The sequence below is a fragment of the Leuciscus leuciscus genome, assembly GCF_965113295.1.
Source record: "Leuciscus leuciscus genome assembly, chromosome: 23".
Classification (NCBI taxonomy): Eukaryota; Metazoa; Chordata; class Actinopteri; order Cypriniformes; family Leuciscidae; genus Leuciscus; species Leuciscus leuciscus.
Genome location: NC_138747.1, coordinates 10787177 through 10902583, shown reverse-complemented (window position 1 = coordinate 10902583; position 115407 = coordinate 10787177). Strand labels below are relative to the sequence as shown.

The 115407-nt window shown below is 37.9% G+C and overlaps 4 protein-coding genes across 8 annotated transcripts; all 4 read right to left on the bottom strand.

Moving 5' to 3' along the window:
• Positions 1-683: 683 nt before the first annotated feature.
• cass4 (Cas scaffold protein family member 4) lies at positions 684-18956 on the bottom strand. The gene is made up of 7 exons (XM_082155019.1): positions 18606-18956; positions 7386-7787; positions 5785-5862; positions 5045-5158; positions 3606-4877; positions 2548-2628; positions 684-2442 (listed from the first exon to the last, which is right to left on the bottom strand). The coding sequence occupies exons 1-7, from the start codon at positions 18609-18611 to the stop codon at positions 2026-2028; spliced, it is 2370 nt and encodes a 789-aa protein (XP_082011145.1). The 5' UTR covers positions 18612-18956; the 3' UTR covers positions 684-2025.
• A 5812-nt stretch (positions 18957-24768) lies between these two features.
• On the bottom strand, positions 24769-29597 carry cstf1 (cleavage stimulation factor, 3' pre-RNA, subunit 1). 2 transcript variants are annotated; one of them, XM_082155036.1, is made up of 6 exons: positions 29526-29597; positions 29008-29185; positions 28147-28424; positions 27491-27688; positions 25844-26234; positions 24769-25485 (listed from the first exon to the last, which is right to left on the bottom strand). In XM_082155036.1, the coding sequence occupies exons 2-6, from the start codon at positions 29174-29176 to the stop codon at positions 25226-25228; spliced, it is 1296 nt and encodes a 431-aa protein (XP_082011162.1). In that variant the 5' UTR covers positions 29177-29185; positions 29526-29597; the 3' UTR covers positions 24769-25225. The 2 variants fall into 2 exon arrangements, with proteins under 2 accessions (XP_082011162.1, XP_082011161.1); XM_082155035.1 differs by having other exon boundaries at positions 29008-29181; positions 29519-29594.
• Positions 29598-30581: 984 nt separating this feature from the next.
• Positions 30582-89635, bottom strand: eif4g3a (eukaryotic translation initiation factor 4 gamma, 3a). Of its 3 annotated transcripts, none has more exons than XM_082154991.1 (34): positions 88820-89635; positions 78392-78461; positions 76234-76395; positions 74066-74158; positions 72358-72390; positions 62489-62665; positions 60641-60752; positions 60298-60404; positions 58840-59031; positions 57501-57600; positions 56681-57394; positions 56513-56598; positions 55213-55447; positions 54301-54425; positions 49310-49435; positions 48458-48607; positions 48005-48202; positions 47723-47869; positions 45431-45667; positions 42657-42761; positions 41297-41435; positions 40371-40474; positions 39998-40088; positions 39740-39860; positions 39427-39644; positions 39229-39347; positions 38277-38449; positions 37430-37555; positions 36000-36081; positions 35680-35778; positions 33848-33994; positions 31883-31964; positions 31659-31805; positions 30582-31576 (listed from the first exon to the last, which is right to left on the bottom strand). In XM_082154991.1, exons 1-34 carry the CDS (start codon positions 88981-88983, stop codon positions 31395-31397), a joined length of 5163 nt encoding a protein of 1720 aa, XP_082011117.1. In that variant the 5' UTR covers positions 88984-89635; the 3' UTR covers positions 30582-31394. The 3 variants fall into 3 exon arrangements, with proteins under 3 accessions (XP_082011117.1, XP_082011119.1, XP_082011118.1); XM_082154993.1 differs by having other exon boundaries at positions 58840-59022; positions 88820-89634; XM_082154992.1 differs by having other exon boundaries at positions 57501-57597; positions 88820-89633.
• Positions 89636-90834: 1199 nt separating this feature from the next.
• ece1 (endothelin converting enzyme 1) lies at positions 90835-108536 on the bottom strand. Of its 2 annotated transcripts, XM_082155020.1 has the most exons (18): positions 107907-108531; positions 105889-106027; positions 104383-104595; positions 103986-104110; positions 103690-103836; positions 103441-103506; positions 103168-103356; positions 100865-101007; positions 100203-100317; positions 96045-96155; positions 95860-95958; positions 95360-95437; positions 95148-95251; positions 94766-94876; positions 94580-94647; positions 93733-93923; positions 93129-93224; positions 90835-91771 (listed from the first exon to the last, which is right to left on the bottom strand). In XM_082155020.1, the coding sequence occupies exons 1-18, from the start codon at positions 108033-108035 to the stop codon at positions 91595-91597; spliced, it is 2301 nt and encodes a 766-aa protein (XP_082011146.1). In that variant the 5' UTR covers positions 108036-108531; the 3' UTR covers positions 90835-91594. The 2 variants fall into 2 exon arrangements, with proteins under 2 accessions (XP_082011146.1, XP_082011147.1); XM_082155021.1 differs by lacking the exons at positions 90835-91771; positions 93129-93224 and adding an exon at positions 93231-93659 and having other exon boundaries at positions 107907-108536.
• Positions 108537-115407: the final 6871 nt, after the last annotated feature.

The window sequence follows — 115407 nt, the reverse complement described above, 5'->3', positions numbered from 1 at the left end:
GGTACGAACACTATTAATATGCTATGTAAGCCTACTACTATACACAAATTACACTAATGTAATTTGCTATTGACTTCTATAGGGCTCTATGGTTCCTAAATCAAGATGTATTTCCCAAATGTATTTGCTACGGTAACGGACATCATTTCAGTTGTGACTATAGTTTTACAATTAGTTAGATCTAGAATCTAAAGTGAATTATATAATACATAATAACTGTTAATGTTCTTAAAGTTAATAAATAGCTTTTTTAATACTGGGGGTCCATCTGTTGGCTGAGGGTTTGGTTTGGGTCCCTGGTTACAGGAAAATTAAACGTTTTTCAAGGTTCAATCGATAGAGGGCGCCAATGCGGTATTTATTTGTGTACATAAGAAGCCAGACGTAAAAAAAAAAAAAAGAAAAAAAAAGAAGCCAGACGTTTCTCATTAGAAGCAGATCATTTGCAACACATTGGTGATAAGATATGATCTAATTCGATCTACCACACTGGTAATCTGTCATTTGATTTATTTTTATTCAAAACAGCCAGATAACTTTAAATGTCCCTTAACGGTGGGCTAAAAAAAAGAAAATTCTGTCAATTTACTCTCCCTTATGTCATTTCAAATCTGTATGACTTTCTTCTGTGAAAGAATATATTTTGAGAAATGTCTCAGTACATATATTATACAGACAGAAAATGTTGGTAAGTATCACAGAGTATTTTATTTGTGTCGAGAAGAAATCGTTTCACAGACAACTGAAGAAACAGAAAATTCTACATTCCTACTGTGTGAAAACTGAATATTGAAAACTAGAAAAATTGACAAAGTATACAAAAACTGTAACATCAATTGTACTGAGGAAATATTTACATTTTGCTGAAACACTGCATTTTCAATTATTATACGAAAAAGTGCCACATACAACATCTACATACATTTTTGTCTACTTATGACCAAAAATATGTATACAGTATGGCTTTATAAAAGTGCAATTTAAAGTATGAGGTTTGGCTGAGTGAGTACATCAGAAAGAATGCAACAAATAAATGCACAGGTCATGTTTAAGACTGTTACTGTATCACTGTCTTTAAAAAGAATAGTTCACCCGAAAAATGAAGAAACTTAATGTCTCAAGCTCCAAAATGGACCAAGGCACCATAAAATTAGTCTATATTACTTTAGCTATGAGTAAGAAATAGACTAAAAGCCATCATTCATTCATAAGTCACAAGATTCATTCATTCATGTATTCGTTCATTAGATTTGTTGTTTTATCCTTTTTGGAGCTTGACATGATTTTTATTATCTATTGTACTAAAAAAAAGTGTGTCATTGTTTTGAATTTCTCCTGTGTTTCACAGAAAGACAGGTTTAAACTACATGAGGATGGACAAAATAATGAAAGAAGTTTCATTTTTGGGTGAACTATTACTTTAACATCTACACAGCAACTATCATGCTTTCTGCTTTGTCTTTATCTAGTATGTTTACATGCACAATCATACAATGATATTTCTTAATAACCAAACAACAGACCATCCAAACACCTTAACCAATGTTATTTTATCAGATAAAAAAAGGTGAAAGCAAAACCTGATTGCAACACTTACATTTTAAATGTCTATACATTACTGATATTTAGTGATGCTTTTATTCTTTCATCAGCATATGTTGTGCATGCAAACATACTCAATATCAAAATTGAGGTTATAATTATAAGTGGTCCCTTGGTTACCTTTAACACTGCCTCCTCATCCAGACTAACATGTTAAACAAAACAAACAATTGTGGGGTTTGGTTTAAGGGTGGCTGCTTTAGACTTGCATGAAAATCACAGAAATTGAGATATTCCACAAATACCATCCCAGACAGCAACATAGTGTCGGCCCAGGTCCGGCCCACATCTGGTACACTTGGATTCCACATGGTCCAGAACTGTGCCGGATCTGGGCCGACACTATTGTCCTGTCTGGGGAATGTTGTCTTCACCAGCCCACCTCTCACGATAAACTGGGCTACCAGATGGCAAAACTGCTGCTCAGATGTCCAGCGACATTCTGAAGTGTTGTACCCTTTGAGCCAACTCTTTGGCAATGTCCTGTGCCTCCTGGACAGCCAGTTTGTCAGGGAAGTTCACAGCTGCCTTCTTGGTCACTATGGCCAGTTGCTTGAGATAGGCACACAGCTGAGTGCTCATAGACAACGTTTCCCGGTTGGGTTCTCGACTTTTCGCTTCACTACACAGAGTGTTCACAAGTCTTTGGCCTACCATAATAATCAGCTTGCTGTGGGAGATGAATTTTTCAGGGGGCTGGCCATCATTCAGACTACTTGTAAACACGCTGATGGCCTTCTGAATGGCTCCAAAATATAGCCGGCAGTGGTCAGAGATGCAAGGCTTCCTGGAGGTTTGGAGTGGACTGCTGGTTGTGCTAACGGGTTGTGGTTTGGAAACCTGTTGAAGACACAATAAATAATGAAATTGTTTAGAAAGTCCAAATCAATATACGTTTTTGAACACAATACTGGGAGCTGTACTGGGAGGGTCACACGTTTTTACCTGTTTTTTCAAGTTATCACCGTTTTTCTTTTTAAAGCTGCTCTTTGCTGGTTTTGGTTGTTGGTCAAACTCTGTCTTTGTCTGTTGAAAAGCAATAACATTGGTTAAAAATATTTAGGCAAACAATATTATTGTTCATGTCTTATAATTTATTCAATGTTATACTACTATTCAAAAGTTTGGGGTCTGTAAGTTTACTTTTATTAGGAATGCATTAATTTGATCAAAAGTGACAGTAAAGACATTTAAAAGGTTACACAAAATTTCTATTTCAAATAATTTTGAGCAGCAAATCAGCATATTAGAATGATTTCAGAAGAATCATGTGACACTGAAGACTGGAGTAATGATGCTGAAAAAATTAATAAATATCATAAAAAAAAAATCTCACATTATTACTGTTTTTGCTGTATTATTGATCAAATAAATGCAGCCTTGGTGAGCATAAGAGAATTCTTTCAAAAACATTTTTTTTTTTTAATTACCAACTCCAAACTTTTGAAAGTTGGTGTATACAAATGATATTGATTTATGGTAAAATGTACATTACAAAAATGTAATTATTAGTTTTTGTAGCAGGGATGCAAGATATATCAGCACCATATCAGCAGATATTACAGATTTAAAATAATAATAATTTATCACGCAAGTTAGATGACCCTTGCTGTCATTAATGCAAGTCAAATTAATAATTTATTAGCACTATTAAATGCTATCTTCAACAAATCTCAAAATGAATATCCATTTTTCATACTGTACATTGCAATGCTGTGATGTTTAAATTCACTTGTAGCATTTACAATGATTGATTTCTTAGTTTTTAGCGTTTTATTTCTGATTTATTTCATTTATTTATATTTAATATTTTATTTATTTTATAGTATACATTTCTAACATAAAGCTTTTTACAATCATCCATTTATTGGTTATAGGCCATAACATGAAAATAATTATGGGCGTATGGATCCAAAATTTAGAGTAACAGCATTGTTATTATTAATATAACTCAGTAACTCTATTAATGTTAATAAGAGTAGCCTGTAGTGTGGTTTGCTTACCTGAAGTTGCACATAGTCACTCTCATCTATTCCTGAGTCTACCATTGGTTCACGTTTACTTCTCCATTTAGATGAGCCTACATCCTCCACCACGTCTGGTTCCTTAGTCGGCACTCTGAAAAGAAGCTTTCCATTTGCGTTCAGGATGGACACCAGTCTTTTCACATCCTCTGGTACGGTCCGAGCCACCATAACAAACCGCTCCAGGTGGTCAGGCGTCTGGGACTGGCCGGAATCCTGAACTAGCTTATCCAGCAGCCAGCCCAGATCTCGTAGAGCGCTTGCAGCCTGCTGAAGGATCAAGCCTGAGTCTTCGACGATGGAGAGCTGCTTCAGGAGCCTGGTCTGGAGGTTAGAGTCTGTCAGCCGCTGCGCGTTCCCTCTGACATCCAAGGCGAAGTTCAAGAAGCAATTGACGGAGTCAGTCACGTCTTCGGCAGCCGTGCGGATCTTATGGAGGTGCTGTTCCAGGTGCTGTTTGCTCCTCCATTGGCTGCTGACGAACAGCATAAGCTTGGGCACGGATTGGCACACCACTTCCTGCAGCTCAAGCAACCTGTGGCCAGCTTCCTCCTGTGAAAGCGTGACCTCACGCAAGGACTCGGGTTCCGGAGAACTCAGCATGAAGGAGTCGCAAGAGCTCCTGGAAGAACTGGAAGCCGTGGAGGAAGTGGAAACCGTTGAGCTCCTCTGGTGGTCTTTGTTATTTTCATTGTCCATTCTAATCATCCCTTCCACAGGCTGCCTGGGCATTGTCCTGTCTCTTGAGGGCCAATGTTGAAGTTGGTCATACATGAGTCCAGGTTTACCCCTGTAGTCAAGGGGTTTGTGGCTCTTAAAAGAGTCCACTTCAGGAAGGCTTTGTTGTTTGGGTAACACTACAGGGGTCTCTTTTTGTATAAGGCAAGGTGGGACATCATAGATGCATGGATTTGTTGATTTCCCAGTGTCTGTACAAGATTGCACCACGGCATTGCTCGGTTTGGGGATGTCATAGAGGGGCTGGACGACACCGTGGTTCCTTTCAGGCCATTTGTGTGTTGGCAAAGTGTCATAAAGAGGCTTGTTTGAATTATTAGTTTTGGGTGGCATGGTTCCGAAATAACCAGGTTCACATCCTAGTTTTTGTGGGAAGAGAGGCACATCATAAATCCATTCAGGTTTCGGCATGGTAATAAAACCACATGGAGGCTTTTGAATATCCTCACTGATGGAAGGTATTGGGACGTCATAATTGGGGTCTTGGGACACTAATGGGTGTATAGTGGCGACCTGAAATAGAAGCAAAAGTATTGAAGTTTTCCGTTAGAAATGGTTCTGAAATTTCACAAATTGATTTGTTTCAGCATTTGTACTGAATCAGGGTTACATCAGTGAAGACTTCTTGAATGTTTTTTATGTGTTTTTATGTGTTACTGTACAGGCGTTACCATGCCTACTTTTTTCTTGGCTAGAGTTGGGCATCTTGCATTTTGTAGAATTTCATATCTTTTATGAACCTCTGTGCTTGACGTCAGTAATGTTTCCCTTTCCAAAGGCTGGCGAGTAGATGGCTTCAAAAGACAAGTTACACAGTTTATGTAGTTCAATTTGATCAGTATTATTTTGCAGAGTATTTCTAAAGCTGCCCATCACTGTCTCTATGAACTTTTGATTGTATAACCAAAAATAACTAGTGTGAAGGTTTTCAAACTTTTCAATTGGGACCCCCAAAAATGTTGTGCAAAAAAGTATTTGTTAAAAAAACACACACAAAAACACCATTGTTTCCAAAATCAAATAACTGGTTTGATATTGTCACTATACTAATGTGAAAACAAAACAAATAATTAATTTTAAAAAATACAATGCATCTCTTTTTTTTTTTTTACCTGCTATCAATATTAGATATATGAACCTGAGGACATTTTATTTTTTAAATTAAAACATATGATTTATACTGTAAATATTTTCATACTGATAAAACAATAAATTGTGCAAAAAGCAGAATTAAACATTGAACATGTTTTCTGTTATTTTAAATCAGATTTCTAACTATATAATTTGTATTTATTTTCTGCATTTCACCCTGTTTTCTCTATAAAAAAAATCTGCAGACCCCTTTAGGGGTCCCTTGACCTCAGTTTGAAAACCCTGGACTAGTGAACAGATTTAAAAAGAAAACCTCAAGAGGACTTACTGTGAACAAGGAGGGTTTTCTGACCCGGCCTGGGACATCATATATTTCTGTCCCAGTTCTGGGATGAGCAGTTAGAGCCTGAAAAGAGCAAAAATGTATGTCTAGTCACAAAACTAACTCAACAAACAAACAATTCAATACTCTGTGGAGGTGGCAACACGTGGCCCGCTTCTTACTGCAAGACAGGATCCTTTAAAGTGCTGTGCACTTTACTGTTTTTGTGCCCTGTTAACCCAGTTTTCTAATTAAAGCCATGTTATAACCTGCTATAGTAAACTTCTCTCCCTGAAGCAGGAGGGGAAGTGGGCAACATGTGCACCCAGTTGCCTCACCTATTACACAGTAACTTGCACAGACACTTCTCTCTCTCTCTTTCTTTCTGTCTTTCTCTCTTCCCTTCTCTCATTCTTTCTCTGGGGTCCTCAGCCCTAGATTCTCTGGTTGCAGTTAGTGGTGTCTGAAATCTGTCTTTGCTGCTCTTTTATGAGCTCATAAAGCCCCTGTGCTACATACCTGTCCCCGCAGAGAGAGGCCCCTGGTCCCCATCTGTAAACTCTTTGCCAGCGGGGGTTTCCGAGACCTTGCTTGTTGTTTGCCTCAGTTCAATGTATACTAAATCATCTAAATATTCAGATCTGTCTTTTATGATTGCAAAGGTGATATTGCTTATATACAACAGTTCTATAAACAAAGTTAATATTGAGTAACTTGAAAAATGTCAGTGTATATTATTTATTTATTTTTATATATTTTTTGCTCTGCCAAAGAAAATAGTTTCAGGCAAAGTTGCAACCGTTGCATGTCTCTGAGACACACTTCAACAGAACTGTTTCATTACTACATTAATCAGTGTTTTAGAATGAAATCCTTTGAATGAATTATGATTTTTTTCTGGTCTTGGACAAATCATTGTTTTTGAATGAATCGGTTGGGTGAATAAATCAATGACTCACTCATAAAGATAGTGGCTGCATCTGAAATAGCATACTACTGTATGAGTATGTACTTCTTTTGAATAAGTAAACACTTTGTGACTGTTAAAAAATATGTTTAATTTTTTTTTACAATTTTAAAAGCTCCGCCCCTTTTAAGAGCTGCGCTCGTTGTGTTCTGTCTTCCGGTTTGTATTTCCACAGAATAAAGGTACGATCTTAACGATTTATGAATGAACCGCTAGTTTTAAAATCTTCCCGGTCTACTGGCATTTGTTATGACATCCGATTTCAAACATATTTCCCTAACTCTAAAATAAGTAAATCCACTTCACCAGCTAATTACCCTACTCTTTGACAGCGATGCCAATGAAATATACAGGGCTACCGCAAAAATGGAAGTTCAAAGACAAAAATCTAAAGATGGCTGCACGCTTGTTCTGGTGCATAAGGTCTTTGTCATTGTCATGTGACCTACCCGCATCATTTGCGTTACTTCCCTGTCATTCACAAATCCTCTCCCGTGGCCTCATGGCCTCAATTCTGTGTATTTAAGAAGTTCCAGTGCTGTTGGGCCAATCGAATTCAAACTCAGGAACTAACTATTGCATAAAACATAAACATGACCCAGTAATAGAAAAGGTGCTGTTGATCCAATGAGAGACTTACTTCATGTGGAGACCTGGTTCTTTCTGGATCCTCTTGTGCCGTGGGCTTATCTGGTGAAGGGTTGGCTTGATGGGGCACTTTATATATTGTATTCATTTCTTCATAAATTGGAATCGCCGGTGGCTTGGTAGCATTTGGAGTTTGATAGATGTTCTGATGGCTATGGTCGCTCAAGAAGTCTCTCTGTGCACTTAAGTTCTTACAAAGTTTCTCAGCCTCTGCTGGGGAAAGAGGAGCCAGGCGGTTCGCTGGTGCCAGGCCCTGACGTCCATGAAGAGAACACCTCCACCAACCGATGCTCCCCGCATTTTTCCCTAGCACTACGATGATGTCACCCTTGCGAAAAGCCAGCTCATCTTCAGTTTCGGCTGTGTTGTCATAGAGAGCTCTGGCATACAGGGTCTGAAGGAAACAGGAGACAGAAGATATGAGAGATTAGTCCCTTATGACAAGTTCTGGTCAGACGAAGACACGTAATGACAATGACACACAATGAAGAAGCACCACGGCTGGCAGTGCTGTCTTGAAATTGGCTTTGAATAAACAATGGCCTCGTGTGACAAGGATAATGGGCCAGTGCGTAACTAGGCACGACTTTGTAGCCCTGCTGAAAGAATCCATGTGATCCTTGTTCCCTAGTTATCCTCTGACGCTTTGTTCAGATAGGCAGCACAAATCCAACACAAATATATTTTTCTTTGCCAAAATACTTTTTTCTTTGCCTTATTGCAATATTATACTACCAGTATCGATATCATCTTGATAAAATGCTTTTGTTATGTCTATAAATTCAAAACTTTGGGGTCAGTACGTTTTTTTTTATAAGAAATGAATGCTGTTATTATGCAAGGACACATAAAAATGTATCAAAAGTGACAGTAAAGACATTTAATGTTACAGAAAATTCAGATTTCAAATACATGCTAAACCTTTCAATTCATCAAAGAATAAAAAAAAATGGTATATGTTTCCATAAACATTTTAAGCAACTGTTTTCAACATTGATAATAATAAGAAATGTATCTTGAGCAGCAAATCAGCATATTAGAATGATTTCTGAAGGATCATGTGACACTGGAGACACAGGTAGAGTAAGGATGGAGAATATTTAGCTTGGCCATCACAGGAATATATTACATTTGAAGATATATTAAAATAGAAAATCCGTTATTTTAAATTGCAATACTATTTCATAATATCACTGTTTACTGTATTATTGATCAAATAAATGCAGCCTTGATGAGCATAAGAGACTTATCGTTTTCCTAATAGGACAGGTGTATGGATGAAAAGCCTTCCTGCTTGGTTTTCACTTCCTGCAACAATTGTCTTTAGAAAAAAGGAAACATCTTCCACACACTTCCCTATATGTCTACATTTTAAAATCCCCAAAATACAACATTTGGGTTTCTGGTCTAGACTGTTTATCGTGGGAAACAGGTTGGACAATGAATCCATTCAAATCATTTTTAGCATAAATACGAGACTGTAAATTCAATAGCGTTTCCAGAGTTTGATACGTACTTCGTACAGTTATTTATAAATAGGCCCTCAGACACAAACACAAACACCTGCACCTGCAAATCATACAGTAAACAAGATATTTGATGTGTGTGACATCTGGAGAGCCACTCGCTCAGCTCACATCAACACACACACGTTTGTAGTATGTGCACACGTCTCTTTAAACCCCGTCCCATGTGCTCACAAATTCCTCAGCAGCAACAGGGCACATTCTCGAAATGAAACATCACGTCCCATACAGCACTGGAGCACATTATGGAGGAATACCATGAATGAACACAGGCTGTTACACAACTATCTATCAGTCACTCAGCTTTATTATCAGTGACATATTAACAAATCAAATCCGATTAAATTATAACAGTTTAAATGTTCAGATCAGATTTCAATTACTTTTTCATCATTCGGGAAATGTAAGGTCATTCAAAGCGTGCAGTATTGTCACACACACACACATAAAGGACACCCTTTAGAATTGTATGGTTTAACGAATCAAAAGAACATCATAAAAATCATCTGGTTGTTTGCAGGTCTTAAAATGAGGTAAATACAACCTCAGATGAACAACAACACATGACAAATTTTCCGTGTCATTATTTATTTAACAAAAATAACGTCAAAATGGAACAAGCAATGGGTGACAAACTAAGTACGCCCTATGATTCAATTGCTTGTAGAGCCACTTTTAGCATCAATATGTTGAAGTAATTGCTTTCAGTATGACAGTATCATTCTCTCACATCATTCTTGGGGAATTTTGGCTCAGTTCATTGAGGTCTGTGGGCACTTGTTTATGCACAGCTCTCTTAAGGTCCCGCATTTCAGTCGGGTTGAGGTCTGGACTTTGTCTGGGCCAGTGCAACACCTTGATTCTTTTCTTTTTCAGCTATTCTGTTGTAGATTTGCTGGTGTTCTTGTGATCATTGTCCTGTTGCATGGCACAATTTCAGCCAAGCTTTAGCTGTCGGACACTAGAAACATTTGACTCTAGATTTGAATACCTTGGTATACATTGGTTGACTCAATGACTTCAAGATACACAGGTCCTGTGGCTACAAAACAAGCCAAAAATCATTAGCCGTCCATTAGCATGGTGGACAGTTGGTTTGAGGTGTTTGTTAATATGCTGTGTTTAGTTTTCGGTTCGCCTAACTTGTCGTATTGCATTATGGCCAAACATCTCCACTTTGGTCTCGTCTGTCATTGTCCCAGAAGTCTTGAGGTTTGTCCAGATGCAACTTTGCAAACCTAAGATGTGCTGCCATGTTCTTTTTAGAGAGAAGAGGCTTTCTCCTGGCAACTCTTCCAAACATGCCATACTTGTCCCATCTTGAACTTGAACTTGAACATGAACTGTAGTCTGAGGTGTAGTTCTTGGGTGTTCTGCCATTACTCTGAGCATTGCACGGTTTGACCCTGGGGTGAATTTGCTGGGACGTCCACTCCTGGGAAGATTGGCAACTGTCTTGAATGTGTTCCACTTGTGAATAACCTTCCTTATTGTAGAATAATGGACTTCAAATTGTTTGGAAAATGGTCATATAACCCTTCTCAGATTGATGGCAGCAACAATTGCTTCTCTAAGATCATTGCGGACGTCTTTCCTCCTTGGCTCCTGACCAACAAACTTCCAAAACCTCTGCTTTTATAGAGCTGATCACACATGCTGATGATCAATTAATCAAAGACATTTGATTAGCAGAGCCTATGGAAGCAATAAGCATTGATGGACTTCAAAACATAAACGGCCATTCACTGCCATTATAAAGCTTGGAAGAGCCAGGACATTTTTTAATACAACTCTGATTGTATTCGTCTGAAAGAAGAATGTCATATACACCTAGGATGACTTGAGGGTGAGTAAATCAAGGGGTAATTTTCATTTTTGGGTGAACTAACCCAAACTGGCACGGTGCAATATGTTATGTGTTACCTTATTTTAAGAGCTGCTGTCGTCCAGATGATTTTCTATTATGTCCTGATACACAAAACCATAGATTTCAATAGGGTGTCCTTTCTTTTTCACATGATCTAATCATATAATATATTTTTATTTTATAAATTGTAATTAGAAATATTAAAAAATATTATATTCTATTTTATATTACTTTAATTCTATTTTTATTATTATATTTAATCTAATCCTTTTAATTCACTTCTTTTTTTTTTTTTTTTTTTTTTGGAATAAGAAACAAGTGAAAATCATTTGCAGGTGCTGTAAACAGATCTCATATTTAGCAGAATATTCCTTCAAAATTTTTGGACTGACTCAGAACCGCCCTATAATAACGCTTCAAAATATAACCGCCACCCTAATATCACTTCTAAATATAACCGCTAAAATAAATAGCTGTCTGCAGAAATAGGTGACCACCTCCTCTTCATTGCAATGTACATGTATGCATGTCTGATGTTCAGCTCCCCCACCCCACACACACACACACACACACACGCACATGGCAGCCTTCCTTCCTCAAACCTCCAGTCCCTGCTGATAAGAGGCAGACACAAGCGTTGCCTTAAATGGCTCATGGACGGACCCTCAGTGACAAAGCCTCTATTCAGCCCACATGGATGACAAACCGAGCACCTGTTCCGCTCACAAGCCCTGCATCGACTGCAACATGGGCTCTGGTTAACGCTCTCGGACCACAACAAGCCGCAGGCCCTCCTACTCTAAGCCACACAGACCAAAGCACACTAAGGCTTGTGCCAGCATGCTTTGTGTGTGCATGGGAACTTAGCTGCAAATGAGAACGAAACTCAAAGTTGCACTGAACATACTTTAAAGTAGTTATAGCGTGATGTGGTTTTGCCAGCATTCAAAATAATATATGTATTTCTTGTGGTTATGCGTGTCATCTATATATCTTCATGAGCATATTGATACTGATATAAAACTGACAGAGATTGTGTTTATTTTGATCCCAGTTGGTTTGTTGTATTAGTGCTAATAGCTCAACAGAAAAATAGCAGGGGTTTCAGAACATCTACAATGATTAATATGCCTAGTTTGCATAAAAAGGATGCAAGTTTGCACTGAAAGGAATGACAGTGCATTTAAAATGACAATTTTTGTGATGTTTCCATTATGTTACTTAATATGCAGAGAAAACTGCACTGGAAGAAAATACTGTTGGATTTAATTTAAAACATGTGTAAATGTCACAAACAATTGCAAAGAAACTTTAAGTAACAAACTTATTAAACGTGACATTTAATCCAAACATCTTTGTTTTATTTGCAACTTTGAAAATTCATTTTTAAAGGAGTAAGTTATCCGTAGTTTGGGAGGATAGATATGCATACGTAGATGCCACATTCGACCGTTCCACACGTGTCGATGCGTCCGCCATCTTGGAACGGCCAACATTTCAGATGCTCGTCAAACAAAAAATCAATGAGATTTCCAATATGCCACAATATCACACAGCCTCTGGTTGTAAAAACCACTGAGATTTTAAATTCCTGAAGAAATAGGATAACCTTTCGGTTTGTGTTTTTATATATATTATCTCAATATTACAGGTTTTTAAACTATGTTAACTTTTTAATGTCATGTTAGCTAACGCCTTTGTCTTGTATTGTGTCAGTTTGGCAAAATCCTCTGCTTAAATCTATTGTAGCCTAGTATATAGATATTTATACAAGCATATAACTACGGTTGCAGACGCACAATCAATTTGCTCTCGAGTGTTCACCGACCGGCTTTGACTCTGGCAGACGTATAGCGCTTACATATAGCGGCTCATAGAAACAGCAGCTAACGAGGGATCTATGTGTGTGTGTATATATATATATATATATCTTGTTAAATTATTGTTCTGTTTGTGTTTGAGCATCTTGACCTGCCTGACATAGCAACACTGGCTCAACCAATGGAGTGATTGTGGGGCGGGGCTATCCGTTTGCCCAGCCAATGGATGACTGGGAGATTGTTCAAGAAAAACATTATTTTTGCTATTATGTTTTGTGATGCTAATAGTTTATTTATTCATACTTTTTAACATAATTCTGCAAAAAAATAAAATAAAAAAAATAGCTTTGAACATTGTTCACAATGTTTCCTACAGTGAAGTAGTCTAACCAGATTCTTGTGCTGAAATGGTGTGGCTGTTTATTAAATTTGCCCCTGGTGTGTATGACCGTACACGTCTTGAAAGGGAAGTTTGCTGAGTGTGTACATTTCTAAGTTTGTGTTTGGAGTATGCGCGTGTGTACAGTGGGAAAGGAGGTCAAATTCAGATGGGATTCCTGCACACGCCTGCTTGTGCGGATCAGACTCGGACAGCTGGCCTCAGCTCTCAAGAAGCAGCTGTCTCTCTCCTTCATGTCTCACACCCTCTCTCTCTCGACACGGCTTGTTCTCCTGCGAGATGAAAACTGCTATACCATGCTGTGCTGTAACATATTGATAATATCTATATTTGTAGGTTTTTAACAGTATTTATTGCACAATTTACTGGAAAACTTGATTTTGATTGGTTAATCGCAGCTATATTTTTGTTAAATGACTTGGGCTGGGTGATAAAGCGAAAAAAATAAATATATATATTTATTTTTTTACCTTTTTGATGACAAACTACTGTATATATATATATATATATATATATATATATATTTGTAAAAAAAAATATTTATTTTTATTTTTAACAATTATTGATTTTTTCTTTTAAGAAATAAGGACATTTATAATGTTGTTGTAAAAGATATCTATTTAAAATAATTACTTTTCAAAAAAAAATTATCACAGTTTCCACAAAAACATTGAGCAGCACAACTTTTTCAACATTAATGATAAGAAATTTGACTAGAGCACCAAATCAGCATTTTAAAATGATTTCTGAAGGATCATGTGACACTGAAGACTGGAGTAATGATTTAGAAAATTAATCTTTGCTTCACAGGAAAAAAGTATGTTTTTAATTTATTAAAATAGAAAACAGTTTTTAAATTGTAATAATATTTCTCAATTTTACTGTTTTTACTGTATTTCGGATCAAATAAATGCAGCCTGGCATAAAAGACTTATTTTATAAGAAAATATTCTTACCAAACTTAGGGAATATCTCATTATTTCTGTATAAATGAATATGTCATATCCATTAAATTACTTAGTTGGAAACTAGCTGTGAAAGCTAAAATAATGTGATGATGATCACTCTGTTGAGTTTATTGACTTGCTGACTGTACATTATATCTTACTTATTACGTTAGGCTTCTCCCACAATGACCAAAACTCAGAATGAAATTGAGATTCTCAATTTCTCGTAACTCAAGAGAATTACAAACATTCCTTTGAACAAGATGCTTCTGCAATTTTGAAGTAATCTTAAGTGTACGCTTCTACAGAAATAAAGTGTTTGCCATTCTGTGAAATGTGTACTGTGTGAAAATGACCTCTCATTCAATTTAACCTCTCAACCCATGGGGGTGAAGGGTGGAAAACTTCAGTGTCAAACCAGCACTTCCCAGCAGATGATTCTACAAGACAGCAAAGCTAGGAATGACGCATCCACAGACATCAGATCTTTTAATCTTTACAACTTTCTAATGCAATATCCATTAACTCTTTAACTGTGAAAAACAAAAGATGATATTTTAAAGAAAATTTTAACCAGTTGTGTCCATCCAATGAAAGTCAGTGGGGTCCAAACAACAATGGACCGCATTGACTTTCATTACATGGATAAAACCAAGCAGAAACATTTTTCACCTTTCATGTTTCAAAGAAGAAAAAAGTGAACTTTGTCTTTAATTACACACATATTTCAGACTGCTGTTGATTTAGACAAAGTGGTCCATATTTCAGAAGAATATTTTCTCTAGGATTGACAGGATAGCTTTGCAGTAAATATTTGCAGTTCGCACACAGGGTCACTGGCACAGCCAATGAGAGTGTCTCTTCATAGGGACAGGAAGCTGGCTTGTTAAGTTGATATATTAGACTTTCCCACACAATGTAGGGCATCTGAGATGGGCTTCATGCAAATTGTCCACTCAAGAAAAATCCCACATGCTTTCCAATCACCGTATGCATGTGTGTGTGTCTCTGTGTGTGTGTGTATGTATGTATGTGTATGTGTGTATGTATGCATGTATGTACTGTACGTACTGTATGTACGTACAGTACGTCAGGGACAGCAGATGTAACCTGGGACAGCAGATGTAAAATAGCCTTTGGGCTAATTCTGGCACACTGTACATTTAATTATGTATTATTAGTGTGCATTGTCCCTGTTAAATAAACCTGAAAATAAATAAATAAATGTACGTACTGTATGTACGTATGTACTGTATGTACTGTATGTATGTATGTATGTATGTATGTACGTACGTACGTACGTACGTTAATATGCACAAAATCAGCCTATTAAAATGATCTCTGAAGGATCATGTGACACTGAAGACTGGATTAATGATGCTGGGCTTCTCCGATGATTTAGTCCGCTAAACTCCATCCCTTTCTTACAGTTGACTGCAAGCTTGCATTCAGATCTGCCTCCATCCAATCAAAAAGATGATTGAACCAAGTCCCCATTAATCAACGTTCATTTTTACAAAAAAAACCATTTAACAGTAAATGAGAGTGCTACCGTAAACTTAGTTTAGGTTAGTGATATCTGGATAGGTCATGGTAAGGCATTGGTAAGAAGTTGGTGAGTGAACATGAACCCCCAACTCTTTGTATCTATAAATCGTCTGTCTTGCTATTTCCTGTCTCACAACAATGATGATATCATATTCAAACCTCTTGTTTCTCAGAGACGACTTCCTGGGACCCATCGATTCACATGACTCTTATTTATTTATTTTTCCAGGGAGGATATAGGAGCTAATAATGACTGACTGATGTTTAGATATGAGTTTCTATATGAGTGAGTGAAATCATCACTATCAGCCTCACTAGCTTAAAGTTCCCCTTTTGTAAATTTGAGTGTTTTGAAATTGATGCATCACAGGAAATGTCATACATCTACACAATGCAATGATTAGACGATTCAACATAAAGATAAACAGCACATTACCCCAGTCGTGATTAATATATATTGTAAATAAAGGGTCAGGGTTGATGAGGACTGATGAGTGGACAACTTTGCAGTTTTTTTCTTTTTTCTTTTTTAGAAGCCAATTTCCTGACCCTTCATGTCTTCTGCTTTTTTTATGCATACATGTTGTCACCACATTTGGCATCTTTCTAGATGAAGCAACATCAAGCCCAAGTCACCAAGTGTTTGCAGATCCATTTCCCCAAATTCAGAGTGTGTTTTAGTTGTTTAGCCAGCGCTATTTCTGTTCTTGTGTTAAATTTAGACATAAATGTGAACATGAAGAATTATAGAACTTATAGAATTATAAGTTCTATCTTATGGTATTTTATTTTAAATAGTGTAAGTACAACTTGCAAAAAGTAACTGCTGATTAAACTATTTTTATTGAAAAGGAAGTCTTCGTTTAAAGTCCCCCTGAAGTCAATAATCTTAAAACTCATCCTTGATCACCAAAATTATATTTAAATGTTTTTTTCTGTGAAAAAAATTATTCTTCATGCCTTAAAATAGCTTGAATGTAACTACACCCTTGCTTCATTTAGCATACCTGGAACAATGAATATGCAAATTAGCCCCGCCTCCACTCACGTCAGCTCAGAGATTCACTCGGTTAACTTACTGAGGTAAATGCTGCACAATGGTATCGCTCTTTACAACGTCGGACACACAATGGTAATTAAAATGATTAGCCTTTTGCTTGACTATGATATCAAACAGCTATTAGTGAGTTGCTAATGTTACATGAACCATGTTTCCGTTCGCCATCTCAGAGTCAGACCTGTCAGAACGTCAGTGGAGAAAGGCATATAGTTCATCGTAATATACATCATACACCCGCTATATTGCTAGCCTAAATCCACCCGATTTTTGCTAAAAGCCTGCTGGCACGTACGTGATTGGTTTCAAGGTAGTTTGTGACGTAAGAAAACGCAGCGATTTCAAACCGCGTTTTTAAAACAGTCTTTAGATCACTGCAGTTTTTTAAGAGAAAATACTCAACAATGGCGTTGACATGAATTTGCACATGGTTTGTCGTAAAGCATATTAAAAACACCACATAGACACATAAACAACATTAAAAACTTGATTTTCACCACAGGGGAGTTTAATTAAACACTCATTTTCAATTACTTTGGTAACGTTACTAGTTTTGGTTGAAGGAAATCCAGTTTCCACAAATAATTTAGGGTCTTAACCATTTGATTAAGGAACTATCTATAAGATATAGCCTAGATTGCATAAAGAATACAACATTTTAATATTTTAATCTCTTGTTGGTAGTGTGGGTCATAGAATCAGAATCTGTGGGTGTGATTTTGAAACACATTTTCGTCACACCACAACGCAGATGAGTAAAATACACTAAATAAGGAAGAGCGCAAAATTGGCCTAAAGGTCAAATAAGGGAGAAACTTTAACTTTAACAACCATTAAAGTAGTCTTGGTAAGAATTTTGTGTTACACTTTATTTTAAGGTGTCATTGTTACAGTGTAATTATATATTTAAGTAGGCTACTGTGTAATATTAATTAACAACATGTACTTACTATAGGGTTAGGGTAGGATTAGCATTTGGTTGAGGGTTAGTTGCATGTAATTATGCATAATTTACTGTTATTACTATGGTAAATACATGTTACATATGCAACAAGGACACTGTAAAGAAGTGTTACCGGATTTTTTTGTTTTACTTTTATTCAGCAAAGATGCATTCAATTGCTCAAAAGTGCCAGAGAAGACATTTATAATATTACAAAAGATTTCTATTTCAAATAAATGTTGTTTTTTCAGCATTCTATTCATCAAAGCATTCTAAAATAAAATAAAAAAATCACGGTTTCCACAAAAATATGAAGCAGCACAACTGATTTCGACTTATAATAATAAGAAATGTTTCTTAAAAGCAGCAAATCAGCATATTAGAATGATTTCTGAAGGATCATGTGACACTGAAGACTGGAATAATGATGCTGAAAATTCAGGAATAAATTACATTTGAAAATACATTAAAATTGAAAAAAAGTTATTTTAAACTGTAAAAAATATTACACGTATGAAGGAGTGAACCGCAGCTGGGGTTGGAAGTGACAAATAAAGACCAGTAGTCCAACGCAAAGCTCTTCACCAAAAACAGCATCAGATAACCACAGAAAAATATGCTCATATTGAGCAGGGACTTTCTTCACTAAGAATAGTAAAATTGCTAATTTCCACCTACAACTGAAGTTTCATCCCCCCTCAAACCTGTAACCTCTCCAACTTAACTCGACCCTATTTTCAAAAGAAGAGAGCATGTTAACGACAGCCATAAAGTGCCATTCTCTTCCTTTCACTCTCAGGGTTAGCGGCATCACGTTACACGGCACCCTCTGCACATTTGGGGGTCTATATATGAGGCTCAGAGTGGTGAGGGCAAGGGTTACGGGCTGACACCACATCTGAACAGTGAAATACCAGCAGTTGGTCATCGGCCAGAAGAAAAAAAGTATTGTAGAGAAAACCGGTTCCTGTTTGAAACACTGACAGCATGCTGGTAGGTTGAAATGGCTTTCATATCACTAGTTCTGAAACCTCACTGAGTGTTGAAATGATCTAAAGATGTACCTGAAGAAGTTAAGATGATTTAGAAGTAAACTGTACTGACCTCCATCTTTCTGAGATACGAGTCCTGTGATCAAGCAGCAAATTAATCCCATTCAAAAGTCCATTGACAGACACAGCAAAGTTTCTCCAACAGCATCTGTGAATCTGTAAATGGAGTCTTAATCAGTCTGTATTTCTGTTTTTTTGTTGTTGTTTTCTCTATTTCTATGTACTATGGTCTTCTTCTTGTTGCTCTCACACACATGCACATTGCCCAAATAAACCCCGGAGTCCAGACACTTCACAATAAGGGGCGGGGAGTGGAGCATTCACTCATGACATGTGTCTTGCTCTCATGTACGTCAGCCAATCCGAATGCCCCTTAACAACTGCTACTGCACCTCCTCCAACTTCTATGAAATTGTGAGAGAATATTTGCATGCCTGTTTTAGGAAAGGTGCAAAGCAGAAGTTGGTCAGACAAAATGTAGCTTATTTTCCAAAAGAAAGACAAAGGCTGTCAGTACTACTAGTACTCTACTTCCACTATTTGTTTCACAAATCAATTTTCACTTTCGTCTACGCACACATGAGCTGATTTATGGGACGGATTCTCCAGTGGACAGACTTTGTCGTCAAGACAACCGATAGACCCCCTGTATCGGCTGGGTGGGGGTGGGACACCAATGATATACAGCAACGGGTCTCAACTGGTGGGTCGTAACCCAGAAATGGGTGACAGGTCTTTTCTGATGGGGTTGCGGACAACTTAAAAAGCAAACAAACAATTTTGGACGCAAATAATAAAATCCAACTAATATTCTAATTGTGTAAAGTTACACTTCCATCTTTTGTTGTTGACATCAAAGCACTGGCAAGAATTCAGTCACACTCTACACCATTATGATTCACTACACTATACAATCAATTCACCTGATATTCAAAAAACATGACCAAAACAACACAAAGTAAAAGAAAATACAGCCCACACAATATTAAATATGGATTGACTTACCTGCAGTTAATTATTGGCAGCAAAATTATTAACTGAATCATTGAGAATATACTACTGAGACACCTAGAGGACTAAATATTTCACTTTTGAGCCTATGTCATGTACATATGCATATTGTTGGGCCTTTAAGTTTATTGTAATATTGGTAAATTTCCATGTTTAAGGAAAATTGGTATGAAAATCAATATTGGTTGCCACTTGGTGTCCTAAGTAATTATATATATATACACAGTCTGGCTCAGAATTAATCATACCTCTGGTAAATATGATAAAAAATGGCTGTAAAAAACTAAATCTGCATCGTTTATCCTTTTGATCTTTCATTCAAAAAATTGGCAAAAATCTAACCTTTCATTTAAGTAAAATAATTGAAAGTGGGGGGGAAATCACATTATGAAATAAATGTTTTTCTCCAAAACACGTTGGCCACAATTATTGATACCCTTTTATTAAATACCTTTTTGCAATCCCCTTTTGCCAAGAAAACTGCTCTGAGTCTTCTCCTATAATGCCTGATGAGTTTGGAGAACACCTGACAAGAGATCAGAGACTATTCCTCCATACAGAATCTCTCCAGATCCTTCAGATTCCCAGATCCATGTTGGCGCTGCTTCTCTTCAGTTCACTCCACTCATCAGGTCAGGGAACTGGGACGGTTATGGCAGAAGCTTCATTTTGTGCTTCCTAACACATTTTTGTGTTGATTTGGATGTTTGTTTTGGATCGTTGTCCTGATGGAAGATCCAACCACGGCCCATTATAAGATTTCTAGCAGAAGGCGTCAGGTTTTGATTTTTTATCTGTTGATATTTGATAGAATCCACAATGCCATGTATCTGAATAAGAAGTCCAGGACCTCCAGCAGAAAAATATTCCCACAACATTAAAGATCCAATTAAATTGTACACATGGGGTACTTTTTATCCTTGTGTGCACCAAACCCATCGAGTGTGTTTGCTGGCAAAAAGCTTTTTAAAAAAATTTTTTTATCTGACCACAGAACCCTGTGCCGTCTGAAGTTCCAGTTGTGTCTGACAACTGAATATGCTGGAGTTTGTTTTTGAATATGAATTTGGAGCATTTTTCTTGAAACCCTCCCAAACAACATGTGGGGATGTAGGGGTTGTTTGATTTTTTTTAATAGGCTTTCTGACCCCAAGACTCAACTAATCTCTGCAATTCTCCATCTGTGATCCTTGGAGAGTCTTTGGCCACTCAAACTTTCATCCTCACCGTCCATTAAGACAATATAGACACACGTCCTCTTCCTGGAAGATTCGTAAAATCTTTAGTTGATTATAACTTCTTAATTATTGCCCTGATGGTCAAAATGGGGATTTTCAATTCTTTAGCTATTTTCTTACATCCACTTTCTATTTTGTGATGCTCAACAATCTTTTGATGCACATCAGAACTATATTCTTTGGTTTTACTCATTGTGATGGATGATTTAGGGAATTTGGCCTTTGTGTTTCCTCATATTTAAACTCCTGTGAAACAAGAAGTCATAGCTGGACAATTTCATGTTTAGTCACCCTGGTGTGCTAAAAAAAGGTAAATATTAATGGGAATATACTTCAGAGATATTTTATTCATAAAAAAATTCTAGGGGTATCAATAATTGTGGCCAACGTGTTTTGGAGAAAAACATTTATTTCACAATGTGATTTCCCCCCCACTTTCAATTCTTATACTTCAATGAAAGGTTAGATTTTTGGCAAATTTTTGAATGAAAGATCAAAACGATAAACGATGCAGATTTATTTTTTACAGCCATTTTTGATCATATTTACAGGGGGTATGATTAATTCTGAGCACGACTGTATATGTATATATATATGATGATTAATATGATGATATGATTAATCGATTTGATAGCAGTAATAAATATAAACATAAAAAAATTGGTATACAAATTTGATGTAATATAGTGTATATGATTCTATCAACTAAAAACATTTGTATATTTACTTGTATCCTCTAGTAAAGAAATACCTGCTTCATGACTAAATTTCTCTAAAAGACTGACAATTTTACTAATGCTATACAAGCAAAAACCTTTAGATTCTATATGTACAAAAATATTGATACTATCTTAAATGTGCTACAAAAAAGTCCATCACACCAGATTTATCAATGACAGAAGACAACAGCCCACTGATAAAACTGGCTTCCGAAGAATAAGGAAGTTATTATTTCCTTTGCATTATTACGCTACACATAATTGGCAGTAGTGGTCTGATAGAAGCAGTGTACAGATACTCTATATCTGTACACAACTCTGTAGTTTACTTGTTACACCTATTATGTGTGTAAATACTTCTCCTTTGAAGCCATTGAGCTCATTTGACAATCCCTAAAACCAAACGAATAAACACGGATCTGTCACACAGTAAACCGGCTGAGTAACACTCACTGTGAATGTGGCTTTGTACTTAAGAGCCTGGCCAGCGCAAGACAAGGAGGATCTTGAAACTGTCCGAGGAATTACCCTTCTGTGTCAAATATTTAGACATACTTTTATAACTAATCCTTGAAAAAGATTGCTTCAAAAAAGCAATTCTTGCCTCAGAGCGAAAAACCTATTTTTAGATGTTACAAACAAATGGCGTAACATTTGACATTACTGAAGAATTTCCCAAAATATCAGCATTTTTAAATGTCTTGAAGACAAGTTCCACAGAACCGCGAGTCTATGACGTTTATGTCGTACATGATTCATCTGATTGTGTTAGTTAGTTTTAGCAATTGCAGACCAGCTTTTAAACAACCAGGGTTTTCTAGAGAATGTCTCTGCAAACAGTGGTTGTAGCTTCTGTAAATGACTGTTCCATTTCGTCTCTATGGGGTGGTGGTCAATATTTCCTTTCTTTCTGTGAATGCACTGCCACAAAGCGCTAGCCACAAATAAGATAAACATAGAAGACACAAAACCAAAGAAACAGTTGCAGAAAACCCATCCAAGCTGCAAGCCGAACTGATCAAGTCAAAGGAAGGACTGCAAATAGATGCATGACAAAGATTTGAGGATGCAACCTTGTCATGCAACCATGGTGCTCTTTCTCAAGTCTCTATTGTATTTCTAGGCCCTAAACATGGTTTGGATCGCAAATGTTTGGGGTAAGTGACAGTGAAGATATTTATTTATAATGTCCTGGAAAAAAAAATTAGCCTAGCTTCCACAAAATATTAAGCAGCAAAAATGCTTTCAACTGTGATGAATGTTTCATCAGAACATTAGAATGATTGAAGGATGTGACACTGAATACTAGAGTAATGATGCTGAAAATTCAGCTTTGCCATCACAAGGATAAATTACATTTTAAAATACGCAGATGAGCCAAAACATTATATGACACCTGCCTAATATGCTGTTAGTCCTTTACAATCACATTCTACCAAAACAGCGCCGACCCGCCGAGGAATGAACTCTAGAAGACCCCTGAAGGTGTCCTGTGGTATCTGGCATCAAGACGTTAGCAGCAGATCCTTCAAGTCCTCTAGATTGCAAGGTGGAGCCACAGTGGATCGAACTCGTTGGTCCAGCACATCCCACAGATGCTCGATTGGATTGAGATCTTGGGTATTTGGAGGCCAGGGCAACACCACTATGTGTGCAGTGCAGCAGGGTGCATTATCCTGATGAAAGAGGACACTTCCACCAGGCAACACCATTGACATGAAGGGATATACCTGGTCTGCAACAATGTTTAGGTAGGTGGCATGTTTCCATCCACATGAAATGCTGGACCCAGTGTTCCCAGCAGAGCATTGCCCAGAGCATCAAATTCCCTCCACCAGCTTGTCGTCGTCCAATGGTGAATCCTGGTGACATCACTTCCAAGTAAATGGCGCAGTTGTATTGTCCTGAAGTTGATGTCAAAGAAATCAGGACTCATCGGATCAAGTAAACTTCTTCCAACTGCTCCAAGGTCGTTTCGACGCTCACGTGCCCATCGTAGATGCTTTCGACGGTGAACATGGGCACTACGCAGCCCCATTGACAGCAGAGTGCGATGCCCTGTGTTGACACATTCCTCCATAACCATAATTAAAATCTTGCATGACTTGTGCAATAGTACACCTTCTGTTGGCTCAGACCAGACAGGATAGCCAACACCCTGTCGCCGGTTTGTCCCTCCTTGGACCACTGTTGGTAAATTCTCACCACTGCTGACCGGGAGCAACACACAAGCCTTTCCGTTTCAGATATTCCGACCCAGTCGCCTTGTCATAACAATTCGGCTCATGTCAAAGTTGCTCAGATCTTTATTCCTGCTCATTTCTCCTTCATCCAAAACATTGATTATGAGAACTGATTGTTTGCTTACCATCTAATCTACCCAGACCTTAAAGGTATAGTGGAGGATTTTCTTTTTCCGGGTGGATCATCAAGACTATTGGTCCTCCTAATTGTCAATCATTCTGGTGATATGTTTACGTAAGGCCGTCGTACGTGCTCGTCCTTTCTGCGCATGCGCACTTTCAGGTGTATATGTGTGGTGAGCTATGGTTTCAGCCATTCATTGAAGCTCGCCGTTCTCACTGGGTTTTTTTCAAAATGTCTGAGGGTCGCAAGAGAAAAAGTGTCTACGAATTGTATGACAAGAAGAGAAAGGCCTCTGAAGAAAGAAACAAGACCAGAGTGTTTTTGGGAGAATATTTCACACGCTGGCGTGCGCTAAAAGCACAGGTTGGGCTTCCCACTGATGTGTCAGTCGCTAAGTTTCTACTCGACAGGTAAAGTTTGGCATGCTATTTGGAGAAATCCATTTAAAATCACTGCTAGTAAAAGTTAATGTAAGCTATGATTAGCGATGCTAGCGTTTAATAGGCGTTCCCTCTCGGGAGCAGTGAGAGTGTTGCGCATGTGCATTTTTTTCAAAAAGTGGAGAGGGCGGTTCTTTTCTAAAAACCGGGAAAATCCTCCGCAATACCTTTAATATGTGCCCTTGTTGGGATATGATCAGCAAGTCAAAATGGTCAAAATGTTTTGGCTCATCAGTGTATATTAAAATAAAATACAATTGATTGTAATAATATTTCACCATATTAGTGTTTTTACTGTATTTTCTCACCGACCCCAAACTTTTGAATTGTAGTGTTGAGTCTACAGGATTTTTACACTGAATTTAACAACTATGATTTAATGATTCAATGCCATTCACAAACGCTTTAGACATGTGTCTATTAAAAATCGGTACAAGAAACACTTCTCTCAGAGACTTTTAATATAAAACAAAGAGACCAGTACACAAATCAAAACTGAAAAGACGTCATCCTAGGCACTTTCCATTAGACTAATACTCATCTACTTGTTGTCAGATACACAAATAACACAAAAAAGTTTTTTTTACAGTTCAGTTTACAGCTGAATGTTCTGATGTTACTAAATGGCCTTGAATCCAAAAAGTAAAGTTCTAAAAACAATGCATCTCAGATGATGATTTGTAAAACAGCACCACCCGACAGTAATACAAAGGTACCGCAGTCATAAGAGGCAAAAAGGTCTCTGATGCTTCAAAAAAAACTTTTTTGTGTGTTAAATGATACGCAGCCTTGGCAAAGGAGCCTGTGAAGTCATACACAGTGTGGACATTTCTGTGTTTGGGACCTGCTGATAAAAGAAACTCAGACCGTTTTGGTCTCAAAGCACACAAATGTCTCTTAATCAGTGGTGGTGCGGCGATACCAGAATCGGGCTCTGAAGTCGTCGCTGCAGGTCATGAAGCCGGGGTTGGTGGGTGAGTGGACGATACAGCGCACAATGTTATTGTGGCCCAAGGAGAGCAGGTTCTTCCTCTCGGCTGTGCGTGAATCCCAGCAGCACAAGCTGATGGTTCTCTCATCCGGCAGCAGCACATAGTCCTCTGTGTGGTTGAAAACACCCTGAGTGCGGTGTGTTTGTCGCCCACTGAGACCCGCACCTGCATGACAGGAAACACAATGAGGGTGAGATGGAAAAAGAGTGTGTGAGTCACAATGATGAAAAACACTGGACAGGTGGCTTGATGACAGACACCATATTTCCAACATATGTGTCAAGGTTTTGGTTTATTCGCCCCAAATTGGCCAATGGAAGTTCCAAGAAAACTACATGAGGAGAAATATCAAATACCTCTTTTTACTGATACAAAAAGACCATCTTAATATGTATTATAAAATAAACAGTTTCATTCCTGGATGCTCATTGGTCAATACAGTGTTCTAGCCTTGCTAAAATACACAGATTTCCTGATTCAATTTGATTCAGATTCTCAAGCTCAAGATTTGCGCCCATCTCACCTGTGTACTTGACCAAAGTCCGGCCTGTGGAAATTTCCCAGAGTTTGGCAACAGAATCCTTTCCAGTGGACAGAACATACTTGGAGTTTTTGGAGAAGACGGCCGAGCAGACCTCAGCCCCGTCGTGGGCTTTCTCAAAGGTAGTCACACACCGGTTAGACACTCCATCCCACAGTTTGATGCTGCCATCTTTGCTACAGGTGACGTAGCTGTTGGCACTGGGATTGTAACAGACTCCGCTGATGGTGTCTGTGTGCTGATCTAGAGGGTTGCAGGACACGAAACACTGGAAAGTGTTGACGTCATAAAGGCGCAGAGTTGGGTGCTGCGTGCCCACCAGCAAGAAATCCCCAGATGGGTGGAAAGAGATGGAGCGCAACATTTCAGCTTCCTGCAGAAAATGAAAAGAAGAAGCATTCCAAAGAAATCCATGCCAAAAGCTCAAATGAATGAAGGGTCACAAGAAAACCCGTTTTAAAGTCATATTACAAGTGTTAGGGTTACTTTGAAAAGGAACAAACTACAATATTGCATTACTCCCTAAAAGAGTAAATAACCACATACATTTTTATGGAAAGTAAGTTGTGTTACTTTTGCATTACTTTTTCTCACTTGGCTGAGGCTTGCTCTCTTCCAGGCCTTGCAGATTTTTTTGTGTGCAAGTGTTTAATGCAATAATGCATTCAACCAATGTACAGCTTATATAACATACACCTTCATTTTCTTTTAAAAACTCACTCAGAATAGTACTATATTCTTAGAATATTTTCTGACCCCTAGAGCTGTATATGCTTTACAAAAGATCTCATAACATTATGTGTTCAACATCCGTGTGAACGGGATCATTTTGACAACGTTTTCTGAAAAAAAGTTTCGGCTTTAGTACATTGTTGTCGTGTAAACGTACCCTTAGGCTTAGAGTTTAACCTTCTACCCTGCTCCTGGAGGCCCACTGCCCTGCAAAGGAGTTAATATCCAACCTGCTTCAGCTTTTGATTTTCCAGCAATCCTGAAGAGCTTGATTAACTGCTTCAGGTGTGTTTGATTAGGGATGGAGCTAAACTCTGCAGGACAGTCCAAAATTGTCATGCCCTTCACTCGGATGTACGTCATTGCTTACGTTGCACGAGTGCCCACTACTGGCGGAAACTGCAGTGGGCTGAATTGGAACATCCTAAGCCCTTGATCACTTGGAATCAGCTATGGAGTTTATTTATTATTTACATTTTTTTTCCCTTTAAGAATTTGTTTAATGCAGCATCCAAATGTATATAGGTGTGTTTGGGTTGTTTTAAATAAAAAAAGATATAATTAATATATCATAGAGTTGTTTGTTGTGGTGGTGATTAGACGAGGTATGTGGTGACATCACAGTCATACTGCATTGTGGGACATATAGGTGCCTGAAGTGTACATATGAAGTATGTCAAAATCGATGGAACGAAGGTCTGTCCATATAAACTTCCCTTTGCCCACTTCACAAAGTGGAACGCACTTCAAAATGGCGGTAGGGATTCCCCCGAGGGGAAGTGCTAGGGGAAGTTCGCAAGTGCGTGTCTAAAAGTGGACTGGAACGCAGCCAGTGAGTCTCCAGGAGCAGGGTTGAAGACCTCTGATTTAGTGGCTTGATTTAGTTTGTCTGTATACCTGTACGTGCTTGAAGGCTCTTTTTGCAGATGGCTTTGAATAATCGAAGAGTTTGAGGGTGTAATCCCGAGAGCCGGAGGCCAGGATCTGTTCGGTCGGGTGAAAAGCCAGGCAAGTGACCTCATCCACATGATCGTACAGTGTTCTGATCACAGGGTGGTTCTCCATGTTCTGCTGAGCCGTTTCGTTCATCATCACCTGTAACAAAGAATCACACGTTCAGATTGTCCACCAACTGAAATAAACGACATGTTAGTCACGATGAAATGAAAGTAGAAGCAGATCTATACTTCTGAATTGTGATGTACATCCTAGCATAATGGATTACTGAAAAATAAGGCTGTTGATTGGATTTTGAAATGTGGGCATTGAATTAAAAATTGGAGGTAGATAAACATGGGCTTGCAGGGGTGAGTTTAAGCGGACTAAATGATTGGAGAAATCGTCACCATGCAGAAGTCTGCTTTCACTGGAAGCAAAACATTACACAATAATAATAAAAAAAGAGACATGCCCAGATCAATTGTTCACAATAAGATCTATAACATGCATTTAGAAAATAGATGTATGAATTTTGAATGAATGATGAATTTTCATTTCATGCTGACTTTAAAAACAACCGTAAACCACTGACTTTAGGCAAAGGTGGCACTCACCTCTAGAGGCATGGCACTTTTGGCCAGCATGCGCTCAGTATCCAGGATCTTAATGGACGCGTCGGCGGAGCCCGTTGCAATGAGCTGGCCATCACGGCTGTAGGTGGCCACACGGCACGGACCCTTATGGGACGTCACATAGCAGGTCTCGTACTCCGATGCTTCCGGGGACATGGTCTGCACGTCTGCATCAAACTCCAGGTCAATGCCCACACCGGGCGCAACGTTGTCTGAGCGGCCAATGGCATACTGCACCGCACTGTCATCGTTCTCCATTCCTAGAAAATCAGATAAAAGTACTTTAACAAGAATTACTTTTAATATGATTTATAATCATTACCCAATAAACTATATTTTTATATAAAGTTTAATAACAGTATTTCACCCGATTGCTACTTGTGTCATCACTTTGAGTTAACAATTACTCATTTTTGGAATTATGTTTAAAGCCAACCGTGTTGGATTGCCGTTTATAATTTTGTTAAAAGGAATATATCCCTAAACTTCTGTACGAGGCAGAAATTTGTGTTTTTAACCTTTTCATATTACCCTTATTATTTGAGCACTTTCCTTGCAACATTTTACATTCATAAATGTAAATAAGAAGAAAGAAAAATTGAAAGAACTCTAATTCTATTGCTTGTTAAACACTTATATGGGTGTAATATAATATAGATAATATAATACACTTGAGTTCATTTCAGAATTTCATGTATTGCAACCCTCTTAGAATATTTTGTTTATTCTTTGATGCAAAACAAAATTGATTAAAGGTCTTATTCGGTACAGGCTCAGTTTAGTCATTTAGCAATTATACAGGGGAGGTAACATTACATACACTAAAAAGTCTTGCACTATTACCTGTCTTGGCCAGCTGCATGAGCTGCTCTGATGGAGACACCACATTCTGGGGCTTCACCTCACTGATCAGGCTGTTAGCGATGCTGGTGTAGCCGTCATACAGCAGCTGGCTGATGATCAGCCTGTACAGGTGATGTCTGTCCTTCAATGTGGGCTTCGGTCGGAACATCTTTGCTGCCTGCAAGTGAATGAAGTAACGTTAAGATAGAAACGCTCAGAATGCACGTCGTTTTGTCTTTCTAAACCTAATGAGCTACATTCTACTTAAACAACATGCGTTCTATGATACTCAGAATGTTGTCTAAGTCTAGGTAGGCAACTCGCTTGGAGTCAAAACACAATCATTGTTGTTTATTATAGTGCATTGTTGTCGCAAATCTTTACGTGATATAACTTAGGCAGCAGCGCATTATTTTAAAGGTGGGTTGCGTCTGTTTCTGAAATAAAGCTTGAAGTAAGCAAATGTTACAATATAAGCGGAGTTTCATTCAATTGAAGTTGCATAAAATACGACTTACCAATTTACTTCAGGAGCTGCACACACGCTCTGTACGTCTGACGTCACGACGTACGCATATACGGTGGAATTGTGGGAAAAAAACCAATAAATTAAAAGTCTCTGTCTGATTTAAAATAAAAGTCCCTGATTTATTGTTTTTGTTGAAATTTAAATTCATAGATTATTTTTTATATTAGAAAAAAAAAACACTAACAAATATTAGTCACACTATATAACTAATCAAATTAAAACTTAAAAAAAAAAATATATAAACATCCTTATGTAATGCTTAAAAGTCAATTAGGAAATTAAAATAAAATATAGTGCAAATAAATATCCAAAAACTTTGGTTAATATATATCATTGATACGTTTACATCCCTGAACAGCTGATCATAATGGCAGAGAGAGAGAGAGAGAGAGAGAGAGAGAGAGAGAGAGAGAGAGAGAGAGAGAGAGAGAGAGAGAGAGAGATGGGGGGATGGGGGAAATAATACACATACAATAAATACATGCAATTTATACCGGGGTTGGGGGAGGGATATGGGATGAAACTACAAAAAGACATTTGTTTTGAAGAATTGTTCACTCTGAAAACACAAAATGGAGACTTATATTGTATTATGTTGCAAATATTGTTTGAACGCTGTATCCAATAAAAATATATGGGCAAAAAATAAAATAAAATAAAACCATGCAATTTACATACTGTTCTGTAGCCTTAAACAATCCAAGCACTACGAAAAAAACTCATGTGAAAATCAACTTACTGTAATAAGTACTTGTCATATTAATTAATTACCCATGTATTATAGACATTTATTAATTGTTTGCCCAAATATTATTTCAATATATTTGTTATAAATAATTAAATAAAAAACACGCAAAAGGGGCGAAATTAATCTGGTCTTTCCTCAATTATTTTACACAATTTGGTGTGTCCTTAAACACAAATGAGGTAAAAACAGAAAATCATCTGTTCAAAATGGACATCCACATGTCAGAATGCAGAGATTAACTAGTGCATTGGTAAATAAGTAAATATGCCTCCAAAAATAAACAGCACACCATCATGGTAATTTTTAAATCTCATTTTTTTCTCTTTAATGTATTTACAAGCTTTACATTTCCTCTGTAGTTCTTCATTACAAGAACACTGAGCAATCCTGGCTTGCATTAGTGTTTGCGCTTCACCTTCAATGCATACAGGTATTTGATGTCGATGTCTAAATTATTTTCATTCTGTTCAGGATGCATATTTCTTTTTATTGTGTTTGTCACGTGATTTGCAAAGTTCACAAAAGCCGAAGCAGAACCAGTGGTGGGAGTTTCTCCAAACAGCCTAACACATCAGCACCATCAGCCGATCCCAGACCTCGGGCCAAAAAACCCTATGCGTTTGATTCTTTCGCTGGAAATATTTACCCTGTTTTAAGGTGAATCACATGAATCCAGGGAGGCTGCTGAAACACTTAAACAAAATTAATATTATTGTTATGATACATGTTTATTCTGTTATTTCTATCAATGTTCTTTTTGCCTGCAAATGTTAAATAAAACTTCATATTTGCAGTCTCTTAAAAAAATAATAAATTAAAGAGTTCAGAACCTATTTTAAGTCTCTTCTTTTAAAAGTAAAAAAAAAAAAAAGAAGAAGAAAAAAAAAAAAAGTCAAACTTTAAAACAAAAATATTTTCTATATATATGATACAAGTATTTAGTGTTCCCTCCGTGTCGTAGAGAGTTCCAGCTCAAGTTGGCCAGCGTTTCAAAGTCAAAGTTCCTGTGTTGGCAGGAGTAGGTGTGTCTATGGCTAGACTTGTATAGTCTGTATGCATTTTATAGTTTGCGTCAGTAGGGGGCCTCTGGGCGTCGGCCACACGCTTATGTCAATTATCCTCAGACTCCTCCTCCGCCTCGCGTAACCAGGTGAAGAAAGCAGTGACCGACTTCAACGCTACGCCTTTTCCCTGCTGCTCCGCTGGGTCTTTACTCGTTTCCCATTGATAAAAAGCGTCCTCCGAAATAACGTCCTCATCGTAAAGACAATCGAAAAACATTCGGAGTAGATCTGTGGATAGAAATAGATCAAAATTACGATCCTAGAAATCTTTCGTTCAGCTTTGGCATCTTTACTTTCATCTGCTACATACTGGGTGGTTGATCCAGGGTGACAATCAAAGACTGGAGAGCATAAAGTGCTTGCAGCTGCCGCTCTGTGTCTGAGTTAAGGTACTTATGTAATATAGGCAGGCGTCTCTGGATGATGGCAGTGTCCACTCTACAGGACGTGCTTTCATCTGGAGAAGAAAGAGATAAAAGCAATTGGCAAAAGGATGATAGAGATGAAGCTGTTTAATAGAAGTAGCTTGCTCACCTTTAACTGCTGCTTTACATACAGCTGTCATTAAAGCTCTCAAAAACGGAGAGGAACTCATCTGAGATTCGTCCAAATTAGCCTGAAAAGAGAAGTCACAATTTCTTGAAAATGTGTCATATACTCTGACATTAACACCCGCTAAATGCCGGTGGATTTCAGCAGTGGCGTGTAGCGCTGACTCCTAATAGCCACTTTGGTGGGTTGAAATTTATATTAATTTTTCAATTGTAGTCTTTTAAAAAGGCGTCTGAAATAATAAGTGCAATGTAGTGTTGTCAAAAAATTCGATTTTCCGATACATATCGATACTGAAATATCTGAAATGCTTCCATTACTCATTTTCTGCAGAATAGATGCACGATACCAGCTGCGCTTTCTCGCTCTCTCATCTGTTGACACAAACCCGCCTCCACCCACTCACTCACTCGTTGCATTTGCTCCGGATGAATATTGTTGGTGTTACAGGGCTTGAATTTCGGCATGGGATTGCAGATATTGCGTATGATTGTACTCATTCCCACAGATTTTGTGCTCACAAACAGCCAAAGTGCGCACACATAAAGCCTCCTCTCAGTACTAAATTAAAGGGATACTTCACCTCTGGAAAGATGAATGTGTATTTAAAATAGGTCATTTATGTAGAAGAAATGTGAAGACATTTTTGAATTTGGAGCTTTCTAGACTGAGAAAAGCCAGAAAATTTATTTTTGGCTTATGTGGATGAAAGACAACAACTCCCAGAATGCACTTGCTTCGCTGCTCTACGAGGCCACTCTCAAGCCACGCCTCCCGGTTAGAGAGCGCAGTTGAAAACAACAAGGTTAGGCTACCAGTGAGTCTCCGTGACGAGTTTGCCCAGGATTTCGAGATCGCCCAAAATGTCCGGGATTCGGCTATTGCGTTCTACAGTCGCCATTCATCATGTTTACTGTGGCGAGCAGGACGAGACTGAGGGCCGCGGGAGAACAGCGCGAGGCCGGTGGCGTGATTACTGAGACGCACAGGTCTCGTATCTCTCACGGAGGAGCGGGAATTTTCTTAGCAATGTTAAAACGCACATCAACCGATCACTTGTTTAGCGTTCATGTAAACACTACATTCAGATTCACCAATCGGAATTAATTCAGTTAGATTGAAACAAAAGGTGTGCATGTAAACAATGAATGGCGACTGCAGAAAGCAAAAGCCGAATCCCGGACATTTTTGGACGATTTCGACGGCCGGACATGTCCGGGAAAAAGAGGATGGTAACCCCTACTACTCCGCTTTCTCCTACTACTCAGCTTTCTCCACAGAACAAGAGCCTGTTAGCTTAGCTTCCAAAGAAAGACGGCTGAAACTATGTGTACATTCTGTGAGTGAGATCCCACCTCCTATGGGCGGGTTGAAAACATGCGGGACAGCCCCTCCTACTGGCTGTAGTCTTTAGCCTCTGGCCAGAAAATCCTCCGATGACGCAAAATGACGATTTTCCAGACAAAAAATACATAAATCTCTCATCTCAGGGGGATATGAGGGTGGAAAGCACGGTAATTCGAAAATACTACAGATTTTCTACTAATACAAAGCTTAATGCTAAATCCTGAAGTATCCCTTTAAGAACCTTTTCACTGCTAATTGCGCTTAACCAGTCAAATACACATAAAATAATGTCAAAATGCCGGCCTTGGTGAGTATTCACCTAAACACAGTCAGTTATGTTTTAAGTGAACAAACATTTGGGAAAGAAAATGCATGTGTAACAGTATAATGGGTCTGTGCGTCAGGTCTTAAAGTGACAGCAGCCTAAATATACCTGCTGCAATTTTATAAGATAATATAAAAAATATCTAAATGGCAGTTTTTGTCATGGTATCGATGTCAAAATAGTGGCTAGTGAGCAAAAAAGTTAATGTCAAGCCCTGCATATACTTGAAATGTTTTCTGTATATGAGAGGTCTGTGAGTGTGGGATCAGTCTCACCTCGATCCAGTCGAAGATCTGTTCGTCACTGGCCATGTCTTCAAGCAGTAGCTGCTCCATTTGTTTAAAGAGCTCCTCAGGACTGAGGCTGGGTTTAGCCGTGTCCGGAGAGACAGGGGAGACGTCTGACACGGTGAACTCTAACTTCTGGAAAAAGAGGAAAAAGGAGGACACGACTGGTTGATTTAGCGTCTTCTAGCATCAAGCTACTCATAATTTGCAATGGTTACAATACCAGCTGCTAATAAAAGGTAGTGAACTACATTAAAGGGATAGTTCACTTTGAAATTAATTTTTGGTATGTTTTAGCTTACCTCAAGGGCATCCAAGATGTAGGTGTCTTTTTTTCCGCAGTAGTTTCAATTTTTATATTTTTAGGTCAAACCGTTCTTGTCTGTCAGTCATAATGCAGGTCTATGGTCATTATCTCAAAACACAAGCACAGAGTCCAAATTAAAACAATTCCCCATCGTAAGTACACATTGATGGCCTAAGACACGAAACGAGCGGTTTGTGTGAGAAAACGAACAGTATTTATATCGTTTTTACCACTTATACACAGCCATGTCGAAGTGATCTGATCTGACGTGTACGCAGACTGGTGCATAGATATATACACACTAGATGTCGCCTTGTCTACGGCAGTTCATTGGAACGAATGTCTTTAAGGCGACATCTAGTGTGTATATATCTATGCACCAGTCTGCGCACACGTCAGATCAGATCACTTCGACATGGCTGCGTATAAGTGGTAAAAACGATATAAATACTGTTCGTTTTCTCACACAAACCGCTCGTTTCGTGTCTTAGGCCATCAATGTGTACTTACGATGGGGAATTGTTTAATTTGGACGACGGGGAATTGTTTTAATTTGGACTCTGTGCTTGTGTTTTGAGATAATGACCATAGACCTGCATTATATGACTGACAGACAAGAACGGTTTGACCTAAAAATATCAAAATTTAAACTACTGCGGAAAAAAAGACACCTACATCTTGGATGCCCTTGAGGTAAGCTAAAACATACCAAAAATTAATTTCAAAGTGAACTATCCCTTTAAAGCAATTTAGCTTTTTATAAATATATATTTGTATTTATAAATATATCTTTCATTGCAATACATACCCTACCATTCAAAAGTTTGGGGTCGGTAATATTATTTAAAAATGTTTTTGAAGAAGTCTCCAACTCTGTTTTCTATGTTAACATATTTTAAAATGTAATTTATTCTTGTGATGGAAAAGCTGAATTTTCAGCATAAATATTTTCAGGATTATTTGATGAATAGAAATTTCAAAGGAACAGCATTTATTTAAAATATAAACGTTTTTCAGCATTATAAATACTGTCCACTTGATCAATTTAATGTGACCCTGCTGTATAAAAGTATTAATTTCTCTCTTTTTGAATATAAGTGTATATGAAATAAGTGTCTAGCACAAAACAATGAGGATATCGCCACAATTTATATAACTCAGTCGGAAACCAACGATGACTTATTATTTAGTTTAATCATTGTAATTATAATATTGTGTTGTATATTGCTACAAAAAATTATATAAAATGCAGCACAGGGCTCAAATGAATTGGTAAATTGAATGAATGAATCAGACTTCCTAATAAAGAAAAAGAGCTAACATTTTTGAAGCGAGCGTTCTTGATTATTACCTCAGTTTGTGGTAACAATTAAGCAACACCACTACTCGTTAAAAAAAATAAAAATAGTTTGTTACTGGACAAGCTACACTATTTTGAAAACAACAGAACAGAATTTTGTTCATTTATTTATGAGTATTTGAATTTGTGAAGGTGTTCAGGCTGTATTCGCACCTGTTGTGAGATGAAGGCAGGAAGAAGTTCTCCCTCTGGCAGGAAGTCGGCCCAGTTCAGCCCAGACTCTCTCCACAAGTCTCCAACTTTCCTATGGCTCTTTAGCACAAGTAGATGCATGTAAATACACAAACTCACAGGAGCCAAAACAATACACAAAGCTACTTTACTGCAAATTGTTACTGTCGCAGAGGTGTTTGTGTATGAAAGATGATCATTTTTGGCAGCATCATGCAGGAGCCTCTAAACCACAGATGGATCAACTAGATAAAGATGAACTCAATGCTCTAAAACACCATGTCAACAAAAGTTGAGCTTACCATTTGTTTGCATAGTAGGTGCAGTATTTCAGAAAATAAGATGGCAGCTCTTCCCACAGGGAGTAGCGGTTTACTTAACTCACTGTAGAAACAAAACAAATCTCCATTAGACGCTAAACTGAATCCTGACAGCTGTAGCCTGTGTGGAGCTGGAATGACTGCAACTACTGTGCACTGCCAAACTGTTAAAGCCCCAGAAGTCAGAAAACCCAATACAATGAGGCATTTAGGATGTTTTTATTTATTTATATTATTCATATTTATAATTCTGTTTCAACTTATTGGGAATACCAGTCTCAAATCACAATCCAAATAATAAAAAGGCCATGCTGACTGCAAACATTTCTGACTGTGCAAAATGCTTTGGATACAGTCCACTCTTAACTAATATATTCTTGTCTACAAAAGTTGTGTGTGTGGATTGTTTTAAACCAAACTTTTACATAAATTATTCAAAAATATGGTGAAATGTTCTTGTAGTGTAATAGTGACACAAGGTAACAACAATGCATGCTGTATTTTTATTTTATTAAATGGTTAAATAAATATTATTTTAATGAAACACACGTACGGTAATCATCTGCATTTACCCCCAGGTCAATGATCCTATTCTCACTTATTGTTAATTCATTTATTATTGATTGTAATAAATATTCCAATTCTCTCTTCTTTCTGCTGTAGTTGACTCTTAAAAGCATTTTACCACAATTCTGAAGCTCAATTTCAAGTTTTAGATGTATAATATAATATAATGTAATGTAATATAATATAATGCCAGAAGACATGCTGGGATAGGCTCCAACATTCCCCCACAAACCTACAGATACACTGTATATAAAGCATATAATATAATTTCTTGTTTTAGATGTAGTCCTAATATAATATATATAATATAATATAATATAATATAATATAATATAATATAATATAATATAATATAATATGTCACACTTTAGTTTAGGGTCCAATTCTACTATTAACTACGACTTTTGGCTCAATACACACATAATTACTGCTTATTAATAGTTAGTATGATAGTTAAGTTTAGGTTAAGGGATGTAGAATATGGTCATACAGAATAAGGCACTGATATGTGCTTAAGTACTAATAAACAGCTAATATCCTAGTAATATGCATGCTAATACGCAACTAGTTAATAGGGAGAATTGGACCCTAAACAAAAGTGTTACCTAATATAATATCTTAACCTTGTACTGGAGCTTTAACAGAACATGCATTTGTTAAATCGTTCTTTGAAAGGAGATTCCACCACAGAACGAAAGAGAACAAAAAATCTGTTAATTAAGGACAACATGTAAATGGGTTTTAGGGGTGGAATGTCCTTTTATCACAAATTACACAAAAGGAACCAAACAGAACTCATAAGACCCTTCTCATTCAGTGTTTGATGTGACCAGTTGGGTCCTGACCTGAACAGCTCTCTCATGCTCATTCCTCCCTCTCTCAACAGAGGACTGAGCATCTCAGCCAGGTAAAGCCAAATAAAGGGAATATCTATGGCCATATCATCAGCCTGCTCCAACATCTCTGAAAACCTGTAGAGAGAAAATCCATAGCGCTTTAATACCATAGTAAGAAAGTACATGCATGCAAACTACAGTACATTTGATTTCAGAGTGCGTTCACAATTGTAGTTCAAAGAAGATGCATTTAGTCCTGGTTTGCTTAGTGTTCACACTGTCATTTTTGAGACCGAATCTAAAAATCCAAAACAACGCTTTTATGATGTATATTTTGCAACAGAACTTACCGAAAATCCAAAACAATGCTGTGTGCTGGGCTTAATGCGCTTATTGTATGAGTGTACATATGGTGGTATTTATACCAGCTTAGAACTCACAAACAGCTTATAAAATGTGTAAAGGAGTCGAAACAGTGCCAGAAATTCCTCCATTGCCCACAAACGAAGATCTGCTGCAAGGAGACGGCGGTTCAGACGGCTGTACCGAACTATAATGGGCAACGTAGGTCTTATGACGAAAGAAACCAGGAATGCTTTATCCTTTATAGGGTCACATCTTGTTTTTAATTTGTTTAGATGTCTTTGGTCTGTGTTGCATTCATATTTTAGTTGATACCTTGGAATAGGACTGAAAATGTGAGTCTCAGTCTGCTTGTTTGGTGCGCACCAGGTTTCAGATGCCAGCGTTCACACTTCAATCGCACGAACAGAGCGATCTTACCAGAGTTTGTTTTAATTGAACCAAACCTGCCAAGTGTGAACACATCCAAAATGAAATGTGTGTATGTGCTCACCCTTTGTAGAGTTGAGAGTGGGGTAAAATGCCCTTCTGAATAAGTTGATAGTAGAGCAGTCCCATGTGCTCTCTGGCCTTCTGACTGCGCTCCAGTGTGCACTCCAGACCCATGCGTACAAACACATATAACAGAGAGGGCTGCTCCATCTCCACTACACACTGCACTGCCTCCTGCATACAAACACGAAAACATTAACACTTCACAGTACTGAGTAACACTCAGTCATATAGCAGATATTCAAGTTACTTTACACACACTGAATCAAACACAAAGAAAAGCTGGCACAAACATAGACAGACACTATTACAATGAAATATAGACTTTCCAAATGCATCATTGTAGAAAAAGGGGCACATACTGAAGACTTCCAACCACTACATACCAGATTTCAGATTTGCCCAATAATGGACTGGGCAACATAATATTAACAATATGAAAAGATTATGCTGCGCCAAAAGTACTTATGACAGCCTTTTAATCTGGGATTTTTCTTTTTAGCTAAACAGTAACACTACCTTGAGGTTACATGAATTGTAACTTATAAATTGAAACTATGTTAATCCTATTTATACCAAATATTAATAGTTAGAAATACATTACCATTCAAAAATGTAAGTTTAAAAAAAAAAAATTGATTGTACGTTTTTTTCCCCAATGTCTTACCAAGGCTGCATTTTTTTATTAACAAATTCAGTAAAAACTGTAATATTGTGAAATATTATTACAATTTAAAATAATCCTTTTCTAATTGAATATATTTTTAAATGTAATTTATTCCTGTGATGTCAAAGCTGAATTTTCAGCAGCCATTACTCCAGTCTTCACTGTCGCATGATCTTACTGACCCCAAACTTTTGAACAATAGTGTATATTTAACCATTTGTGTTGCAGAAAGGGTGTTTGGTACTGATTATAAGTGGTTTAGTATGAGGGCACTGTGACGCTGTACCTTGTAGTCATTAATATGCAGAAACTCATCGATGATGGACTTGGACTTCCGCTCAACCTCCTCTTCGGACAGGACGGGCTTCTCTGAAACACCAGTGACCTGCAGCGTCTCTGATTTCACTGCAATGAAGCAGAAGCTCAGTATTTCAAATATAAACTGCATAATTTCACTCACTAGTGTAAGAATGTCCTTCCTCACCCGTCTCTGTGGCTCTGTTGTTCTCTATCTCACATTTCTCCTCTGAGATGCTGGCTTTGCGAGGGGTGTGGTGTGAGTCGGGCCCCTCTCTCCGTGTCTCCTCAGGGGCCACGTTGTCCATTAGTTCCTTAGCGCTGCTACCTCTGCTGAAGGGCCCCGGTCGCGACGGCCCCAAACTCACCGGCTTGTCACCGCGCTCACGACCGGTGCTGCCTCGACTGACAGAGACATGCAGAATGAATAGATGTCAAACTTTTAGAAAATTCAATTGTAAATTTGTATTCGAGCTCATCTGTTTTCAGATGTTGTTTACCTTCCCAGCGAGCGTCTGGAATCGGATTCGGAGATTTGGGCTGGAGGTGAGCTGGACTGAGCCGTGGACGACTGCAGCGCTGAATAGCGGTTTAGGGTGCTACTGGCAGAGCGTGTCAACTCTGGAAATATGGGTGTGCATACATGTAATATATAAATCAGTAATCTAAACTTTACTGAATGGGTGGTCAATTCAAGATACATGTTGGTAGGTTTAACAAAGTCTTGAACAGTGTGTAATGTGTGGATGTTTCCTCACCAGAGTCACTGGCTTTGGCTCCGCCACTGCTGCCCTTTATCCAGTTGATCTGAGCCCGCGGACCCAGCTGAATCTTTTCATCGATTTGAGGCTGTGATGGGGGAGTGGTTGAGGTTCAGGGATCATAGAGGGTACAAGAGAGAGCGTTTACTAACTCACAAATGTTAAAATGCCTTATTATTGATTGTTGACATTGGCACATGTGGTGTCAATGTCAAACTATTCTGTGCTGAACTTGACAACTGGGATTATAATCAGCAGGTGGCAGTGTTACTCCAATCAATTTTGTGCTGACATTTCAGATTGCATGCTCTGATTCACATCAAAAAATGTGTGAAACATGAAATGTGTGTGCAGAGACCCATCTCTTCACCTTCGAGATCTTGGGGATCTTTGTGGGGTCGATGGTCCTGCTGTTTTTAGTAGTGGGCACGGTGTTCCACGTCTCCTCCCTCTGCGACCGCTGTTCTCTCTGATCTGTAACCACAGCCACAGAGCAGCGTTACACAAGTTACGTCACAACACATCACCACTGGCTGATCTTAGCCTTAGTGACGCCCTCAAACACTGTAGTTGCAGCTGAGGCCTGGAAGAGTTTGGTTCTTGTTGTCGACATGTTGAGAAGATGCTGTTTTCTGCATTTTAAAAACAAATCCACTTTTAATGCACTTCAATGGATGAGGACTTGAATTGGTATGGTAAAACCTATGCCATCGTTACTGTATAAACAAGTGCAGAGGAAATTCAGATATGGCAACGGGCATTTAGTTTCTGACGTGCGCTGTAAGCGGTAGACCAATCACAACAGACTGGGCCTGCCGTCTGACCAATCAGAGCAGAGTAAGCTCTCGGAGAGGAGGGGTTTAGAGAAACTGAATCCTTAATCTAACCGTTTCAGACACTGTGAGAAAAGAGGTGATGCTGCAATGTATATTACGAGAAAATTGGATGCATGTAAACCTATTGTAGGAGACATTCAAAGCAAAATCAGGAACCTTTAAATTAGCATAATATGGGCACTTTAAAATAATCAGTCAAGTTGCTGTTGCATGAACAAATTCAAAAGCACAATCAATCCTGGTTAACCATTAATGTGTTCTCCTCTACAAACAAGCCATTTGCTGTCTGGAAAGCCTGCTGTTCAAACAACATGTTCCCATTAATGTTTTGATCTTCTTACTTTATCTCAGAGTAAACCTGGAAATTTAAATGAGGTTTTGTCCTCTGGGTGGCGCTGTAGTTGGCCTGGTATGACTGGAGATACACTATAAAGCTGTAAGTGTGTGCTGTGGATCTCACCTGGCCTCCTCTTGATGTCTTTAGACAGAAGCTGCTGATGAACCTTCCTCTGTTCTTCCTGTTCCTCCAGCTTGGCCTCTTTATGGATCTGCTCTATGGTTTTAGGGCCCTGGTCTGCTCTCCGAGAAACCCAGTTATGCTAAACAATATAAATAAACAGTGAGATCAGATGTCTATGATTAAATGATCAGTGTAACTTTGGAAAATGGTTACATTCAACTCCAAACTATATAACACTACAACTTTTAAAAGTTGGGTACAATAAAGACAATGTTCCCTCCTCTTTTTGACTCTTCTCTTTCACACATTTTTATCACTTCAAAGTGAAAATTAAATCTGAGGAATGCAGGGGAGAGACACCAAGCTCAACAATGTTACGGGCAAACAGATGTGAACATTCTCATTGCCAAAATGTATGACCTTGCTGATTATGATACTGTATTTACCCTTTGGCTGTTTCTGGGCATTTATAAACATTTATAATTTTAAAATTCGCAAATAAAGTATAATTGTCCATTTTTTTTATTTTGGAAAATATTTTAATAATGACCTAAAATATTAAAATTACATTTTTTTAATCACACATACACCAACGTTCATAAGTTTGGGTTGGTAAGATATTTTAATGTTTTAAAATAAAGTCTTTTATGTTCACCAAGGCTGCATTTATTTGATAAAAAAATACAGTAGAAACATTAATATTGAGAATTATTATTGCAATGTAAAATTATTGTTTTATATTTGAATATATTTAAAAATGTAATTTATTCCAGTGATCCAAAGCTGATTTGTTTAGCATCATCAATTTAGTCTTCAGAGTCACATATGAACCTTCAGAAATCATTCTAATATGCTGACAGTTATGCTGCTTAATATTTTTGTAGAAATCTTTCAGGATTCTTTGATGAACAAAAGAACAGCATATTTGAAATAGATATCATTAGTAACATTATAACTACTATCACCTTTGATCAATTTAATGCGTCCTTGCTGAATAGAAGTATTAATTTCTTAAAAAGACAAAACAATCGTACTGACAAGAAACTAGTATATATACATTTAATTTTTATCAAATGTTATGCATTATTTGAATGGACAATTTGCAATAATAGATGGAAAGTATACACTTATTATGATTACAAAAAAGGAAACCCAAAGAAAGCCATAAATTCAAAACGCTTATGAAAGGGCCACATAATAGCTTAAAAATTAAATAAAAAAATAACGAGAGAAAAGATACTACACAACTGTTCTTGCTTCTTTCTGTTACTTGTATAAAAACCAGGCTTTTATAAATGTCTGGCAATGGCTATCAGTACACACAAACAAACACAAATCACAATCCCCCCCCGGCACTCACCAGTCTCAGATCTATCACATCCTGTACCATGAACCGTATCCGTGACGATGTCTTGCGTTCTTTGACAATTTTCTCCATCTGGTTGAAGTATTGGTCCATACGGGGCTATTCAAGGACACAGAGAAGAGGGTGATGAAGAATACATCAGTTCAATATCAAAGACTGAGTTCATGAGTCCATGGGCCCTTGTCAATCACAACTTGCTTCTCTGAAAAAATATTGATTATAAAATAAGACAGATCTTTTTTACTGTGGCAATAATGTTTGATCATACAGCACATATCTTCTTGTCTGTACCCATCCATTATTTAGGACATATGGGAGTCATCTTAAATCTAAAAATAATGTTTTGAGACAAAGATCTGCACTTAGCTCCTAAATCAACAAGGTCTATAAACGCCGAACCTATTTCTCAACCTGATTCCCTGCTAGCTGAAAAACGCCTGAAGTTCCTCCCGCAAGGTCAGCGAGAAAGGAAGGATGGATACAGAAAATATTTTCATTTACCCTCTTGCCTAATACTTAGCTCTAGGGTTTATGGCCGTCTGTTGGGCCCAGCTGGAACACATTTAGACTGCATGTGTGTACAACACTCAGAACACATTCACTCCAATGCCTGATTATTCCTCATTCTTTTGCTTTGCACTGCAGCATATTTAAATGACTTTTTTTTCTTCAGCTTAGTCCTCTTGTAGAGCTAATGGCATTTTAATTAAGTATTTCAAAAGACAAAAGTTTTTCAACATCTTCACAATCAGATTAAAGATAAAAATCTCAAAATTACACAATCGTGCCATAATGGTAAGAAGCTGTGCTGGGGAACTTGGTGAATCTTTTTTTTCCAGGCAAACCTTTGGGCCATACTCTGAACACCACTGTAAAAAAGCTGGACACAGACACAGATCTGGTCATCTTAGTAAGGCTATGTTCGGAATACTATCCTACATACTATCCTACATGTAGTTGTACTACTGCAGTATGTACTATGTATAATTGTTATGCACATTTTTTCAATGCATAAAATACCAAGATGAGACAAAATTTGCCGAAATGTACAGTATACAACAGAGCACACTGTAAAGAATTCAATTTCACGCAATGCAACACCTTACAGTTAACACCTTACAGCTTGAGCTCGAGTGGCCTGCTGAGTGCTGCCTTTCAAGGGTATTGGACTGATTTATTAGTAGCCTACTTTAACAAACAAACAAACAGCAGAGGCATGCTGAAGAAATGGCAAGTGAACAACAGCAATTATGTGGTTAGTTAAGAATTCATAGAAAAATTCTGCTTTTGAGTGTCCTCTCGTTCTAAATAAAGCTCCAATCATTGTACACTGTAGCATCAGACAGGACGCCCACAGGCAGCTCACGAAGCGTCTGATGCATATTGCACACAAAAATGTCAAAAGCTTTCTGAAAATGGCAAACCCCAGTCTGATTGGCTTGATTTATGCAATGTCCGATGGAAAAAAAGTCATTTGGGAAACAAAATTGTTTACATGTTGTTCCCACACTCTGGGCTTTGAAGGTGAAACCAATTACAGGATTTGCCAATATTTTCAAGGTTCTGGCATTGAATCTTTGGATATGCAAGAATTTTCTTTGAGGAACTTAGAAGAACATCTGAACATGATTTCAGATTTAGCTGCCCCTAAACATCTTGTAATTTTGGACCCTTTACTTGCCTATAAGGTTTGAAATTACCCTTTTGCAAATATCTACAAGCCATACTGTGAATATTTTGTTCTTGACGTCATGTAGATGGTTCTTGTGGAATCATATGAGTGTCAATCAATCTCCACTTGCAGTAAAAACTGCACCAGTAAAAAAAGGGGAAGATACATATTGAATTTGTTAGTGGTAGTGATATGAGCAGTATTTCACATACACTATCATGATACATCTAAAACAACTGCTCATGCTACATGTGTGTAGCATCTTTGGATCGTGATTAAAATGTAGTGGTTGCCTCTAATTTCAAATGGCTACAGATATTCTTAGTTGTAATAGAGTTGATATCTTTAGTTGTAATATGCCTGTAATAGAGCAAATAAACTATCAAATTTGCAACTGGTATCGGTATGTTTGCTTGTAAAAATAAATCGGCAATCATCATCACCCATGAAAAACAATGATCGGTGCATTCCTAACAAATATATTTGGTATTTTTTAGGCACAAAACTCTTCTTTCATAAACATTAAAATATCTAAGCAACCCCAAACTTTTAAACAATAGCGTGTTTGCCACATGGAGGTCTGGACCATCTTTAGAATGCTAGATAAACTGCAAAATTTTCCACTAAGGTGTGCAAGTTGTGACAGATGTTTTCTTTAATAGAGGGTTTGCATGTCTTTAATTTGAATTTCTTGAGTGACTTACAGTTTATCAGCGAGGGTCAGACTGTCACTCTTACAATCCAACTTTAACTATGTATCATATAAATCAACCAAGTTTTTTTACTCATATTTGGTGCTTGACGAATGTTAATTTTGCACCCTACTTGTTAATTAGGTACCGTTTTGTGTAAGACGGCAGTTCTTGACCAGTTTTGCAAAGTGGAGCATGTTTTTGCTTTTAGCGAGATGCTTTACAATGGTTCTAGTCTCCATCAAGGTCATATTGGATTACTTATATAAAAAGCAAAATATTTGACCTTGGATGCACCATGAGCCTTTACAATTTCCCTTTCCAAGGCATTTTCACCAATGATCTAGCGAAATTCGAATCAATACGGCTCCAGAATGAATAATAACAAACTGTTGGCGAGTTACCTTGGCTTTCTCGAAGTCAAGGTCTTTGCCGATGGTGGTGAGGAGTCTGCAGAGGCACTCCAAGCTCTCGTCGTCATGGTTTTTTAGTAGTTTTACCACACAGTCATGCATGATAGGCTCTGTCAGCATCTTGAGCTTGAACAGCTCACCGATGAATTTGATATTTCCTGTGGAGCGACGCCGGGCCTTGTCCTTCGCCTCCTCGAGCTCCTCTTGCATTCTTTCCCTTTCTGAGGGCTATGAGAGAAAGAGAGTTTCATTTAAATCGCATCATGCTTTTAATGATGTCTTCAAAAGAATAGAGCACCCAAAAAAGAATGATGCCATTATTTACTCCCCCTCATGTTGTTCCAAACATGTATGACTTTCTTTCTTCGAATTTTTTTTGAAGAATGTACCAGCAGCATTGTTATTGTTAACTTAAACTAAAACAAAAAAATACTGTTCTCTGTAGCTAAAAAGCTTAATAAATAGGCTACTATAGACCTTATGTAGCCCCGCCCCTTTTCAGCGCTGCGCTCATTGTCTTTTGACTTCCGGTCTGTATTATCACAGCGATTCTGCGTGTTTATTAATGAACGGCTCATTTTAAAATATTCCCGGTCGACTGACATTTGTTAAGTCATCTGCTTTAACAGGGCTCCAGACTAACTTTTTTTACTAGGAGCGCTGGAGCCCCTGACTGAAAATTTTAGGAGCGCAAGCAGAAAATTTAGGGGCACACCTTAAATCAGCTTGCAATGCAATTATTCAGATTTTCCCCTGCAATACTGACAAATTATTTAATTATAAATAGACTTAACGTACAGATATTACAGTATGCAGTTTTATTTTAAGTTCACAGGCTCCAGACTAACATCTGAGGGCAGCAGCACCGAGTTCTACAAAAACATATCTGGTAGCACTGGGGCTGACAATAAAGCACTAAGCTTAATTTAGGGTGTAGATGAAGTTAACTTTAATTATTATCATTCATAATGTCTTAATATTAATTAAAAAGCAAACCGAGTGAAATTTTTTTTTATATTTAGGGAGTGAAAATAGCCAATAAGCATCCTACTGTTTACAATGGTAATTTATTTATTTTATTATTTTTAAATAAGTGTTTAAATAAGAGTTTAAATAAGACAATTTTTGAAGGATGAACAAAAAATGTGTTGGTCATCACATAAAAAATAACATTTATGTATGATAGTTTTGAAGTGCTGGAAAAAGATGAGTAGTAACGTTACTTGTAAGCGTTTGACTATTTCTGTCACATTATGGTTACAGTTACTACATTAAATCCATGGTGAATGTTGCTGATTCAACATAAGTGTTTCTCCTGGTTTCCACGTCAGCGCTGTTTGATCTGATATCTATGGTTTAGAACAGAGAACTCTGCACCGAATCGGAATGTTTCTCACTGGATCTCGCAGCTATGATGTTATTAATTCTGAGGCGAATTCAATGGATTTCTTCACTGGATCTCCTAGTAACAGTGTCGCGTGATCGAGATCGGCCCGCGACTGGCAAGTTCGGAGCGCTCTACTGTCGCTGCGCTGTCTATTATTGGTCCGAACTAATAAACAGTCCGTGAAGCATAAAGGAGTAGCGCATTTTCGTTCCGCTTTCATTTTGTTTGGATTCGCTGCTCGGCGACGTTGTGGTCGCGCCAGCGCGACCTAAATAAATATTTGGTCGCACCGGCAGGAAAATTGGTCGCAAAATGCGACCAATTGGTCGCAGTCTGGAGCCCTGTTTAAACATCACAGTCCTCATGATAACTTTCGTTAACTTTACATTAAAGGTATAGCGGAGGATTTTTTACTTCCGGGTGGATCACCTATACTATTGGTCCTCCTAATTGTCAATCATTCTGGTGAATCAATCAAACTTATTCAAAAAGTGGAGAGGGCGGGTCTTATCTAAAATTCGGGAAGATCCTCCACTATACCTTTAAGTAAATCCACTTCAAAAGCTAATTACTCCTGGACAGCAGCGCCTTAGAAATATACAGAGCGACCGCAAAAACGGAAGTTAAAAGACAATATTCTAAAGATGGCGGTGCCCTCGTTTCTCTGGTGCATAAGGTCTATAATAGTATATAATTATAATAAAGAATAAAATAAATATAAACATATAAAATATGTACCTCTTGACAGATTTTGAATTTTTGGCTGAACTTCCTATTTAATTATTCCTATTAAATACATTTGGCCTGGTGAATATAGTACATCAATAAGCATTACAGACAAAAAGTCAAACAAGCAAGTCTAAATTAAGTCTTGACAATAATTATTGAATATTTACTGATGTGGCAGAGTCCAGCTCCTTTTGTTTTCTCTCAAGTACGACGTCGTCCACTTTGTCCCTCTCAAATTCCTTCTGACAGCGGTTCAATAGCAGCTTCCGGAAGTTTACTGTTGTATTAGGTTTGTCTGCAGTGGGCACTTTTAGCTACAATTGGATCGGATATGTCCAAGACATATTGAATAAAAGAATAATGTGAGGTAAAATAATGGACAGTCAGAAGAAAATAGACATGGAAATTTTGCAATGTGCACAATTAACGCCAAAGTGCATAGAACATACCGTGGCCAGGCAGCGACACATGTTGGCGTAGGCCACAGAGAAGCTAGGCTCATCGATGGCCTTCTCAAACACAAGGTCAATGACTCCTTTGAGCCTTTCTTCGGTGTTGATTGTGAGATCCGTTACCTGCTTCATCAGCTGATTGAACATCTGGGGTGTGAGCTTATTCAAAATGCTACGAACTTTCCGGAACAACTCCTGAAGTGCCAGAAAACAGATTGCCGACACAGCGTTCAAAACAACAAAACAACCTTAGAACAAAATAAACACGCTTTCTAAAGAGACAAAACAGGACTCAAAGGACGTGAGAGCGTCAAACAAATCCCAGTGCCTGACAAGAACAAAAGCATCCACGTGACAACCCCATCATCTAGTTCAAACTCCAGAGTGCTTCTTTTACTGTGAATGTTTTACACTCACGGATAAACGTAATAAAAGAACATGAATTCACACCTGGGTTTTCAGGGCATCTGGGTCTTCTGGGACACTCTCTCTCTTCATCCCAGGTTTCCAGGCGTTCTCTGATTTCTTGAGCTGAACGTCATCGATCACGGAAACGTTTACGATGATCTTGCGTGGAGGGGGTCGTCGCACATGCATAAGCTTCGGATAAAGTGTTGTACAGAGTGTCAGTTTAAAATGTAGAAAATAGCCGGGTGAATCTTATTTATAAATCAAAAGAAAAAATATTTATAATATTTTGCAAAATTAAGCACATTTTAATGTATAACGTAATTTAAGCGCAAGTAATTTTTTGAGTTTGTATTTGTATCTCACTCTCAAATAGTTATTTCTTTATTGTAATACTTTGTTGATTTTTTACAGTAAAATAAAATAGAAAAAAATGTAATCAACAAAGGCATTAATATATATTTTATATTTGATAATATTTGATATATTATTTATCATTTAAATAATATATCATTATTTTATTTAACATTGTAGTAACAGGACTATTATTATTATTATTTTTTGCACTAATGCAGTAATTGGAATTTGGGATGTGGTTAATTGTTATGAAAATAACATCATAATGCCCCTAAAAATATGTTACTTTATGGAAAATGCAATTCATGAATTCTTTCTTTTGATTTTGGGTGACACATGACCCAGATATTATCCATCCGAGGTTTCTTGATATGGATAGATTAATCAACAAAATTGCTACATGTTCTCCCAAATTACTCAATCATGCCTGAAGGGGTTAAAAGATTAGGATATTTTGTGTGAGAAAACCTTATATTTATATAGAACTATTTTTGGTATTTCGGTCTGCAATAAAACATTCGAGTTGTTATAACTCACTGGGGCTCCACGTCCTCCTGGCATCTGCCTGCTGAAGTCAGCAAAAGCAGGAGTAAAATCCTGGGGAGCGCTTCTGGAAATCAACCTGGGGTCCACAGACCTCAGCGGCAGCTTGTTTTGGTTAATCTGAAACAGAAGAGATGATTTCCATGACTTATCCAGCAGGGAGCGCAGTGAGAAACAGAGCTGTGACATGAATGAAACCCCAGATGTCCCTCCCCTCCTGCTTATGCTGATCTTGGACTAGCTGTATCTATCTGTAGCTTTATCACGATCAGTGTGTGAAAAACTGGTTTGAGATCAGCCTTTCCTTGTCCTACAGCACTGATGGGCAAACAATATTTGCCATGGAGACTAGCTCCATTTGTTATTTATATATCAACAACATGTTTAACGATTTATGCTCCAGTCATTTTGTGATGGAGGGAACAGGAACGGCCAGAAACAGATGTGAGCGAGTACACATGCAGAGTAAAATCTAGGAACTGAAATGGGAAACTGAAAGTACCGAGCATATGTTTAGAACAACAGAAACAAGTGTTGTCGGAAACAGTAACTGAGAAGTATAAACAAATGACAATGACAAGCTCGCTATTAACTCTCTCATATCAACAGATTAGACTAAAGTTTAAGACTATGCATCAAACAGGGGCAGGGCATTTATTTTCTATCGTCTTTAGGCTAAATGATGCCTACTGCCAAGTATGACATAACCGTAATGCAATTTTAATGGAAACAGGACGTCTAGGGAGTTTCATGGCTGAAGAGTGGAGCTCAGCTTAAGTTTAGAAGTCAGGGGAACATACTTGTACATTACTGTACTTTTCACGTTTTAAGCACCAAAAGAGGAAAATGTTATGTCTGTCTTTGCAGGTTTTTTTAGGAAGTAGACAAAGAATGTGCTTTTGACACTTAAAATGATTAGGACCACCCCGTTAAACTGAGTAGTCAGGTTCATTGTTGTAAAACCTGTGTTAGGATTCTTATCTGCATAATTTTGAGGTTAAAGCTGCAGTCTGTAACTTTTTTTTGTTCAAAATGTACAAAATTGATAAAAGCAGCGAGTACATCATGAATCCGTTTTCCAAACCGTGTTTTTGCCTCATCCTGAATCACTACGGTGCATCTATAAGTGTTTATATTCTGACTATTTTAGACTGGTACCACTGCGGAGTGGCCCAGTAACTGCGTGACTCGTCATAGACATAAACAGATGTCTGTAGTTTCCGCCTACAATGTTCTTCCGCAAGACACATGCAGTTCTGTTTATTAACCGCTAGAGCGTTATGGACTGCAGCTTTAATAACACTGATCAGACATTGGACAAGGGACCCATATTTTAACTGCTTGTTCATTTGTGGAAAATGTTCAAATAAAAAATGTCAACAAAGCATGTATGGTTACGTATATTTAATGAAGCAATAATTGCATAGTATATGATTAGTTTTCTTTAGCTAAACAACTTGCCATAACATTCAAGCATTACATTGTTTCACATACACTACCTTTCAAAAGTTTAGGGTCAGCAAGATTTTTTAATATTTTTGAAAGTGGTCTCTTATGCTCACCAATGCTACATTAATTTGATCAGAAATAAAGTAAAATCAGTAATATTGTTAAATAAAATAATTACCATTTAGAAATAACTGTTTTCTAGTTTTAATATATTTTAAAATGTAATTTATTCCTATGACGGTAAAGTTGAATTTTCAGTGTTCAGTGTTGAAAACAGTTGTGCTATTTGATATTTTTGTGGAAACTGATACCTTTTTTCAGGATTCTTTGATAAATAGAAAGTTCATACAAATTCATGCAATTATTTGAATGCTGGGATAAAAACGGCTATCAAAATAAGTTGCTCAACCCATGTTTAAAGGAACATTCCACCGTTTTTTCATATTAAATTATGTTATTCCCTTAACTAAGACGAGTTGATACATACCTCTCTCTAATCGCTCTGGCGCGCGGCGACACTTTGATAGCACTTAGCTTAGCCCAGTTCATTCATTACTGTACGTTCACACCGCCGCCGGCGAGAGCGGCAAAATTCGTCGAAGTGCTCCTAAGTGCTCTTCCGCCATACATTATAGTTATACTTTTTTAGGGGTGACCCCGAATAGTCGAAGATTCGATGCTTCGATAGGAGGAGCCTGATTCGACTACCGATCTCACGGTCGAATCTTCGCAGAGGTGTTATGAAACGAGGATCATGCCACTTTGGCTATATGAGGGCGCTCAATGTCTGATTTCACATAGAACTAGCTTTTATGTCAATACGTTAATATTCAGCCTATTATGATAATGCTGTATATAAAAATGTGCAAAGAAAGAAGCTTTTAATCAGTATTTTTTAACGTGCGTGAATAAATCCAAACACCCCGTGACAGATTTAAGTTTCACTTTCAATCCGTGACCGACAGAGGAGCGTCTTCGCGGCAAGGATTGAAATCTTTAACAATGTCTGGGATAAGAAAATCTAAAGTGTGGATGTACGCCATCAGAAAGGATATTCTCCAAGACTGGATTTAGCATCAGGAAAACCATGATCGCACTTCTGCCGGCCAACGTTAACATGTTTCACGCATAGACTGGGTTTCACGTTAGAATGTATTTTATCCGCGCGCACAATTTGAAAAGACTCCAAAGGACAGACAGAGTGAAAGACTGGATTTGTTCTCTCGATGATGTAGGCTACAAGTGATTTCAAAACTTTTCAGCCGGTTCTAATTTTATTTTTGGATGCTGTGAACATTTTTAGCTAAAGACTGCCACTCCAGTTTAGCATTTATTGTTGTTTCTGCAGTTAAAAAGACAAAGTTGAAAATTCTGGCTACTATCGTTATTTTAATAATTTCTTTATTTTTATTTTATTTATTGATCTGTCAGGGTTATCTAATCTAACTATTTGTGGCTTGTGTTTTGAATATATGTTCCCCTGCACTTTAGGCATTTTGCACACATTTGCTCCTCATCCTGTGACTTGATTCTGATTTATTTCGTTTTGTATTTTTATTTATTAGAAAGGTATATTCTGTTCTAATTTAATTTAGTAAATTAATTGTTTATTTTTTCGGTGCATCGATGTTGTGCTGTAGGCTGGCCTGCTCGCACAGGTAATTTAGCCGATTTAATTTGATTTGCATGTGAAATGCAAATCTGCAGTGTGGCCTTTCTGGAGTTATTTATGTTATTTCTTAGTTTTATTGATCAAAAATGTTTTTATTAGGGCTGGGGGAATTAACGCGTTAATCTTTGCGATTAATTTGAGATGTTTAACGCGTTAAAAAAAAATAACGCATTTAACGCAGCACTTTTTTTTTTTCCTCGTTTTAATGATTTCCTGTTGCGGCTGCTATTGAAATGCCGAAAATATGGGGATCGGGTTTCATTCTCGCGCAGCTTTCATGAGAGCGGGTCTTTTCCCCTCCGTGTGCGCGGCCGCACTCTCCGTTCCGTGTGTGTGTGTGTGTGTGTGTGTGTGTGTGTGTGTGTGTGTCGGCCATAGGTGTCGGCGCGCTGCGCTCTGTGCTCAATGTTCGACTCCGTGTTTGCGCTGCATGTTCTGCTCTGTCGTTCACGGACCAAACGCTCCAATCATGTACCGATCACGCACTGGAAAAGCAAAGTCCGCTCAAATAAGGTGAACTTTCTCTGTAGACTTCTGTTTGCTGAGCTGGTATAGTATTGCTGGGCAACAATGTTAAAGGGATAGTTCACCCAAAAATGAAAATTCTGTCATTTACTCTCGCTCGCTCAAGTTGTTCCAAACCTGTATGATTTCCTTTCTTCTGCTAAACACAAAAGAAGATATTTTAAAGAAGGTTGGTAATTAAACAGTTGCTGGTCCCCATTGACTTCCATAGTATTTTTTTTTCCTACTATGGAAGTCAATGGGCTCCATCAGTCGTTTGGTTACCGGCTTTCTTCAAAATATCTTCTTTTGTGTTCAGCAGAATAAAGAAAGTCATACAGGTTTGGAACAACTTGAAAATTCTTGAGGAATTTTTATTTTTGGGTGAACTATTCCTTTAAAATTACCTGCTCTGATCACATGCTCTCTGGTAATAATAGCTTTTTTAGGACTATAGTTTATTTTTATAATTAGTAAAAGAAAAAATTGAAAAAAAAAAATCTTAAATTGATTATGTTGATTGATTATTGAAAAAGAATAATACATTGATATATTGATGTTTAATATTATTTTAATATAGGGCTATTTTCTGTTCCTTTTTTTCCGGTGATTCTAAGTTTAATTATTGATGATTACAAGCTTGGAGGAAATGCAATTAATTGCAATTAATTACAGCAAATTGTGCAATTAATTCGTTAATTTTTTTTAATCGATTCCCAGCCCTAGTTTTTATACATTTTCTTCTATATCTTTGTGTGATTTTCTGTACATCGCGGCTTTGAAACGTTAAAGCCCTGCCCCCAGCCCCACCCCCATACACATGATTCGACTATTAGTCGACTATAGGCAAGACATGACGATTCTGATTCGACTATGAAAATCCATAGTCGGGGACAGCCCTATACTTTTTACCCGCTTAGAAAAGCGCCACGTTTTATTTTGTGTCACCATACTTGGTCGTGTAACTACTCGTGTAACTGTATTTAAATAGGGAAAACGTGGAGATCTTTGGTCGCTTCTAACTTCATCTCTGTTTGGATCCTAATGAATGAATTGGGCTAAGCTAAGTGCTATCAAAGTGTCGCCACGCGCCAGAGCGATTGATTGCACGCACTGAGACGAGAGAGGTATGTATCAACTCGTCTTAGTTTTAACCAAGGGTTAAAGATGTGTTCAAAGCCTTGAATGTGCTGATCAGCTCCCAACGTTATATAATACTTTTGTTTTATTTATCAAATGCATATTATGCAATTTGTTTGGTCTACAAACAAATCAAAGAAGCAGTAAGACATTAGAATTCCAAAAATGGCCTCCAACACTTTTGACAATGTACATAAGATAACAATAACCAAAAACACACCTTGTCTAGCACCACATCACTGATTTGAGGCAGTCCCTCTGGCTTCTGCACGCAGGCCAGCATGAACTGAAAGCCCAACAGGAAGTCCCGGTCATACTGTCTCTTTCCATTAGATTGCGCAAGACCTGGTGAGGAAAAAGCACAGCAAAAATATAGGTTAACTATGTTAACAAGACTAATTTATTGCAGAATTTATACAGAATGGTAAATTGGAAGCATCAACAAAAAAATCTATAAAATTGTAAGGTGACAATCCTGGAAAAAACAACAAAAAAACGTTAAAAAGGACTCTGAAATCAAAACTTGACTAGCAATAGCAAGGCTGTGCTGTAAACCAAAGACTACTGGCTATTTAATAAACAGTCCTTCGATATGTCAATCATGTGACCTCCAATGACTGAAAGGTAGATAACTGTTAAAGCCTCCCTGTAGTCAATAATTTTATCGCTTAAAACTTATCTTTGATCACCAAAATGTTTCCTTAAAAAAATGTCTTCATGCCTTAAAATTGATTGATTGTAACTCTACACCCTTGCCTCATTTAGTATACGCGGTTCTATGAATATGCAAATTAGCCCCGCCTCCACTCACTCGCACCAGCTCAGAGATCCACTCGTTGACGATCACACGTTGACGTGATTGGTTACAAGGTAGTTTGTGACGTCAGAAACCCCAGCGATTTCAAACCGCATTTTTGAGACTGTCTTTGGTTCACTACAGTTTTAAGGAGAAAATACTCAGCAATGTTGTTGACTAATGCATTTGTACATGGTTTGTCTTAAAGAATATTAAAAACACCACATAGACACATAAACAAGATTAAAAGCTTGATTTTCACCACAGGGGGACTTTAGGTATTTACTCTAAAAATAAGACCAAACATAATAAGACAGGTCCTGTGTTAAATCTTACCTTCCTGCATGAGTGGAGTGGGGGAACACATGGACCCCCTGCTGTCCCCGAGCGTAACGCCACTGTCAGTGCTCTCTGTCTCCACCCCGTTCCTGAAAGGCTCTGTTTCAGTCTCACCGTTCTCTTCTGAGAGCTTCTCCTGTTGCTCAGGCACTGTAAAGGGGCTGCTGTAGGTCCCTAAGGTTAGTGGTGAGACCATCTCATCTTCAGCAGAGCTCTCCTTTGAGGTCTCCTCCTGATGTGGAGCAAAGAAAAGCAGCATTACACAAGGGCCTGGAGGTGTTATGCGAGATGAATGACTGCATAACGGTTTGGGTTATGATAATAATGTTATTAGTCTGTCTTACGCTGTGTGCTGGGGTTTTGTCAATTTTCCAATATCCCTTTTCTAAGGACAGGTTATTACAACTAACAACAAAACGTATACTGAAATAAAAACTAAATAAACAAATAGAAAACCTTGAAAGAATTCTAAAAACAATACTAGCAATGATGAAAAACCACTAAAAACTAAAGTAATTAAATTTTGTTTTCGGTGGTTTCCACTCTATCATTGTTAGTTTTATTTTAGTTTTTTTTAGTGTCAGAGTTTTCTAGTTTCTGTTTATTTTGTTTTTATTTCAGATTTAGTTTTAGTATTTTTAGGGCTGCCAAAGTTAAAGCACTTACTGGTATCGTTTAAAAATATAATATTTCTCAATACAATCTGGTGGCATTTTCATGTTTAATACGAGGTTAATTAGGGGTTTAATTTTAGTTTAGGATTTTTGGGTTATTTTCATTACTCATTAAAATAAAATGAAATCCGAAACTAATTTAAAAAGTAACATTTTTGGAGTCATTAAATTCCAAAACAAAACAAAACAATACAATCCACAAATTAATTTTAGTTTAGTTTTCCCTGATACTGTATATTATTTTTATTTCACTAATGAAATTTCATTTTGTTTTTGTTAGGACAATAAAGGCCATTCACACCAAGAATGATAACTATAAATGTAACTATACTAGCAAGAGTGCGCTGCAGTATGTCATCTGACACTTTAAATGATCAAGCTCTTAAAGCAAGATGGATTCTGATTAGCTGTCAATGTTGGTCAAAACTGGAAAAATCATTCTTAAACGGATTCCAACAATACAGTTTCTCAGTGCAGTTGTCGTTGTGGTGTGGACACTGCTATTATTATTTTTTTATACTTAGAACGATTTTTAGAATTGTATCTTTATTGCTATAGTTGTCGTCCTTGGTGTAAACAGGCCTTAACACTGATGTCAAACCTCCATGCACACTCTCTCTCACCTCATTCTCCTTCGGCAGTGTTTCCACCATCAGAATTTCTTCATTTGGTTTCTTCCAAGACTTTGGTACAGCAGAAACAGCTTGGGCTATCACAAAAAAAAAGACACAAAATTGGCAATTTATCATTGGCAACTTTTTATTTTGCCTGAGCCAAGTCAGCACACATACCTGATGGTGTGAACTTTTTAGAATTATTCTGAGTTTGTGATTCTGAAGCGTCCTGAGCCTTCGGTTGGACATCTTCAGAGGTCTTGTTTTGCTCTGGTGCCTCAAGGACAACTGACTGCACTAGTGGTGCCAAACCAGGTGGTGGTGCAAGGACAGAAGTTGTGATAGAGGTGCTTGAAGAGGCCTGTACGGTTGGGGTCAAGGGCACATGTGCAGCTAGAGAAGGGAGGTGTTTTGCCTGGAGCTCCTCCAAGGCCACTGGAACTTCCTGACCAGACTTCTCCGTGGATGACGCACCCTGGGTAGGCAACTGAACCTCACCGGACAATGATATCTTTAGGCCTTCCTGGACCTCAGGCTCTTCATAGCTTGATAAGGGAGTTTGAGACTCCGTAAGGCCATTTACCACTTTGAGGGACGGTGAGGGCGAAGCAGGCAATCTGGGAGAAGTTACAGGAAGAGGTTCCTCGCCGCAGATGACCTGAAGCGTCTGAGCCTTAGTGGTTGTAGTAGAAATAAATTCTGGTTCGCCTGCAGCAGTGGGTTTAATGCAGCCACTTGAAGGATGGGAGGAAACATCGGAAGCCACCTCTGGAGAAGAAGAGGCTAATAATGGAAGACTTGGGGCTTCTCTTTTCTCTAAAGAGGACTCTGAAGGCTTAGGCCCAGGAGATACAGACTTTATGGGACCAGACTCCATTTTTGGCCTGTCATCTGTACGGTCAAGAGCAAAAAGAGGGTCAAAACATGAATAAAATAACATAAAATTCCTTTAAGGGACAAATCATATCACAAAGGGGGGTTGTATGTAGAGTTATACCTAAGCTGGGTTTGCCATCCATGTATGCAGGACTCTCTGAGAGTCTCTGAGGTGGGTTTACATATGTAGCTTGTTCTGGGGTCTGACAGTTGCTTGGCTGCTTTGGGGTGAAAAAGAGAGAAAGAACAAAACAGACACATCAGTCAACCTGCAGAGCTAGACCTTGTACTTTCGGCATAACTTTTATTCCAACGTCTTAACTTATTCTGGCCCAGAATCACGCTTAGACATATAAAGTGCCCAAAAGCACTTTATTTACACGTAAGGGCTGAGTAGATGAAATAGTGATAATTTATTTGTATAGTATAACCATGACAATACCATGTTTTTTTGATAGCATCTTAGTAATATCAGGCTTTTCTTGGGCATGTACCATGGTAAAGCCATGATCTTTAGATATCATGGTACCCTGGTGTTTTGGACATATGGTAGTATGGTAATACCATCTTTTTGGACAAGTTAATCATGTTTTTTGAACAGGTACCATGGTAATACCAATCTTTTTGGGCATGGCAATCTCATGTTTATGTAGACCGGTACCATGGCAATCCCATGTTTTTTGGACATAATAATCTCTTGTTTTTTTTTCTGGACAGGTACCATGGTAATACCATGTTTTTGAAAATGGCAATCACATTTCTTTTTAGACAGGTACCATGGATTACCATGTTTTTTTAATGGTAGTACCATTGCCATGGTGGTATATGTCAAATCTATTAGCATCTGATGTGAACCGCCACAGTACTTTTTTGTGAGGTTCATAGTGCTGCTGGTTATGATCGAGAGGAAGTGGAATGTTGCAGCCATTGATATTCACATCTACCAAAACATTTAGCTGCTTGTCGATAAATTTTTTTTTAATTAATTTACATGCTTTATCGATTAAGGTTTTTTTATTTTTTTACATAAACATAATGGTGCAACCAACAGCCTAACGCTCTCAGTGTATTCATAGGGATTAGATTGGGGGCAGACTGTGTGAGCTGGAACTAATCCATGGGTGTGGGTGGTTGTACATGTCTGGAAAATAGCATTAGACAGGTGAGCTTAAAACAGCTGAGCCAAGGACCCAATAGACATGAGTAGTGAGAGCTTAAAGTGGTGCTAATTATTAAAGACATGTTAAAAACTCACATGACACAGGAACTTGTGTTAAAACGCATCAAGAACCGCACTCCACTGAAAATTACTTCAAGTGTAAATAACTGAGAAAGAACAAATTCTGGCACCTGATAACGCATTTTCCTATGAAATTACATGTAATTTTAGCCTAGACTACACCTGCCCTGTTTGAAGTGATGCCTGTTTCTGGAGGCAACGAACAATTTGTATTTCTTGCCTGTGGCGCGGTGGGCGTGAAGGACAGGTGTACCGTGGGAGGGGTTGGTGTCGAAGAGGGCCGTCCTGCAGGTGGGGTTAAGGTGGAGACTGGGTGCCCAGCAGGAGGAGTAGGATTCCGGCTTCCAAACATTATTTCCTCCGTGATGTCCTTTCCACCCTGATTGGGGTCTCGAATCCGGATCTGGGAGGACAATGGTGCAAAACAACAGATAATAAATAATAAATAAAGACATTTATAATTAACATTTTTAAAATAAATTTGGGACACAGAAGGACCACCTCTCGTCGAGGAGCATTCAAGTAGGACTTAGATATGCCATGGAGGGATATATAAAAGATTTTAAAATAAATATGGCAGGGAACAAGATTAATTTGGAAGCAAGGGTTAACAGATCACAATGCAAGCGGGATTTAAGCCATGTTACGGTCGCCACGATCGCAGATGGCTGTTTTTGACCAACTGTACATGACGTGAGAACAGTTAGCTATTTAGGTTTGAACGTTAGCATGGACTCACTAACTTTAATTCTAACTTCATGAGAGTATGACCAGAAAATGAACATTTTCATCTTCATTGGGGTTGAATCCTTAGGGAACCAGGTTGCTGCGCTCACATCATTTATATTATAAATAATCCGGGCTCCAGTTGTATTGCGCAGATAATTGGTCTGTTCGCAAAAATTGTATCACACATTTGAAACGCGCTGGTGAACCTGCGCATAGTACGGTGATTCAATACATGAATACACATGCCCATCCTCTCAGGATACCTGGAATCAGTGTTACAAGTAGCCCAGGCACATCGTTTTTCCATTTTTGTAGCATAAACACCCTAAAACCGATGAGAGCTTCAGATCTTCCAAGGTTCTCTATGGCGCTGAAACCTAAAGATGTCCGAGTTCCGATCCCCGTGCAACTGATACTCAACTGCCATTGGCTCATCTGCATTCGAGGGGAGGGGCTTACTGATCTAATCTTTCAAAAAGGCATCAAACTCACGGATGTGGCAGGATTTTCCAGATCCCATCATTAAAATCCCAACACTAATGTTTGCAGGAGGATGGGTGGAATTTCTAACTGGCTTAATTCTCACTTTGGCTTGGGATAAAACACCTTGGCTATGCCAACCTCCCAGCATGCAACAAAACCATATGTCAGTAGTTGCATGGCACACAAATCGACTTCATTCCCGGACCAATTCAATACTTATTATTCATCTTGAATTCTGGAAATTTAATAGACTAGCATGACATAATTACACAAAAAGCCAAGGCCAATATCGGGGTAAAACTAAAACTTGACGAATATCCCTTTTAACAGCATTTTCGCATTTAATCTGGGTCTGCCAGCTAGGGCCATTGGGATTAAATCCAAGCCTTATCAGTCTATAATTATTTGAAAACTAAATGGATCACTTGGCGTTTCTAAAACGACGTGGAATGTTTCAGGTACTCACTGGTTTCTTTTCACGCTTGGCTGGTGGAGGTGGCAGTTGTGCAGGCACTATGATGGGTGGAGAGGGAGGATACACTGGCTGGCCAGTGTAATATGGCGGCCCGGCAGCTGTTGTTGGAAAAGAGAAAGAAGGAAGGAAAAAAGTGAGTCATGTCGCTGTGTGTGTGCTGCTTTCACATGAGATCTAAACAGCCTCAGAGTCAATCGCTTTCTGGAAACGGGGTCATTTCTAATCATTGCTAATCAGACACACACTGAAACTACCTGGAGCTAATATGAACCAGCTGGGTGTGACGCAAGCACCCTCACACTGCAGTGTGCTCTACAGAGAGGTCTGTACTTGCCATAAGGAGTGGGGTATTCCCCAGGGCCGGGTCCTGGGTAGAAGGTTCCAGACCCTGGTGGCTGGATGGTAATTTGCTGTGGGTGTCCCATGTAAGGTGCACTATGACGATACTGAGAGAAAAGGTGGAGAATTTGATTTAATTGAATATATATATATATATATATACACACATTTAAACTACTAAATATATTACACACGAGACATATATTCCAGGTTACTTTACTTTTGTTAAAGGTGCGATGCGCAAGTCTCTAAGTTTTTGCAGAACTATGCCCCCTCTGGCGACAAGCGAAACTGCAACCAGACATAGCCAGGTGAGCGTGAACGCACATGACGTCACGCCCAGTCTCGAATTCCGTCCCGAATCCCTCTTATTTATTTTACTGTACAGGATTATAGAGGCAATCGCAGTGATCAGAGAAGGGCTCATTCAGCCCATCAGGGAATTGTTTAAGCATGTATGGGTTAGAAAACAGGTATTTTTAACATGAAATGTTGCGCATTGCACCTTTAAACATCCCATCTGAAATTTTATTTAAAGGTAAATAGCCTTAAAATCGTATAGAGTATGTTTGCATTCAGACCGATTGCAATGATTGGATGAACATATTTAGGAACTGAGACTTCCACAGAAGTTAAATGTAAACTTTTTAATAATTAGACCACTTCTATTATTGACTACTATCAGGATGTGAAGACAGTTTCAACCAGAATAACAAAAAGAGTTGCCTACCCTACCTTTAATAAATATATTCCTATTTAATGAAGATATATATGAAGAGTTCAGATGCAAAAGCCTCTAAATGCCATCTGAAATTTTCTTATAGAATGATCATTTTTATCAAGCTTGTATATTTAAGTTCAGTAATTTCACTTAAATGACAATTAATAGGTAATCTTCATTGCCATTTAAGTGAAATTATTGAATTTAAATATACAAGCTTGATAAAAATGATCATTCTATAAGAAAATTTCAGATGGCATTTAGAGGCTTTTGCATCTGAACTCTTCATATATATATACACATACAGTACTGTGCAAAAGTCTTAGGCATGTTAATGCCCCCCACCCAAGTTATTTCTATCTTTTTCTATAGTGTGTCAGTAGGAAATATCAGTTTACATTTCCAAACATTCTTTTTGCCATTAATTGTAATAATCCAGTGAGATTTCTGTATGCACAAGGAGTCTGACAACAGCCGGTATGATCTGATCTCACCATCATCGAGTCCAGAAGAACTGCAGGAACATCTCCGAGATGCTTGAAGAAACCTTCCTGCAAAGCTACCTGAAAAACTATGCGCAAGTGTACCTGGACAAAAGCAACTCGAAGACATTCCCGCAGTTCTTCTGGATTTAGTCTGTCTCAGTTTTTTCTGTTTCTTCATGTAATCACAGACGATGATGGTGAGATCAGATCATACCGGCTGTTGTCAGACTCCTTGTCTCCTATGTAAACTGATATTTCCTACTGACACACTACAGCAAAAGATATAAATATCTGACTTAAAACATGCCTAAGACTTTTGCACAGTACTATATATATATATATATATATATAGACACACACATATATACACACTTGAGCTTTAATTTTATATATATTTTTGCCATACAGAGACAGAAAATTATTCATTTTGTTAAACATCTTATTTTATCAAATAAATTAAAGGATGAAACGGCTATAATGTCACATTGGGTAAAATTGCATTAAAAACATTTCATGCATTAAAAAAAACTCAGTGTCTTTTTTGTCACAGTGGGAACCCTGAAAATATATTTTTGTGTGTATGCAATCCATATTTGGCGATATCTATTTCTCAGTAACATGTCCACTGACTCTTTACCTGGGGAATGTAGTATTGGTGTGTCTGGGTAGGAAAGGGCATGGGCGTCATGGTCATCATGAAGGGCTGGTTGGGGGAATAAACCGTAGCCGTGGGGGTCTGTGAGCCCGGCCGAAGGGAGGGGCTGTTGGTAGGGAGGGTGGGCCGTGCTGTCTGCATCTGAGCCCTGTGGAGGAACTGTGGAGGAAGTCAAAGAAAAAAAGAGTTAAGCAGAAACATAGAAAGAAGAGTCAGTTCCTTTAGTCAGTGTTGACATAAGACAGTTCACCTCAGGACATCCTGCTGTGCCTGTCAGGCAATTTATTCAAATCATGAGGCATCTAATTGACAATATGACATTCAGACAGTGGAACAGCTGCAATCACAAATACTTGATGAATTATATCAATTCTGCTCCTCGAACAGACACAAAGAAACATAAATACACACATACACACACAGCAGCCTGGAGATATGAGCAGTATTCTCATTCTCTGCTGTAGTGGGGTGATGGCACAACTCTGGCACAACGGTTTATTCATCAGGAGAATACTGCATGCCTGCTGGAGGAGTCGTCCCCTCCCCCATCACTTCCTCCCCCGCTTTCCCTGGATTTCTCTCTCTCTCGCTTACTCACTCCGCACTGCAAATATTACCTCAGCAAACCCAGTCAGTGGGCGCCAGCAACCAGGCAGCACTGGAGCGAGAGGTCACCCCTCTCTCCCTCTCTCTCTCTCTCTCTGCCTGATTCTACACACACTATTTATGTACACACCATATGCAATTTCCCTCATGGGATTGATAGTCCAAATGTCTCTGTATATATGTGGTTGATTTTTCGAAAAAGGGGACATTTTTGGTCCTTAAAATTATTTTAAAGAAAAGAGGGAAGATTATAGAACTATAATGAATAGATACATTTGCAAACATGTCTCTATTTTGGGCTTACCAAGAATTTAATAATAATAATAATAATTTTATATTTGTTGTCTGTATTAATTAAATATTTTACAATATTAATCATAAATAAATTATATTAATTATAAATTATTCAATATAAACAAATAAATACTATATTGATATCATTATTAAATATTTTAATTATTATTCATATTAATATTATTAGAGACAAATTCTCAGAGAGCATTTTGGCATGCTGAGAGCATGTTTTGCTTTAGCATAATAGTCAGCACAACAGCAAAATGTAATCACTCTTATTTAAAGCCAAAGCCATCAATGCGGCGCCTATGTACAAATTCACCACCTTCAACAATAAACAATCAAGGCAACCACTGTCAAACTTCAGATTGTTGTGAGCGATGTTCAAGTTATTATGCAGTATCTGCAGATTTATTTGAAAGCCATTGTGGAGAGATTAAAGGACAGTATTTTCTAGAGCCTGCTGCTGATTCTTAGTGTAGTACTTGGACCCAAGTATCTGTCCCAACAGACAGATGACAGTTTTAGTAGTTTAGTGACAGGTTCAACACACTGCTGGATGCCATGAACTAGAGGATGCGATTTCACAATATTTCTTTATCGATTCGTCACACACAATATCAAAAATCCATCACAATATCAAAAATCCATCACACATTAAAGCTTAATTTTTTAAGTTGATTCTTAGCAAAAAACATTTTGTTCTTTCAAAATGATATGTGCTCATTAATGTGTAATTACTTCTACCAACTAATCAAGTATTCTCGTAAGCGTAGAATCTGCCATTTAGAATACATACGAGCGAGTCGCTCGAATGGCGGCAGCCATGTTGCGCCTCCATCTTGAAAATACATTAGCCAAAGAGGGACATACCTGGAAATTCAAGCTTCGCCTTTTGCGTTTTTACACAGTGGCACCGTGACGAATACGAGGGGGAGATTACTCGCGACTGCCGGCAGATTTGAAATAATACGGCCACCGTAGGAGTTAAAACACCCTCGGAATGGGAGGGGCTAGAAAGTAATATTCAGTTGGTAGTCATAAACAATTTCACCGCTAGATGGGAGAAAATCCTACACAGTGTAGCTTTAAAGACAATATACTAGAAGGTCGATTAAGGCCATGATCAGATGCTTATTCCAGGACATGTGATAAACTGTTTGATTAAGCCTCATTTAAAAAAAAATTAAGTAGTCTTAATTAAAAAGTGCTCTTAATTCAAATATCACTCATGCGCTGAGCCAAAACATTATGGCTAATTTAGGTGTGGGTAAATTAGATGGTACTGCAAGCAAACAATCAGTTCTCGTAATCAATGTGTTGGATGAAGGAGAAATGGGCAGGAATAAAGATCTGAGCAACTTTTACAAAAGCCAAATTGTTATGACAAGGCGACTGGGTCGGAGTATCTGAAACGGAAAGGCTTGTGTGTTGCTCCCGGTCAGCAGTGGTGAGAATTTACCAACAGTGGTCCAAGGAGGGACAAACCACAAACCGGCGACTAGGGATGTCACGGTGTGGAAATTTTCACACTGGCAAATAAACTTGCTTATCAGTATTACTGATAACACCGGGGGAGATATTTGGCATTGGCAACAGGATCTGTTGGGGACGAAATCCTCCGCCATCGCCCTGTCAGTCATCTCTCCTTACTCACTTCATGTGATAAGTGAAATCTGACTCCTGCTGCGACTCTGCAGCTTGTGCTGTATGGAGCAGAGCAGATGCTTTCAGTTTATAATTGTAGCATCCATTGTCCAACTGAACTAAATGGTTTTTATTACTATAAAAAAGCAAAATGGTAAGCAAGTAATGTAATCGGTGTATGGCCGAACACTGTGTAACACCGACTACCATAGCAAGCCTACCAGCGAAGGCTATCCCATCTGGTCTGAGCCAACAGCAAGTCTACTGTTGCAAAATGTAACAAGTCACACAAAATGTAAATGATGGTTATGAGAGGAATGTGTCACAACACAGTGCATCACACTCCGCTGCGTAGAACCATGTCAATGGTGTTCCCTGATGGAAGTGGCATCTTTCAGCAGGATAATGCACCCTGCACACTTTGTTCAAGAATGGTTTGAGGAACATGATGAAGAGTTCAAGGTGTTGCCCTGGCCTCCAAATACCCAAGATCTCAATCCAATCGAGCATCTGTGGGATGTGCTGGACCAACAAGTTCGATCCACTGTGGCTCCACCTTGCAATCTACAGGACTTGAAGGATCTGCTGCTAACGTCTTGATGCCAGATACCACAGGACACCTTCAGGGGTCTTCTAGAGTTCATTCCTCGGCGGGTCGGCGCTGTTTTGGCAGCTTGAAAAGGACCAACTGCATATTAGGCAGGTGTCATAATGTTACACTGTGTCTACACGCAACGCACCAAAAGAAAATAGAACCCATTATAACCCACTATTTCTGACATATTTCAAGTTATTTGTAACTTTGCAGCTGTCGCGTCCGGTGTAGACATGGTGTTAGACATCATCTATCCGAACTGTACGGCTCAGGTACAGCCAAAAACATCTAACAACATGGCTCAGAATAATCCAGGCCTATCATTAAACAAGCCTCGGGGAGATTTGCCAAAGCCAGAAGTATGTGTAGAAACAAGAACAATAAAACCAGCGGACGCCCCATGACGGTTGGCTGAAAAGTGATTTAACACCACTGAACTGATCCGCTAGTGGCTGTAAGCTGAGTGGAGATTATGTGTAACTGTCTGTGCTCACCATAGTGGTCCTGCAATAAACCTGCTGTTGAGTGTCGTTGTGCTCTTTGAGAGAGGACATAATTTATGTGGCTATCAACAAGCTCAGGAAGAACCGGACAAGTTAAGTTAAATACACACAGAATAAAAGACACTGAGCACTGACCCAAACTGGGTTTCACTATGTAACCTATAATGTGGTTAAAGGTCTTGACTGGCATGCTTTGGTGTAAATGGATAGACTATGTGTGAGATCATGTAATGGGGTGGCATGTTGGGGCAACTCACGGCAAGTAACCCAAGTAAAGACACTGATGATTGGTGAACAAATGCTCAGAAAAGAATGTGAGATAGCTATATCACATCATCCAAAAAGTTAATGAGAGGGACAGAACTTTACAAAGCTTAAACATCACCACAACTGATCTTATAGTTAAAAAAATCATTCGAAATGAAAAAATAATAACACATCACAACTATAACGATAATGGCACAAAGAAACTATATTGAGTTGGAATCACTTTAAATATTAAAATGAACAAATATCGGTTTATAGAATTTCAGCCACTTTTGGGTCAAAGGTGGGAACAGAGACCTGACAAAGGAAACAAGAAAGAAAAGAAACATGAAGACCACCACTGGAGAACAAACTTTGCTAGTGTGTGTAATGGGTGATTTCCTCTCAATGTGACTCATACAGGCCAACAGGGGATCAAGCGCAGCCTGAGGGGAAGACCACTGTGCTAAACTACTGTCACAATGCTGTACAAGTGTGTGCGTGAGAGAGTGTGTGTGTGTGTGCGTGTGTGGAAATGCCATGGAGGGATGGAAGCGGAGACTTGGTGTCTGTGTGTTTGTGAGGGACAGAGATAAGAATGAGTGCATGTATCTGAATGGCAGAAACAGAGAGAAAAAGGGCATGAATGACTGAAAGAAAAAGGGCATGAGAGATTGTGGATCTACGAAAGGGACAGAAACAAGTGTGAGAGAACATGAGAGACTAAGAGAGAGAGGCGGATAAATGGAAGATGGAACATGAATGGAACAAATAGTTGTTATTCTCAAACATTGTTATTTGCACTTCTGATTAGATGCTAATTGCATTTAATTGTCTCTGTACTTGTACAATAACAATAAAGCTGAATCTAATCTAATCTAATCTAATCTAATCTAATCTAAAAAAAAAAAAGCATACATCCCCTTTAAATTAACAAATGTCTTTCTATAATATTAAACATGCTCACCAAGGCCGCATTTATTTGAACAAAAATAAACAGTAATATTGTAAAATGTTATTATAATTTAAAATAACTATTTTCTATTTTAAAATAATTGAAAATGTAATTATCTGATTGCAAAGCTGAATATATATATATTCAGCTTTGCAATCGAATCAGGTCAGCATGGAATAATAAACTAAAATAAACTGATTCTCAACAATAATTCATACTAAGCACATGAAGAACATAGATATATTTTCATTTAAAACTTAAAAACAAGATTTAAAAGCTCTCAACTATAATATATATATTCTTAATCTTTGCCCTTATTGAAACAACTATTTCAAATTCATGTATTGTGAATTTTGTATATTAAGGTAGGCTGAGGTATTGTAGGACAGCTGTGACTAGTGGTTTTCGAAAAAGTAATAAGTGTCATTAAAATCAATGTGCCATGGTAATGATAAACCTAAAGCATTTTCTGTAAAGCTGCTTTGAAACAATATGTACTGCGAAAAGTGCTATACAAAAATAAACCTATATGGAATGGAATTGAAACTTGAACTGAATAAACGAATGCATTGTTTTTAAATATCTAAATATTTGTAAATAAATTTTCATTCAAATGTTTTTCTTAAATCACAAGTGCCCTCTATTCCGACCAATATTCAACACCAGCCAACTATTCCACCCTCTGTGTGTGTGTGTGTGTGTGTGTGTGTGTGTGTGTGCATGCGTGTCACTCCCTCTCCACTCTCTCCTATTTCTGTTTGTTTTCTAATGGCCTGTAGGCATCAGTTTTAGCCAGTCTGCAGTGGAAGCGAGCTGGGACTTGCCGCAGCCACAGGGGAGAAATGAAACCTTAACTCAGCTCTTTTAACATCAGCACAGATGTCAAAGCTTCTTTCACTGTCGCACATTACACAGTCAAGCGCTGTTCTATAGGGCGAACAGACCTGTGTACATTTGTTAAGCTTTTTGCTCTTTTTTCCCCCTCCAAAAAAAAAAGAAAAAAGCATAGAGGTGTGGTCGTTTTAGTGAAATTAGTCTATCATCAATAACATAGCGATGCATGAAGCACATGAAGTCACTTTCAAAACCAAGCAGCTTTCCATTGGTTAATATGGCAAATCTGGCAAAACATTTGAACACGTTGCGAAATCTGCATGCGGAAATCATTCTTCCTCACGCAAAACTCCCGAACGTGTGGATTACTATTGGATTTCGCCCACAAAAATTCACTAAACAACAGTGAATGTAAATACACCTCAGTTTAAGTAAAACAAATGACGCATTCGTCCCAGTCATCTTTCCATTTATTTCATTTTATTTTTTCACTATAATACAGAAGTATTGGGGTTATTTGCAACAAACTTCTGTATTCTGTAAAACAGGCTGCATAGCTTCCGGTTCAGGTCTTTTGTATGCGTTTCATTAATATAGAGCTGTTTTACTCAAGATGCCTTCAAAGAAACTACCAAAGATAAGCATAACTGATGTCCATCGCATATGCAGATTGATGTCTAACAGTTTTACTTTTAGACTAGACTACACTGATAAAAATGATTTTGTAGTAAAGTAAATACTACAGAAAATAACAATGTAATTTACATGAAAAAGTTAGTTCAGGCAAGAGTTAAAAAAAATTAAGTAAATTCTATATTAGTACTCAATTCAAGCGTGTAGAAATGAAAGCGTAAATATCAACGTTGTAAAATTACTCAACTTTTCTGATACTGGTGTTCCCATCATGCACTGGGCCTTGAATAATTAATGAGGTTGATTTTTCACTGTTTTCAAACTGTATTTACACTGTTTCATCATTGCTTTTGTTGTTAGGATTAGTAACATGCCATTTTGTGACATTTGGAGTTCATTTTCTACTCAAAATGACACATTCAAACACAAAAACGATCCATCAAATGTTACGGTCATTGTGTATTGTCTACCAAGTATTGAGGTCTCTGCGTTCACATGACGCTTAACATCTGATATGTAGATATGCTGTGTTACACAATTTCTATTGTATTAATTACTTAGGTATTTTGAAGTAAAGCATATACTTAATTCAATATTATATTGTTAAGAGTGAAATGTATTGCAAAGGAAACTTCAACTAAATAAATATTACTCAACCTTTTACTAGCCAAGTAAAAATGACTTATTTTCTTTGTTACTTTCACTTAACTTAGTTAAGTAGAGTTTACTTAATTCCATATGTGAAATTTACTTTAAAAATATTCGTGCAAAAACTTGCCTGAGAAAAATTGAGTAAATTTTACTTATTGTTTTTTTTCAGTGTATTTCACCCCAACAATAAAAAAATAACTAGCTTGGATGACTTAAAAGTCCAAAGATATCGCCGTCAGTTCACTGCTGTTAACATTTTCTCCAACAAGCGGATGTGATGAGACCGGTTTTCCTGTTTGTTCATGTGACGTTCAATATAAAGCCTATTATGGACGCTTTTTCCATTATTAAAAAGTTACCTTACTGCATTTTAACATAATGGTGCCCAATTATAATCTCAACCATCAAATTCTCAACCATTTCTTTTGCTGTACCAAAGATAATATAACATAACATTTACATTTATAACACTACATTTCAAGCTAAGCCCGCTCCACATGGGTTAGCGCATCTGCTACACACTTAAAATTCAAGGGGAAAAAGTCATTTAGAGACAGCAGGAAAAGCATCTTTTCTAAATGCTATTGCCCAGTACTGTACTGCAAAATTAATCTTTAAGCTGTCGCTCCCTCATGTCAATCAGTCTTATTTTCTATCTGCTGTGCACACAAATCAACAATAAATGTTTAAGCGTAATGCATTGTTTCTTGTTATTATAATTCTGGTGCAAATTAATTATGCCTGACATATGAAATCATTTAGAATTTTTTATTTTTTTATCTATAATAAAGTTTGCATACATGTTTTTTGTTGAGTATCATATTTAATACATCAGGCTTTTATTACTCATTTAGTATGATATAGGAGAGGCAAAAAACATATAATGTAATGCAATACAATGATGATTGAGAGATGTACAATAAACATTCCTCAAAAGCCTGATTAATCTATATTTGATCCATCACATTTTAATGTTTCTTCAATAAAGAAAAAAAGGTTCAAGTCAAGTTAAAACAGTTTCTTTAGTCCAGTAAGCGTTCATCTTGAAATATCACTAACAATATAAAATGTATTCTTATGTTTACTGAACAACAACCTTAAGATTGATGTTTTTAGAATTTTACTAAAAGGCCTTTTACTTGCTATACTAGAGAAGGAATGTAGAAGATTGTGTACAACAGGTTTTTCAGCAAAGTTTTGATCATGTTGGTCATTTAAAGGCCTTAGAAAATTGCATATCAAATCCAGATACATTAGACTTTATAGGGCTAAGTCCTGTGAAGAGCACAGCCATTTGAAGAGGAGAGATGTGTGGCAGGTCGGGGCAGAAAGTCACTCAACTTTCCTTTAAGGTCAGATGCATATATGGACACACTTGCATGGATGGACTTGTGGCTACACGCAAAGTGCATAAACAAATCATTAGCAACAAATGACAAACAAGTTTTTCCGTGTAATGAAACACCAAAGCACAGTGGATAGACTATCATGTACAGACACGTGTAACGCTGCTCATGAACTCAGCAATGCAACTTACATTCTAATGATCACAATGACCTCTGAATGCATTTGGTTAGGACTGACAAAAGCCCAAGTCGTCTAGACACTTACAACAACGATTCTGCTCAGGAACGTGACATATTGATTGAAGTATTTCATCTAATAAAAGGTGCACTAACAGCCTTGACAAGATTTGGCAATGAATGTCAGTCTTCATCATCGCACATCTGCTCATCAGATAACATGAATGCAAATCATCATTATTTACACAATCTTTTAGAAAAGACAAGAAATGGATGAGTCAGAGGAGACACTTCTAATGTCTGGTTCTCAAGGACGGGAAGCTTGTTACACAGTCGAGCTAATACATGAATATGCAAATATGAATATGTCTCTAGTCATAATGGTTCTTACTGGTTTTTACATTTTCAACTTTCTTTAGTGTGTAATGTTGCTGTTTGAGCATGTAAAAAGGTCTGCAAATGTACAAAGCACATAGTCATTCCAAATGGAGATTCTTTATATCAGCACTTTTTCTGAACTCCCTGTAACTCCTCAATAGTAGTCTAGAGTTTTCTTCCGGGAACGAACACATCACAATATTCCTCCCTTAAATAATTCCCACCCAAGGCACGTGCAAACAAAAGGTGGCAATGTCTGGTTGAGTTGAGTTAGTAGTGCGTTTAAACTTGTGGTTATGGCAAGGAGTGTGACATTTCCGAAACGCGCTAGAAGCCAATCACAACACACTGGTCCAGCTGACCAATCAGAGCACAGCACATAGGGCTTCACAGAAACAGAAACTAAATAGAGGGTTACTGACAGACTGGGAAGAGAGGTGCTGCAATAATGTAACACGTGAAAAATAATGTTCAAGCATGAAAACCTGCTCTCTCTAGACCCCAAAAACAAAATTAAAAACTTTGTAAAAGAGCATAATATGGCCTCTTTAAAGCTGAAGAGTGTAATTTCTGCACCAGAAGTGTAAACCACTGAAAATTCTTTCAGCCAGTGGAATTCAGATTACAATAAAATTGTGAACCAATGTGCTCAAAACTGTATTTGCACTGCTGTTACTGGTGTTATATATCTAATGCAAAACTGATGGGGATACATGCATTTCAAATAGTATTTCAAAAACGGTGGTCAGTGTGACAGTTCAGTAATGACTTAAGACATTGGCGGCACAGAACACACAGCATCAAACATCCTTGCAAATTACAGGTACGATTCTCTTTTGAAATTAGTTATTAAGCCGATGCTGTTTTTCCTCGAACCCTACAACTTTACGGGTCTCAGGCCAGATCTTTATACACATAAGCAAAATCCATTTGCATCTTAAGAAGTGTCTAATAGGATAGAGAGACATTGGGTCTGTGGAATTTACCTGATGGTGGGTCTGCCGAGGTCCCGTCATAAACTGATGGAGATAACAGCATGGTTTGAGGTCATCAGGAGCGACAAAAGAAGAGAAAGAATAGAGAGACAGTGAGGATAACAGATGATCCACCTTGGATGCCTTTGCATTTCCATTACAAATGAAACAAGAGTAGCGTAGCAGGGTTGTGTAACATGTCAGCAGAGCTGGTGGTCCTATTGGCTGGTCTTTAATCTTAATTATTTTTTTGGTCTTAAAGGAATAGTTCACCCAAAAATGAAAATTATCCCATAATTTACTCACCCTCAAGGCATCCTAGGTGTATACGACTTTCTTCATTCAGCTCTTTCCAGCTTTTCTAATGGTATTGAATAGGGTCCGTTTTTGAAGCTCCAAAAAGCACATCCATCCATATAAATATAATGCCTAATAGCCTATAAGCGAAGTGATGGGTTTTTGTAAGAAAAATATTCATATTTAAAACTTAAACTATAATCACTAGCTTCCAGCAACGGCCGTACGCACGTTCACGTTGGAACATGACTCACGCGCTTTTTGGAGCTTCAAAAACTCAAGACACTATTCACTGCCATTACAAAGCTGGGATGAGCAAGGATACAATTTAATATAACTCCGATTGTGTTCGGCTGAAAGAAGAAAGTCATAAACACCTAGGATGGCTTAAGGGTGAGTAAATTCTGGGATAATTCTCATTTTTGGGTGAACTATTTCTTTAAATAACTGATTGAAGTTGGTGTAAAACATATGAACTCAAGTAAGCCTAACAACCTCAGGACCAGTCTTCTAATTTGTATAATATTATTTTATATTAATGAGGCAAGCAGACTATGTGTGGTACATGGAATACACTTCCTTATTATAAGAAATGTTTCTTGAGTAGCAAATCAGCATATTAGAGTGATTAGAGTTTCTGAATGATTCTGAGTAATGGTTGCTAAAGGTTCAGCTTTGCCAATACAGAAAAAAATCACATTTAAAAAAATATTAAATTAAAACAAACTGAAATTGTAATAATGTTTCACAATATATGTAGCTTTGGTGAGCATATGAGACTTCTTTCAAAAACATTAGCAAATCTTACCAACCCCAAACATTTGAACAATAGAGTAAATAAAATCTTGTATCCTATTATGAGTAATTAGTAGTTATATCATAATAACAGACATTCTAACTAAAATGTCTTATTTACATAATCATTTAATAATTAAATTATTAAATTATCAATAATAATAATAATTTATTCATATTTTTGATAATCCACTAAATAAAATCTTTCAAATGAATGTTTCAAATGCATTTCATCTCAAATTAGTTTTAAATTTTTCAATGCATCATAAATACATCAATTGAATTCTATATTAATATGGTTGCTTGGCAACCATAAACTGTGTTTATACCAGACAAAACGGTTCCATTATTAGCAACCAAAGTGTCTACACTGAAAATGTCTATTTGCTGGACAATGTGCAGAATAGGCAATAGGTTTTTTGCTTGGTGTCGGATTTTTAAAAAACAGATTCTCTACTAATTGAAACATTCCAACCACTACAGGAACCATCATACCACTCAGACCTACTACACATTAGCATGCCAAAAAGACATGTTTGTAATTATTGCATTAAGACATAATCACGAGGGCCACAAAAATTGTCTCGATGTTCAATGTTCATTTACGTAAGCGGAGTGCCGTGCTTACCGGCCGAGTCTGTGGCTGTACGTTCATTGGCTGGGTCTGTGGCGAATACACCAGGGGGGTGGAGCCTGCATTCTGAGCTGGGTTATATGAAGGCTAGGGAGTGAATCATAGACAGCGAAGGTTAGGCAACTTCCCTTTTGAAGCTCGGTTTTCATTCAGAGCACAGGATACAAAATAAAAGATCATCATTAACTGTGTGAGTGTGTGCATATTGACTTAATTTCTTTGTCAGACAAAACCCAGATGAATACATTACCCTCTAATCAATCCACAGCAGCAGTGTATATAAAAGTGTCTGTAGAGTGTGTATATATCTGTCCAGTGTGTGTATGTGAGAAAGTCGTGGGATCATTACAGCACCTGTGTCAGCTGGAAACACTATTTATAAAATAGCGACAGTGTTCCTTCAGGCTGGTGGTAACCATGGTGAGGAAGAGCGGTGAAAAAATCACTCATAACACAAAACCTCAACACTCTGTATAGTGTATATGTGTGCCAAAACATCAGACATCTAAATGTAATACACAATACTAAATGTCACAGTTAATTCAGATCCAACAAACGCAAAGAACAAACATATTGTTTTGGTACAAAAGAAGGTGACCTAGAATATAGCAACACCAAAATGTAATCTCCTCTGTCTTAAAGGGGTCATGAATTGAGAAATCAAATTTTCCTTGATCTTTTGATATACAAGAGGTCATTGTCCTAAAATATCCTGTAAGTTTCAGAACTCAAAACTTTCTTGTTAGTCCAAAAACAGTTTTTATTGAAACCAAGCTGCCAAAATGACTCGTTTTGGATTTTTTCACATTATGACGTAATAGTGCGACGAAAGACAGTCTCTGCAGAAGAAAATCAATACCTACAATCACAATGATTGTGTTACATCATTGCCTCTTAGCCCCGCCCACCGATTCACGCATGTCATGTAGTTGTAAATACGAGAGACGCAAACACATTACTCAAGCAACAAAGCGATAGAGATGCCTCTGAGGATCACAAGACGTTTTGCAGTGCCGAGTTGTGATCATAACATTACGAAAGCGTGGATGAACTTTATTTTTAACGAAGTTTCAGATCACGTCAGTAAGACACTGTTCATTTGTTCACTTCATTTTACTGTGGACCCATTTTTAAAGAGCCCGTTCGGCACAGGCTTTTCAGAGAGACTGATGATAATAGATGATACTGTGACGACTATATTGGATCCGACAGTAATGTCGCAACACACAAGTGTGAGTAACAATGTTTTTACCATGCATCAATATTGCTTTGTCTTTTACAGATCGTTTGATATGTACTGAGTATTTATAATGTAGCGCCGCAGTCGATCTCTGAATAGTTCTGATACTGTTCTTTCCTGTGCTTCGACATTTAATGGGTTAATACGGGGAATTATCGGATACAGAAGACAGCACATAGAGAATGCTGCTTTTGTTATTGTTTTGACCTAAGCCATTCGCTGTAATCCTGAATAAAAGCTTCAGTGAGAGAGATCTTCTGTTTTATCATCAGAAAGACATTACAACACGTTCTCCTTTTATTTAAAACATGACACTGCAAATGAAAATGTATACGTTTTTCACTTTATCGAAAAGGATAAACGATGAATAGCCTATAAGAACAACAGTGCGAATAATGATGGTACATTTTTATTCATAACTACGTTTACACAAAACACTGCAAGTTATCGAGTTAACTATAAGTGTGGAAACTTAGTACTTAAATTTCATTTGCCACAACCAAGACTTATAAAGTATAATACGCATACATGTTTCACATTGTTGGAAAATGTTTCAACTATGTAACGTGATATTTTTCAACATCGGAAGTTTTCAAAACAATTCCACATGAGTAATGTCGTGGACATGGAAATGATTTTAATATGGAAAACTGTTACCCAATCATAGCAGTGGACGTTTACTTCCAAGTCTTGAATGTGGCGTGCCTATCATAACAGAGTTTTTAAAAGAGAGGGTCAAATACAGGATTTTCTCTCTAAATTAGGATGTTTTTTGATTTGAAAATCTTAACAAAATTAAGTGGACCTCAGAGAACTTTATAAAAATGCAGTTCATGACCCCTTTAACAGATAAAATTGCAGGTCATTAAGCAATTGTGTAGACAGACAGATGAGGATGTGGACATGCTGTGTTGGTACTTACCGCTCCACTTGTCTCCCAGCCCTTGAGGAAGCGGTATGAGGGGCCAGCAGGGCCTGATACCTGAGAGAGGGCTTGGGACGTGGCGTGGCCAGGAGGGGTGCCTGCCAGGTTTGGGTGGGTTTTGCTGAGGTCATGACCTGGGTACGGAGGGTGTCTGGATACCTGTGGAATGACCACAAACAACATTTACACACAGCGTCACACTATAGTCCCTTTCAGCAAAGAGCTTGTTTACATTTTAGACAAGTCAAGTTCAGATACTACAGATACTGTTTGCCATGATGGTTTTGAATTGCTTAAAAATATGATTGGAATCAAAAACGAAAAAACAGTAAAGTGCAACATGTGCAGTCTGTCATAGAAGCTACATGAAATCATAATGAGAAAATCATTATAATTGTGTGCTTGGAACATGGCTTTTAGTGGTGAGACTTTTGTTTTTGTAATCAGGATCTCAAAAATGATATAAAAATTGTTATTTCGATTTATCGGCCAATATATCAGTTTTTGGATTTCAAATATATAAAGAACTATAGGTATCGGCCAAAATTTTCATATCGGCACATAACTTATACTGTATATACACTTACCTAAAAGATTATTAGGAACACCATACTAATACTGTGTTTGACCCCCTTTCGCCTTCAGAACTGCCTTAATTCTACGTGGCATTGATTCAACAGGGTGTTGAAAGCATTCTTTAGAAATGTTGGCCCATATTGATAGGATAGCATCTTGCAGTTGATGGAGATTTGTGGGATGCACATCCAGGGCACGAAGCTCCCGTTCCACCACATCCCAAAGATGCTCTATTGGGATGAGATCTGGTGACTGTGGGGGCCATTTTAGTACAGTGAACTCATTGTCATGTTCAAGAAACCAATTTGAAATGATTCGAGCTTTGTGACATGGTGCATTATCCTGCTGGAAGTAGCCATCAGAGGATGGGTACATGGTGGTCATAAAGGGATGGACATGGTCAGAAACAATGCTCAGGTAGGCCGTGGCATTTAAACGATGCCCAATTGGCACTAAGGGGCCTAAAGTGTGCCAAGAAAACATCCCCCACACCATTACACCACCACCACCAGCCTGCACAGTGGTAACAAGGCATGATGGATCCATGTTCTCATTCTGTTTACGCCAAATTCTGACTCTACCATCTGAATGTCTCAACAGAAATCGAGACTCATCAGACCAGGCAACATTTTTCCAGTCTTCAACTATCCAATTTTGGTGAGCTTGTGCAAATTGTAGCCTCTTTTTCCTATTTGTAGTGGAGATGAGTGGTACCCGGTGGGGTCTTCTGCTGTTGTAGCCCATCCGCCTCAAGGTTGTGCGTGTTGTGGCTTCACAAATGCTTTGCTGCATACCTCGGTTGTAACGAGTGGTTATTTCAGTCAAAGTTGCTCTTCTATCAGCTTGAATCAGTTGGCCCATTCTCCTCTGACCTCTAGCATCAACAAGGCATTTTCGCCCACAGGACTGCCGCATACTGGATGTTTTTCCCTTTTCACACCATTCTTCGTAAACCCTAGAAATGGTTGTTCGTGAAAATCCCAGTAACTGAGCAGATTGTGAAATACTCAGACCGGCCCGTCTGGCACCAACAACCATGCCACGCTCAAAATTGGTTAAATCACCTTTCTTTCCCATTCTGACATTTAGTTTGGAGTTCAGGAGATTGTCTTGACCAGGACCACACCCCTAAATGCAACTGCCATGTGATTGGTTGATTAGATAATTGCATTAATGAGAAATTGAACAGGTGTTCCTAATAATCCTTTAGGTGAGTGTGTGATAATTTTGCATTTTTATATTTTGCGTACAAAAGATAAGGTTTTGACAATTTCTGTCACACTGGAATAAATGGTCTTTTTTTTAGGTCAACTACTGTTATGGCGCGGCAACAGTCTGGGAAAATCTTGCTGAGCAGATTAGTTAAAGTTAGTTAAACTGTCAACATCTATACAGCTAGATCAGACAAATAAAGGCATCGTCTGCATTTAATAATAATGATTAAATGCACAGTAAGTATGTACAATGAGACCACACACTTTTGCATACTTATATGTTTCTGGCCTTAGGGATTGTCTATGTAAATGAATTATAGTGATATGTAATGACTGTAAGTGTACGTGTGTGTGAGATCACTCACGCTGTAGACGGCCGTCACCCCAGAGTGGGCGGAAAACATGCGTTCCTCCAGTGAAAGTCCTCGAGGGATCCTGGGAGGGGTAATGTTAGAGAAAATCTCTAATAGGTTTGAAAATGTCAACCCTTTAAACCAAGAAGTTCATGAAACATGAAATATTAGACAAAAAAGCATTGTGTTTCATAATAGCAAACATTCAGTTCATTCAGCTATAATGGTGCAGACATTTTCACACCAATTAATATTACTGTCCACTTCCTCCAATGACTTGCATTTAGGGCAAAGGTTTGAGAAAGTTAACACAAACACATTTTCTCCCACCCATCTCTAAAAATTCCAATTCCCCTTTCAGTACACCCCGTACCTCAACCAGCAACAAAGATGTCAGACAGACAGAAATCCTGACATGGAATTCCAAATATGTGAGAAATGGATCAGTGCACTTTTGGATACAATGTGTGTTCTAACATGTTAACCAAATAGAAAATATTAAAAGCTGCAAAATTCCTCGCTTAAAATCATAACATTGTTACTTGACCACCAAAAATGTCCCATGATCTAAAATGAATGTACCTCTTTACGGCTGTTGCTCTCCAAGAAATTTATAATGATAACCTGAACATGTTCAGGTCACAGGTGGCAAGTTATTAAAAGACATGGGAGTCATGGGACCTGAAAAATGTTATATCATCATTATTTTACCAACAATTACATTCACACATCACTCAGCCGGTCTTCTTTAAAGGAAGTTCTCCCACAGGGAAAGAGAGTTTATAATAAATGCTGCACTGTCATACCTGCCAGGTATTATGACACAAAAGACTGAGCCGCTCAGAACAGACATACAGTTACAGACACGTATAGCGAAAAAGATGGATGGATGTGACAGAAAAATTGAAACAAAAGAGCAGGAACCTGTTCTGGCAGTTACGATATCTGTGTCCGTAAGTGAGAGATGAGCAGATCACATGGTTTCGGGGAAAATGGAGGAGGTCTGGCTTTCCTCCTTAATGCGCTTCATGCACTCATGAACACTTTTTAGTCTTTCAGTGAAATCCTGCCTTCCGATTTGCACTCTCTTTCCCATTCTCTCCCCCCCCTCACCTCTCTGGCCTTCTGCCAACCTAAACTCTGAGAAAAAAGGGGGATGGGGGGGGGGGGGGGGGAGTAAAAGCAGGGAAAAAAACTCCGGGAAGGGAGGTATAATAATGTGAGTGGAGAGTTTTTCCTTCACTCCTAACGACCCAAATTCTCACGTGCACCGTGTAGTGAATTTGACTTTGGAAACCTATATTCCAGGTCATCAGGGACACATCCACGGTACCCAATCAGAGATCAGAGGGGTGCACCTGAGGAATGCAGCTTGGGGGACGGCCCATGAGGCTATTTGATCAGGTTAAAACTGACAGCTGACACTCGCGAGACTCTGGCAGGACACAAGCCACGACTTACTGGAATTACAGGCTGATCTGATTCCTGTGTTCACGGTTTGGCACTGCATTGCATAACCAAATCCCTTTGCATGGTCATGCCAGTGTTTTGACGGCACGACACGCAGGTGTGTGCCCACAGGTGTGGGGAATCTGAGAAGAATTTACACATTTTAAAAAAGTCATCTGAGTTCTTGAGACACTGAGACAGTTGTTAATAAGGATCTCTTTTGAAGATATCCTATTAGTGTCATGGTCTCTGGAAAGTGATGGTCCTTTAGTCTCTACATATTGTCTCTTTAATTACTGCCAGTAGAACGAGTACTACAGAGAATGGCAAAGGATGAGATGGAAAACTGTGTAGCCTTAAACTTTCATAGAAGCTTACTGTGTAAATCCAATTAGGCACCATATGGAGTGATAGAGAGAAGGGGACTGTGGAAAGAAAGAAAGAAAGAAAGAAAGAAAGAAAGAAAGAAAGAAAGAAAGAAAGAAAGAAAGAAAGAAAGAAAGAAAGAAAGAAAGAAAGAAAGAAAGAAAGAAAGAAAGAAAGAAAGAAAGAAAGAAAGAACTGAAGGAAAGGAATAAAGGAAGAAAATGAATGAAGTAGAGGAAGGAACAAGAAAGAAAGAAATGAAGCAAAAGAAGGAGGGAAGGAGGTGAGGATAAATTGAAAGTAGAAAGAATTGAAGAAAAGGAAGGAAGGAAATAAAGGACCAAGGTAAAAGAAGGATGGAAAGAAAAAAATTAAAAGAAGGAAAGAAGTAAAAAGATCAGAAAGATGGAAGGAAGGAAGGAATGACTTAAGTATAAAAAGGAAATAAAAAAAGGATGGAAATAAAGAAGGGAAGTAAGTAAGTAAGGAAGGAAGGAAGAGAAGTTAGATAAACCAGAAGTAGATTGTCTACGTGGCAGACAGAGGGTCTACAGCTGAGTGTGTGAGAGGGAGAGAGGGAGAGAGAGGGAGAGAGAGAGAGAGAGAGAGAGAGAGAGAGAGAGAGAGAGAGAGAGAGAGAGAGAGAGAGAGAGAGAGAGAGAGAGAGAGAACACATCTCATATTATGGCCAAGATGCATAGCTGACTTTACTAAAAATGAGGATCTGAACCCTACGACCCTCATCTGGAGATATACAGTATATTATACTCAGCTATACATAGAACATACATATTACTCTTCGAGGAATATGTTCACTAACCGTATATAAAATGAATTAAATGAAATGCAGTCCATGTACACTGACTGTACTGCAGTAAGACTGCAGCCAACACCACAACTTTGACTTGAGAGATCACAGAAAGTGACTCACAGGTAAAGTGTCATTGTTCAATGCATAATACAGAAAATCAAATATAGTTGCTTTCACACCTGAGTGTTTGTTTCGGAACCTGGTGCGTTTTCTCCCTTGGTTCGGTTCGTTTAGGCGTATATGAACACGGCAATCGCGCTCGGTTCCGCACCAAAACAATCGCCTAAACGAGGTGGTCTCGGGCCGATTACAAACGAACTCTGGGGCGGTTCGCTTAAGGTGTAAAAAGCTATCCGACGGAACTGACCAAATGGTATTATAATTGATAACGGGAAATGTGCTATATAAATAGCAGTAGTGTCTGATTCTGTGAGTGAGCACATTAGTTATACCACAGTTGAAAACCATCTTAAAATGTTGTGTAATTGCGCTTCTCTGTGCGAGAATGCCATCCCGAAGAAGCCTTGATTCCTGCTCGAGCTGCATTATAACATTCATATAGTTTTGCGTTTATCTTGACACAGTAAACCTCTAGACAGCGCTGGGAGATCCAGAGAGAGCACGTTTGAATTTGCTGCTGTATTAATACGAATGTAGTAAACAATTTAACAGCGGCAATGAAGGCTACATTAGTATAGTGTTTGTGTGTGTCTCGACAGTTAAAAATAAAGACACAAATAAAGCCACAATAACCTCATGGAGAAAACTTGTCAATCATCTTGATGGATGACCCAGAGGAAACGCTGACCAATAAGAGGACAGTTGTACTCGCATGTGACTTGCATGAACACATTTTGGTACGCTTTGAAAGGTTGCCTTGTGAAAGCGAACCATACCAAGAGGAAGATGCAACATTGTAACAAATTAAGTACATGTTTCGGAACAAAACAAACGATCTATAGGTGTGAATACGAGTAGTTTGATCGTCCCTAACAGTCTAAACACTGTGCTTTTGTGGTGCTATCAAAACATTGCTGCTTGTTTGATTATCCTGAAACAATGGCTCAACCAATGGTTGCACAGAAACAACACTACACCTTAAGGCCGGTTCACACAGAACGCGTATTTTTCTGTTAAAAACTCAAGACGCAGGTCAGTGGAATGAAAATATGTCATGCAAAAGACGCGAGGCATGAGCGCAACGGTCATACACATTCATATAGTGTGTATTTACATTAAAAAAACAATGGAAAAGTAGCGCATTGGAATGGAAAAACGTGTTCTGTGTGAACGGCCCCTAACGGTGCAGTAAGCGATTTCTGAAAAACTAGCAGTGGGGGGCGTTACCACTCATGATGTGGGAGGAGAGAGCAAGAGGTAGATTTGAAGAAAAACTGTTGAAAGAGAGATGGCTGAGAGACATTGCAAAAGAGAAAAAAGTCAGAGGAATATCACTGGGGGAAAAAAGGGTTATGACTGGGCAAGAGCTTTAGGACCTGCGTTAATATTAGAAAAAACTTTCTTGGGCTGGAGAGACCTAAGCAGGAAGGCCTGAAAACGGATGCAGAGTTTGCGTTGTTTCTGCTCCATATGTGAGTAACATTGGTTTTGAGTTTTGTGTGCTGCTGGCGACTAACAACGAACTCTTGCTTGTATATACACGCATATGTTAATTTTTTTTCTTCCTTGTCATACGTTTCGTCATTTTGCTTCGCTTCTGCTATGATAAAGAGACTCTTGTATTGCATGTTTTAGCATTTTGGGGGTGGAGAAATGAAGGGAGGGGTGTGTTTGTTTGGGTGGATTTCAAAAATCAACAGTGTTCAACAATGATTCTCAGAAATCGCTTACTGCAGGAAAATGGCCGGTTATGTATATAATTTATGCAGTGGAAACGCAAAAATGTTTTCAAACAGGTTTCCCACTAGTCCCGCCCCAAATCTCACGAAATTGGCTGATGCCTTGAAGCCATAACTTTGTTAAATTACTCAAACGGAGCAATGTTTTCCCAGCATCACATAGCTTCCTACGAATAGCTTACTTGTAGTTATCTCTAATGCATTTAACTGAGATTGGATAAAAGAAAAATACCCACTTAAACCTTCAAGAATGAGAGTTCCTTATCCCTACTGGTTTGGCAATTTCCTGATAAGCATTTAAGGCTGATTGTAGTCTACGAAGGAGATGAAAAAGTGGAAAAGCAGGTGACAAGATGTGTTGGAACTAAGAAAGGGGTTGCGGCAGGCGGTGTGTGTGAGACTCTTTTTGACCTAGGCGATTGTTGGCAGGCGGTGGGAAGCCTCACACTCTGAATGCTAAGCAGCGCTGCCATTGTCTGAGGGGTGCAGCGCCAGTCGCATATGTTACCCGTCGCTCTGGCAACCACTCCCTCCAACACCCCAACCCCCCTCTCTGCCTTACACACAAGCTCACAACGCAGCATCATCACCAAAGGCAGGCGTCCCGTGAACAGGAATCCCGTCCACTGTGACGATTTTCTCTGTGAGATGAAGCAATACAGTGACTTCTGAGCACAGGAGGGGATCGTAATTGCGATTTATGCAATCATAAACACTCCACAAGTGGAAGACGCTGATATGCATCAAGTGATGTAATCATCGCTATCTGACATAAGTGCAACCATGTGTGCACACAATAGTTCATTTCTACAGCCACATGTTTTTGCGGAGGTTTGAGGTTTGTCGATCACTGTTGAACAGCTGAATACGATTTCCAATAACAAAGCAATAACAAATCATTTTGGGATTTATAAAACCTAGAGAACTAAAGTCTGAAACTGATTGGGAAGATCTCAATGTGGGAGGCCACAATGCTGAGATCACTAGGTGATGGAGGTGGCATGACGTCAAAGAAAAATAATACCCTACTTAATCTGGATTTTTTTCCAGGCAAATGAAACCAATCAAAACCATCATTTTTAAGAATAATCAGGACTTTACGTAGGATTGTCGGAAGGGGAGAATTGGGCCCAAAATCGGCCGGATTATCTTGTAGTGTGTGTGTGCCTTTAGTATTCTAAAGACAATAACCAAATTCCATTCCTTTTTCATCTCTCAAGTAAAGTCGGGCTCAGACTACAGGAGTTTTTAAATCTAAACCGATTGTGAAATCTGGTTGCATCACGCACATAAAGCTGGGGACACACTTAACGACGGTAAGGCCGATTATGAATGTAATTTGATACTTACGACTGATAATGCACAAACGAGTCAGAAACAGTTGCGTTCAGTCCGTGTTTAAAATCTGCTCCAGTCGTTGGAAACAGTCTGTAAGGCTACCTTCACACTGTCAGTGTAAAATTATTGACTGTCCACATTGTGTATCGCAACTGTTCAGATCCAATTTGTGTGTCCATGCAGCTCTTTAGTTTTCAGATTTATCTTTATCTGCATTGGTTTCTATGGCAATGACGTTGCAACCGCAACATGGAGGGGTTTGCAATCGAGATGTTTAAATTTTACAACATGACAATGTGTAGCCGCGCTGGACTACTGCATCTTCTAAGGGAAGCTGCAAAAACATAGGAGGCTGGTATGTGTGGCTTTATTCCGTGCTGTCGTCTCCGTCGGTTTACAAACATGTCTCTGTTATATTGTCATTTTCTGCTCGTCTGGAACTTTGGAACAACACAGCCTTGTTTCGGCAGCGACTTTCAGCATGTTTCCTATAACAATGTCTGACGTTCACGTTTTACGTGGCGTGAAAAGGATTTCAAACCACATATGGATGTAGCTTGAAACGGATTTCCACATTTCATGTGATTTTTTGCCGTTCACACTTGCTAAATCTGATCGGATTTCAATCGGATATGCACAAAAATCGGATTTGGACTGATAGTCTGAACGTAGCCTAAAGCCGGGGACACACTTAACGACTGTAAGGCCGATTATGAATGTAATTTGATACAATACGACTGATCGTGCCCAAACGCGCCGAGTCAGAGACCGTTGGTGTTCACCCCGGTGTCCCCGGCATAAGTGTGTTCAGTTCAGTCTTAGAATGCCGGAAACACACTTGACGACTAGATGAAACATTCTAAGACTGAACTGAACACACAGACTGTTTCCAATGACTGGAGCCGATTTTAAACACCGACTGTGAACACAGACTTAACGCAACTGTCTCTGATCAGTTGTAAGTATCAAATTACATTCATAATCGGCCTTAAAGTCATTAAGTATGTCCCCGGCTTAAGGATAATTTTCACAGATTTTCTTCTTTTAAATCTCAAACCTGCACAGACTACAAGATTTGAAAATCGTGGCACATCACACACTACACAATAGCCTATTCTTAAGATTATCATGCCAGATTTAGCACCTCACGTGATCTCACTGGGAAGCACATGTAAACAAAATGGATACTGTGTCACGGCAACTTGCTGTATCAATACTTATTCTTTGTAGCGAGAAAATAAAAGAAGAAAGTCTTTTGAGGAGACATTTAAAGGCGGTCGTGTTGTTCCCACATTTCGACCAGCCGTTCCTCCATCTCCATTGTTCACCGGCCCTGTACAGCTGCTTGTTGTTTCGCGGTCGCCATTTCAAAAGTTCCGTCACTTCCATCTCCTTATATCCTTGTCTCTCATTGGCTATTAGGAAGTACTGGCGTAATAATAGTCGTATTCATCCCGATTTAAAATCCTAAAGGTCAAACATGTTTGATAATGTCCGTGAGCAGATTGGGAGGTTTAAGATATGATCTGTAAACGCCTGACATTACCAGATAATCTGAGCTGAACATCGCAACCAGTCGATGTCCTGGACACAATTTCTTTCTCTGAATGTCAGGAGGGGTAAATTGGGCTTAAATCGGCCTGAAACTCCTGTAGTCTAAGCCCGGCTTAAGAAAGAGTCAAAGATATTGTACAAAGTTATATATACAGCGGGGGTTTTTTAAGCGTTGAGCATTGTAGCCAATCACACAAATGTATGTTGAGCATGTGAAAGGAATGGCCAATCAGAGGTGTTTACGTAGTAGTACAGTGCTCAAGAACATCTGACTTTTGTACAAAGACGTTTGCATGGTCAATGGCAAAAATTTTGCTTTTTGATTAGTGACATTACATTTTTTATATTTCTACTTCTACTTCATTCAATTACTACCAAATTCATTTGTTTATTTCTCAAACTTTTTTCCCCAGGTTTAAATTAGACTGGACCTTACTGCAAGTCTTTAAGAGCCACTATGCCAAATAAAGTCAAATCAGTGCGTGCAGAAAGCAAACAAATGATGACATCCTGACCATTTATCACACATGCCCATCCATGGTTACAAAAATACACACAATAAACATAGTATGTAGACTAGAGTGAGGTATAGTGTGCACTATTTGTCTATTGATTGATATGCAAGGGAAATAAGATGTCATCTGTGCTCTGAATGAGACTTTCAATTTGCGGAAAGTGATTCTCTGAAGAAGTATGAGGAATATCAAGTTGGTTTCAGTTTCACTCCACAACATAAGTATTTGGCAGATGCATTCAATAAAGATATAAAGCTAAAATTAGTCATTTTGCTTTCGTATTAAAGGAACAATTCACCCAAAAAAATTATTGACTCACCCTTATGTCGCTCCAAACTTGTATAGCTTTCTTTCCTTGACTAAGCACAAAGGAAGATTTTTCAAAGAAGGCTTCAGACTTGTTGATTGAAGTCAGTGGTACTCAAAATGCTAAAGTCGAATTGGAATGGATTAATTTACCGCTACCTTTTACTATTTTTTGGAGCTTGAAACTTGTGGGTGCCATTGACTTTCACTATATGGATAAAACCAATTCTTCAAAATGTGTTCCACCGAGGAAATAAAGTCAGGTTTGGAATGCCAGCAGAGTGAGTTTGGAACTATCCCTTGAAACCTGTTTTCAAATCTTCATTATTTGTGCAGTTCTCATTGGTGACACTAGTTGCAAAAAAAAACAAACAAAAAAAACACTTCACCTTTAAATCTTCCTCAGCAAATCATGGCTCAGACTTGCAGAACAACATAAATTCTCAAAGAGCTCAAGAGGGTGACCCAGATTTGCAGTACGCCTATTGCTCAATGCTCAATTACTTAACTCAACTGTGTCTAAACAGCCTTTACTTGACCGATTACTCCGCGTTACATCAAATCAGGCAGAGATTCCTATCATATTTAGCCTGACCAACACTAGCGAACATGACTTTCATGTGACGTGATTTACTTTCAAAATCAGACTAGAATTACAGCCTCATATCTGTTGATGTTTTCTATTCAGTTGTGGGGGGGAAAGAAATGTCTCGGTAAGTGATTGACTGCATATCAGCTTAAAAAGTGAGTAGTTTCTTGATTTTTTTTAACAAATATTAGTAAACAAAGAGGCTCAGAGAAATCATTGTGCAACATTTAATGTATGAATGTCAAAGAATTAGGCTAGATAATAAGATTGGCATGAGCAAACAAACTAGCTCACCCCAAAGTACATATATGAAGTCAATTCCCCTTAAAGGGATAGTTCACCCAAAAATGTAAATTCTGTCATTATTTAATCACCCTCATGTCATTACAAACCCATTAGACTTTCGTTCATCTTCGGAACACAAATGAAGATCTTTTTTGCTGAAATTTGAGAGCTTTCTGTCCCTCCGTTGACAGCTACACAACTACCACTTTGACGCTTCAGAAAGTTCATAAAGAGATCGTAAAACTAATCCATATGAATTGAGCGGTTTTGTCCAAATTTTCCGAAGAGACTCGATCGCTTATATGAATTTAGGCTTTTATTCACATCAACTCACACATCAGTTATGTTAAACAGAAGCTCAAGCATGCTTGCTTGATGTGCGAGAACCAATGAGGTTCATTCTCGTGTTACTCAGCACATTTGAGCTTCCGCAAGAACCAATGAGGTTTGTTCTCAGACGTCAAGCAGTTTTCGTTGAACTTCTGTTTATGTTCACTGATCAATGTTTAAATGTGAATAAAAGCCTAAATTAAATCTGTTCGTCATATAAAGCCAATTGAGTCTCTTTAGAAAATGTGGACTAAACCGCTCAATTCATTTGGATTTGTTTTTACGATCTCTTTATGAACTTTTTGAAGCGTCAAAGTGGTAGTTGCGTAACTGTCAATGGAGGGACAGAAATCTCTCAGATTTCATCAAAAATATCTTGATTTGTGTTCCGAAGATGAACGAAAGTCTTACTGGTTTGGAACGACATAAGGGCGAGTAACTGATGACAGAATTTTCGTTTCAACTTTAAGATCACATAAGTTGTTTGTCTGGCAGATGGATAATTATTTTCTAAACTTGCAGGTGATCAGCCATTCACAACACCACAGCAACTTCCTAGTCCCGCCCTAGCAACCAGCAACAACACCCTAGCAACATATGCCATTCTAGTCTCTTTTGACTTGTGCACTGAGGCCTTTAGGAGGAAAAGCATTCGATCACAAAATTCAGCAGGTAACTACTAAAAACATGCACAGATTCTGAATGATCTGAAACTGTTCTGGACACAAAGCTGGAATTGTCAAGTTCAACGAACAAAGCAAGTGCCAACAGATTCCAACCATGCAGATACATCCCTTCGACGTAATCGATAAACAAACCTATCACCCTGGCAACGGGTGCTGTATTATATTAATATGAACTAACGTTAATACAATCTTATATTAGTAATAGCCTAGGTTATGAAACGTCATCATAACCAGTTACACATGAATGTAAACAAACAACAAGTCAGGTTATGTGATTACAAAGCGAAATTCGCACTCGTTTGCCCATTAATCTGCGTGGGACACAAGGGGCTTTGTTATTAGTGAAGGATACTGGGTAGGCGGCACGGCTGACGGCGGAGGAGCGCTCTGGACTCCCGGTGGTAACGACACGGAGGTCAGCGCTGCGCGGAGCTGCGTTGGCGGTGCCGGTCCGGTAACATGTCCACTAACAGAGACAGCGGTCGGTTTCTGAACCACTTTCGGTGGCAAACTCATTGCAGAAATGTAAACCAAAACAAAAAAATACGCAGCTGAAAACGGTCGCACGTTCCAACAATATCTGGCCGTCTCTTCTCTCTACGAAGGCCGGGACGTGTGTATATCCTTATGCCATGGATTTCATTCAAATCTGGCTGTTAGTAACAAAAATGTCATTTTATCTTTGAAATCGGGGATTGTAGCTGCTCTACGCATGGGGACGACAGGGGGGTTGTATCCCCCACCAGCCACCCTGGATCTCCCCGGTTGAATTGTTCTTCGCCTCCTCAGATGGCCGTCTCCGGGTTTGTTTGCTCCGCTTTGCGTAGTAACATCACATCAACGAGTCGCATTATAGGAATTTCTCATAAAGATGGGAGATTTCACTCAACATGGCGTTGTTGCTGCTGCTTCCAGCAGTCCGGCTGGAAGGACAGTTCGGTAAACGTCGGGTGAATTCGGAGATGCTCGGGTTCACCTTACGCCACTCCGTAGTGTTCGGAAGAACGACTCATTTTCACGAATCGGTTCATTTGAACAGTTCGTTTCAAAGATACGGTTCATTAAATGATTCAGTGATTATTTCACGTCGTGACGCAATTACGTTTTCCCTGACAACGTTTATGAGACTTACAAAGTATTTATTTTAAATCTTTCTACCCGATTATATTCTTATTATTCTGGTTTTTATAATATTACCCCCTGGGTATTTAAATTTTTGTAATTGTTTGTTTATTTGCATTTGAACAAAAGTGCATGTTTAATGCTAATGTTTATTCATGCTTTAAAACAGCACATTTCTTGTTTTAAAAGTCATTTAGCACTGTAATTTGCATTTAGGCCTACTTCAAAGAAGACTAGACTTCAGTGCATATCTTGAAAGTTTCTGCGACACTTTTTGTTTGAAAAAAAAAAAATCTATGCTTTAAAACAGCACATTTCTTGTTTTAAAAGTCATTTAGCACTGTAATTTGCATTTAGGCCCACTTCAAAGAAGACTAGACTTCAGTGCATATCTTGAAAGTTTCTGCGACACTTTTTGTTTGAAAAAAAAAATCTATTATTAAAACTAATTCATTTATTGTGTGTGTGTGTGTGTGTGTGTGTGTGTGTGTGTGTGTGTGTGTGTGTGTGTGTGTGTGCGCGATGAGATAAAACTGTAAAACAAATCAAGTCAGGAACATATTTCCGGAACATTTTGTTTGTAATCTTTCAGCAATTCGGCTACTAAATTAACTTTTTTGGCCATATCAGCCAAATTCGAAATATGTTCTTGGTTCAATTAGTTCGTGAGTTGTTGATTCGACAGCCGCTTAGAATGATTCATTTCGATTTGTGAACGACTCGTTCGGACAAAAGAACGATTCGTTCGCGAATGGGACATCGCAATACGCCGTAAAGTGACGTCATAAAGGCAGTCGCCCGCCCCTCGCCACATGCCTGCACTGTCTGTTTCACACAATGAATGGCATCTCTGTTAAATTCCAAGCCATCAATCTTCAGTATAAGAAATGAATGAATCATACGCAGTATATGATGACTGCATATAAGTCTGCAATTTCACCTTTTGTAAAAAAAAATAATAAAAAAATAAAGGTCCCGCCCAGATTTTGGTTGCAGTATTACGTACATTTGATGAAGGCTTTTTGTCATATTCAGCGTTTATGGAATAGATACGCTTGCTTATGTTGTTGAGTATGTATACTGGGTTTAGATAAGCTTAATAATAAGAACATTAGCAAACCTTTCACAGGCTTTTTTTTTTCCATTAATATGTGTGAATGTAGCGCCATCTGTCGGTCATGTTTGCAGGGGAACGGAGAGACGAACTATAAATCTAATGTGAACAAATGAAACCTTACTGTAAAATGTTACCCACGTTTCTTATTTATTTTGATTGTGGAGGGGGCAGTTGGAATCTGTGTGTAAAGAAAACATTTTGCCCAGCAAGTCTCATATTTGCATAGTTTCAAAGGCACTTTCTTGTATAATGGTCTAAAAACAAATCCAATGAAAACAGTGGGCAAACTGCTCACATTATGTATTCTTCAATTAACATCATTAGAATTACATTGGAATAAGGATAATACCATCTGATCATTTGCCTGAGTTCAAGTTAATATTACACAGGCAAATTCAACAAATAGGATGTGATCTTGTATAAATCTTGTTAACCATGAATTAAAATGTGAGCAAAGTTATTTAACAATATTGCACGATGTGTTGTGCATAAGAATTGGCAAACATTACAGACAAAGAAAAACACCAACAACGTAATACAGAGGACATAAATATTATTTCCCATTAGAAAAATAAAAGCATTTGCTAAAAAGGCACGTATTCAAAACATTTGCAAAAGTAGCAATTCCTTCTCTCAATGCATTTAACCACTAACTTCCAGTGTTTTGAATGATAAGAATAAAACTCCATTATATAGATGTCCATGGAGTCATTATTTACACCTACTCCTCATTAAGAGGCAAATAATTGCTGGAAAACATGTAGTCCACTTTAAGTCCACCAGCTTTTCTGGCAGTCTAGATTAGGCAACCTGAGATGGACGTTTGGCATATTTTGAGTGATAACAGCGGTCGCTTCACCACCTTGCTCGCTCCAGCTCCAGTCCCTGTCACCACAGCTCACACTTCTGCTTGGGGTTCATGGGTGAGTTTGCCTTGCAGCCAAAGTGCTCGGAGAACTCATGGGAATTGGAGATGGTGCCAATGACCCGGAAACGTGATGGACTGTGGGGGTCAGTGATAACGCCCTCGTGAGAGCTTTCAGGTGTCCGAACTGAACACCACACCTACAAAAAAGGAAACAAAGAGACCAATAGGATATAACCAGATAGTGTTGTTTGTCTGTGCAAAAGTCACAGATAAAAGTGACTGCCATGATGTGTTGTGGGTATTAAAGTTTAAAATTTAATAATTTGTATTTATATTTTATTTTTATTCAAATGTTTATTTTTAATCTTTTCAAATTAGTTTAATTGTCATTAGTTTTTACTCCATTGATGTTAGTTCTTAGTTTGTTTTTTTTGTTTCAGTACTAGTTTTGATTTAATTTTTTAGAATTTTAGGGCTGAAAAATGGGCTAATTCAAAATGTTGTTTCAAATCGTTTAATGCTGTTAAATTTCTCATCATCTGCAGCTGCATATTGTTTAATATAGGCAAGTTTTAAAGATTAGAAGTATTATAATATACAATATGTAAAAAACAAAAATTTTAACATTTTACAATAAGGTTCCATTTGTTTAAATTAGTTCACATGAAAAAGAATATTTTATGCCTAATAATGACAAATAATTCTAAAGCATTTGTTAATGTTAACTTCAACATTCTCTCTCTGACATGAACTAAGCGTGAACAGTTGTATTCTTATGAAATAATGTTAACAAAGATTAATACTGTAACCAATGTATTGTACCAACCTTATTGTAAAATGTTACCAAATTAGATATTTCATGATACAATATTTTAATTTTTTATTTTAGATGGCTTGAGTCATGAAAATTAATTTAAGTTTTTCCAGTTATTTATTTATTTATTTTACAGTTAACAGTCAAGTTGCTCTCTTGTTGCATTTTTATGTTTAACACAGGTTATGTATTATAATATTGATGCATTATAATATTTAATGTAATAAATTAAATCATATTTTATGCCTAAAATAATATACATTTTTTTCATTTTAAATAATGAGTCATAAAAATTTCTTTTAGTTACACTTTTTTTACAGTTAACCAAAATATTTTTATTTGTTGCTTATTGAGCCAAAAGGAGCCCCTATAAAAAAAAATATAGAGATATTCTAATCCCTAAAGCATGGGGTCCCACCTTTAAAATATGTCTGCAACATTTATATGAAAATACAGAATTTTTTTGCCAGTTCTTTTTGTCCGTCAGGCGAATATTATTAAGTCCAAGTAATAGCATAGGCTATGCACACCTCACTTCAACAATCCACATCAGAAGTAAATCTTCAAATCAAACTATGAGGAAAAGAAATATTGATTCTTGCCCAAGCAAACCAATCGTTCAAAAGCAGAGAAAAAAGACTTTGAAGTGCAAAGGTTGTGGGCAGTAAAACAACTAAACCCTTTAAAACAAGTGTAACTTCACAGATAACATTCAAAGCAAACATTTTTGAGGCACAAACCTGAGCAAATCCCACAAAGAACAGCTGATGATTGGTCATTCCAAGGGCAGGCAGGGTGGCCTCCTCACCATTCTTCTCGATCCAGTTTACATAAGCCTGCAAAGCAAGTGTGATAACATTAGTCCGCTAATAATTCTGCATGCTACACTGCATGCTGAGATCACAAATAAACAGTGCCCTCGTGTCAACCGTTATTTTCCTCTCCATCTGAGAGGTTAACGCAGGGTCTTCTCCGGCCATATGCTTTGCTCGTCTGCTCAGTAACCTATGACTTTTCAGCCAACGGAAAGAATCCGAGCGGCTGGAGGTAGAGCGGCCCATTCCGAGCCACCTGTTGCACTGCGAGGCTTTTCAGTGAGACAGGATCACGACGGTCCCAAAGCTATCAAAGCCGGCAACGAGAGACGTATAGAGATCGTAATGCCTTTCGTATCAGATTCTCATACGTCATTCGCCGTAGCTGTTGTCGTGTTATGGAAAGTAACCACTGGCGTCTCATCTCTTTATAACTCTCTGATGAACCAAACAAATCTGTTGATTGAATTAAATCGATTTAAATTCTAGTTCCTGCAAAGTCTTGTTCCACAACAGGATCTTCACAAACCTTATAAGCAGCCCTCAGGCCTCCGTTGTCAGCAATATTTTCTCCCAAAGTGTGTTTCCCGTTCAGAGGTTCTTTATTTATACTGTAGTTGCTGTACTGCTCCACCATGCACTGGGTCTGGAGTTTAAAAGCGTCCACTGAAGAATTTTGCCACCACGAACGCAAATTCCCATCCTTATCATACTCTCTTCCTGTAGGACATGTTTAAAACACTGTGTTATAACACACACATATTGATAAATGGTCACATACACATTACAGCATTATAGTTCTGTAATAAAAGCTGATGCAAGTATTTATCAATAATTTGACAGTATTACAAATCATACAGGACAATACAATTATATTACATTATAAATGATTTTTTTTTTATTAGATGTATATATCAATATTAATAAAATATTAAAGCATTGAAGCATGACTAATATTTAACATGTTCACCACAACATAGGAAAGTAGGAAATACTTTTCCACAACTTTTTGTATTTTCTTTTTTCAAGTTTTTAGTATTGATAATACAAATAATGTAAAAAGAATTTTAGATTTTTTATGTTATTAATTACTAATAATACTTGCTAGACTGAGGTTCTAAAAACTGATTGATAGTGAGACACATATATTGATGGTCTAATATTTATTTAATACTTTTTTATTAGTAATTTAATACTCATTTAATGATGTGTGAGACATATTCACTATTACCAGCCACTCAGGTATACAGTTTCTCCTGTGGTTCTGTAACTCTGTAATAATGAATCAGTGACTCTTCAGAAAGTGACTGACTGTTACATACTGAAGACCCTAACCATCTGATCGAGGGAAAATTTAGAGAGAATAATTTAGTTACCTTGATCGTCAAAGGCATGGGTGAGCTCATGCCCCATAACCACTCCTATACCACCGAAATTCATTGCTCTAGAAAACAACAGATACACAATAGGATGAGATAAGTGATGTAACGTCCGCCTCTTTCTTAAAACCCAAGCAAGAGGTTAAATAAGCTGGAGAGGTTTAGTTAGTGGGAGACTCTTACTTTGGCCAAGCATGGTTATAAAAGGGAGCCTGCAGAATGCCTGCTGGAAGTACCATCTCATTCTTTGTTGGGTTGTAGTAGGCATTAACTGTTGGTGGAGTCATACTCCATCTGTACGCGGAGAGAAAAGCAAGAAAGAAAAACATAATGACTTGACTGTTCACTGGCATACACATAAAATGACATTGGGGTCGTTTTAAACAAACTGTGTATCTGTACGCAGAGAGAAACATACTGACTTGACTGTACATACTATAATAGTATATAAATAATACTAAAATAACACTGGTAAAAGATGACAATTTTCATTTTTGGGTGAACTATCCCTTTAAGAGATGTGTGTCAGAGCATCAGCTTGTGTGCGAGTTGGACTGATACTCACTGATCTCTGTTGGGGATTTTTCTCAACTGATCAGCCGTCACTCGTGCAGAGAAGTTGTAATAATTCATGACGTTTTGAAAGTAAAGCTCTGAAACAACATCAAACTGATACACAGTTTGAGGGGCCGAGATTTTAGTTCAGACACTCTACTACATTAAAGACATTTTTCCATGAACCAAAACCAAACAGAAATTAACAAAATGTATACATACATCATTAAACACCTTGTCCAGTTCTTTGGGGTTCATAATAAATTTTGGATAACCAACCATGTTGTATATTGCATCTGCCTAGATAAGAAAAAGGAAATACATATTTTAAGTGACATTATAAGAGCGTAGTTTAGGCTTCAACACCAGGTGGCATTACAGAGCATCAACAAGCATAAAAACCTTTATGTAGGGATTTTTGCAGTATAATGGATTGGATTTATTTGTATGATTTCTTGGATAAAAGAGCACTCTGGTTAAAATAGTGTCTCTGATATTCTGGTAGTTATATTCGACCTTTAAAGTATCTCTATGGGATATTTTTAGCCATTTTTATTGTCCACCAGGCAAAAAAAATTATGAAAATGATAAACATTCACCATTTCTTAGACTAATGCCAATTCAAAAAGTCTGACACATTAGATAGGTGTTGATTTCAGCAAGATCCATCCCTGTGGGCAAAAGTGGTGGAAAACATTTTGGATCGTGTTGTCGGTTCCCACCTTTTCTTTGGCAGCTTTTTTTGTCTCGGGATCCATCCATCCGGCAGTCTTCAGACTGTCTTTAAAGGCCCATTTGATCTCTGAGACCATTTCTTCAACCTGACAAAAACATCAGGAGAGAATATAGTTTAAAGGCCTGGAGGAGAAGACAAGGGATGGCATGCAAAACATCACAAGATACTCACAAAAGCTTTGCTGTCTTCTGAAAAAGTAGCTTTGACAAAGAGCGCCCCGAGAGCAAAGCCCAGGGCGCTGTCCGTGTCGCTGACGCAAAGTTTCCAGCGTGGCGTGCAGCTCTGGAAAACACAAAGGTGATATCTAAACAACCAGCATCCTCGATAATCTTCTCAATGTGACATCTCACAAACAATCTACAGAACATCCAGACTTGAACTTCTGCAGCTACACAAAGTCTAGTTTCCATGTGCGCAACAGGGGAATTAGCATTTGAAGAAATTATCTAAAATGTGCATGTAACAAGGTAAACAGAAGGGTTTTTTTTCCACTTCATCAGCGAAACACGACATTACATTGTTGTCCTAGAGGTTCCTTGAATATGACGCCCATATGCGGGCAGCAACAGGACGTGTCTTGTCACCCATTCAACTTCCCATCGCTTGTTTAGAAACGGAGGCTCTAGAGATAACGGCTTACAACTCACAATGAAAGACTTTGTGGGTAAAATGGAGTTTTGGTTTTTAAAGGAAATGAGACATTAAGTGAAAATGTCTGTGAAACAATGATACATGTTCCTGAATGAATATAAAGTTCAAAAGAACAGCATTTAAAAGAACAAAATGCAATGAGAGTGAAGGGTGACCATGGGTGACCCTTGATGTGAACCATATATATACACACGTATATTCGCTTAAATAAGCCTAAATTAAATCTGTTCATCATATAAAAGCAATTGAGTATCTTCAGGAAATTTGGACTAAATCGCTCAATTATGGATTAGTTTTACGATCTCGTTTAAACTTTTTGAAGCGTCAAAGTGGTAGTTGTATAGCTGTCAATGTAGGGACAGAAAGCTCGCAGATTTCATCAACAAAATTCTTAATTTGTGTTCCGAAGATGAACGAAAGTCTTAAGAGTTTGGAACGACATGAGGGTGAGTAATTAATGACAGAATTTGAATTTTTAGGTGAACTAACTATTTAAGTCATATTATAGTAACTTTAAAGGGATAGTTCAGACAAAATTGAAAATTCTGTGATCCAGGTTTGGAATGACAAGAAGGTGAATAAATGATGACAGCAGATGTGAAGATTATCAGTAGCCGCGTTTCCATTACAGATTTGCGCAAATGTTTTGCGCTATTATCTAAATATCGATAAAAAACTATTGCGAAATGACGGCGTTTCCATTAACCGATGTTATGCGACTAAAACGTCTTTTTTTCTCTCGCGATAAGTCATTCCAAAAATCACGGCAACGGACGTTGGTTATAATATCACAGCCACCGCATTAGACATTATTATTATTATTAATGGAAGGAGACGTGGCGTGTTATCCAAGCATTAATGGCAGGGAAAGACCCCCGAACGACACATATAAGGAGTTTCTGGGTGTTTCGCCCTCATTTCTGCTCCGATTGTGGCATTTCTTTGAGATTTAGAATCCAGTATTCCTATAGGCTAATTATTGTTTCTTTTATGAATTTAATAAATAATTCTGTCTCGTGTTCTGTCCAAATGATCCATGTAGGCAACTTTTGTGTCTATTTGTTTTTCCTTTTTTAACCCCTAATTGAAAAACGAAAAATGAACGGTTGTTGTCTTCTTAAAACAAGTTGAACACCAAAATTTTAATTTGAACTGGCTACACACAACTGCTGTGCTTTATTTATGACTTTTTGCCCCTTTATTAAACATTTAAAATATTCACAAATTAATATGGAAAACATGTCGATTTTACTGGTTTTCTAAGGCCAAATTAGAAACTGGAATTGATGTATTTCCCGCAGTGCTGAATGAGAAGAGCCATTAATATAATTAATAAACTATTGTTTTCTAAGTGTCGGCTAAAATCACATCTCCATCTCCGCTGTTATCAGATGCGCTTTTAGAGAGAAATGCAACTTTCATACGGATTAGCCTACATAATCAGAAGGTATTAGCTTTCGATTCGAATTTGTTCGTTTTAAAGTGGACATTTCAAGCTTTAGCCTACACAGGCTATATTTTGTTTCAGTTCTCGCGCCCCAGTTTACGGAGATCATGTGCGTCTGATTGTTTCTTTTATTTTACAAAAGCACAGCATTTTCTTGTTATTGTGAGTTTACACAAATAAAAGTGGTTGAGAATAATGTATTATTATTTTCTGTCTGACCAGAAATGATAGAGTATAAGTTGTTTCCACTGTTGATAGGAAAATGCAAGTGTTTGCGGCCGCGCCTCCGTGTCATGCAGTGCGCGCTCCACGCTCAGCTTTGTTCCTTTTTTGCATAAAAGCCTCTTCTAAATATAGCCTATTAAATGTTATAATAAAATAATATAAAATAATTATTATTTGCGTAGCTATACATGGACTTCAAACACACTGCGTCTTCTAAGTCAGGTGACTGTAAATGCGCAAAAACTGTTTCCATTGCAGTTTTGCGAAATATTCATTTTTCGAATTGCCTGAAAAACCACCTCATGAGAGCGTAAAAACTTTTTTGCGATAAATGGGAGTTTTTGCGAAATTGACGTGTTTCCATTAAGCGTATTTTCAATTCGCAATTTCAATTTGCGCAATTTGAAGGGTAATGGAAACGCGGCTAGTGAACAATGGCTTATTTTTTGTATTTTAAGCTGCCATGCGACTTCAAGAGCTTTGGAATCCAGCACAGACATTACATGGATTACTTTAACAATACATTTATGGTGCTATTTGTCATTTTTGGGCTTTGACAGCTCCATGTCATATTTCACTTTCATTGTATGACAGAAAGCGGAGTCAACATTTATGTTCCTCAGAAGAAAGAAAGTCCTACAGGTTTGGAATGGCATGAGGTTGAGTAAATGATGACAGGAAGTTTCATTTTTGGTTGAACTATCACTTTAAATGCAATAATAAAAGCAATAGAGACACTAAAATACCAAGTTGTGCTGAAGGTGACCGTCCTTATGGACCCTCTCTTTATCTCTTATCATAACCCATCACGCATACACACATCGCCCAAGGCTCAGTCTTTGGTTTGTTATTTCAGCCTGACCCCAGCGGAAAGTGAGGCCAGGACAACAGGATCTCCTCCCGATAAGAGTCTATATAACCAGGCTCCCTGCAGAACAACACACCGCCTCTCTCCATACACACCAACTCTGATACCAGTAGAGAAAATGAAAAGACGGAGAGCAGAGGAGAGAGGACAAGGGCAACTGATCACATTTCCCTCTATTGCCTTTCATGCTGACTAAGCACACTGACTAGTTTAATATTTGGGTAATTTAGTTTTAGAATATAAAATTATTTTTGCATCAAATGATCCTTGCAAGAGGAAGAATCAGTGTAGGGGAATAGTTCACCCCCCAAAATTAATAACATTTACTTATCTTTACTCAGTCCAAGTGTTTCTAATCCTGTATTATTATTATTATTATTATTACACAATATCCAATGTATAATATGTTCTCTTCTATATATGAACTGTGTGGTGTATACTGTCAGGCTCAATAAATAATTAAAAGCACCATACCAAATATATTTTATACAACTACACTACCATTCAAAAGTTTGGGGTATGTAAAATTTTGTAATGTTGTTGTAATGTTTGAACAAATTATTTTTGTAATATTGTGAATCATTAATGCAATTTAAAATAAATATTTTAAAATGTAATATAATTTAAATCTAATTTATTCCTGTAATTATTTCAGCATCATTACTACAGTCTTACTACAGTCTTCAGTGTCACATGATCCTTCAGAAATCATTTGAATGATTTGGTGCTTTAGATACATTTCTTGTTATCATCAATGCTGAAAACAGATGTGCTGCTAAAAAAAAAAAATTTGTGGAAACTTTTTTGTGGAAAATAGATACATTCTATTTTTTGATAAATAGAAAAACAGCATTTATTTTAAATATATTTTTTAATAAAAGTATTTACTGTCACTTTTGACCAATTTAAGGGTCCTTGCTGAATATAAGTATTAATTTTGTCAATAAAATGAATAATATCCTTTAAATCTCAACTATAGGAAAATTAAATAATGTATGATAGGTAGGGAAACAGAAAAAGAAAGGTAAATGTGAAAAACATGACTTTGTTATATGATATTTGAAGGATCATTCATGACTCTTTCAGTGACAGCGGTGCCTTGGGCTGACAGATGGCAGCTTTGATCTTTGTTTCTCACCTTCTTGGTGCCGTACATGACTTCAAGGAAGCGCTGCTCCGCATCTTGGAACCTCTGGTCTAAGATGGACACCATTTTCCGCACCACTTTCATGATCATGTAGTTATTCAAGACACTGGGGGAGACACATTAACTTTGATCTTAGCTAACAGACAATTTCACAAAGGAGAATGTGATTTTTCTACAGGTCTGTACATATACCCATTTTCCACCAACACGGTTCCGGTGCGAGATCCCGGGGCGGAGAAATGCTGCTGCTGTCTAGTTGAGCAATCTAATAACATTGCTCTTTATATCTAAATATAAAACTATGCTCGCGAAAGAGACCCAATGTGCGAGAGAGAGAGAGAGAGTGAATCAACGATTTCAGTTTCAATTTATCTCTGAAAGTTAATGCAAGCTGCCGGTTCACTAGAATCACTCCCGGTACTGTGAACGGCAAAACAGAAGAGCTGCACTGCTTGCACAAACAATGCGCAATGTTTTTTTAGATGGGTTATAGTCAAGTGATCAACACTTTACGTCAGCGTGTGGCCGGTTTGCGACAGGCTCCTGGCCGAGAACAGGCTCTGGCTTCGAACCATTCTGTTGGAAAAGGGGTAATGGTCTCGCCTACAAAACCACACAGCCTAGCTGGCTAACTCTGGCTAATGTTGGTTTACCTCTTGTTGGCGTTGCTGATGAGCTCAGAGACTTGCTGGAGGTATTCTTTAGCGTATACAACCACCGGTTCAGAGTCATTTAGGGCAACAGGGGCGAACACTGCAGAGAGGAAAGGAATCCAATCTACTGCCGGTGCCAACGTCTAAAGCACAGACACAAACACAAACACATGACTGATATCCCAGCTCACATCCAAAACATAATTTGACTTATGAAAGAATCCTTTATATGTCTTCAGCAGAGTAAATGTTCTGAAATTGTTACTCCCATTTTAATAATCACAACATTTGAGAACATGTTGAGTGGTTTTGTTTCAGGAGGACCCAGATTTTCAACTGGACACCATAACAACTTCACAACCATATGAAACATTATTAACATGACGTACTACTGGTCAAAAGTTTTGGGTCAGTATGATTTTTTTTTTTTTTTTTTAATAAATGAATACGTTATTCAGTAAGGATGTGTTAAATTGATCCAAAAAAATGCAGTAAAGACTTTGTCACAAAAAATCTATTTCAAATAAATACTGAATTCTATTTATCAAAAAAATCTAATAAAAAATGTCTCATGGTAAAATTCAGCTTTGCCATTACAGGAATAAATTACATTTTAAAATACTAGTGCAAAATGCCCGTGCAAAATCAGTTTTTGTGTGTGTTTTTAGTAATTGTTGGTTTGGTGCCCGTGAAAGAGACTGTGAACGCATTGAATTCAGGGAGCAGGCTAGGTTACTACAAATGATGGCTGTGAATAAACTATAATATTCAGAAGTAAACAGTGTAGCTGACTGAGTGTTTATGAATACCACAACCTTCTAAGTGCTAGTGCAAAATGCCCGTGCAAAATCAGTTTTTGAGTGTGTTTTTAGTAATTGTTGGTTTGGTGTGTTTGAGTGCTCATTGTTACAATTACACACATATTTGTGCATGGTAGAAAGCACACAGTGAACTCCGAGAAAACGCTATGCTTGAGGAAGCTTGTGAATAGGCTACTACAAATGATGCCCGTGAAAGAGACTGTGAACACATTGAATAGGATATGTTTAGTTGGTGAATAGCATAGGCGTAGTTACACAGTAGCGATAACTTTAAGCGCACCAGAATGAAATATAATATTCAGAAGTAAACAGCATAGCTGACTTACAGATTCTGTTAACATCCACAAATGAATAAGCGCGTCGATTCAGGGAGCAGTGCAAAGTGCCCGTGCAAAATCAGTTTTTGTGAGCTGATCGCCGTCAAAAAAGTTCAGGAGATATTTCTTAGTGATGGCTGATTTCAACAGTTTCAATATGATAGCATTTTGAAAAAAAAGTGTCATGAATTTATTGCATTTTTGGGGGAAAATAATCCGTTTTTATAATAGATCTTTGAAAATCCAAATCTGGATTTGAATTTTATATGATATTATAACCTTAAGATACTATGTGAAAGTTTTAAACAGAAAATAGTGTTTTTCATCTTGCCACTTTCTTGGTAAAGAAAACACATTTTTACTCAAATTAATCAAAATGGATTTATCACATTCTGGAACCAAACTATAATATTCAGAAGGAACCAAACTATAATATTCAGAAGTAAACAGTGTAGCTGGCAGATGTCAGAATGTTTATTTTTAAACCACAACCTTTAAAAAATGATATATTTAACAATATCTTTAGCATTTCTCATCCAAACAACGTCAAACTTGGCGCTGCACTTACTCGTGACCGTAGCGAGACACCTGTCAAGTTTGAAATCCATCGGACTAACGGTTCGAGAGATATGTGGTTAACAGACATACACACACACAGACAGACAGACGTTTCTGTAATTTATAGATAGATATTACAACAGAAACCAGTTAATTTAAATTGTAAAAAATATTTCACAGTAATACTGATTTACAGTATTTTCAATTGTTTTACATGAGAGACTACTTTCAAAATCATGAAAAAATCTTAATGACCACAAACTTTTAAATGGTAGTAGACGCTGAACAGAAAAACAGATAACTTTTAATATTTTTTCTGTACAAAACAATTTGTAATCGGTATAAATGTTTATCAATTGTCAGGCAACCTGCTCATGTTAGCATCCGGCTAATTTAACTCATTTAACCAAGTGGCAGAGTTAAGTCTGCAACAGCAAAATTATATATTTTGTCCTCATTTGTAATATTTTTCAATCATTACTATGCATTTAATTATTAGCCTTTCCATTTACGACCCTATCAGAACAGACCTGTGACCATTTTAGGGCCATGACCCACCAGTAAAGAACCACAGATTTCAGTAGTAGAGTAACCACGCAGTACTCACAGCTAACTCTTTGGCTTGGATTTTATGGTAAATTTTCATCTCGTCACGTCGATTTTCCTGAGGGACCGTGATGTTTGCCAGGGCCGTTTCAAAGTCTATGATCTCCAGCATCATCTTTTGAGAGGTCTCCTCTGATCCGCCCAAAAGAATCCCGAGCTCCACCAAGAAGTTCAAATATCCTTTTAAATACTAAAGAAGGAATAACAACACAAGCTGTAGACCACGGCAAAACACTACCAACGTTCATGAACAATATTGGGTCTCTTTGTTTACCTTTTCATTGGCTGTCTTATTGAGATAGTATTCCCTAGAGGGAAGTCCCAATCCTGACTGATCCACCTGTGGAAAAACGGGACTCAAGCTGAGCTACAGTGACATGCATCATGATAAATAGCATGATATAATATATTCTGACAGCTATTATAAATCAAAATATGGTATCTAGAACAGTGAGGAGTTTCCCTAGACATTTAAGAATCCATGTTATGGTGATAAAAAAAACATATCCATAAGTGTTCCCACCTGGATGATGTTGCTGTTGGAGCTTTTTGAGTCTGTGCTGACAAAAACAGTGAAAAAGGGGGAGGTTCGGAAGTTGGCTGACACAGTCCGTAAAACCTCCTGGAAGTTATCTTTCTCCCACGGGTCTTTCAAGCCCCAACCTCCTGTCTGGAAAAACAACGTTCGGTTATTAAGAATTATATCCCAGAATAATAGAAAAGGCAGGTTTTCATTGAGGCTGATATATTTACAACAGATCTTTTGAGTTTCATATTGTTAAATAAGGTGACTGGGTTTATTCATGTATCTAAGGTCACCTGATTGATGAGATCCTGAAGTGGTTTTGCCCCAAGCTCTTCGATTTTGCTCTCGTTCATACAAGCTTGGTAATACCACTGGGCTTTTTCCTCCGCTTTGGTCAGGCTCTTCATGCTGGTATTCTCTGAATTCAACAAATGAAGAAAAATTCAATTTCAAGAACCTTTAAAGCGAAGTGAAACGAAGCCTATAAGTTGGTAAGAGCCTTTCAGGATGGAACTTCATTACTGCTTTTTTTATACAGCAGAGCCCAAAAGTCTGAGACCCCATTGAAAATCCAGGATTAAAAATCCAATTAAGAACATAAGAGGACGTCATAAAAATGGTAAGTTGTTTCATATACAGTATATCAGGCCATACTTTGTGGCTGTGATCTCCCTGAACTGTGTTTCTTACCTAATAAGTTCTTCATGATGGCCATGTTGTGTTCCCACAGGTTGCTGAAAGGACCCCAGCGGGACTTGCCCTCAGGCAGTGGGTTTTTCCTCACCCAGCCCCCACATGCAAAGTTGTAGAAATCCTGGCAGGGGTCCACCGACCGATCGAGGGACCCCATAACTGTACTTGCCACACTAACACAAGGCTCTGACAGGCACATTCCCGGATGAGCTGTTAAAAACAATACAAGTATATAAATATACTGCTGTATCCATTACAATATATGCCTTATATCATTTTGTGCCAAAAAGATTAGAAAGTCTTCCCGATGTCTCTTTCACTCAGCATATCTTACACTAGGGTAATCATAAATGAAGTGCAGTACTGGCTCAATGCATGATAAAACTAAAATATACATCCCCACTGCAATTACATGAAAAAGTAAATCAAAAAAAGTTAAAGCTTGGGATTTTGGGGTGCTACACTTTCGGTGTAGTACCTCATACTGCATTTAAGCTGCACATCATAAATATGCTTTGAATGTCTCTTTGAGGAAGATCCCAGGACATGAGCCCATCTGGAACTATTCACTTATCAGTGGCTAATGCCAAAATGTGGTTTCTGAGAAAAGGACCGTATCTTTTCAGAATCCTGATCAAATGGCCATGCAATGAGTTTCCAGCAGTGTATGGCAATTAGTCATTTGCAACCACCAATAGTCACGCTTTAATTGTGAAAAGGCAATTAAAGCGTGACCCTTATGTCCACGCTTTAATTTCACGTGACCCTTAAACATCTTATGTTAAGAAAACAATGTATAAGCATGCACTACTTTGTTTTCACTTTGGCTTTGAGGCTGGGCATGAGTCCACTGAATGAGGTTATGCAACTACAGTATTAAGTTTAATATTGAAAATAATTATGCACTGGTTTTATTTGGCTTGTGGAGAATGCAGCTACAACAGATTCATTGTAAGCTCTTCTAAGAAAAACATTTGGCCCAAAAAGATGTGTCCCTAGCTCCTAATCTGGAGAGATAAGGCCAAGAAACTATAGGCCTGACAGAGGATGAGGAAATTAGAGGTAAACAGTCTGGCAAAAAGTCGTTGTTCTTTTATACAGTGATTTGTCATGCTTGGGCAACAGTGGATGGCTGAATAGCAGGAAGTGGCATTCAGTTCAATTGAAAATAATAACTTTGAGCTGCAATAAAAGTGAGTAAATGCTTCTTATATGAGGTCCAGAGCATATAGAGTCCTACTACATATAAAAAAGTATGTACTCTGATAAATAAAACAGGAAGGACTATTTTATGCAAATGCTGATTTTACTTAGGTATTTATATTTAAATTTAAATGTATTGTTATGAAATCTCATAACAACTGCAGGTTTGTATGGAAAAAGCAGACTTTTCAAATAATATCATATACACATTATACATTGTTATATAATTATTATAAACACATTTAATTAAAATATACTTATATAAAGTAATATATATAGTGAAAGGATCTAGTCACTCACATTCTTTATAGCGCAGACCCAAAGACACGATGCAGATGAACAAGGCCACGGACAGAGCGCACACGATGACCACTAGTTTCCTCTCAACATGGGTTTTCTCCGCCCAGCACCGGAGACCAAGACCACGCTGCAGCCCGACCTGATAATCACATACATAATCAGAGAATAAAGGTTAAGACTGAAATAAATATCCCTTCAGATCAGCAATGATACATAGATGACGCAAATAACACTGAAACCTGTTCCAAAGGAGTGATCATGGTGCAGGTTTTATATAATATTTAATGGGAAAATGATATATGATCATGTCCAACAACAATATTAAACTTTGGTGGGACCAAATATCATTGTCTTTCTGCTCCAAACCAAAACACAGATCATATTTCCCACCTCAAAAAATGACGACTGAGAGGATGATCCCCTATGAGCTATGAGCTTCAAATTTCTGCTTTTAAACCCTGTGGAAAGCTGGCCTGCTTTCCTTTCATTGTAAGTGTGTTACTGTAACCACAATTATTTTCTGTGGTAATCGACAGCATAGCACAGATGCCGTCCACAGAGAATAACTGGTATTGAACCAGGAACAGCAGGAACAGTTATCAACATCGGGTTAAGCATTAAATACTTTGAAGAGAAACTAACCCACAAAACACAGTGATAAACTTCCTACTTTCTAGGAAAGGCTCTCTTCTAGGAAAGACTGCCAAGTCTGAATACTGTACTGCCAAACAGTGCAATTCAAAACCTAACCGCTGGAAAGATTCATAACTAGATCTTTTTAATATCTCAAATGCTTTTCTCAGACAGTAATTACATCAAATGAAGCCTTTAGCATTGAAATTCGCACGTCTCCTTTAGTTTCAGAAGATCTCAATAACCTAAACTGTAGGTTTAGATACCAAAGTCAAAAGAATTTCACTGTATACCTCCTATGCAAAATTATCAAGACCATACTATCCACATTATAGACATATTTACAGTTCAAAAGTTTGGGTTCAATGTGCTATGAACTTCAAGCTTTAAACTTTCCTCTGATTGATTCTCTTTTCATTTAGATTCTGTACTGATCAAATAAGGCTTGAGGATTTCATAATTGATCAGCTCTTGGCAGAAGAGGTGCAAGAGAAACTTAATAAATGATCTCTGTAATATCAATCAGATTAAGTCCTACTGAGCTCACAGAGTTCAAAAGTCACTTTTAGTGGCCAACTGCCCAGCTGTGCAATTACTCAGCTTAGTTTGGATGCATGCCAGGTAACATGCATGTTCGTATGTTTTGTGTGGCTTCAATGAGTCCTAATGCCAAACTAGGGTCGCTCTCCAAAAGAGAGAGCAGAGGGAGAAAGTAAAACAAAGAGAGTGAAATGTTTTCAATAAAGGTACCCAGAACATTTAATACTCTCGATGATCCAGAGAAAATGTTTTAGGAACGGTCAAAGGATAATGAATTTCTGGTTCGAGAAACAAAAGACCAGAACATATTTGGACTTCCACTTGTTTAACTTCGAAATGAAAAGGTTACTAAATATATACATATTACTGATATTTTTATTTTTATTTTATTTTAAATTGTAATAATATTTCACAATATTGCAATATTCGCCGAATTTATAATCAAATAAATTCCTTCCAAATCATTTGTTGATCTTGTTTAACTATCATTATGTCAAGTACAATTTATAATTTCTAAATGTTCATGCACATTATTTTACTTGAGCTAGCATTTGTATTGACTTTTACAAAAAAAAAGAAAAAAAAGGTGTACTTATTAAATGTAAACAGAAGTGTAAGGCGTATTCACACAACACAAATAGAAGAAACACTTCTGGGGAAAAAAGCTTTTAACAGTATAAGAAGAAAGTTGTATACAACAGAGCTAACTCACAGCGGATGTTTGAAATGAAAGCACAAGGAAGTAACTTGGTAAAGAATCAAGCAAACGGATCTGTAGTTTTTCCAATATACATACATCAAGAAGCATAAGTTACAAAAAAAAGTTAAAGAAAATTAACTCTCACCGGCATGGTAGAGGTGTGGTAGATCACATCGGAGTCGGTGTCCAGCAGCTCCTCTTCATCCAGTGTGGCCCGTTTGTAACTAGACATCTGAAAGGTCAAATGAAGAATAGATTCCCTCAGTGATTCCATAACTAAACCAAATCTCCTCTTCCGAGGGTGTTTCAGCAGCTTTTGGGAATCCTGGGAATGTTTACTCTCGTGAGTTCCATCAGGAGAAGGTTGTGAAGCTAGTTGTCCCCAAGGACTAGAGGAGGCTCTCTCTCTTCTGATCTGTGTGTGAATGGGGTTTCCTCTTCCACCCCCTGCTTTCACCTCCTCCCAAGCCAAATTTACAACCCCCCAACGTCAGCTACACCAAGGAAATGAGCTCCAAAGCATGGTCAGCTCGGTCTTCACAACAAACGTGTTGGGAGATTTTAAAACTCAGCTTTCCTTAGCGCAGCCCTCCTAGTTAGGAATCCTAAACAAGGGATTCATGGGAAGCTTGACTCCTTCCAGCCTGCGACAACACTAGCGTCACCATAAAGGCAGGAACTTGTGAAAAACAGGAAGAAGAGAGGACCTTGGTGAACATACGTGAGGGTGTGTGAGTATACGCATGTAAGAGAGAATGTGTGCATTCCACAATGGGCTTTCATTTAGAACTGGGAGGAAACTGTTAGAGGTGAGTTCCCACCCTCTTTCAATCCAACCAATAGGACTTTCTAGGACAGAGGGCGGGACTTGTACAAGGTCACGCCCATTATATGTTCTTCAGCAGCCTAGATTAGAATAGTCACTCAGTCTGACAGTCAGATATTGCTGTCCCAGTCAGAACTCATATATATATATATATATATATATACATACACATACACATATATACACATACATACATATATATACACATATATATATACATACATATACATACATATATATACACATATATATATATATATACATACATATACATATACGCATGTGTATTTTTTTTTTGGTTAATTTTCATATATGCTTTAGGATAAAAAAAAATCTTTCTGAAGATATGTTGTGACATTACTGAGAGCATATTTAAATTAAATACTAAAGAAATATATAAATATTCATAAATATACAAATATTTTACATTATTACATCAAATCACCACATTATTATTTTAATATTATTTAATATAATAATAATACAATTATTTTACCATTATTTAATATTAAAGTATTTAAAAATGTTTTTGCTTCCTCTTCTTCACTCCAGTGACTTTGCCTTTGTTGTCATTGTATTCATTTTGGGGTTTTACTTATCATTAAGTTAATTAATTCACATAATATTTGATTAATTTCATGAAAAGATTTCAGACATGAAGAAAATGCATATTTTTCACTTGTTTCTGTAAAAGATAATATCATTTCTTTCTGTCATCTGGCTTCATGAAAGACCAATTGTCTTCGGTCTTGTCGAAGCCAATGAAGCCACTGTGGCATCTGAACACCTCGAGTCAGCAGTGGTACTCAAACAGCAAACAAATATGTTCACTTTCAGCCAAACCCCATTTCAACCAGGCACAAAAAACACAATTCAGAGTTTCAATCCTTCGAAGGAACTGTAAAATATTAAGCACAACATGACCAGTCCAAACAGAATCACACCCAGGGATGCACAGTTAGCATATTGTATAGAATTTCTGGCCAGACGTACTTCTCACGCCCTCAGAGGGGTAAAGTTCTGTCATTTGATGACCCTGACAGGGCGGGAGATTAACAAATGAGGGTACTGACAGAAAGGGCTGAATTTCTTCCAACGCGGGAAGCACAAGTCTTTCTGGCATTTACAGAAAACGTATTATGGGCCTATTTTGTCATGTCATTTGGAAACTATGAGACACAGTTTGAACTAAAATGATTCTTTCATCAAACTCAGAATACTTCATTTTATAAAATAAAAAATAAAAAATGAATTTATAGCCAAAGGCTTCAAGATTGTTTAGCTCTCCCAAACTAATGTCACAGCCATACTTAAATCATACATGCAATCATATAATATTGTATTTATGTGTGTGTGTGTGTGTGTGTGTGTGTGTGTGTGTGTGTGTGTGTGTGTGTGTGTGTGTGTGTGTGTGTGTATATATATGTTGTTGTTGTAGCAAAATTTGAAACATCTGAATACAATTTTAATTCTGCTATTTTTGTGTAAAAAAAATAAAAATAATAATATATCAAATTTAAGAAAGAAAAATGACAGGCTGTTTAACTTCGGTTTAGCCTAAGTTAAGCACACTAGCTAGCTTGGTTTGTGATATTGGTAAATGTATATATTTCCCATAATTTAAACAAAAATAATAGTTTGGTCATTTTTCTTACAATCACTTTGGTAAAATATTTGCATGGTATGGAAATCGAGAAAATGGAATAAGATTATTTATTTGCTGTGCTGTGGAAAGGGTTCAAGTTATGTCACTTCCTGGGTTTTATGGGCTACTTCAGGCATAATTCTGTCCAAAGACAGACTTATAGACACTTTCCTGGCGAGTCTGCCCCAGCAGATGTGCAGACATGTAGCAGCCAGCAGCATGTCAGCGACCAGCAATGACAATGGAGTCTTCCCTTTACGTCTCTTTCCAATGACATGACTCACTGAAAGTTTGACTGGAGGCTCAGAGACCTGCCTGTATCCGGTCTAGGGCTTTGCCTTGAGGGTTTTCTCAACCATCTGTCGGCCCCAGGTCAAAGCAAGGTGCAAGTGTACAGAATAGCTTGAGTGCTGATTCTATCAACAGTGATGATGGATTCATAGCCTCTTTCCTATAACCTGCCCTGCTTTAGTATTTACACAAAGCTGATCTGGGATCAATTCCTGCATTTTCCATGCTCATAAAGAATGTGATTCGGTAAAAGGAAAGTCACACGGTTTAAATGACACAATACAAAATATGCCCAGATTCCTGTACTAAGTCTCAAATGCTGCCTTTCAGTGAGGCAGTGAACCACAGCTATGAGTCAGAAATTCGCCACTGATCTTGTGAACCGTCCAATTGCATAAGGCACGAAAGCATTTCCCTGGTATGAGTAAAGAATTTGTTTGTCACTGTGTTAATATGCGTATACACGCTATTTGAGAGTATGTGTGAGAGAGAAAGCACATTTCATTGCACATCAGAATCTGTGACATGGAAGTGGCCTAATTCCTGTTCACATGCCAATTTATAACACATATTTTCACATAAGTCATTCTGCATAATTCATATAATATTTTTTTTTTAAACCTGAGAATCAAAGTTCAGGTGTTTATTTTTATGCCAAGCAGTAAAGCTTGTTTGATACTTGGTAACACTGACACATGATCTGAGTGTTGTGATGCATTATTTGAGGTCTTTCCCTGGTGGTAAGTATCATCATCACCCCATTAATACTTTCAGTAGCAAGTGTTTCATTTACGATCTCAAATTACACACGGATCAGACACTAACATTTTGGGGACTGTGGTCTGAAGTCAAATGATCTGACAGGATTTTAAAGCAGGTTAGAGGGTTTCTTTTTGTCAGCTGACAAAAAAAAAAAAAAAAAAAAAAATTTAATATTTACTTTCAGTCAATTTTAAGTTAATATGTCAATGATTAAACAACATTCACAGTTCTCTGGTGTTGGTTAATAGTCACGAGACATGGCATGCAGGTATACTTTAAAATATTTCATCTTTATTTAGTAAGTATTTTATTTTGATTGTTTTTTATTAAAAAAAAATATATATATTATTTAATTTTGAGGTTTTCACCAACTCACAAACACTCAGTAGTTCCATCACAAACACCGGTGGAAAAAAAGAGAAAATTCTGTCATAATTTACTCACCCTCATGTCCTTCCAAAACTATGTGACTTTCTTTCTTCTGTGGGATATAAAAGAAGAACTTTTGAAAAGTGTTTTTTATTTGTCCATTCAATGGAAGTCAGTGGAAACCAAAACAGATTGGTTACCAACATTCTTTAAAATTGTGTTCCAAAGAAGAAAGTAAGTCAAACAGGTTTGAAACAACATGAGGGTGGTAAACATTGACAGAATTTTCATCCATTTTTGGGGGGGTGAACTATCCCTTTAAGAGTCTGGCTCCCTCAGATCCAATTTTAACCAAACAAACCAGTAAATCACACATGTCAAATGTGTCAAATGTCATTCAAACAGAAACAGTTAAGACATAATCATGTGTTATTAAATGTAGAAACCCATCCGAATCAAAGAGGGTTACGAAGACATAAATATACAGACGAGAGGACCAACAACATGCTGATCTCCGCTCTGCAACATTATGACAACATGAAGTCTCATGATAACGACAAAGGTCACAACTTCTGGTGTCAGAGATTCCCCGGTGTTGTCTTCCTTTCTAGAATTACACTACAGATAAAAACTTCAACCGTTGGACAACTTAATCTCCAGAGGAAATGGTGCAAGACATGCCTAAACATGATGTCACAGTCAATGCACAGCTTGTAATCGGTGTCTGGATTTAGGCCGAAAAGCTGGTAACCATACTTGCTATTACTTGATCAACAGTAGCCTATTTAATATAAACCAGTAGCCTATAGTCAAATGTATTTATGTCCTTCATGCACGCTGCTCATAAGCACATCAACATTAAACTTAATCTTTTTATTTAAAGAACATAAGACTGAAGGAGTTACAAGCCAGACCGTGTTTACAGCCCTGTTGTTGGTCTGCGTGCAGATGTGACTGTTGCCATACGGAAACACTCATGATGAATTATAGGTAATAAGTAACCTCTGTTCAAACTAATTCTGCACACGGAACTGACTTAATGCAGCATAATATAACAGTAGCCTAATGTAACTTAAAGTATTAGAACAAATAGAAGTGATTACCATTATCAACAGGCACTGTTATGTAATATTATTTTCCAGATAGGCACACCATCTTTAAATTGATCTGTCTTTATGACAGAAAGACTCCCAGGTTTAATAATAAAGATAGAAATACGAGACATGTTATACTGATATATAATGTTGTTACATTTATACAGCTCTACCTACTGTAGTCAAATTCATATGGCAAAATATACAACATTCTTTAAGCTAATTCAGCAGTTCAGTAACATTCCAGCATTTGTTATTTTGACAAACAAGGAAAAGATCCGTTTCCTTACCATTATATGTGTAGGCTCTCTCTCTTTCCTATGCAGCAGTCCACTTTCTGGTGTAATTACTATATTACATATATGTTTCGGGTGTAACAAACTACTCCAAGCCAGTATTCCCCTGTTGACTCGACATAGCGTGCCGTACACACTACACGAATACACAGACAGTTTAACTGCAACATATACCCGTCGGGATTATAATAGTAACTTCAGTCAACCAATCAAATTCCAAAGCAGGTTCCCACTTTCTACTTCTGACCAATTGCATTTTAGCTGTGGGCGGGTCTTTGATGGCTGGCCAGCACTAAAAACAGGGTCGATGGGCACCTACAGAAAGAATTGAATGATTTTTCTTTTTTCTTTTTTTAAATGAACCTCTTGTCAGGTAGTGCAATATGATCGATATATATATATATATTTTTTTTTTTTTTTTTTACAATAATCTTATTACAACCATAAACGCTTGTGTCAGATTCTGTTCTCATTAAAAAGTAACTATAATGTAGCCTACCTTTTCTTTCTTTATTAGTAGGCTATTATAATTAGAATAAATAGACCTATACGGAAAAGTTTTAGCTTTAACAGTAGTTCAGTCACTGCACAATCTGATCTGCTCAGTGATTAAAATATTTTGAAATATTTCACTAACAAGATTCAAGCATGGTAAACTAATACCGGTATTAGCCTTTTGAGTGAGTCCCTGGGCACTGCAGCAAAATGGCTGCCCACTTCTCTGTGTGTGTGTATCCACGGTTTGCAGTGTGTGTGTGTGTTCACTACTCACTGCTCCTAATGTGTGTGCACTTGGATGGGTTAAATGCAAAGGACAAATTCTGAGTATGGGTTACCACTTGGCCTTCACGTCATGTCACTTTCACTGAATCATGATTTAAGCGATTCTCTAGAAACAAGTCACAAACAAGTTGTTTTGTTCTTTATTAAAATATGCGAACCCATTAGATTACAGAACCAGTAAATCTACTAATATACTCCAAAACAAGTGTTCATAACCATTTCCCCACAAAAGTCATGGCAGAACTATTATTTTTTCATCAATGTCAACTTGTCAACCTGTATGATTTTGAAGAGGACTTATTATGGCCATTTACAAATTCTGGATTTTGTTTTTGGGGTCTACTAAGTTTTCATGCTTGAATGAAAAAACCTGAAAAATGACTCCAATGCTTCCACAGCAGTTCCTTCTGAAGTCCACTATCATCTTGACTCTTTTGAGCGTGTTCAACTCCAGGTTGTAATAACTGCACCAGACAGCCAGTTGTTTGACCTCTTTTCTGTATGCAAATTCATCACCATCCTGGATGAGGCCAATGACTGAGGTGTCATCTGCAAACTTCAGAAGCTTGACTGAGGGGTCTTTGGAGGTGCAGTCAATTTTGTACAACGAGGAGAGCAGTGGGGAGAGGACACAACCCTGAGGAGCACCAGTGCTGATTGTGAGGGTCCTGCATATGAGTTTCCCCAGTCTCACTAGCTGATGCCTATACCTGTCAGAAAGCTGGTGATCCACAAACAGCTGGGTCAGTTTGTAGATCTGGTCTGATGGTGTTGAAAGCCGATCCTGAAGTCCACAAATAAGACTCTTGCGTAAGTCCAGGTCTGTCGAGATGTTGCAGGATATAATGCAGTACCATGTTGACTGCATCATCCACAAAGCTGTAGGCAAACTGAAGAGGATCCAGCAAGGGTCCAGTGATGTCTTTCAACAAGGCCTACGCCAGTCTCTCAAATGACTTCATGACCACAAATGTGAGAGAGACAGGTGTGTAGTCATTATGTCCAGTGATTTTTTGTTTTGTTTTGGTAGGACCGGAATGATAGTGGAGCGTTTGAAGCAGCAGGGAACTTCACACTGCTCCAGTGGTCTGTTGAAGATCTTGAGATTGGGGCCAGTTTTTCAGCGCAGACTTTTAAACAGGCAGGTGAAACATTGTCTATAGGCCTGAAGTTTTCCTGGTCTTCTTTTTATGAAAACCCGGCTCACGTCCTCCTCTGCAGTTTAAATAGCAGTAGGGGGGTTGCAGGAGGTGTTGGTATATGTGTGAAGTGCAGATCAGAGCTGGTGTGGGGTGTGAGACTGGGCTTTTCAAACCTACAGTAAAACAAGTTGTTGATTCTCCAGATCATGGGGGCATTGTCTTGTACTTGGTGATGTTCCTCAGACCTGTCCAGACTGATGCTGGGTCATCGGCTGAGAACTGTTTTTTCAGCTTTTCAGAGTATCTTCTTTTAGCCTCCTTTGTTAGTCTGTTTCTGGCCTGGTAATACAAGATTTTATTCCAACTTCTGTAAGCATCCTCTTTGGCCTGATGAAGCTGTTTGAGTTTCCCAGTAAACCATGGTTTATCATTATTGAA

What these genes read in the sequence shown, in the direction of transcription:
- cass4 (XM_082155019.1), bottom strand. An exon ending in GTGACTATGTGCAACTTCAG is followed by an intron (nt 2,629 to 3,605) that starts GTAAGCAAACCA and finishes GCTTTTCAACAG; the next exon opens with ACAAAGACAGAGTTTGACCA. An exon ending in GTGATAACTTGAAAAAACAG is followed by an intron (nt 2,443 to 2,547) that starts GTAAAAACGTGT and finishes TGTCTTCAACAG; the next exon opens with GTTTCCAAACCACAACCCGT.
- cstf1 (XM_082155036.1), bottom strand. Translation starts at nt 29,176, where the DNA reads ATGTTCCGACCGAAGCCCACATTGAAGGACAGACATCACCTGTACAGG. An exon ending in AAAGTGCCATGCCTCTAGAG is followed by an intron (nt 27,689 to 28,146) that starts GTGAGTGCCACC and finishes TCTTTGTTACAG; the next exon opens with GTGATGATGAACGAAACGGC. An exon ending in GAGCCTTCAAGCACGTACAG is followed by an intron (nt 26,235 to 27,490) that starts GTATACAGACAA and finishes CATTTTCTGCAG; the next exon opens with GAAGCTGAAATGTTGCGCTC.
- eif4g3a (XM_082154991.1), bottom strand. Translation starts at nt 88,983, where the DNA reads ATGAGTTTGCCACCGAAAGTGGTTCAGAAACCGACCGCTGTCTCTGTT. An exon ending in TCAGCCGTGCCGCCTACCCA is followed by an intron (nt 78,462 to 88,819) that starts GTATCCTTCACT and finishes TACCCCTCCCAG; the next exon opens with GATCCCTCGAGGACTTTCAC. An exon ending in CACCCTGGATCAACCACCCA is followed by an intron (nt 31,577 to 31,658) that starts GTATGTAGCAGA and finishes TTCTATCCACAG; the next exon opens with ATCTACTCCGAATGTTTTTC.
- ece1 (XM_082155020.1), bottom strand. Translation starts at nt 108,035, where the DNA reads ATGGAATCACTGAGGGAATCTATTCTTCATTTGACCTTTCAGATGTCT. An exon ending in AAAATCCCCAACAGAGATCA is followed by an intron (nt 94,877 to 95,147) that starts GTGAGTATCAGT and finishes CTCCGCGTACAG; the next exon opens with ATGGAGTATGACTCCACCAA. An exon ending in CCATGCCTTTGACGATCAAG is followed by an intron (nt 93,924 to 94,579) that starts GTAACTAAATTA and finishes CATGTCCTACAG; the next exon opens with GAAGAGAGTATGATAAGGAT.